This window comes from Furipterus horrens, unplaced genomic scaffold (assembly GCF_987537825.1).
Source record: "Furipterus horrens unplaced genomic scaffold, mFurHor1.1.pri manual_scaffold_12, whole genome shotgun sequence".
Lineage (NCBI taxonomy): Eukaryota > Metazoa > Chordata > Mammalia > Chiroptera > Furipteridae > Furipterus > Furipterus horrens.
The window spans coordinates 378,457-485,892 of NW_028327182.1; the positions used below are offsets into that span (position 1 = coordinate 378,457).

General features: G+C 54.6%; 1 protein-coding gene across 1 annotated transcript; it reads right to left on the minus strand.

Moving 5' to 3' along the window:
- Positions 1 to 7,603: 7,603 nt before the first annotated feature.
- CECR2 (CECR2 histone acetyl-lysine reader) lies at positions 7,604 to 85,767 on the minus strand. The gene is made up of 18 exons (XM_090258369.1): positions 85,608 to 85,767; positions 34,844 to 34,938; positions 25,823 to 26,006; positions 24,487 to 24,626; positions 23,847 to 23,951; positions 22,222 to 22,271; positions 21,108 to 21,277; positions 18,048 to 18,201; positions 15,710 to 15,839; positions 15,051 to 15,088; positions 14,886 to 14,977; positions 14,541 to 14,667; positions 13,696 to 14,084; positions 13,157 to 13,285; positions 12,224 to 13,025; positions 9,394 to 10,735; positions 8,428 to 8,539; positions 7,604 to 7,796 (listed from the first exon to the last, which is right to left on the minus strand). The coding sequence occupies exons 1-18, from the start codon at positions 85,731 to 85,733 to the stop codon at positions 7,791 to 7,793; spliced, it is 4,191 nt and encodes a 1,396-aa protein (XP_090114495.1). The 5' UTR covers positions 85,734 to 85,767; the 3' UTR covers positions 7,604 to 7,790.
- Between the last annotated feature and the right edge of the window lie 21,669 nt (positions 85,768 to 107,436).

The following is a 107,436-nucleotide window of genomic DNA, read 5'->3' on the forward strand; positions in this document are numbered from 1 at the left end:
GGCTGGGAGAGGGAGTCAAGGCGAGTCGCTGAGGATTTGGACCCTCCCCGCCCACAGTGTCCAGGAACCACGACACACGAGTGTCCTGAAGTTACTTTTTGGTCTTAAAATGTTTCTGAGCGTGGTGACCCCGTGGGAGGACTGGGCCGACGCAGACTCGCGGCCTCCGGAGGAGCGGGAGGGGCCGTGCGAGGTGGAGGAGCTGCAGCCACAGCAGTGACTTCCCGGAACTACTGATCCTAACGGACTGGGAGAGAGAGTCCTGTCCCTCGCGGCACCGGCCACGGCCGCGGCCAGGTCCCGCGGGGCCTCCTGACTGCTCTCGGCCTTCAGTAGCAAAGCCAAGTGCGCACGGCCCACGGGGCTTCCTGCCTTCGGTGCTCGGCAGTCCCTGCTCCCCCATATCAGGACGGTTTCTCCACTGCTCTCCCTGACCCGACCCCTCCACCCTCCCTGCAGCCATGCCCCACGTCCGTTCAGTTCACCTCGGGGCTTGGGGGGCACACACACGGGCTCCCCAGCCCGCGCCTGATGAATTACAAACTGTTCTGTGGGCTTCAGCTTCCTCCCATCGTCCTCCCCAAGTGCCCCCAGGTTGTCTAGGGGCCCCTCCCTGAGGCCCTAACACCCAGTCTCAGCATGTGCCATGTTATCAGGCACCTGAGAGGGCCTCGGGGTGGCACCCGGATGCCCACGGGGGTCACTCAGCACAGATCCTCAAACCGGGCACAGGCGGCTCTCTGCAGTCGATCCCATCACGGGTCACAGTCCACCCTCCTGCAGCCTCAGGGCTCCGCGTGGCCAGGGAGCTCAAGGCCAGGCACCCCCGTCTGTCCCTTAACGGCTGCTTTCTGACCCAGTTAGGCAGCCGTGCCCCCCATCTTGTGCTCCCCAGTTTACTTGCTTAGAAGGGGGTCTTTTCCTACCAACTCTGAGCTTGGCGCCGTCAGACACCCCGGCACCCACCTGCTCTCAGGAAGAGCCGTCCACTGCTCTGGATGCCGAGACGGGCCAGACCGCTGCCGAGCTGTGGTGGAGGCTGGTCTACAGCCCTTGTTTTGTCCGGGGCCCCTCTTCAAGCCCACAGAAACCCCGAGAGATGCAGCCAGGCCCTCAGTCCCCGGGTGGTTGTTGACTCATGGCTGGTGTGACTGGGACAAAAGTTCGGGCTGAGATTTGCTCAAGGCAGTGGGGGGGGGGGGGACAGGAGACTCACCGCCCACTCAGACCTGCAGGTCAGGGAGAACAAACAAGAAATCAATGCGACGCCAGCACTGGCCAAACACCGGTGCCGGTGGCTGATCTCCACTCCCCACATTCCAGCTGCAGGTGGCTGCCTGGCACAATGGTTCTGCTTCCTGCGGTCTCCAGGCGCCCCTCTTCAGGGACATGCGCTTGTCCAGCGGGGACTTCTCGGGTGCCAGTGCTCAGCAGTGGGACCACTGCCCGTAGGAGGTAAGTGGAAACCCAGCGTCTCCTCAGGGGCAGACTGAATGGGGACAGGGGACGGGCTGCAAAGGGGGATGAAGCCAGCAAGCCACCCTGGGTTTGGGCAGCACAGGAAGGACCCTGTCACCTGGCCAAGGATTTGGAGAGACGTTGGTGTCTGAGACCCAGGTTCTAACCCCAGCTCCCCAGTTAATGGCGCTCTCACGTGGAGAGGCTGCTCGATGGGCGCCTTTCTTCCCCAAAAGGGACCCAGAGGCGTAAGGCAGGAGCACTGAGCAGCGACAGGCTTGTGACCGTTAGTTCCGGGCGCTGCAAAAGCGAAGTTCGGCTCAAAATGTGTTGCCTACGGAGCAGCAGCCGCCGCTGCAACGCTGCGGGACGCCCAGGGCCCGACTGGGAGCGGAAGCTGGCCGCTGGAGCAGCAGTGCCGTCGGGTTTAGCAAAATGCACCCCAACAGCCTGGAAGATGGGACGAGGGCACAGAAACGGGGACACACGCAGGGGCAAGGCAGAGCCAGGGTGGGGGCGGTGGCCATGGGGGACCTCCCCCTGCTGTGTTTGTGGGGGTTTTCATGCTGCCGCCAGGCCTGAAACAGACCATCCATGGCTTGGATCCTCATCAACCTTCGGATGTGGGTGAACTTCCTGCAGCTCATTAGGGCAGCGCTGGCCTGGCCATGACCAGGTCTGAACGGATCAGGTGCCTAAGAACCAAACCGTGAACACTGGGGCCGGGCCGATGGCAGCGTTGCATTTGTGTCAGAGCTGGGGTGGGGGGGGTGTGTGTGACGACAGGTCGCGGGGCTGCACGCAGAAGGGCTGGGATGGGAAGCCAGGATCTGCATGTCTGCCTAGCCCCACACCAGGGGGTGCTGCTGGTCGCAAGAGATCACATGACCACGAGGTGCCAGCCAGAACTCGGGGTAACAGGCCTGGCTCCTCTCAGCATGAACTCCGGCTTCTGGGAAACATGCCGTCAGTCTGGCACCGCAGCTCCTTACTGGAGGCCAAACGTCCTGTGTGATGTCGTCGCCCCCCCGTCACGAGGGCAGACAGGGTGACAGCAGAGACCCGCAGCTGGAACAAGGGCTCAGAGCTCCGCTCCGCCTGCTGACAGGAGCCAGGAAGCTGCACCCGAACCGGGCCCTGGCGGCTGTCTGTCCACACCTGGCCGTGCCCCCCGCCCGCGGGTCTGCTGCAGGGCTGGAGGGAACCCTCTCCCGACTCCTGACTCGAGCTGAGCGCTGGACCCTTTCTAACACGTGTGTTTTTTTCCTTCTTTATCATGAAATCTGAGCAGAGGATGCTGGGGTTTTAAATTTATTTTCTTTGCCTAGTAATCAGGCAAAGCGCTCCACAGCAGGTGTTCAAATCCTGAGATCTCCACAGCAAGTTCGTCCACCTCAGTCTCAGTTCCTGGGGTGCACAGGCCAGGCAGAAACCTTGCACCCCGTCCGGGGCGTGTGACTCCGCTGCACCCAACAACGCTGTCCGGCTGGACCGGCTCCAGCAGGGCCACGGGCGGCGGGCCCACGGCTGTCCTCCAAACCCGACTTCACGTCGCAGGTGCCGAGCACGGGGCCTTCAGTGCAACAGCCAAGAGCTGGGGCTTCCAGACGCCTTCTTACGCATCGTATAGTCCACTTTGCAGTTAAGGTTTTTGCTAAAACTGGACCGATCTTTGGCAGTGGAGAGGGGCCACAATACACGTGTTCTCCAGAAACAAAGCGACCCACGACTGAGGGGAGGGGCCTGCCGGCCCCCGTGCACGGGACCCAGTCGGGGAGGGGCAGCGAAGGCCAGCGCGCTGAAGGCCACGGTGACTTGCCCAACAGCTGGACGGCAGGCCAGTCACCTCTGCACGAGGACTCCAGGGCGAAGGTCGGCTTCCACACGGCTGAGTTTTGAAAGAGTTGACCAGTGGAAGACACTCTGTTTTGCTCCCAAGCAGATAAACCTGGCAACACCTAGGTTCTCTGCTAAGAGCTAAATCCTATTAAAAATAGAGTTAAACTCTGCCATTAGCTGAAACTGCCAAAACTGGGCTTTCGGTAAGGAATTCACGTCAAAGAAGGGTCTTCCATTGGGAACCCAAAAGTCAGAGATTGATTTTATACGTTTATGGCTGTGATTTGTGATGGACAGCTGACAGCCAGGCCGGGTAGTGTCCCACCCACCTTGCCCTCCGGCCACCCTAGATTTTGGAAGGTCAAAACGAGTGTGTCACAGGTGTGTTTCAGATGGTGCCCCAGGGCAGGAGCGTGTGGGCAGCGTGGGCATGAACACGCGTGGAGGGGAAAGTGCTCCGCTCCGGACACTGCAGAGACTGGCCCGTCAGTTTTACTTCCGTCAGCAAGTTCTCCGGGGCACGTGCCATGGCCCCCGCAGGGTTCCCTGCTCCCACTGCCCACCCACCCCAGTCGGGCCGGAACCTGCTGGGCATTCGCCTGGGCAGTAAGTCACACAGACACAAAACTCACACGCATCTGAGACTTGCTGCTTTAAGAACGTACTTTATACAAAATAACCAGTTCATATGGAAATAAATCTACAGACCTCCAAGGATCAAAAAGCTTTTTAAAAAGTTCTCCCAAAAAATTATCCAGCACACAGTATCGAACTAGCCAATGAGGTAAGTGTCGCTCTCGGTGAAGCAGGGAATCAGCAGACCACACAAAATATACACAATACAAAAATAAATAGCATTCCCCTTTCCAGTACTGGCCAGCATGCTCCGCAGCCTCTGCAGCGGCGTGAGGGTCCCTGAGCCCGGGTAGGGAAAAGAGGGGGTCCCACGGAGTGTCTAATCGGGGCCCAGCCTTTCCGTAACTAACACCCACACCCTGTTCCCAACTCCGCCCCACGCGACAGTCGGCTGGTTCCCGGGCATGTCTGCAGGAAGGCCTGGGGCGTCTGCTGGGGGCAGATGGGACCGGCCCGGGTGTCAGCAAAGCCACACAGGCAGAGGGACCAGCGCCGGCCTGCACGCCGAGCTCCTGCCAGCCTCCCGCGGGAGGCGGGGTGCAGGCGTGTTCCGCCAGGCCCTGCTTCACCAAAAGGGAAGCAGGTCGAAGCTCCGTGGCGAGTCCAACCCCCCAGGAAGAGGAGGGGCCTGGGTCCCCCTCATGCAGAAAGGCTCCGGCCCAGCCTCGTCCCTGCACGGCGGCGCGAGCCTGGAGGAGGGGCTGTGCTCACACCAGGCCTAGGGTCCCAGGGACGCCCCGGAGCCCTTCCCTCCCGCTCTGGGGCCCACGAGGAGTCTGGCACAAGGCAGGGCAACGACGCTGGGAGACCCGGAGCCTTTCATCTCTCCGACAGCCCCCTGCTGTGGCCAGGACTCACACCGTGTGGCTGTCCTGCCTCGGGACTGCGGGTTAAGACTCCCTGAGAACCTTCAAATTAGGTCTTAAGAGCAGTACATTCCTTGTAGATTTGAATATCCATTAAAAAAGGCAAGAAAAAAGTCCAGCCAAGGGGCATGGGTGGAAATCTCACCTCAGACACCGGGAGCCCAGGGGACGGGCCGCTCCCAGCCCGCGGCATCTGTGGGGCACGTGGGGCCCGCGGCCGACTGTCTGCTCACGTGCGCGATCACTACAAACCCAACCGACCGAGCGGGGGGCAGGGGATCCCCTACGTTCAGAGAGGAGCAGGAAGACAGCGTGACCAAGGACCTGTGTGTCCTACCCTTCCGTGTTCTCTAAACGCATCTCCGTAATAAGCTTGAGCCGACAGCTCCCCTTTTTCATAAACAGACTCTGAGGGGAAAACGCAAACCAGGAACCTTATGAAAGGTCCTCCTTTTCTTTCTGGTCCCTTTGTTTCTCCTGGGCCTTGAGGAAGAGCTGCGAACTTGTCAGTGACTGTAATGAAGGTTAGCCATTCGTGTGACATCACAGGTGAGGGACTCCTGCTGCCCAGAGCCCAGCTGTGCCTCCCGGGGCGGCAGGGGCCTGTGGCCTGAGACCGCTCTCCCTAGGGGGTCCCTCCACGCTGCCTGTGACCGCCTGTCACGCAGCTGTCACTCACTCGCTGATGGAGAAGAGGCCAACACGTCTGCTGGAGACACTTGCAGAGGGAGGGCCAGAGGGCAAGGTCCTGCGCCTGCCGCCGCACAGTCCCCGCGCATCCGGGCAGCCTGCCCGCTGGAGGCGGCGAGCCCAGGACGCGCCGGGCAGGGACGGAGCCCAGTGCCGGTACCGCACGCCCCGACGCCCACCCGGGACGCACAAGGCGACCGCTTTCCTGTCCCCCAGCGCACAGTGTCAGGATGTGATACAGCAGTTCAGTTTCCTACCTTCGTCCTGCACTGCGTTCTCACCTCTCTACCCACTGGAAGGGAGGTTAGGGACAAAGGAAATCACTGCCTTCTCCCTGCATTGCTCACAGCTTCTAACAGGGCTCGGGGGCTGGGAGTGAGGAGGAAGGGTCACCTCAGGTAGTGTGCCCACAGCAGCCCCGCCCCAGGGGTCCGCACAGAGCAGCCCCAACGTGTCAGCCCCCAGGGAAGGGTCCCTGGGGTCAGAGTGCTCCTGGTTCGGGGGGGAGCAGAGACCCCTCGCTCACACCAGCTCTAACACGGAAGGAGAGAGGCAGAAGGCGCCGGGCCAGGCACCCTCTCGCTGCGAGGACCGGCTTGTCCTGTCCGCCCCCACTTCCGCACTGACGCAGCGACAGGAGCAGCAGCTGTCCCCACCCACTGGCGACCTTCCTGCCCTTCCTGCAGAGAAGGCGACCTCTGTACCCCCGGACCAGGTTACGCCCCAGTAGGTTCCTCAGCAGAATCAGCCCCCCATACTCTAGCCACATGGCTGCCGCCGCACCTGAGACAGAGGGTCCATGCTGGGTGCAGGGTCACGAGGCAGCCGGGAGCCACCCACGGGTCCGCAGGGACGGTCTGCCCACACGCAGATCCCGGGCACTGGGGCGGGGCCTCGGAGCCGCCTGTGCAGCCGACCTGCAGCAAACGGAGAGGCGGCAACCCCACCCCACACTTCCTCGGGGTGAAAGGCTCCAGGCCCGCCCCGAGGAACTCAGAGGGGACCGGCCCCTGGGCAGGCTGGGAAATCCGCACTTCCTTACAGAGACCTACGTGCTGGCGCTCTCCTGAGCGCTCTCCCTTCCCTCCTTTGTGGGGTACTCACAGAAGCCTCCCTGGTGGCATCCCAGCTAAAACCACTACAGGACGCCCAGCAGGGAGAATCCAGTGTAACTCACTTCTAAACCTGGCGTCAAGTAACTGAATACTGTGGAACTGCCGCTACCACACACGCACCAAATGACTCCCAGAACCTGCTCGCGACAGCTATTTTAACCCCCATGTTTTACTATGATTCACTTACAATGAATCAAGACTAAATACACTGAAATACTCCTAAACTCAAACTGTAAACCTAGAGAATACACTTCCTATTCAGAACTGTGCAATTTCCTCACTGAGTCTAACATATACAGACCTGAGTAGTCGCTTCCACACGTGATTTGTGCCAGAGGGCCGCGCGCGCCGCCGCCTGGGCCCCGTCCTGTCTGCGAGGCGGCATGAGCTCCGCCCCCCGCACGAGGGAACACCCCTGGGACCGGCTCCCCTCACGGCCCACAGCTCCCGCGGGCCTCCAGCCTCCCGGCCAAACCTGGGCCACCAGCCCGGAGCGCAGCCCGCCTCCCGGGCAGAAGCGTCCGGAAGGCCGTGAGAGCACGCGGCCTCTGAACCGAGAAGCGGGGCCGCCGAGGAGGAAGGCCTCTCTGCCCCCCAGGAGAACAGTGACGTGGTCAGAAAGCCTTCCCGCCCTCCTGCCCAGCCTGTCAGCTTCAGTGCGACGTGATTGTAAACAGGTGAGGCCCCCCGGTCAGGATGCCAGCGCTGCGGGCCTCATCCCCGTTCTGTACAATACATTCACCACCAACAACGAAAATTAGTTCAAAAGGCAACATGAAAATTCTGTAAACTGGACCCAACTCCAAACACAGTAACACGACAAGTAGTTCCTTCCCCGATGTACCTGAGTTTAGCTGCTCATGAATGTCTCGAAGCACCTCCGTCCTTACGGATGCGCCCCCCCCCACCCCCCTTTAGACGACTCTCCCTAAACAAGTGTCTCAGGACTTGGAAAAGCCACCAATTCCAGTTCATCTGTTCCTGACCATCAGGAGGACCCTGCCAGCGCAGGTCCGTGTCCAAGGCATGTGCTTTGAGGCCGTGGCGCGTCCCCGGCTCTGGGACACAGGTGGTGCGCTGGGGGGCTGGGCGGGGAACAAAGACAGGCAGGGCGCGTCCCCGGTGCTCTGGGTCCCAGTCTTCACGGGCAGCCTTCTGTCTCCCTGGGGGCTGTGTCCCCCTCGGACTAGCTCTGGGAAAGCAAAAGAGGGATGGTTTAAACAAAATGCACACTTGTGTTCACCGTTAAAAAAAATTAAAAATGCCTAAAAGCAGTCCCTCCCATCTGGAAAATGGCTGGACTCGTGAACACAGAAGCAGGACATGGCAGTGGCCAGACCCCAAGGGTGCGGAGGCGGGGGTGGGGGGCGGCCAGAGGAAATCAGCTGCACACGGAGGCGGATAACCTCAGCACGGCGGCGCCCAGAGGCAGCGACTATGACTCAAACCTCACATTCTAGTCCCTCAAAAACCCAACAGGCCGGAAGAATAACCAGGCAAGAGGCCACATCAGAATAAAGGATGGGGGCCAGTCTGGAAAACTGCAGTTCAAACCAGCCCCCCAGGGCCGGGCCCTGAGAATAAGGGGAGGCCCCGCCGAGGAGCCGCTGAGGCCAGCTGGGCCCTGCCCCCCGCGGCCTGCAGCACAGGAAGCCCTCCTCCCTGCACCCCCCGGCCACCACTCCGTTCAGTGAGAAGTGTGAAATTGGGGGGCGCCAGCCCGCCGTGCAGCTGAAAACCCATGGAGCGGGGGTTCCCAGCACCCCTGGGCCCACGTGCTCCTTCCCCACCCGCCGGACAAGGGAGGTCCCCGGCTGTCCTACCTGATCAAGGGGGAGTGTCGGGGGCGCGTGAGGTGGCAGCTCCTCCCGCAGCGCCGCTGGGGCCGGGGTCTTTGGGAAAGAGGACGGCGGCTGGACGGGGCGCATCTGCAGGCTGCGGTCACGAGAGAGGCCAGGTCAGGAGTAAGCCTGTGGCCTCGCTTTGGGTTTAACCTGACCCTGGACGTGAGGAGCCAGGAAGAGCCCGGCACAAAGGACATGTCGCGACAAAGACACCAGGACGGGGGACACATGCAAAGTACGAGACCAAACAGACAGAACCACCAAATGCAAGTGCGTAAACCTTGACTGGGTCTTGAATAGAAAAAGAAATCAAAACCGAACAAAACAAAGCTATGAAGGCATCTCAGAAACAACTGGAGAGGCCACGTGGCTGCGTCAGGGGCAGCGCTGTCCCCCCCACCCCCAGGTGCGCAGCAGCGCGAGGCTGGGCCGCAGGGCCATGCTCTCTGTCCCGAGGAGGACCGCACTGAAGGACCAGGGAATAAAGCATCATCAGGTCTACAAGGTAGTCCGACGGTTTAGGGATACAGGGAAAGAAACCGGAAGAGACAGATACTCAGAGCAGGAACAAACACAATGAAACGTCACGAGGGGCAGAGGGCTGAGGTCAGGGTTACGCTGGCAGCACCAGCGTCCCGACGCGGCCCCCGATGACTTCACAGGACGCCCTGCAGGGGGCCCGTCTCTCCACAGTCAGGGGCCATGAACTCAGAAACAGGGTGCACCCGCACCTCCCAAACTGGGGCCTGCCGCCTCCAGTATCCAAGCCTAACCAGCCACTGAAATGCCCAAGCCAGAACCCAGCCCGAGGCCCACACGCTTCCATCGAGGCCCCGCAGCAGCAAAGCTCCGGAGACCTCTGACGTCGACCTTCCCGGCCAAGGCCGTTCTCTGTTAAAAACTAACACTTTCTCTTTTGGGGGAAATGAAATCAGACGCGCTTACCCCGAGGGCCTGTACGCGTCCTGGAAGGGCCCCCTCACGCCCTCCGCGGGGCCCATCGGCTCCAGTGTCACGGCCTGGAAGTGGCCCAGGCCGTCCTCCAGGCGGCGGTAGACCGGGCTCTCTGGCGGGAGGCCGTTGGGCTGCGCAGCCGCGGCGCATGCCCAGGCCCGGGGCTGGAAGTGGCCGGCCGGCCGCGGGGCTGCGTAGGAAGGCCTCGCTGGCAGCACGCCCCCGTGCGGGGGGTAAGCGGAGGACGGGAACCCCAGCCCGGCGCTCAGCGCGGGCGGCGGCGGCCCATAGAGACACTCGCTGGCCGACAGCGAGCTCTGCCGCTTGGTGGCGGCCTTGTGGTTGTCCAGGTCCAGGAACTCTTTGGGACTCTCCGGTCGCTCCGCAGACGCGTCCAGCCTCTCCTCGGGGCCGGGGCCCTGCCCGGTGGCCGTGGGGACCTCGGTGACCAGCACGTCCATGCGGGCGGGGGACGTTAAGGCGGCATTCAGGGCCTCGCAGCCTTGCAGGGTGACCACGGCGCTGTCGTCCACGAGGGGCCTTGGAGCGGGCGGCTGGCCGGGAGGTGGCCCGCCCGGGCTCCCTGGGGGCGGGAGCTGCCTCTGCCAGTCGGGAAAGCCCTGAGGACACGCGTAGTACGGAGTCCGCTGGTAGTGATGGTAGGGGGGCTGGGGCGGCGGCGGGTAGGCGTGCCGCATTCCCTGGTGGGGGCGGTACCGGGGGAAGACCCCCGGGTGAAGGCTGTTGGGACGGAAGCTCCGAGGAGGGAAAGGCGAGGACTTGGCGCCCAGACCCTGCAAGCCGGCGCTGCTGTGGTACCGAGGTGCTGAGCCGGGGTACTCCAGGCCGGGCAGGTACAAGGTGGGAAACTGGCCGCCGGCGCCCCCCACCGTGCTGGGGTCTGCGCCGGGAGGGGCCGCCGGCATCAGCCCCGCACACGGCGCGCTGTCCTGCAGGGCTTTGCCCCCAGGGCAGAGGGGCTTTTCTGGACCATGGCCACCAAAGCCTTTCTCCTCTGAGTCGCACAGGGGCCCCTCAGCCAGCACCCCGTTCTCAGGCAGAACCCCCCTGCCCGCCAGCGTGGGCAGGTCCCGCACGCAGCCCTGGGCAGCTGGGCTGGGGTAGCCGCCCTCCGAGGCCCAGGTGCTTTTGCCCTTCACTGCCTGGCAGCTGTCCTCCGAGGCTGTGAGGTCACCCGTGAGTTCGGGGCCCTCGTCCTCCCGGTCCCGGGGCGAGCTCTGCAGAGGGTGCGCAGGATGAGGTAGCTGTTTGAGGTACATGCTGTCAGAGGCGACAGCGCTCGGGGGCTTCTCGAGCTGGGACAAAGGCTCTGCTGTAAGAGAAGGGAGACAGCTCAGTCTGAGTCGCATCCCCAGGCGGGGACATGAGAACGTGACAAGCACCGGGCCGGGAAGGCAGGGCCGAGGTGGGCGTGTGGCCAGAGTCATGCACATCCCGGAGGGGTCCCGATGCGGATGCCCTGCCCTCCCTTTCGTAGGCCAGGAGGCAGGCCCAGTGCCCCTGCAGCCACTCAGAGGGCACGCCCTCAGGCGGCAGACACCGAGGACGTGCACGTGGAGCACGGCAGGATTGGGGGCCAGGCTGGGAAGCTCTAAAGCTCGGCCCACGAGAGGAAGTGAGGCCATGCCCGGTGTGGGGCCCGTCAGAACGTGCTCCGCAGAGCAGGGACCAAACCTCAGTCCTCGCACCGAGCAGGAATCAACACTGACTAAAGGAACGGAAACACTCACCTCATTTGAATGTCTTTACAAGATGCTGCAGCACAAACCTCCAAAGGCCTCGCTACCATGTCAGAGAAACTAACACACCCGCGGGAGCTAATTTATTGGACTCGGACGCTTAATGAGAACCTGTGGACCCAACCTGCGACGTCCACCCACAAGTGCAGCCGTGTGGTTACGGTCTCCCTAGCAGGGCAGAGCTGAGCACCTCCGGTGCTACGTGTGAAGGACTAGACCTCCTAGGACCCCAGCTGTGAAGGGCGAAGGGACAGGTTGCACAGTAAAAATGAAACCTGGACTTTCACTGTGACAGCCAACATGAAACACCATCACAGCGGCCTCTGTCACGGCGCCTCACGTTCCGCCGGCCCGCGGTGGGTTAGTTCTGCGGGGGCTGCCAGCCCCGGAGAGGGCCTGTCCTCGCAGGAAGGAGTCTGGGTTCCATGCCCACCGCCCACTCCACACAGGACCGCCACCCCCGTTTTACACAGCCTGGTCTCCACCCCTCCCCGTGTGTGAGACACTGGGGATACCAGCCCAGAATAAACAGCAATTACACAGGGACGCGTCCTTCTTGCACCCGGACGCAGGTGGCCTCTGTGGAAGGGCCTTTCTGAGAACTCCCTTCGGGCTTTGCCGCCTCACAGCAAATGATAGAACTGATCAGGCTGTAAACCAAACACTGGACAGTGACTTCAGAAGGCGGCCTAGAGACACGGGGTCAGACACAGATGCCGCGTCCAGTCTGTCTGGGTTCCAGCCTCAGTTCCTCCCAACACTGGGTCGGGGCACAGCCCACCACCCCCTCTCTCTGTTCTTGGGGTTTCCATCTTAAAAACAGGCCAGACAGCAGCGGTCGGGATGGCCTGCTGCCAGCACAGCAAGCCCCGCATCTGTGTGGGGACCACCCCTGCTAGACACTCTCTTGGACCTTGGGATCAAAACCAGCACCAGGACTGGCTGAGCCCTGAGTTCAAGAGGAGGCTGGAAACCATTTCTGTCTGGCTTGGTGTTTGTGAAAAGACTCTTCTGGAATCAGCAGCTCGCAGGGCTGGGAGTCAGACAAGAGTGGCAGTTACCTGGGTCAGGTTCAGGCTCCCGCGTCTCGCTGTTATCCTGCGTCCTCCCAGGGTCCCCCGAGGCAGGCTTGGCGGCTGCCAGGCCCATGGGTGCGGCATGAACGCCCTGTGGGAAGGGGCCAGGTGCGCCCGGTGGGCAGGCACGGGAGGACAGCCGCTGCATGGCCAGCATCTCTGGGCTCTCCATCATGGAGCCCCCGCCTGGCACCCCTCGCAGCGCCTGGGAGGGCGCCCCACACAGGGGGCCGGGTGCCAGAGGTGGCTGCAGCCGGTGCCCAGGGGACCTACAGGGTGGTCGCAGGTACCCTGACGGAATGCCGTGAGGTAGGAAGCTGGGGCGCTCAGCCCAGGGGTGGGGAGGAAATGGCGGTCTCACCCCCCGGGAGTCCAGTGTGTGGCCCAGGGCGCGAGGCTGGTGTGAGGGGCCTGGCTCCAGGAGGGCCTTCTCATCCGGCCCCGAGGGTCCCAGGGGTGTAGCACCATGGCTCCCGTTCCAGACAGCGGGGTGTGCGCGACTCAGGTATTTGTAGGATCGGTACATGTGGCTGGGAGGGATTTCTGAGCTTTCAGGAAAGTCCAGGGGCCGGGCGGGAACCCCTCCATGCCGGGGAGCAATAAATCCGGGCTGGAACTGAGCTGGGGGATACATACTTCCATCCTGACTGGGGCCACTCATGTGCCCCAGAGGCAAAGCCCCAGGGTGCGACCCCATGTTAGAGAGGTGTGTCAGCCCCCCACACGCTTGCTTCTCTTCGGGCGCGCCCAGCCTGGGCCCAGGGTGCTTGTTCATCCCCACTGGAAGCTGGCAAGGAGGACAGAGGACAGTGGCGTCAGCAGGTGCATCATGTAAGCCACGCCCACGGTGACAGACTCCCAGCCCAGGAGACAACAATCGCGGGTCACCGGGGAGGGCGTGTCTGAGACTCACTATACCTGCAGGGCAAATGGCGGGCGCTGCCGCACAGGCTCCCCGGGGTGCGGCTCCGGGACCCTGGAGCAGCCGTACAGGCCGGCGGGATCTGATCCGCGGAGAGGGCCAAACGAGCCAGGCACGGCCGGCCTCTGCAGAGCATGGAGCGAAGGCGAGGAGGGGTGGGAAGGAGATGCAGTTCAGCAAGGACAGAAGGACCCTGCTGAAGGTCAACATGACAGGCCCCCACACCCGCACGGAGGCCCGGAGAGGGCAGTCAGCGCAGGGCGCCCCGAGGTCCTGTCCCCGGAGTGGAGACAGGCGGAGGTGACCTGACTGGTCATTACTGCCCCTCAGGAGGCTGCATGGGTCTGTGCCTCTGTGCTTTACAAGTAACTGGACGTGTTTTTATCCATCTCTGCCCACATTGCGGACCGACGAGGGGAGAGGCAGCCCTGCGCATGGCAGTCGCCTGGGGTGGCAGAACCCGCCTGCGCACTTCCCTCCCCTCCAGCCTCACCCACTGGGACAGAGCTCAGCAGGGTCTCAGCCTCCTTCCCACCTGGTTAAGAAGCGGCACGGGGCTGGGCATCCCGCCGTAGTGCAGGGCACGAGGGAGGCCCCGGCTGCTGGCAGCCCCTGTGTCCCGAGGGGGCTGTGTGGAGCCGCTGCTGGGACCTTCCCCAGAGCAGGGGGGCGCTCGGCGAGTGGGCGGCAGCGCCTTCCCTCCGTTCTCCGCGGGCGGCTGCTTCCTGCCGGGCCCCTCTGGGTCGCGGGAGCGGGTGCACACCTGGCTGCCGCCACTCCGCCCGGCCCGGCTTCGTCTCTTTTCCCGCTTCTCATCCTCTCTGACCCAGAATTCGTCGTCTGTGTCCCCATCCTCACCAGGAAAATGCTTCGTCATCGCCCGGTGGAAGCACCTCTCTAAGTTATCTGACATCTTGGTGTACTCTGCAGGGAGAAACACTGCGTGACCTCGGGGACAGCTTTTGCTGGGACACGGTTCTCCACTAATACCCACGAGGTGTCTGTCCTGAGGGGCTCCAGGCTGTGTGGCTGGGGCGTTACCCCAGGTCAGCAAGAATTTAGTTCAACTGCTGAAATATTTGCTGTGACCTCCAGGTCCGCTTAGGTTTAGCTGAGGCGCTGAGCCCAGGCACAAGGGACTCAGTTTCTGCCCCCGGAGTCATGCGCGCACTGGGGTCAGATGGCCCCTCGGGGCGGGTCTCGAGGTGACTGGCAACCCGGGCCCTCCGGCGTCTGCGCTGTCCACGGTCCCCGCCACACACCTCAGGCCCCGCTGCGCTCGCGGCCCCGGGCCTTGCTGCTCACACACGCCCCCCCCCAGGCCTGGGTCACGAGGCAGCACCCTCTCGGCGGCGACCGCACAGCCTGCGCGCCACTCACCACTGCTCTCCCCGTTGTATTTGCGACAATTCCTGAACATAGTCTTCATGTCAGTTACAAACTCCTCCTTAGTGCAGTACAGACCTCCATTGAGTTTCTTCTCCATGCTTGAAATATCCATGGGGACCTAGAACAGGACACGCTGAAGGGCAACTGGCTGGAGAAACACCTCATAACCTGTATGAGGCAAAGGAATCACGCCTCTCGAGTTTCCACAGAGGCTGGCACATCCAGCAACCCTGACTTTCCAGGATGGAAGAGGAACTCGCACCAAACCAGACAACACAGAAAGCAAGAGCGAAGCCCACGGCTTCTCACGGGGACCTGCAGAACGGATCTACCCACCTTGATGATCTGATAGTAGTTTGGGGCGTACGACTCGTCCACAGGTTCCAGGAAGGGCCAGGAGTCCTTGTGCGCCTTGACCACATCTAGGACTGAGAGCCAGAGGAGACCGCTCAGCACCCGCAGGCTGCCGCCAGGGACCCCACGGCGGGGACGGGAACTGACCTTTGTACATGGCGGTGAAGTCGTCATCCAGCTCGAAGCTGCGGGATCAAAAAACGAGAGATTAACGTGACTGTGACCACGCTGCCCCGCCGCTCTCCTCATCCAGCTGCAGACAAAGGCGTCCACACGTGTCAGAGAGACCCGGCGACCTTTATCAAGGAGAGGTTTGTAACGGTGATAACATGCCGAGAACCAGTTACGCAGGAAGATAAGGGTCAGCACACTCTAGCAACAAGGGGCATCGCTTTTCTCATCTGTAAAATGATGGGGCGGCATAGTCCTCCCCAGGTCCGACTGTCCTCTGACGAGCATCTGTGATGCGGAGAGCAATACAGTGATCCCCCACTTATCGCGGGGATTACGTTCTAGACCCCCCCCATGATAGGTGAAAATCCGCAAAGTAGGAACCTTACTGTTTTTTTAGTATTTACTGCACAGTGCCGCAAAGTCCCGCAATAAGTAATTAAATTTAATATTTTCAAAAATCCCGCAACACAGTGAGAGGGACGACTGTGTTCCACAAAAGCAGAGAACGGAACGGGAGGCTCACGAACATCGAATGGTCCCCACCACACAGGCTGCTTTAAGGGTCGAACGAGGGAAGAGCTTATTAGCACAGCGCCTGAGCGCTTAAACCCCCGTTCCAGGTGAGGACTCACAGGTCTTTAGTCTTCTTTTCTTCCCTCGTGGGGGAGCTGGGGTCCAGGTGGGACAGCTCTGGGGGGAGCTCCTTCCCTTGGGCCAGCAGCCACGCCCGCTCTTCCCGGAGCTTCCGCCGCTTGGCTCGGTCTGCAGACACAAGGGACCGACAGAGGCGCGAGTGAGCGAAGCGCTCTGCGTCACTGACGACATGTCCTCTCCTGCAAGAGGACGAGGCCGTAGCAAGCACAGAGCCCTTCGTGACATCATTTGCGGTGCTGAGGAGGATTCCATGGAGGGGAAACAAAAGCTGGGGACGAGGGTGCCCCCCACCCCGGCACTGGGGGCGGGCAAAGCTGAAGAACAATGGAATTAGAAGAAAACAGAAGACTGAGCAAGGCTCATCCTTGTCGCTGCCGGAGGCCTTTCCGCTTTCTCTCAGAAAACCGACGCCCAGTGTTAGGACGAGGCTCCCGGAACTGAACACACGCAGACTCTCACGAACACCTCCCAGCTCTCGGGGCTCCGCATTTACGTCCCCAGTCTCCCGCCCTCCCCGCGCTGGCAGCCGGCCCCACCAGGCCAGGGGCGGGGGCCACGGGAGCTGCTCCCCGGAGCTGCCAGGGGCTGGAGGGCCAGACCCAGTTTCCCCGGCTCAGAGCCACAGCCACGAGCAGGCACCGGGCCTCCCAGCACGAGCCCCAAGGAGCAGGGGCTCCGGGAGGCAGCGGGGCAAGAACCCTTTCAGACACAGCACCACAGGGAGGAGAAGCCGGGACAGAGCTCGTCCTCCTTCCCGCGTCCGGCGGACACGATTCTGCAAGAGTTTCCCCGTCACCGTGACACGTGCTTCTCTTGCTACGTTACTTCCATCTATAGGCTCAGAGTATCTGCTTCATTAATCAAAGGCACTTCGCTGTCAAAAACTTTCAAAAGCTGCGTTTTTTAAAAGAGAACTCCCTTCAAGCTTAAAGGGAAGCGGAGCCACGTGGGTGGACACCCGCACCTCCACCCAGCAGTTCCCCTCAATGCGAACACAGCAGCCCCTCCTCCGGCTGACTGTAATTCTGCCGTACTTTGCAGTAACAGTGCATGACACATGACTTCGTGTGTTGGTGTGAAGCTCTATCGAGGAAACAGTGACCTCAGTCGCCGCAGCCTCGCCTGCCAGGTAAAGTTGGCATCTGGCCACCTGACGGGGACGGAATGGCATCTGGGTGGCTTCATCCTCACTTTCCTGCCTGAAGTGACAGTGGACACCCTTTCAGCCGGCCACCCACTCAGCGTCCCCCTCCTGCGAATGCCCTGCTCATACACATGCCCCTTTGCCCTCTGTGGGGTCTGGATTTCTAACTGACTTGGGAGAGTGCTTTAAATAATCTTGGCTGACTGGGTGGGAAATTATCTTTTTCTGCTCCACGGTCTTTCACTTTGTTCATGGTGTTTCTTCCACATGAAAGTTTTAAACAATTAACAAAGTAAAATCTCTCACTCTCCCCCACCTTAGAGTTAAAACAACAACAAAAAAATCCCTTTTTAGCTGACCATCTTGAAGATATTCGCCTGTATTTTCACAGGGTTTGTCCTTTTGTCTGGAAATTATTCTTGTAGAAGCAAGAGATGGGTCCTGGCCCTGCCTGCTCCCCAAGAGCCAGCTCTGGGGGTTCGCCTCACTGCCCGCCCCAGGGTCTCACTCACTGTCTCCTGCTAGAGTGAGGGTTCCTGCCACATTGCTTTTAGAAATTATCTTAGCCCTCTTTATTTTCAAATATTGAGTCAGAGTCAAAATTTCCCACACGTTCAATAACTTCTTAAAAAGTTGGCTTGTTCAGGTCAAAGCCATCAAGGTCTGTGCACTACCTGCGGCTGATCAGTCTTAACTCTGGCTGAATGACTTCCAGCAGTGTCCCCTCTGACGTCTCTGCCAGAGAAGCTCGGCCACTCTGTCCCATGACATTTCAGCTTTCTGGATTCAGCCGAGCGCATCATCACGGTGTGCAGGCGTGTCCCTCCGCCCCTCGGATTTCCTGCAAACCTCGCAGTTCTATCAAGAGGCTTTCATTGAACAGGCTGCATTTCACTGGTGTTTAAAATAATTTGTGAACTTAGCTGTCGTCAACACTTCATTTCTTTTCTAGCCCACACAACGGACACCGCAAGGGTGAGAACAAGCAAGAGACGGAGAGGCAGCTGCGCGTGGCTGACACCACCGCACCCCAGGGGCCATGGCAGCAAGGGGCTGGATCCGAGGAGTAAACAGCACAGAACTCACAAGTCAGGGCCAGTCAGGACTGGCCAGAACCGGCCCAGACACTGGCTACAGAAGCGCCGCCCGCAACCACGCAGAGCCCCACGTACCTTCCACTGCCTTCACCTTCTCCTCCAGCTCCCGTTTCTTCTCTTCCCTCAGCATCTGCTCCTGCTCCTTCCTCTGCACAGCGAGGAGGACTTGGCGCTCCTCCTCCTCCTCTCGGCGCTTCTGCTTCTCCATGCGGGTGAGCACCGGCGTCTCCTGGGAAGGGCCGGAGGTTTCAGATTGGTTCAGACAAAGAAATGTGTGCCAAATTAAAGAACATAACAAGCCCCCAGAAAAAGAACTAAATGAAACAGAGATAGCTGGCCTATCAGATGCAGAGGTCGAAACACTGGTGATCAGGATGCTCAGAGAGCTCAATGAGTGTGGCAAAAAAATAAAGGGAGAAATGAAGGTCACACCAAGTAAAGTAAAGAAAAATCCACAGGAAACTAACACAGAAGGGAAGAAAGCCAGAATTCAAACCAATGGTTTGGAACATCAATAAGAAACAAACATTCAACCAGAACAGAAAGAAGAAACAAGAACTGAAAAAAGTATAATATAAGACGACTCTGGGACAACTTTAAACGTACCAACATCTGAACCATACGGGGTGCCAGAAGGAGAAGAGGAAGAGCAAGAAATCAAAAACTTACTTGAAAAAATAATGAAAGAAACTTCCCTAACTTGGCAAAGGAAATAGATATACAGGTCCAGGAAGTACAGCAAACAAGTTGGACCCAAAGAGGACCACACCAAGACACATCATAATTAAAATGCCAAAGGTGAAAGAGAATCTTAAAAGCAGCAAGAGAAAAGCAGAGGGTTCCCTACAAAGGGGTGCCTGTAAGACTCTCAGCAGATTTCTCAAAGGAAACTCTGCAGGCAAGAAGGGACTGGCAAGCAGTATTCAATGTGATGAAAAGCAAGGCCCTACAACTAGGACCCCTCTATCCAGCAAAGCTGTCATTTGGAATGGAAGGGCAGATGAAACACCTCTTCCTCACGTTTTTCAGGCCCCTCCTCTTTCACCGTGTGCCCTAACTCAGCAGCTCCCATGAGACGGATGCCCAACGCTATTAGTTTATAGACTGGGTCATATATGTCTGAAAAAACCAATGATGTTGTGTTCCAAGCGTCCATTTCAACATTTCTGTGCTCATTTTCACCAGCCCACCACCCCAAGGTAAAGCAAGTGTGGGGACAAGGACCCGGGTGCTGAAGACACTCCAGGGTGCTTTAAGTTTGAGATGCTGAATGGTTTCAAGTTTATACACTCAAAACTTACATAATTTTATTAACCAATACCACCCGAGTACATTTAATATAACGTTAAAAATTATTTTAAAGAACAAGTACAATCAATGAACAAAAACAAAAAACTGAACAGTTTTAAAAATGTCATGTATTACAGTTTTCTTGAAAAGAGGGCACTGGCAGATGGGGTGAGGGCTGGTGCTGAAATGTTCCTACTGAAGAGGCCTGCTGGGATCAAGGGGGCGTCAGGGAGACGCCGCTGGGGACGCCCCCTGGCCACTGTCCCAACAGGAGGGTGACACACAGCTCCTCAGGTGAAGCAGGCCCAGGACCCCCCGACGCCCCGGGCCTCGTCAACCTCAGCAGAGCACTCGAGACCAGCCCGCAGCACAGGTCCTGGTGGTCGGCGACTGTGCCCCTGCCCCGGGGTTTTCTCCAGAGTCCAAGTGACAAGACGTCCTAAGGCACAAGACCGACTCCTGGGTGGCCCCATCGGTCAGGCAGCCGAAACGTTCCCCACAGACGCTCAGAACCGCTGCCCCCGTCACGTGCACCTCCAACCACAGGGCAAGCGCAAACACAGAACAGAGAGAACGGCACACTGCAGGAGCGAGGTGTGCTCAGCTGCAGGGAGGACAGGTGCCCAGGGCGGGGCCAGGAAAACCCCAGGACAGAGCTTTCCTCCACCGGCGCGAGGGGACCGGCCCCCATCTGAGGGGCCAGGCTGGGCGCCAGCTCCAAGCTGGTGACTGCTGGGGATAATGAGGCCGAGAGACGGGGAGCAAGTCCATCACAGAGCTGCCGACTCAAAGCTAACTAGACATCTATCAGTTTAACTCCCAGCAAGAACACGCCCACGAGCCGGGGGGTGGGGGTGGGTGCTGGGGTAGGGAGAAGAGGTAAAGGGTAAACCCACGCATACAGAAATGAGTTTGTAAAGAAGTACTGTCCTTTCTGGGCTCAAGAGAGATTATACTTAATGAGAAGGTCTGTCATCACATTGTCACTCCAATGCAGGAGCCAGGAAAACGTGACTGCCAAGCGGTGAGAGAAGCTGTCAGACCGTCACGGGCGGCCGGGACAGGGGCTGGAGTGACTATCGCCTCCTGGGGCGCACGTTTCCATAATCACGAAATTGCTGCAACAGTTAACGAAACTGATGCCACCAGACCGGCAGCCTGGGAAGGAAACCAGCGAAGCACCGCTGAGCGCCCGTGCGGGGAAGGCATCACGCCTGCAGCCGTGCGGGGGAAACAGCGCCTCGGCCGTGGGTCCTGAGGGAGAAGCTTCATCGACTCGCGGAAGAACTGAGTCAGCACGTGAGGAAGCCACGGGACAGCACATGGAGACAGTGACTTTCAGGTGGGGTTTCTGGGAGACCAAGGTCCAGATGGGTAGGAAAGTAGAGGGGACAGATGTCTGAACAGGTGACGACTCAGGTGCGTGCCCATGAAGCCCCGGGTTGAATGGTTTCTGACAACCTGCCCCGAAGGAGGGGGAGACAGCAGAGCTCAGGGAGCTGGGACAAGAGCCAGCACGGGGCCACCAGGACACACACTCGTCAGCACTTGCTGCTCAGCAGGGAGGGGCAGTCCGTACGAGGTAGACGGGAAAAAGCATCTATACGGAGGTGCACACAGGGTGCAGGACACACACCTGGGGGCTCAGGGCACACCTGCGGAGGACCGTCACAGGAGGAGCAAAGCTGAGACTTCCCAGATAAGGAGAAGGAAATTCTGCGGCCCACACTGAAGGCCCACGAGCGGCTTGAGGAGGAAGGAAGAGCCACTTGCAAGGGACAGTGGGTGAGTCCAAAACTCGATCAAATAACCCACCACAGCAAGGCAGCCGCGCGCCCCGCCTACCTTCTGGGCGATCATGCTGCAGATCTCAGGCAGGAAGTCCTCGCTGAGCAGCTTGTAGAGCTGCCGCTCCCGCAGGGAGGTCCTCTCCCGGAAGCTCTCCGTGACCTGTCTCCACTCTTCCTCTGTCTGGCACAGCAGCCACCAGGTGCCCTGGCCGGGCCTTTGGGACCCTGGGGAGCAAGCGGGCGGTTCGCAAAACAGACCCCACAAGGACCCGTCCCCTAGTTAATTCTCGTCACGTTCCCTCTGCATCATGGCCAAAGCCAGGAATCAGAAAAGAAGACCAATCACTTTTCACTTTCCAGGGTGATGTGGATGCCTTTGATTTTCCTGTTACTGTCCCCGTTTATAGCTAAAAGGGAGCCCTTACCAAAGGCAACACGAAACCACCTTCGTGCCCTTTTTTCCTTTTTAAAATAATTTGTTTAGTTTAGTTTAGTTATTTATTTATTTTTAGAGAGAGGGGAAAGGAGAAAGAGAGGGAGAGAAACATCACTGTGCAGTTGCCTCTCACTCGCGCCCCCAACTGGGGGCCCTGACGTGCAACCTAGTCATGTGCCCTGCCTGGGAATCGAACCAGTGACACTTGGCTCGCAGGCCAACGCTCAACCCACTGAGCCCCAGCAGCCAGGGCTGCGTGCCCTTTCTAAGACAGATGTGAATGTGCTAGAGACGCTTCAGTGCGTTTCCTTTCCTGAGCAAACAGTTCTCATCTGCTCCTCTGCAGCCTCCCCCGCTTCCCAAACACGGAGACTCTAAGCTGACAGCCCCTCCCGCTGATGCAACGTGGGTCACAGACTCACAATCTGAATGGACCACTGGTCCGCTCCACTACGTAGCCATGCATTTTACATTAAAACAGCAGCTCGTTCAGAAGTCACAGCTGGGTGTCTGTGCTGCTGGGGCCAGGTACCAGGGCCAGAGGGAAGAAAGCGGCTCCTGACCTCCAGCCACCATCAGGAGGGGGACAGGGCCGGGACCGAACGCAAGGAGGCACTATAGATGCCTCCTGTGACATGGTCACTGCTCCGCAGGACTCCGCACCACGAGGGCCCATTCTCACATAAACCAACCCGTCACGGACACCTTTCTGGGCCCCGGAAGAGGCCATTACCATTTTTCGTCTGCAGCTCAGATGCCAAGGAGTTTTCTTCCGGCTTTTCACTGAAACGTGGGAAAGAGAGGAACAATTAAAGACGGGTAAGAGAGACCCCCGTGAACACGGGGCACGAGCGAGTGTTTCAGTGCTGAGGACGTGGCAGCAATGTGCACCCGAGGAAAACGTTAACTTTTATAACATTAAAAACAAATCAAACCGGAGTTCAGTGCTCAGAGTTAAGCGCCAGAAGAAAGGACGGTAAGAACCCCACCGCCCTCCCCCGACTCACAGTGACCCTGAAGGTAAAGCACGCAGGGGGCGAGGCAAGAATAAAGAAACACAAGAACGAGCTGTGGGGCACACGCGCGCAACGGCCAAGCTCCTTCTGCCCGCCCTGTATTTGGGTGTAACTCCAGGACGGCAGCAGTGAAGAACAAGCTTAGGGACAAGGCATGCCCTTTGCCACGACCCTGGGACAGCAATCGACGCTCCTGTGCAGTGGAGCTGTCAGGACACCGACCTCACGGGGAGGCTGGGCCATCGGTGACGAAACACAGAAGTGCTTGCCCAGCGTGGCAGAGTGAGGGTCACCGTCGCCCGTGCCTCCGAACCCACCCAGACAGGCCGCCCCACAGGACTTCCTATGGCGACGCAGAGGCTCTAGCCTGTTGCTGCCCAGCACGGCGGCCACGGGCCACACGCGCCCACTGGGCCCTTGACAGATGGCTGGCGTAACTGAGGAACTGAACTTTACACTTTACTTAAAGATATTAGAATATTCTACTGAATATAGAGCTCTAAAAATTAAAATCACCAGTAGAGGGTAGCACAAGACCACATTCGTGTGTTAAAACGATTCCACGTTCCCAGCACTAGGTGCATTAATTTCATTTACAGGAAGTGGAGACAGTATAAAACCGCTTTTTGATACATAAGGAGCTACAGGTCACTAACAAAACCCAGAAACAGATGCCGTGCGTATGGAACATTATAGGACGTTTCTCACAAGCGCTACAGAAGGAACCCTGAATCTAGTAAAATTTCTGGAAAGTTAAGTGGGATAGTGATTCTTAAGTGTAAAATACAATCAAATTCTGATAAATGTAACAATCTCATTTTCTTCGCTAAAATTACTCATGAAATATTTTAAAGCACGTTTAATGTCTCGCCTTTTCTTTTAGGAAAGTGTATTCTAAATAAAGCAAAGCACGTTTGCTACTGAACTCTCCCTAACGGGAAAGACCAGGAAACGCATACATGGTCCATAGCTCTATCACAGCGCCGATAATCACTCCCAGAATCACCTTGCCCCGCGCTCCAATGGAAACAGGGCATCGTTCTAACGGTGCTGGCACACCCCGCGGGAGCACTCGCAGCTCTCAGCCTGTCCCCGCCACGCCCGCTGTCTGGTTCAGGGCGTCCCCGCTGCTGTTAGTACCTCCCCTGCCCAATCCAGTGACAGGCAGAGACAGGTGCCGCGGCCGGGGCTCCCAGGGCACGCCGGTCACTTCGCGAGTCCCTGTAATCTAGGTGCCAGGCCCTCCCCCCAGGAGTGAAAACCAGGGATGGGGGAACAAGTGAAGTAAGGTCCCTTTCAGCAAGAGGGCCCGGGACTGTCACGGACCACCAGGCTGTCTCACCTCACTACAACCTCCTCCTGTGGTTTCTTCCGCTTGGGGGGTCTTCCTCTTCTTTTTCCTGTTTTCCCAGGAACACCACAGACATTTTTTTGTCCTTCACTTTCCCTAAGAAACAGCATATTAGACAGGAACGTCTGTCAGCACCGGCGCATGGCGAGCCCAGCCTTTCCGGCCACGAGCTGATTAAAACAGACGAAGGAGCCGCCCTGGGGACGGCGCGGTGCCCAGGACAACCAACACTTCCCGACACCTTCTGGGCAGCCCGGCCCCGGCCAGGGTGAGGGTGAGGGAGGAAGGGGCAGTGGCCGCCCGGGGCCCCGCAGCGGGCAGCGAGCAAGGCCTCTGGCCCCTCCCGATGGGCCAGTCACCAATTCCAGAGGGACAACGGGGTCTCAAGAACTGAGCCCTGGCAGGAAACCAGGGCAGGGGAGCAGCCTGATGGGGGACGGGCACCCCAGAAGCTCGGAGCCCACCCCGCCTTCGCTGCTGCCCTCAAGAGGCTCGGGGCCGCCTCCCGCCACTTCTGGGCGAGACCACTCGGGCCACCTCTTGGCAGGCGCCTGTGCGGGCGCCAATTCCTCAGCGAGGAGAGCCCCTGCGCTGCTGGTGCGCCCCCGCGGCCCCGGACGGGACGACGCACCTGCTCAGAGCGAGCTCCCGGCTGGGCTTCCCTTGCGCCGGGTCCTCCTTGTACATCCGCGTCCCATAGAAGTACCAGTACAGCGCCCCGGAGCTGTCCTCGCCCAGAGGCTCCACGCGGAGGCTGTCTGCGTCCAGGCCCTGGGGCCAAGAGCGGGGGCAGGAGGTTTGCGGAAAGGGGAGCAAAACGGGGGCCGCTGCAGAGGGCTCAACGCTTACCCTCCACGCGCCTCCCACGGGAAGTGCCCAGGTGCACAGAGTCGAGGCCCCCACCCTGCCCCTCCCTGCTCTCGTTTCACCGAGAGGAGACCCCTGATGGACGGGCTCCACGTTCGGTTTGACTCATTCCACATGGGCGTCCCCACGAGGAGACGGGGACAGCAGAGCAGAGTCTTCGTCATGAAGCGTCTCACACGACCCTGCTGCAGCCCCGCCAGCAGCCACCTCGCCACCCACCTGAGACCCGCAGCGCCTCCCGACCTCGGCCCTCAGTCACGACCGCGCTGAGCTGCAGTGACTGACACAGTGCCCACGGGCCGGGCTGAGTGGCCCCCTCACCAACCCAGCCCACCGCTGCTGCCTGACGGGACAGGGAGCTGACCTTCCCCCAGGAGAAAGGCCGCTGCCTGCACCGTCCCTGACAGGCGTCTCAGCGGATCCAGCCACAGAACACGGGGCAGGAGGGCTGCCCTCCCGCCGCCCCGCATTTTCGGTAATGTGTGCAGTAGGGATGAACTGCTCTTGCACAAATGAGATCAAGTCTTCGGAGTTTTCAATAAATACTTCAATTACGTTAAGTCAAATTTCGGGCCTTAACAAACACAGTGGCTAACGTGGTTGATAAGATGAAGACAGATCTCCCGTGTGGTCTGCTACTCAGCGCATGGGAGGGAGAGCAGCAGACTCGATACTCCCCCCAACAACACACAGACGTGCACATGGATGGCTTGGAATCCGCGGGACACAGAAGCCACGTTCCCATCACTGTCAACTAGGAGCCCCAGGGCTAGTGACACAAGCCAGGCTCTGGCTTCTCAGACTGTTCAGATCTCACGCCCGGAGTGCAGACTTTTGTTGTTGTTACTCCAGGGGTGGTCTTTAACAGGTGAGCTGCTGCGAGAACTCTAAGACCGTGCGGCACCCAACCACAAAGTCAGGGGCACTGACCTCTCCTCCCTTAGGCTGTCCAATAAAAAATGACAGTGGTCAGCACCACAGCAGCTGTCCTGTGACTGAACCAAGTGATCCTTGTTTTCCTGCCAGGCCAGCAGAACTACGTTCGGGGTGCTGCGGGACGCCGGGGGCGGGGGCGGAGGGGCTGCGGGGCAGGGCGGCACCTTGAGCAGGTCGAAGACGTCGTCCGCGTCCAGCCGGTAGTCGCAGAGGCGGTGCAGGATCTGCACCCGCGTGCGCAGAGGCAGCTCCTGGAAGCTGGCTTCCCTCAGCGGGTTGGGCTTCCCCTCCTCCAGCTCCCAGCGGTAGCTGATGATGTCCTCGAGGTAGCTGTGGAAGGTCTGGGGCCTGGGGGGCCCCGGCACAGAGACACGTTAGTGCAGGACACACGGGGGGGGGGGGCGAGGGCGGGGCGGGTGTCCCACGGGGGCCCAGAGGGTCTGCCAGCCCCTCCCCGGAGCCGGGTGGCGCACTGTCTACCGGGACCGCACACTGTCAAACCCCAAAGAAGGCGAGTGCGTTGAAGAGCCTCTCACAGAACCACTGAGCGGCCGCTGTGGTGAAACAGGGCAGTGTCCTGCTAACCCCGACGGCGACGCTGCGCTGATGCAGCCGAGAGACCGCACGTTTGGACGTCATCAGGCCTCGCCCCTCATTCTATTTCGGGTTAAGATGCAAAGGTGGAGAAAACGTCTCCAGAACACAAGCACCCATCCAAGGTGCGCCTGTGATTTTCTGGTCTGTTCAACGTGGGGCCACATGAGCAAACACTGCGGCCCGAATGCCAAAGGGTTTCTCCACAGGAAATAATTAAGACAGCTTGATGGCAACTTACATGTTTTGGGTTAGTTTGATGGGCACTTCTACAACTACACCTGGACGAGCACCTAAGAGGTGCCTTGTATACAATACAACAAAATGTGTAATTGTTAGGTGACTACACGTCAGTTAATGAATTTGGATGTAATGTCTCCAATGCTTGATTTTAAAACTTCCTTCTCACCAACGCAACATGCCTTACAAGAGTTCCATGTGAATGTAACTGACAAAGAGGAAGACTACAGCAGTCCCTCTCTATATTGCAGCTCACTGTATCACGGACCAGCGGGGCCTGGCCGGGAGGATGCACTTGTCAGCCAGGGGCAGGGGCAGGGCAGCAAGCACCCGGGCGCCGACCTCTGCCCCCGTCCACTGCAGAGCGCCCGCTGCACGTGCGAGGCTCCCCTCTGACGCCCGGCTGCAAGTAGCTTCCTGGCCTGTCCAGCCAGCCTCAGCATGAGACGCCGGGCAGCTCACAGTCCGAGACCACGCACTTTCCTTAATGATGCACCAGCATCACAAAATCAAGCCGTGAACAGTGCTCCGTGTCCTACTAACGCCAAGAGGCTGAGCACTTCCCCTCTGAGCTCAGGAATGACGTGTGACAAGTCTCAGCCAGCACAGCAAAGGCGAGGGGAGGAAGGACAGGGACAGAGAACTGGGTGGGAGGTGCAGACTGTCTTTAATCACGGACTACATAAAGGATCCTCAGGAATCAACAACAAACCAGGAGGACCTTGGAAACAGTACACAAAAGTCAACTGTTTTACACGTACCAGCAGCATGTCGCTGGAAAATAAAACCGCTCAATACTTCCATCCACAATAGCATCAAAAATGCAGAGCACCCAGAAATAAACGGACAGATGTCCAACACCTTCACAATGAAACCTATGACGTATCCCTGAAACTAAACACGGTGAGGAAACAGAGCATTCAATTCCTGCTCAAGACGCCCACTCTCTCGAGCAGGTTTTTTAGTTTTTAGAGGAAAAAAGCTGCGCGGGAGCCGCCCCGACGCTGACACCCAGCAGACCCAGACCGCCGTGAGGAGGGCAACCGTGCCCGAGCCGGCAGACAGAAGTGGCCACGCAGGCTCTCGGTGACAAAACCACGTGAAGGGACAGTTTGCCTGGAGACGTTTCTACTGGCCCCTCACCAACGAGGCCACCCGGCACGACAAAGCCCTACACAAAATAAATAAAACCGAGCCGAGCCTGTTACTCAGCACCGAACCCGCCAGCACTGCGCCAGCAACTCAGACGTCGGGGGGGCTGTCACAACAGAGCAGGACGGAGGACAGGGTGCCGGGGACAGCCGGGTCCCAACCCCAGTGCGCTGCTCAGCCTCGCTTCCTCGCAGGTAACACACACAGTGCACCAGGTGACACCCAGAGCTCCTCTCCTTCAAGACACACACTCTGTGGTGCAGATTAATTTGAGCTTCGACACCCCTTTTAAAGCAGAGGTCCCCATACTCAGTGCAGGCGCGCCGTGAACACGGTTGAGAAAACACTGGTTTCCGTTTTAACTAACCTGTGACTAAAACTCCAATGTTCTACTCAGGAATGTAGGCGACAAAACACAGTAACTTCAGCTAGTACATGTGTTTTGCTTCAAAAGGTATGAGACACGCCCTGGCTGGTGGGGCTCAGTGGGTTGGGCATCGTCCTGCAAAGTGAAAGGCCACGGGTTTGGTTCGGGTCAGGGCTCAGGCCTGGGCTGCGGGTTCGGGCGCCGGTGGGGTACGTGCCAGAAGCAACAACTGATGTTTCCCTCGCACGAGGATGATATTTCTCTCCCTCCCTCCTGTCCCCTCTCTCCAAAAATAAGTAAAATCTAAAAGACATCAGACACTTTCACATCACGTTGCAGGTACCACAGACCCCTCCGTACAACGTTCACAATCATCAACACTCGACTATGAAGAGACTCCTGTGACGTCGGGCGAACCGCTGGAGCAAGTTCTGTAACCACTTAATGAAGAAGCACGTCACTGCATCCACAGCTTTGTCTCCTTCATCTTTTACCGGCTGTGACTGGGTTCTGCTGTGATAGCCCTTCCTTTGTGACGTCCTCACAGCGCCAGTGTGAACGCACACACGCCAGGAGCTCTGGCTCCGGAGGAAAACCACTTTCTGCAATTCCTCCCTTACTTCCCGCACGGGGCAGGGGCTCAGAGCTGAAGGTCGGGCCTGCCGGGGGCCCCTGTCCTCTACTGGTGACCAGCTGTGGCTGGGTGGCCTCGGGTGAGTTATTTAACCCCCTGAGCCTGGAGCCTCCCCCGACAGGTGGGCGAGCAGGACGGAGGGGCCTGGGAAGCACTCAGAGCAGCCGGGACAGCAACGGCCACTGGCCAGGGTGCATCCCATCGCGGACGGGCTTCTGCTGGCCGGCCAGGGCTCCCGCCACAGTTCGGAGAAGACGATTAAGAAGCAATGTGGGCTCTGTGGGCCGGCTCAGAAGTTACACTGAGTGAATGGAACTGGAATAGCAACCTATTTAATTTTCTAAAAATGGGCTGGTAAACTAGGGACCGAACCTGGCTGAATCCAGCTGAACGTGTATCTCTTTTTACAGCCAAGTACATAAAAGTCATTCTTTCTGAAATGATTGAGGGGAGGAGGGGACCACTATTTCATGACATGTGAAGATGATTTAAAACTCAAACTACAATGCCCATCAAGTCCTCCGGACACGCAGCCACGGCCACTCACGGAAGCCCTGCCCAGGCTGCTCTGCCCCGTGAGGACAGAGCAGGCAGTGGGGAGAGATCGTCCTCCAACCCTGGAGAGGGGCAGACCGGCGCAGAGAAGGCACGAGGCTGCAGCAGTCAGCGCGTGCTTCCCACTCAGCACGAGCTGAAACTAACAGTGTCGCTCCACACACCGTCATCGCAACTGCTCGGGCGGCTGCAGGGCTTCCCATGACTATTTCACTGAACCTCACCACAGCGGTGGGTGCTGCCCCCATTCCCGCCTCACGGGTGGGGCAGGCCGTGTGCAAGGACGCTGGGTGACCTCTCAGCTCCCCGTGAAAGGTAACGCTCAGAGCCAGAGGAGGCAGGCACTCCTCCGCCCACACCCCTCTTTTGAGGGGGGATGATGGTAAAACCTTGAGAGCAGCGAGAGGGCCGGCCCTCAAGGCAAAGGCATGGGGACCCCGCTGGTGGGACAAGGGGACGACAACTCAGGCGATTCCTTTCAACAAGAAAGTGAAGTCCGCTACCTAGTGGCTGCTTGTCTGGGTGCTCCCTACACAGGTCGCTCGGGCTGGGCACGCGCGAACATTCCTGAGCTGCGGTTGAGCTGCGTGTTGTTGCTGATGCGGCATATCACGCATCAGCAACAACACGGGGCGGAAAGACTGACTCCAGCCTCACCCCAGACCAATCAACTCAACACCCCGGCGCTACCAGTTCCCAAACGCACTCGACCATTCACAAATATTTTATTTCATGGGTACGTACATTTTTTTTAAAGAAATAAAAACTACACGTTGTTTTCTCCCGGGGCCTAGCCTGCCCCAGGCATGTTTGACAGAATGTGGTGGAGAACTCCTGTGACAGATCAGGGACCCCCTGCCCCACCCCTAACAAAAGCAAGGCTCCCTGGGCTCCCTGGGCTTCTGTCCCACATTTTCCTCTAGAAGCAGGGGAATCAGAGTTGCTGGCAAGAGGAAGGGGAAGACTCCTTCTCTCCTCCCCATTACAAAAAACACTTAAACATTTTTAACATTTGAGAAGGGTCACTTTTTTTTAAAAAAAGAAATTAACCCCTCATTTCAAAGGGAAGCATTTAGGAGTGACCGGCACAGGACCGTGATAAGGAGGAAACCGATGTTTACAGACGCAAGAACCTCTGCGCCCTCCCAGAGACCATGGCCCAGAGACCAGGAGCCGAGGCAGGCGTGTGGAAATGACGCAGGAGGGACAGGTGACAGGATGACACCGGGTGTCTGCGAGGAGCTGACGTGGCTTTGATGAGAGACTCTGACATGGACAAGTGCCATCTTTGGCTCTAAGAAACCTCCTCCTGTGTCCTTGCTTCAAGTAGGGGACGGTCATTTCCCCTCACTACACTGGGTGGCTATTTAAAATTCCGTTTTCTATACTGCCAAAATGCACTAATTTCATGCAGAGGATAGAACATGAAAGGATCTGACCTGCAGACCTAAAATCCAGATCCTATGACCCCTGACCTTCCAATTCTTCATATTGTTTTGTCTTAAGGGCAAGATGCTGTGGGAATGACTCGTCTTCCAGCCGGCTATGCAACCTGATAAATAACCTACATTTTCAGATGGATTTCCCTCCCTGTAAGATGACACCTTATGAACCTGTGAGGTGACACTCTTACCATTTCTTTATCATAATTAGACTGAAAAAATGAAGTGAACCCAAGTGGGAGTGATGGGGAAAGTTGCAACTAGGCTAAAAATATTCTGTGAACATCCATTATTTTCAAAGTAGTCATTTTTATAGAGAAGATTATGAATGCAAACATACATTTTCTCTATAACTTATAGTGAAGACTCACGGTAAAATGCGGAAAATAAAATTATACCAGGAACTAGTTCTAGCCATTTGCCCAAAGAAACAACCCAAAACCTCTTGTTGGTAATTCTGTCCCCATGTGATTATCCAAAAATCAACTGGTTCTCGTCCAAAAGTCCATCACGTTACACACGGAACTTAGGACACGCTGTTAGGAACTAAGCAGTGTGACTGGATGTCAGCTACAAGCTCAGCCGCGTCACCAGCTCTGTGCGGAGGCAGGGTCGGGGCTCAGGCCTGCACCGCAGGCAGCTCTGCAGAGACCCCACTCGCGAGCACTGCCTCCTGGCGCCCAGCCTCTCACAGCCCTGGCGGCTCTCCTGCCGGCTGAGCCGGGCGCCCCGTGAAGAGGGACCGGGTCTGTGAGAGCTGAGAGCAGCCTGCAGGCCTCAGTCCCTCAAACGCACGGGGACGGCCCGGCCACCAGCCTGCATGGGCCTGTCCATACTCCTTCCTCATTGGGCCTCCAGACGGTGCCACAGCCGGAGGAGCCACATGCGACTTCTCCCCTGTCAGACTGTGTGCCGACCTGTCTGTAAGGCACTGAGTGGGCGGGAACCTGCTCTGCAGTCGCAGAAAACAAAGACAGCAGGCCACTGGGGCCGGGGCGCAGCCTCCGAACGGGCCCCCAGCTGGGCCCGCAGACCCGGGTCACGCCCAGCTGCCCACCCCCGGAAACCGCCACCACACGCTTCTGTGGCTTCGGCATTGCTGAGGGCCAGCGCGACTTGTCACTCAGCAGTGGGCACTTCCTGCAGCACGAGGGGGGCACAGGTGCAGATGCTGAGACTGGGGTGGTGACCCCAGAAAACCAGAGCGGCAGCTCAACACGTGCAGGTCACACACGGGCAGGTTCGAGACAGACACAGTGTCTTCTACCCTGGGACACACCTGAGGTAGGGATGGGAAGCTACTCTTTCTTTTAGTTTTTTTAAAAGATTTTATTTATTTTTTAGAAGCAGGGGAAGATAGAGGGAGAGAAATATCAGTGCGGTTGCCTCTCACGCGCCCCCAACCGGGGACCCGGCCCACAGCCCAGGCCTGTGCCCTGACTGGGAACCGGCCCATCAACCTTTGGTCCGCAGGCCGTGCTCAGTCCACTGAGCCTCACCCGCCAGGGCATGATTCTGCTCTTAAGAGCAACAAAAATTAAAATAGCCAGGGATGTATCTGCCCTAAATGAATGCAGCTAAGACATTTTACTGAGTAATTATAAAGGACTTTAATTTAAAAAGCAATCTCAATATTGTAAAGATGCCAACTTTATCCAAACTTATTCATAGATTTATTTGATTGTAATTAAACTAAGGGTAGTTTTTACAGAATATGACAAGATTATATCATCATTTTCTGGAAGACTTAATGAGCAGAATGAGCTGAGAGCAGTGGGATCGGAGCCAGAACAGCCTGACAGGGAGAGAACCCGAGCGGATCCGACAGGAGGTGACGGGCTGCCCGGCCTGGGACAGGGGCGAGGACACTGGGAAGCCCACAGCCACTTCCCCTCGAGTTAACAGGTGTCAGGCTGTCAGGTTTTCTAAAAGCTGCAAACGGGAGTTTATATAGGAAATCTCGTTTTGAACGTTGGCCCCAAATCGAGACTGTGCGACGCAACCCAGCTGCGCCCCGGGCCTCAGGGGCCCTGCCTCTGCACCCCTTCTAGGCTCCGCTCTCGGGCGTCGGACCCTCGACCGCCACCCTCACCACCTGCACGACTGCGCGGGGTTCGTCTGCTCTCACGTCCACCGTTTATCTGGCCTCACAGTATATGGACACTGGCCTGGGAAAGGGCAACCGTGTGGGTCACGTGATCACTCTCTCCGCGCGTGTGCTGTGGGACTGAGAGCATGGCCCTTGCGGCGTCGTGGCTGCTGGGAGCTCCTGGGCCAGGGCTGTCTGTTCTGTGAGGACCCAGCCAGGCTGGGGCTGTGGGCTCAGAGCGGGCTGGGCGGCCTGGCAGTGACCCTGGAAAGCCTTAACCCTTCGAGTGCCAACGCGGCTGGGAGCGACGCTGACAAGTTTTCCCAGAAGTGCCCGGGTCGCTCCCAGCGGCTCTTTCTGCGATGGCTATGGATGTAAATAACAATGGAATAATTCGCATTTTGTGCTTTGTTGTCTTTTTTTGTACCTCAGGTTATATATTGATACGGCTTTTTCTCGTGTTGATCCAAATTTTGAACTTTTATGCTTGTTCAAATACTGACACACGAATTCTGTTATAATTTTTACTTACATTGTAAACGGTCCTTTTAATTTCATTTATCTTTGCAATAATCGTTGAAACGCTGCAGTGTGCATGGTAAGGAAGCGTTTGCTAATGGACATTTCCATTGCTTCATGGTACAGGGTTAGCATTTTGTTTATAAATCGTTTTTCACTGTTGTATCTATTGACGTATGTCTCTATTGTGAATGCTGTTTGTGTTCGTTTTTTTGTACGTTACGAAGATTTTTTTAAAAAATTTATGCCATATTTGGCATACTCCTTGCTTGTTATCCATGTTGCTATGTTTTTTCAAATTATAATCATAGGTCTTATATTACATCTTATGTTATACTTCAAAAGTCATATTGAAGGGAAGAATTTATTTTTTCTAAATTGTTAGAATAAAATAATTTTAATGCAATAAATTTCTTGCTACACTGCGTCAAAGAACACTGCTTACAAAAGAAGAGTATTTACTATATGTTGTGAAATTCTCAGCAAATTATTATGAATAATAATGTTTTTATAGACATTTTTTCATAAACTCTGCATTTCTCAGCAGAACAGCCTGGCGTTTCTCACACTCATTTTAGCGGTTACGCGTGACCCGCACTTCCAGAAACATATGCGCAAACTGACGCCCAAGGCTATCAATGGTAACATGTTTTCAGCAGTTAAACATGGGGCAGAAGTGCTCTTCTACCAAACAGGACTTTCTGATCACCACATTTAAAGAAAAAGCGGTTGTAAGGAAACAAAGCACTGTAATGAAAACAACACAAGGCAGGGACACGGGGACCAACACGCACACGACGACAGCTGTGCTCAGAAACCACACCGGCTCCCCAGCTGCACCCCAGGAGGAACGGGGGGAAACACACTAAAGCCGCCTCACCGTGTCTGAGTGGCGACGCGTATCTGCCCCCTAGCTCTGCACAGCTCCCGGCGCCCGGGGCGCAGAGCCGTGTCCTGTCAGCAGCGTGTCCAGGAGCCACGACCCTCCCAAGGAACATGGACGTCCGCCCGAGAGGAGGCACCTCGTCCCTTCCTTACTCACCTCACGTCTACAGAGCCGATCGGGCCCAGTCCCCAGCGCTAACAGCCGCCCGAGACGGCACTCAGTGGCACAGAAGGATTTCAAATGCCATCGCTAACTGTCTGAAAGACAGAACCCACGGCAGGGGCAGGATCGCCAGATGGGAAGCCCGTCGCGTCTCAGCTTTGTGGCGGGGTCGGAACATAGCGGCCAAGCGAAGTGTCAAGTTATTGTCAAGACTGGGGCTGCGTCAGGCATGCCCTGCACGAGTCTGCAGAGGCGGCTTTGCTCGGCAGGTGGGCGTGAGGGAGCTGCGGGGGGGGGGGGGGGGCACCCCCATGTGTGAGAGCAGCAGAAGGCGCTCCTGTGGCAGCCCCACGGCACACCCTGGTTTCCACTGGTCGGGCAACGCTACTCTAAGTGGAGGTCAGGAAGGAAGGCCCGTCCCGAGAGGAAGAAATCCTGCACCCAGATGTCGGCCTGGGGACTTGTGAGGGGCAGGAGGGCGGCGGCTGGCTTGGAGGCAGGTGCGGGGCTCAGGGTCAGTAGGGACGGGCTGGGCGGGGACTCACGTGATGTCCCTGCGCTGGTAGCAGCCCTGCAGCAGGCAGGCAATGAGGTCGCTGATGAACTCCGCGTCGTCCTGGTGCAGCGCCGCCTCCAGCTCCTGTGGACGGGCGGAGAGGATGTGAGAGGTCAAACCCAGACCTGGGCGCCCCCAGACCCCACCCACCCGGCGGAGCACGAGCGGGCTGGAGGAGCATCTCCACGGGGCCTCTCGCTCGCGTGCACACGGGAGACACGCGCACACGCCTCGTGCTACAAGCCAGCGCTCGGCGGACCTAGACGTGCTGTCCCCAGAGACGCCCCTGGTCAGGAACTCGTGTCCCGTATGGGACGGTTTCAGCAGGTAACCCCAGCGACAGCTCTCAAGGGCCCCTCCACTCTGGACAGGCACTGGCAGTGGCGTCTGGCGTCTGGGACGTTAAGGAGCCCCCTCGCGTCACCCCCAGGGGAGAGGTGGTGGCGCCAGAGCCGGTTCAGAACCGAGACGGGTGGAGCAGAGCGGCAGGGCGCAGAGAGGCTGCGGGGACGTCGGGACACCCTGGCGCTCTGCCCAGCCTCCCGCGACCACTGCCATTTCCTGAGGCGATGGAACACGTTCTGAGTCACCAACGCCGGTGACACATTTTCAACCAGGACGCTACTGTCTCCTGCGTGCACACCACCCTCCGAGGGTCCCTGCGCGTGGTCTGAGCTGTCCGTCCTGAGATCCGTCCAGATCCGTATGCCCCCTCCCCCCCAGCGGCTCACTCGCGGGGCAGCATGTGCAAAGGGACACAGTGGACTTCTTTTGTCAACGGTTAAGTAATAACTGGAGCAATTACAATTTTTAAAAATTCCTACGCTTATAAACACTCACTCTAAAACGTCATGGAACAAAAAGCTGTCACGCACACCGACTGGTGCGAAGGGACACACCGCACGCCACCCGAGGCCACACCACTGAGAGGAGGCGCTCTGTGCGGCCGGGACCCCCAGTGAGTGGGGCTCAGCCCCGCTCCAACCGGCAAGCGCCGCGCCCGCCGCAGGCACTGAGCCGGCAGCTCTCCACACCTGCGGTCCCGGCTCTTCTCCCGCGTGAACGCGTCACCTCCCGTGGGCAGTGCTCTCGTCCGTCCCCACATTCACTCGGTGATCACCCGGGACGATGAGAGCCGCTGCCAGGCCGAGATAACGGAGACTCCTTCATGGAGCAGACACCTCGTGGGGCCGTCCTGAGTGTGAGATGACACAGCACTGCCTACGCCCTGGGGCGCCAGCTGTCAGGAGAGGCAGGACAGACAGACGGACAGTAGCAAAGGTGCTATGGGCGTCAAGGAGAAAAGGATGATCCTGGCTCTTCCCTGGAGATAGCGGGGGCACCCGAGGTGGACAGCTGCGGCCCAGCAATGGGGCACCGCGAGGACACGTGGCTCTGCGGGGCTGACCTGCAGGTGCTGGGGGCGGGTGGGTGAGGCCCCGGCGGAGAGCCGGCCTTTCCCTGGAGGACAGTGGGGACCTACCCCGGCGAGAGCAGAGTGGCTGTGAGGCTAGTTCGCGGCCACGCGTGAAGGATGAGCCCCAGCGCACAGCCCAGGAGGCGGCTCCCTGAACAAGGAAGAGCAGGAAAGGGAGACGCACGAACTCCAGGCCTGGCTGAAGCCAAGAAGAGGCAGAGGGAAGACCTGGACGGCTCCCACCTGAGCCCGGTCGCCAGACAGGCGGCTCGTGAATGAACCGCGGCTGAAACGGAGGCTGAGCCCACCCTGCAAGGGAGCCGCCACCCTCGTGCCCCAAGCCCCACTCAGGCCCTGTCCTGGGACACCTCTTCCAGGCCACAGCACGTCCTTCCGTGTCCTCTGCAAATCGCCCTGGGCGTCTGCTCGCACGGCGTCTGTCCTCCCCCAGCGCCGCGAGCCAGGAGCCAGTGCGACCCTTCACAGAAGGCGCCGCCGCCGGCGCTCCTGGGCGCTCAGAGAACCCAGGTGCCAGCGCACACACCACGGCACCCAGAGCCGCCTCTGGACACACCGACCGGCTGTACGAGGAGGGGCAGCGAGAAGCTGCCGCGGCTCAGGGTGCAGGCGCCAGGGCTCCCAGCAGCCAGAGCAGCGCCACCACAGAGCAGAACGCTAACGGGCGTTAACTTTCCAGGTCCCTCAGAAAAACAAAGTCCGTCTGGTAGGAACAAGTTCAAACCCGACCACCACTGCTGCTACCGAGCAGGAGACGCAAACACAAGGACCAGCAGGAGCGACGTGACACCGCACACCGAGCGCCGCTGCTCGTGGAGACCCCTCGTGCTGCCGCGTGAGCATCGTCAGGGGGCGCCCCTGGGGTCTGGCTGCCCCTGTGGCTGGGGCTGACGTCCCCGCCTCAGCCTGGCACCTGCTGAAACACCCAATACGCAGGGGGTCCCCAGCACCCTCCGCCCAGGCCAGCACAGGGGTGAGGAGAGTGGGCCACTTGCTCCACACAGAAAAAGCCCGTTTAAAAGCCAGGAGAAACGTGAGGCCACGCTGTGAAGTTTCCGGGCCAGGTTTCTCCAAAGAGCACAGGCCGCCAGCTTCCCCTCCACTGCGGGGGCCGGCGCAGGCTGGCAGCGGCGCAGCCAAGGACTAAAGCAACACCCGAAAACCGTGTCTGTCTTACACGTAAATTATTAATTTTCAAGTTTGAACATATTAATAATCTGTTGACCTGTGGCTGCTGGCACAAACCAAAATTATAAGTCAAATCGATACAGATGCTTTCAAAGTCTAAGAATGAGTTATCCTAAATGCACGTCTAATGGCTGAGTTATTAACTTGTAGCACATCTACATGAAATCTCAGATAACTTTTTACTCCATGCCTGGGTTTTCAACAACTCCCACGGGTGCTGGGAGGCAGAAGATTGGGGGAGAAGCCTCGATACTGACGATGTCCTATGATCGTTTGGTCTGGATGCTACTTTCAGAGACGATCCTACTCATAAATGAATGAATGAAGTGAAACAGCCGAGGCCAATGGCGGGCGCGTGCCATGAGCCAAGAACCAGGACCGGTCGAGTCTGTGCCTCTGAGGTGAAGAAGCAGGAAACAGCTGTGGCCCTGCCTGTGCCACCTCAGTTTCAAGGTTTAATTGGCCATTCAACCCTGGTGTCCCAACATTATCGGCAGAAACTGGGGCTAACAGCCCACCTTAATTTAAAAAACTATCATAAATGACCTGTCCGGCTGTGGTGGACAGGCCAACAGGACAGGCACGGTGCCGTCGGCAGCCAGGAGCCTGGTGTGCAGGAAGGACCGAGGCCGCTGGGTCGGCTCCTCACAGGGAACCGAGCAGGCGGGACTCTCAAATGACACAGCGGCAGAGGATCTGTCATCTGCAAATACTACAGTTCGATCCCTTGCCTCCCATTCCACCGATGGGACACTGAAACTCATCCCAGTAAGGAAACGAGTCTCAAAATATGAAATTGCTTCTAACAATGTATTTGTCCAATATCATGCTTCATAAATCAGAAGTTACCCTGCCATCCCACCAAAAAATAAGCAGGCCAGGGCAAGCCGTGAGGTGACTGCGTTATCAGTGAACTCGGAGCACAGGGTTCGTCAGCCCTGGGGTGCAGCCAGGGACTGAGCCCAGGGCGCCCCCCCTTCACCCCCGGCTGCTGCCCACAGTCTGTGCTGAACGGAGAGCCCTTGGGTGCTAACACGGGCACCAGCCGCACAGAAAGATGGCGAAGAAGACCAGAACCAGGAGGGCGACCCGCATCCCACCAAACAAAAGAGCCCGGCCTCGGCTCACCACCTTTCACTCTAACGGGCACTGGGCCAGATCTGCAAGAGGCGGATGTTCCAAGGAATCTGTTTCACAACAGCAAACTGTGTGCTTACGAGTGGCTAAGATGGTCAGTTTTCTGTTCTTCGCCCCAATTCAGAAGTCTCTGCCTCCCAGGTGGCCGCGGAGGTTCTGTGCCACCAACAGGCTGGCTTCCTCCTCACAGTGGTCATGGGGGGGGGGGGGGGGGGGACACGACACGACCAACCGCTCCAGAGATAGAAAGTGGTCTCAAAGTTGAGAGGTTTCTGCTCAACAGAAACTCACGTTCTTTGAAGGCATGGCCTGTGGTGTTCACGAGCCAATAAAAACCCCAAAGAAACACTTGGAAACGCAGGCAGTTCACAGCCCCCTGCTCAGGCCTCCGTGCAGAATGGGGTCTCCGAGGAGGGCAGCGGATGCCCTTCCCAACACCCCCACCCCCACCTCGCCCTCCTTTCTGCGTTTCCTTTTCACCGTGAGCATTGAGCTGTGAGCACCGAAGCCCGGACTTTGCCAAGAAAATCAGCCAATGGGCACCGGACAGGGGGACAGTCCCTCCTGCTGTCAGCCCTGCAAGTGGCTGGAGGGAGCCACAGGGTTTGTCCTCCCGCAGCTGCGTCACAGTTCATGAGGGACAGGCCAGTGACACGGCCCACGGCCCCCCTCCAGAGCAGGCAGAGGCTGCCGGGAAAAGCAGCCGGGTCTCAGCAAGGGACACCAACAAGCTGGGACAGGCGCGGGAGGGGGAGGGGGCCTTTGCTTCTCGTCCTGAAAAAAGACCTACAAGCCTTCACTCTGGGAGTCCCCGCCTGCCTAACAAACAAGGATAACTTCCAGACTTCAGAATATTACTCACTTCCTTCGTGCACCGCCCCCTTCACACCTCCTCTGAAATAACGTTACAGGTACTTCTTGTTACTCGATACATTTCAATTCCTGTACCTTTTGCTAAAGATGATGCTAGAGAGAGAGAGAAGCGGTCTTTTCAATTTCCAAATAAGGAGCACTGATTTCTACGACGGCCACCCAAGCACAATCATTCCTCCAAGTTTACTTGAGGAGGGAAATAAAGGCATAAAGTCAGTCAAGTGTGTTGTATTTGATTTTAGAAGGTTACAAATCTTCTTAGTTTACACAAGAACCCACCGCCACGCAGCGTAGCGTCCCTGGCAGAGACGGGGTTCCCGTCTGGCACGCAGGGTGTGGGGCCACCCTGCCGCTGCCAGGAGACTGCCTGCCACAGGGGCTGGAGGCAGGAGGAAGCAGGCGTGCCGGCCCCCAGAGGCCCCCTGACCGGGCAGCTGATGCTCCCCGACTCGGCATAAATTAACTTAATCCCGAAGGCCTGCCCTCGCCAGTTCAGACTGTGAAGTAGGAGGCGGCTCAAGTGTGTGTAATGGTGAGACTTCTCCGTAGGCTGCAGGCCGCTGCGGCTCCGCGGCAGCCTCGCCTCCCGGTCCAGCCGGGCCCGGGACACAGCTGCGCCCCCGTGTCGAGCTGGGGACCAGCCAAGAGGAACCCAAGCAGCGCCTCCCGTCAGAGACGACCACTACCATCCGGTTCCCTGGAAAACACTAACCACACCGAGGAACACGCACATCTACAAAAGTGCGAGCCTTCTCGGAAGGTGTAAGTTACCAAAAGTGGCTCCAGAAGTCACAAAAGGCTTGCGAAACCCCACAGAAGCACCCAAGACGTGGAGCGATTCCCAAGCACTGCGTCTTCCAGGAGGCGGGCACGGCCGCCCAGCACCCAGCACCCAGCAAGGCCACGTGGTCTGGCCTCCACCACTCAGACCCAGCGCTCCCGCCGACTCTGTCCTCTGCGCCGCGGTGCGGGGCCACACGGACTTCACTTTGATCTCTCTCTTTTTTTTAAGATTTTATTTACTTTTAGAGCGGGGAAGGGAGGAGAAAGGGAGAAAAGCATGGATGTGTGGTTGCCTCTCACCTGCCACCAACTGGGGGCCCGGCCCGCAACCCAGGCCTGTGCCCTGACTGGGAATCGAACTGGCGACCTTTTGGTTCGCAGGCCGGCGCTCAATCCACTGAGCCGTGCCAGTCAGGGCTACTTTGACTTCTTGTTGTCACTGTAGCTGCTCAGGAAACTGGTCCCCCCCACCCCCCGCTTTATTGAATTTACTGGGGTGGCGCTGGTTAAGGAAATCATACAGGTTTCAGGTACAGCTGAGGAAGACATCTGTAACGTGTATTTGCAGGAATTCAAAAAGCACACCAGGAGCCTTCGTCAGACAGCCTGTCCCCAAGGCCTCTCCCACCCGTCTTCCCCCTCTGCCCCCAGGACCCGGCTCTGGAGCTGCTGGGAGTCGGCTTGGGTGGCAGGAGTCACCGTGGAACAGGCAACGCTTCTGAACGGAGCGGACAGGACAGTCCAGCTGGGAAGGCTGACAGGACACGCGGCAGGGGCCAGGCCGAGGGTGACGAGGCCCCTGACCGGGCCCCGGGAGGAGCTGCAGGGCCGACACCAGCAGGCAACACAGGGACAGGAGGGAGGAGGAGGACGGGAGGGTTGCAGGAGCAGAGTGAACAAGGCTTTGCAACGAACAGCATGTGCTGAAAAGGAAAGAAGTCCTAGGGAAGCACGTTCACTGCTGACCAGAACTAAGGGTGAGGAAAGCTGACCTGGGGGTGGGGGTGCAGACACAAAGGGCTGAGCTTGAAATACGACCCCAGAGGTTTGGAGCGTCGTCTGTATCTGGTCGCGTACGGTCTCGCGGAGGAAGCAACAGACGCGCGCAATTTCATGCACCTTCCATGTGTGCAGGGCCAGGGGCCGCGGTCCCACCGACTGAGCTGCCCAGTCAGCTCCGCACACATGCGCACAGGGCCAGGGCGGGGGGCGTCCCGGGCACAGGAACACGCTCAGTGCCTGGCTCTCACGAAGCACTCAGGACGCAAAGAGGAGCTGAGATCCTACCCTCAAGTGACGTGAGGCGGAGGAGGGGGCAGGGGTTCAATTCCACGTGATGCTCACAGAGCCATGGTGAGCTCGGCGAGGCAGGGAGGACGCAGCCTGCGGGCGCGGCAGCAAGGCCCCTTGGAGGAGGAGACATGCCCAGGCCCGGGGCTGCCTAGCGCCCCGCAGCGGCCACGTGTGCGCATGGAATAGACGGGCAGGAGCCAGTCCCGGGGGTCGTCCCACCTAAACAGAGGATGTCAGATGTGCCAGGCAGTCAGTTCCGAGGAGAAAACTGGAAAGCGGACAAACCAGGGGGACCAGGGTGTGGTTACAACTACGAGAGCAGCACCATCCACCCTGGCGGGGCCTCAGGGGCCAGAGCATCGTCCGCCCACCAAAAGGCTGGGGCTCTGACCCCCAGGCGGGCGCGCGAGAGGCAGCCCGTCAACGCGCTTCTCTTTCACGTGATGTTTCTCCCTCTCTCCTTCCTTCCTCTCTAAAATCAATTAAAAAACGTACCCTCTGGTGAGGATTAAAAAAATAAAAGAGCGTGACTCATTTAAAAAAATGTTACAACCAAAAAGGGATAAGTGCAGGCTGGAGAGACAGAGCACACCCTGCTGTGAGGCAGGGGTTCCCTCAGGCGGGGGCAGGGAGTGGGGGGCCCATCCCCCCGAGACTCACTCCTCCCCCGCGTCTCGGCTCCTTGATTAGCAAGCAGGCTTCATGTTAGGAAGGTGGTCAGTGACCAACAGGAGTGACCATCGTGACCATCAAAGGTTCCAGACCCCGTTTTCAACAAGGAAAATGTCACTCTGAGACTCGGGGGCCTAATGACGTCCCTCAGTCGTGGAAGCCATGAAGCCGAGGACCAGAACTGCTCGCCTGAGAGCGCTACGCAGACGGAGACGAGACCAAACAGGGCGGGAGGCCCCCAAGCAGGCGGCTGCTGGGCAGAGCCCAGCGTCTCTCAGGCCCGTCTCTCACAAGACAGGGTTACCTGGGACACACACTTCTCCGGCAGGACACCCCCACATGTCTGTCTCATTGTAAGATAACGGCCACCAGGCAGAGGCAGCAGCCTGTGCAACCCCCAATCAATGCCAGGCTTAGACCCTTGCAGAGGCCACTTGATTCCATCCATCTGACAAGGAGACAAAAAGCACTTGACAGTGACTCAGTAATTGCTCTGGGGCGTGATATCAATTACAAGTGTCGGCTGTCATTGTAACAATCACTGTAAACAGAAATATGTAAGTGTGCATGCTGAGTATACACCTACAGAGCAACCGGGAAACCCAGCAAGCCTGTTACAGGAACAGATACTTATTTGGGATAAGTTTTCAGAAAACAGCACCTAAAGTAGATTCAAAAACTTCAGATGGTCCTGGTGGGTGTGGCTCCCTGGACTGAGCACCCCCCTGCAAACCAAAGGGCTGTGGAGTCAAGTCCCAGTGAGGGCACAGGCCTGGGGTGCAGGCCGAGTCCCTGGATGGGGGGTGGGGGTGCAGCAGGCAACCACACACGGATGTTTCTCTCCCCCTCCTTCTCCTTCCCTTCCCCTCTCTCTAAAAACAAAATCTTTAAAAAAAATAATAATAAGACAGAAATGAGAGTGACATGCTCTAAAAAACTGTAGCTGAGTTGTTCTAAAGTGGTTTTAGTGGTAATAAATTATTTTTTAGAAATAAGAACAGGAAAAAAAGCGATTATTTCTAAATTTAAAAATTCTAATGTTGATGTAAAAATCCCTACAATAAGTTTTCCAAATAGAAATTTGACTATTTCATCCCTGTCATTACAAGTTTATAGATGCTAACCCTAGCTGGGTAGCATCGGCCACACACACCAGGGTTGTGGGTTCGATCCCCAGTCAGGGCACATGCAGGAAGCAACCAATGATGCATCATCAGTACGTGGAACAACAAACCTCTCTCTCTCTGAGTCAATTTTAAAAAAGTTTATACGTCTGTGGTTAAATCGATACTCCCCAAAAGGGTTACTGGACCCTCTCGTTGGGAAGACGGGGCACTGCTCCAGTTTAGGCCCACGTGGAAAGGAGCTTGTTTAGTAGTCGTCACGTGGGAAAGTTTTCATTAACTCACGCCCTTGCCACTTCTCCAGAGGGAATCGCACCTCACAAAGCAGAGACCACAGGGTCGGGGAAAGGAAAGGGAGGGAGAGCAATGTTTCACAATGACCCCATTTCCTCTACGATGTAGCCACTGCGGTTCATTACCGTCCTTATTCAACTTCCGAACAGGTGAGCATCACCACTACACGCCCCCGCCCCCGCCCCACTTACAGCCCCAGCTATGAACACACACCCCCCAGGTCGCCCGCCCCGGTCCAGAGGCATCGTGATGATTCCCAGGGCGCTGCCCTCCGCTGTCGTCCCTTCCGTCCTCCCTCAGCTTCCACAAAACAACAAGAACTACATTCTTTCTTTAATCAGGTGGACTAGCAAAACAAATCATCTGATATTTTTCCAATAGGTTTTTATCAGCATCTGTAGGGGGAAATGTCATCTCATAGCAGGAAGGAGCTGAAAGATAACCAGGAAAACAAACAAACCACAAGCTGCTGAGGGTCCTTGAGAACTAGCTCTTAGGACCCGAGTCAAGAATCTGACAGCAGCTAGTGGGAAGATTCTAAGAAGCTGGAGCAGGTGGTGAGAAAGGGGTTCAGAACAGTCAAGCTCACTGAGGCAGGACCTGGCGCGTGGCTGCCAGGGGCTGTTGGGGGGTGGGGACAGAGCTTGTTTGGAACAATGAAACGCCCTGAGGGTGATGGCACAGAGAATGCACTTCTGCTGGGGACGGCACCCAGAGTCACAGTGGTGAGCACTGTGCTGTGTGTAACGCACAATAAAAACCCTACACGTCCATTACGTGCTCCAAACCTCACGTTAAGGGAGGACAAGCACAATTAGTCAAATGACGCTAATTAAAATATTTTAAATGTTTTACTCTTCGGTAAAGGTGAGGTATCAACTTCCCGCACGGGGCTTGCTGTACATAGACAGTCCGTAAGTGGTTAGTTTTTTGTTCTGTTTTGTTTTTAAATACCTACTCAGAAAGGAAGAGAGGGAGGAGGAGAGTGAGAGATCAGTTGCCTCTCATCCGCCCCCCCGCCCCCCCCCCCCCACAGACCAGACCCACAACCCAGGCATGTGGCCTGACTGGGGATCAAACCCACAACCCTTCAATTTGTGGGATGATGCCCAACCACCTGAGCCACACCAGTCAGGGCAGTGGTCGATGTTTCAGAGTTCTTATAAAGTACGGTGACAGGCGCCCTGTGAACAACTGTGGATGGAACAGAAGTCAGGTACGAGAAAGAAAGGGAGTGCTCCGCCCCTGCTCCTTTTGTCTGTATGTGACCAAATTCCCTGGCAAAGATACAAAGGCCATGGAGCTCCTAGAGCAGCCAGAGAACAGAACTGTTCCCTTGCTCGGTCCTTCTTTCCTTCCTTCGCCAGTCTAATTAGGTCCTTATCCTATGTCACGGCCTATGCTGGGTGACATGGGCATTGTAAACTGCGTGGGGTTTGATTCCTGACCTCCAGAAGCTTGCAGTCCTGGAGGAGAAAAGGGACAGACACACCTTCCAGTGCGGCTGGCGTGTCCAGAGGCGGACAGCCTGTGTCACGGGCTGGAACATGAAGGAGGAACATGCACCCCATGGGCGCACCGATACCGCCTGTGTGTCCGGACAGGAAACTGCGTGCGGGTGGCGGGTCTACAGCCTGAGCAGGCTTTCCAGACGGGCTCAGGGGTCTCGGTGGCCACTCTCCCGTCCTGACCCTGCGTCCCCTCTCCTCCCACTCCTGAGGCACGCGTGGCTGGAGCTCCGGTCTCGGATTCCACTGTCCCTGAGAAGCTGCGCAGGTGGCTGTGGCCACGGTGGCGGGACTGATCCCTGTGTTACACTCTGTGGCCGGTGACAAGTCCGGCTGCTACGTTGGGCGGCAGCTGGGGTTCGGCCGATCGCCGGGTCCAGGGTGGTGGTGCGCGTGGGCCACGTGCCCTGGGCCTCCATCCACGAGGACTTCTGATGCCATGGCAGCGTCACCTGCCCGGCCTGATGGAGAGTCTGGGCAGTTTCAGCATCCTGCTGCGGGACCCTGGTCCTTCGGTGTCTTCCTGGCCCTCCTCTTCCCCGTGGAGTCCTTCGGGCTCAGCTTCGGCGCGGCAGGTCTAGGTCAAGCCCCTGGAGTCAGGGGAAGTGGGGGAGGGCTCCATGATGGGGGTCCGGAGGCGCGTCCCCTCCCCACAGAGGGCCCCGCTAGACTTGCCCGAGGAGGAGGGTCCTGCTCCTGGACCTCCCGCACCTCCTCCTGCGGGTGGGCCCGCGGTTCCTGCTGCTCCCCATGCACCGGCACCTGCACGGGAGAGCCACGCCGTCACCCACTGCAGAACTGACAGCGCCCTGGTCCCCACTTCTGCCTGGTCAGGGGACCACGGAGACGCGGATGTCCATCTGCACCCACATCACCTGTCCTTCCTGGTCACCCGCTACTGCTCAGGTTTCTCCATGTGCGGCCTCCATCATCACCTGTTAAAGGGGCATCAAACGCTGAGTTCTGACTTGAATGACACCTGAAATTTCTTACTGAGACTCTTCCCTCTGCCTCTCTAGGAAGTCTGTGTCCCGCACGTATCCTGTCTGTGGCAGGGCTTCCTCCTGCTGACCTCTGCTGTCCTCCTTCATAGAAGGCTGTTCTCGTCTTCTCTCTCAACAGCCGGGCTCGGACTGCCTGCCTGTGGGGGGCACGGACGCCCCGACACTGTTCCATCCCCCTTTTGCTTTGCAGTCTGGCCTGGTCCTCCCAGGAGCCCGTGGCCCTGAACCTGCTGCTTCGTTCTCTTGGTCAGGACGAGTCCCCACTGGCCTGCCACAGTGAGCAGACACAGCCAAGGGGATCGGACTGACTTGTGCCCTGCGTCCCCGGTGCTAGTGGCAAGTAGAGAGCAGATCACTCTTCTTGGCAGGAAAACCCGCAGCGGGACTTACAGGGCAGGCTCCCCATGCTCCTAGGTGTGGGCCTCCTCCCTCGGGTCTCCAGGGAGGACGGAATACACCTGAGGGACATGTGTGACTGTGCCCAGGAAGGTGCCTCCCTCCCAGACCCACCCCGTCCACCTGGGGACACACTGCCGTCCCGCTGTCTGCCAGCACAAGGCTGCTGCACCAGGCAGGGCTCTAGCTCTTCCACTTCAGGAGGGCCCCAGAGGGGTGTCCGAGAGAGGACGTTATACAGAAGTGTGGCTGTGCGGGCCTGTCCCCCCAGAAGTGATCTGAGTGGCTGTCTTGTGCCCGAGGCTGACAGACCCCCAACAGTGCCGTGGGCTCCCCTCCCACGCCCACGCTGTGGTGCCCTCCCGCCCTCATGTGCGCAGGCAGGACCTGCGCCTGGTGCAACTAAGCGGCTGCGACTTCTGCAGCGACAGCCGTGGCGCAGGCTCCCCTGTGGCAGGCTGGAGCGAAGAGACGTGCTTGGTGGCTCTGACAGCAGCAGGTTCCCATGTCGTGATGGCAGCTGCAGGCAGCCTCTGAGAGTGGAGTGGCCGTGCTGACGGCCAGCAGGGACGTGGGACTTGGCCTCTGCCAGGAACGCGCGTGAAGCCTGCAGCGGTTTCCTCCCCAGCCGGCTCCCGCGCCGGAGGCCGGGCGGTCGTGTAAGCGCAGGAACCGCCTGGACGCGGCCTCGGCCCTTGAGGAGGCGGTGGGGCCACGAAGAGGGTGACCTTTGACCCATGATGAGGGCGGCAGAGGCCACGGGCTGCTTCCATTACCGCCCGAAACACTGTCCTTCTCACCCAATTACAGTGGGAACCCCTGTCTCTCGCTCGCCGTCCGAGCCCCTCTTCCTGCTGGAGACGCTTTGGATCACCTGTGTACCTGCCTGCTCGCAACAAGCAGCACTCTTCCCCGGAACTGAAGGTTGACAGACTTAAAGGCTTTTTGATCCCTCTGCTACTCAGAATGTGCATCCACAGAGCGGCTTCATGGACAGCAACGCGCTGACAAGTGAACACACCCACCAACGGGTCGTGTGAAAGCAGGACTCCCACGTTCTGCATGAGTTCACAACAACCCACCACGAGGACGAGGGGGTGGGGGAGGTGAAGGAGAGGAGAGTCAGGATCCATTTCCAGATCACCATCAACGACTAGGACAGGACCCCCTCCCAGGATCACACGCACCCAGAACAGGCATGTGGGCACGGACCAGCGTCGACAGTGAGACCGGAGCAGCAGCGAGATGAAAGGCGGCCCCTGCAGCACGGGCTCCCGGCCCCAACGACGCCCAGCAGTTGGCTGGAGACTGAGCGGGACGATCCCGCGGCGCCACAACAAAGGGACGAAACAAACTCGAGTCCCCGGGCCCCTCCCAACAACGCGTGAAACAACTTGATAAATGATCACTCTGTCAGGGGACGAGGAGACGGAGCCGTCTGGGAGCAGAGGAAGGAATGTATCTAATTTAGAAGGCCGAGGGGGGGAGTGGTGGGGACAGGATGGCAGGCCACCTATCACAGGACCAAGCAGAGAGCTAGAAGCAAACGCCATGAAACCAGCAGACTTGGCCTGGAAGGAGGGAAGTCACTGCACTCGCGTCTAGGAGAGACCCCTCGCGTCCACGCCGTCCCCGGTCACTAGCTTTCTGCTGGGAGGTTCCCACCTCCTATAACCCATTTTCTAGCCTCAAGTCCAACTCTCACGTTACTTCCTTCATTCAGGGATGACAGAAATGCGCGCGCCATGCCCCCACTCCGTCCATACAAGGAGGTTTGGCTCAATGCACAGAAACGCTCATTAGCCTAAGAGAACAACTGGAGCGCATACCTGGGGCCCAACACAGACCCCTGCCCCGCCCCCAGAGGGTGCCATGTCTGGGGACAACTCGCTGGGGACACATTCAGTCACACTGAGAAGCAGTAGCAGACCAAGCCTCTCAATAGGAGAACAGGATTGTTGGGATTCATACAGGTGAAAGTACAGGTTTTTCAAAATCAGTTACTCAAAGAGAAATTAATTCCAAGGGGACATTAATTATTTGAAAGGGACCAAGCCTAAGCGTCTGATGACAGAGCATTCGTGAGTTACTGCGCGCTCGTCGAAGGCAAGGAGCAGCGGGCACACGTGAGGGGCGCCTCGTGGACAGCCTTCCCCGGCCCTCCCCGCTTCCGCGTGATGAGCGGGGAGCAGGTGAGGGGCGAGCGCTGAGTGAAAAGACTCAAGTCCAAGCCCAGCTTTCGCTGCAACGAAGCCTAACTGAAGTTAACAGCAAGTCGTATTTCAAGAGGGGAGAAGTTAGGGAATTTGCCTTTTCTGATGCCCAGCACGGAATCCTTGGAGGAGCACAGAATACTCCCGGCCTACGGCCCCACCTCTAATTGATCACAACGCTGTCTCAGAACATCCGACACAGGAACTGACGGTCAGAGGAGCGTGGTACTGAGTTGGAGGGGACAGGACAACCTCGAGAAAAGAAACACTTTGGTGGGTTAAGTTGGAGGGTCCTGCCCTACCAAGGTTACTTTTTCCTGGGAGTAAAACCAGATCTGGTGAGTCTGTTCTAGGCTCAATGCAGTTGTGACCTGTCCAGAATTTCCACTGCTTAAAGAAAAAGAGATGTTCTGTGACTCAACTCCCTAATACCCCCCCAAACCTGCCTTATTAGATAGACTACATGGAATAAAGGGGTACTAGGGCTTCCTAAACTCAGCAGGAAGAGAAAAGGCAGCATACCCCACATCTTACTTGAGACAATCCACAAACACATGGCCTTGCAACCTCACAGCTCTCCCTCCAACTTCCCCCTGGCCGACTCACCTCGCGGCCGGTCTGGTTCTTACCCGTGAGTCAATTCCTGTCCGTGGTCTGTCTACGTCAGCCACGTGATCTGATGTGTCTCAGCGTGGAAGCAGTCCACGCTGAAGCTGTCCACCTGACACGCTGGCTCCAGAGCCTCCTGGGAGACACAAGTGAGCCCCACCTGTGCCCTGGCACGAGCTACAGCACGACCTGCATGTGGGCTGCTACTTGTGTGGGGCTTGGAGGTGCTGAGCTGCGAACCACGGCCGCGGCTGCTGGTGCCGGGCCTGGGGCCACTTGGCGAGAGGCAGGGGGCACACGGAGGCCAGATGCTGCTGCCTGAAAGGTTTTAGGAAACCCGGAAGCAGGAGGCAAGAGAGGCCAGCTGTATGGAAAGGCCACTGGAAGCAACTCGGGGGGGCCCGCAGGGGGGTGGGGCTGGGTCTCAGGGTAACACCAGGGTGGGGTGAGCAGTGTGAGCAGGTTGCCAGGGACTCAGATAAGGGGCCCACCTGCCCCCAGCCGTCACACTGATGTCTGGTGCTTCAGCCCCTGCCCGTGGGCCGCCGGTGCCTCCCGTCTGCTGCCCTGTGCGCAGGCCCCTGACGAGAACTGCCTGGACTCCAGCCTCCGTCTCCCCCAGCCTCAACCTGCACCGGGTTCTGCCGCCAGAAGTTACGGGGACTCTTCGCAGCCCTGGGACCCCTCGCTCCTCAGGAGCGCCTGTGCAGCTGAGCGCTCCCGCCCGGGGTTCACCTGCCGCACGTGGGCGTGGGGCCAGCGGGCTCCACATCCGCACCCCTCCTGCCGGGCTCGACATGGCTTCTCGCTCGGGGCCGCAGTTGCAGGGCCCCGTTCAGGGGGATCCCAGGCGGTTCTGAGTGATGGGTTTATAGTTAGCCATATTTTTTAAAAGATTTTATTTTTCGAGAGAGGGGAGTGAGGGAGAAAGAGAGGGAAAAAAATATCGAATCAATCGGTTGCTTCTCGCGCGCCCTCAACCTGGGACCCAGCCTGCACCCCAGGCCTGTGCCCTGACTGGGAATCAAGCCCATAGCCCTTCTAGTTTGCAGGTCAGCGCTTAGTCCACTGAGCTGCACCAGCCAGGGCTGCTTTACGTACATACTATCTCTAATTCACCCAACAACCTTGCAAGGTAGGCATTACTGCTGTCCACTGAAATAACTGAACACCAAATTTCCTCAGAATCAGAAGAAAATCAATTAATCTAAGCTTCAGTTTTTTGATCTGTGAAAGAGATAATGCAAGCTACATCAGAGCTGACATAGGAGGCAAGTAAAACGCAGTATATTAAAAGCCTAATGTTAAAGTCACTTAAATTTGTGTCTTACTGCAGCTTCAGCGAAAACAGATGCAGCATTCAGAGAGCCAGCCAACTGTGTCCACATGACCAGAGCTCCGACTGACACTCCAAGACCATCGATACTGCATGTTCACCAGGGTTCCCTGTAAGCTGCTGTAGCCACTCAATCACGCAGCATGAGCAACACAGGACGGAAACAGCATTTACAACCAGAGGTTGCTGGACTGGTCACGCAGACTAACGGAGTGAGTCTGGTGTGTATCCCGTGCTGTGCGCCCACAGTTTTGCTGAGTGATCCAACATGAACAGTGGGGCAGGGGCCCCGACCGCGCCTGTGACTGACAGTGTCCCCAGGGCCGTCTGAAAGCCTGGCACTGAGCTCTTTAAGAGCAGCAGCAACTCTGCAGCCACAACCCACAGGAAGGATGCGACCTCGTACTTCTCCCCACTGGATGTTTTCAAGGAAGCCTTGGCTGGAAGCTGAGAAACAAGCCAGACTGCGCAGGGTGGAACAGTTCTTTCCGCAGCAGCAGCAGCAATCAGCTGGGCAGCCTGGCAGGAGAGGGAGGGAATCAATCACAGCCTGGGAGACAGGAGCCGCGGGGAGTGTGCGCGGGGGGCGGGGGGGGGGGGTACGGGGGATAATTGAGTGTGATGAGCTACAAGGGCTGATGGGGGATAAATTGGCTGATATACCATCTTGGAGAATTAGCGGACTTTTTTTGTCCCCTAAGAGTGACAGATGGAACGACGGCCGAAGGCCGTGTGGGAAGACAGGCAGGGCCGCTCCGGCAGACGCACACTTGCGGTGTTTCTCAGGGACCTGTGTTCACTGTTTGGCCAAATACACGTGAGCACAGATTATGTGCATTGATCAAACAGCGCCACACTGGGGTAGGCTGGCCAGCTAAGTAGGACAGAATGCAGACAAAATGGCAAGAAACACAGTTGTGTGACATGAAGCGACCAGCTAGAAACCCCCTTGTAAAAACAGCTAGCACAAGCATGCACCCCAAACCCAGCGCAGAGCAAACAAATGACAGGGCAAAGACACACAGACCCGTGGAAACGGACCGGACACAAGTGTATCCCGTTCACCCACTCACTACCCTAGTCTGGGAGAGCATAAAACGATACCTACTGTCTGACTGCTTATTTTATTTTGAAAACACCAGTGAGGAAGGCCAGACAAGTAACTGCTCGGGGGCGCAGGTGGGGAGCAGCTCCTAGGGAATGAAAACGAGGCATCTTTTGTTCGGGATGGGGTTCCGAAGGCGTGCACAGCGGTTAAAACCCAACAGCTCGCATACACTTAAGATCTGCACACTGTTTTGTATGCACATTATAGTTCATTAAAGACTTTTTTTTTTTTTTTAAGATGGAAAAGTTTAATGCATTCCATCGAGATTTCTTCTCAAAGGGGAAAGCTAAAAGTTTAGGCCGTCAGGTGGTAACAGTGGTCAACTGCAATACACAGAAATCTCGGCTCCCAGGAGTCCGTCTCCAAGGAAATTCCGAAGAGCCACAGTTTCACCTCTCCCCCGAGCACAGGTCACGGCAAGTAACGGTGCATCCTGACGTTTCTTCCCTTTCTTTTTGTAAAACTTGAGCAGTGACTTCATCAATAATATTTTCACTAACTACAACTTAAGTTGCTATATTTTCCTTTCCATGGCGGTAAGAATAATCACTGCCTCTCCAGGATGCAAGTACAGCACAGTACCGTACGGCCCCCATTTCATAAAGCAAAATTGAGTGATCAAGGGGTGGCTCAAGGAAAAGATAATGCCAGTCTTGGCTGCTGCTAGTGTGCACCCCGAGAAAGCAAACGCCCTCTAGAAAGGGCTCCCGGGGGCTCGTCTTTAGCACCCAGAGCCTGGCGGTGCCTGCTGCCCAGGGGCCCCTCAGCAAACCGCAGCCAGGGAGCGGCCGCACTGCTCCTGCCGGCGGAGCAGCCCCCATAGGGCTTCCTGGGATCCCGTTTCCACCCACGGGACCGAGGCTTTCCCCGTCCAAGCGGAGTGGCAGCTCCAGCCAATCAGGACGTCTTGAAGGCTGGGAGTCCTCAATGTCAACGTGACATATACATCAACAACTTTAAAGAGATGAATAACTTTAGCACTTTTAGGGATCAGATGGAAATAATTTTAAATGTGCCCACTTTATATTTATTTGTACTATTTTAAAAAAACAACAAAACACTAAAAAAATTGAAAGGTCCAAACTGGAGGCAGCTTAGACTTGAAGCCTGAACTCTTCACACGTTACACGGGCTTTACCCACTTTATCACTCAGAGCGTGAACATGGAGGAAGGAATGTATCGGTATTTGACAGCAAGGAAACAAAAAGTATCAGGGACAATAACGGTCTAGGAAGAGAAAACAATGAAAAGGACTGTATATTCCATCTTCTCGACCCATAAATTTAAAAGTTCTAGCCCTGGCTGGTGCGGCTCAGTGGACTGAGCGCCAGCCAGTGAACCAAAGGGTTGCCGGTTCGAGTCCCAGTCAGGGCACAGCCTGGGCTGCGGGCCAGGTCCACCATTGCGGGCATGCGAGACGCAACCACACACTGAAGTTTCTCTCCCTCTTTTTCTCCTGCTCTTCCCTTCTCTCTAAAAGTAAGTAAGATCTTTTTTAAAAAGTAAATAACTTTAACTTCATTTATCAAAACTAACACTAGGCCATGTAGATGACCTGCACTGAAACTCTGAAAGGTCACACATCTGTTTCCATCCTGCTGAAGCCATTTATTACAGCTATTTCCTGGTGGAATCACTAAGGTTGACCCACACCACCTTAACATACTGATACTCAAATTACACACGAAACACATCAAAATACTCCGAGACACTCCGAAGGAACACAGTGTCTGACCACCAAGCTGCAGTTAAAATGGCAAATATGTCGAGAGCAGTGAGATGAGCAGCCCCACCAGCCAGTTCTGGTAAACGCCCTGCCCCCAGCAGACAGACGCCAGGGAAGGCCCTCTGTGCACCTAGCGGATCGTATACACAGTCACCGTGTTTCCAAGAGTCCTGGTGCTTCTGGCCCTAATCGTCTCGTTTCTACTGCAGCCCCGACAGGATTTCACCCACGGTCCTAAACGACAGTCCCGCCTGCACAAGGGCACACCTGGGAGAGACGGTGGGAAAACCTGCCTCTCTGAGATACAAACATGTCCCTTTCTCTTCTCTCTACTCCATAAAGAAAGGAATGACTTCAGGTACAGGACAGTACTTCTGTTATGTGCTTTCCGTCCTTTTATATGGAATTTAAAAAAATTTTACTTATTGATTTTTGAGGGGCGGTGGGTGGAGAGAGAGGCACAGATTGAGATTTGTTGTCCCATTTATTGACACATTCACTGGCTGATTCCTTCATGTGCCCTGACTGGGGATCAAACTTGCAACCTTGGCATATCGGGACGACACTCTAACCAACTAAACTACGAGGCCAGGGCCTGGAATTATTTCTTAAAGTGAATTAAAATTTTATCTTGAGGGCCTTGAGTTTCACGACCCCATGACATAACTGGAGAAACTTAGAATTCTGTAAAACTGGGGATTGTGAATTGCTACCCTGGAATGATTCTGAAAATGTTGTCTGTCTTCGGGTCTTTCCTGGAGGGCTGTGTAAATTATAACTACGGGCCAGTGCTCTATATACAAAATGCCAGTCCTGTACCAGTTTACGGCTGGATAACTCAGTTTTAAAATTGTGTATTTGAAATACACAGCAGAAGGCAGCTCACCTAATGCTCCTCCATCAGCAGCAGGTGAATGAAAAGAGTGGTTCAGAAAGGCACAACACTGAATCGGGAAGCGAAGAAAATGATAGTAAAGTCAGTAACTTGAACTAAAAGCCAAACGTCTCGTAACAGTTAAGGCTCAATAGTGAAAATAAAGTAATTCTCACTGACGAGTGCTCTTGTCCAAACACACAGGAACACGCTGCTGGGCAAGGCAGGCACCGAAACAAGCGGCTTCTCGGTGAATTAAATCACCGCCTCAGACACATCTTTATTCTCCATGTAGGAGACAGTTTCATAAAAAATATTTTCACAATCTGCGTAGGCAGTTCTCGCTTCATACCCCACACCTCGGAGTTAATCACGGGTGGCAAACAGATGCTCCGCCGTGCAAGCGCCCCGGCGGGCACGTCCCTGAGGGAGTGAGGTACACGCAGACCCTGAGCCAGCCCTAACCCACTCCCGCTCCTCCCCTCCACAACCCCCCCCCCAACAAGCATGTGAAATGAGAGGCACAGCAGCCCAAGAACAACCTTGCATTTGCTCCAATTAAACTTTTAGGAATCTCACCTGCGTGTGAATACACACTCAGTAGCCCAGTGCCTGCAACACACTTTACTGTCATCGCCAAGACCATCTCCCAGAGGTGCAGTGACTCTGGGATCCATCGTCCTAACGCAAGTGACATTTGGACGAGCTTCAGACAACACATCTAACTGCAGAATCATCGTCCAAATGCCAGACTGGCTGACAAATGAAAAACTGGACGGATTCAAGGTCCGGCCACAGAGAGGAAGCTCTTTGTTTCCTGCAGCTCCCACCCAGAGCACAGCCGCTGCAGGTGAGCTGAGCCGGCCCAGCCAGGATGGTCCGTGCGCCCAGGAGATGCTGGGGAGCGAGTCGGACAACAGGGGCCGCCCAGGGTGCTGGCCCGGAAGCAGTCCTGCGGAGGAAGAAGCCACAGCCCCCGACGATGCGGAGAACACAACCCCCCTCCCATCCCACTCCCAACCCCCAACCCCACCCCCCTGCTTCCTCCACACTCGGCTTCCAAGGCCGGGGCTTTAAACCTGCTCCCACCATCGGTTCCCGATGCCCATCTCTCCCCAAGAGGCGCACAGCTCTCCTTCCCTCAGCACCAGCCCCACGACCAACAGGCCCTGCCTGCAAAAGCTGTATTTCCAGCAAGGGCAAAGCAAGGTCTGTGAGCCCCGAGAGGAGGTGGGGGCCGAGGTCAGACGCTCCATCCGCTCAGACAGAGCGTTGAGCGTCTCCCAAGAAAACTCTAACCACAGCGAACAAAGGCCAGCCTGTAGCCTGTCTGCAGACCAGAACTCGCTCCTCACGAGGCAGACGCCGCTGCCCCCGCACTGGCCCGAGAAGGGGGCAGCTCCAGGCGCCAGGTGCCACGGGAGCCACCCGGGCTCTGCACACAGGCAGGGCGCACGCGCCACCTCCCAGATCCTCCCCAGCCACGCTGAGGGATGCCGGACACCTGCGCCCACCCCCCGCAGTCCTCCTTCAGCAGAGCCTCTGGGAAAACGCTGACCTCAACACAACATCCTCTACCAGTTACCTTTGTTGAAGGCAGGAGGGAGCCGAGATACCCCTCATGACCCTCCAGCAGGTGAAACTGGGCAAGTGGGACAGAGTTTTGTGCTGAGGCCAAAGGCCAGCTCCGATGAGACCACCCAGGCCTGCGTCAGGCACACTCACGAAGCTAAGTCGCTGGCGTGCGTGGGGGAGGACAGAGAATTAAAATGGAAAAGAAAGCAAGGAACAGAAAAGGAAGTGTGGCGGTAAGGAAAGAACAGAACGACTAAGTGGACTCAAACACACATTAACACTACAAGGTGGGGAAGCAGACGGAATAAGCAGAAATCACCTTCCCCAACACCTCTGGTTACACTCAATGGGTAAGAAGCCAGAACTGTAGCCACTGCTATGGAACGACTATCTGACATGTAAAATAAGTGAGGCGAGTTATGAGAATATTAGCTACAACAACAACAAATCACTTTAAAAAACAAAACAGAACTGGTACAGCCCTGGCCAGTGTGGCTCAGTTAGCTGGAGCGTGTCCCATAAACCTAAAGGCTGTGGGTTCGACTCCAGTCAGGGCACATAGCTAGGCTGTGGGTCTGATCTTCAGTCTGGGCAAGTACTGGGTTGGCCAAAGAGTCCGTTACATTTTTTCCGTAAAATGAGACACATTTTTCACTTCCACCAATAACGTTACTGATTTGGATATTATGCGTATGCGGCTCTCTCCCGCTACGGCTTCTAGTGGGGACAGGCCAGAGGCTGCTAAACATCTTCCAGTGAGTAAGGCAGCCCCACAGCAGAGAAGGATTTGGCCAAAATGCCAGCAGCACCAAGAATCTTCAAAAACCACTTTTGACACATTTGCTCAACCTCAGCACCTTCTCCACACACTGCACAAATCCTTTTTAGCATTTTGGTTGCATTTTTTACCTTTCTTGGAAAATAAAGCATAATAATGCTGAAAATGTTGGGTGTTTTCTTTCATCTTCAGTATTAAAATGGCTACACAAAAATTCGCCAATTTTGATACTTTTTTTTTAAAATGCATGCTGGTATGACAGCTTTCACAATACAATTTAACAAAATTGTTTCAAATAAAGTTAAAGACAAGTAAGCACTATAGAGCCATCTTACAGAAAAAAAGGAATGGGCTTTTTCGCCAACCCAAGACAAGAAGCAACCAATCAGTACTTCTCTCTCACACGGGTGTTTCTCCCCCTCTCCCTAAAACCAGTAAGCATGACCTCGGGTGAAAACTGAATGAACGAACGCACGAATGAATGAAGTACTGGGACGTCACTGGGAGCACAGAAATTCACTGTGAGCTTCACCCGAAGGAGACAGTCCGTACACAATGGAGGCCGCCTTCCCACCAGTGGTTTGTGTCCCCTGAGGAAAACCCAGAAGTCCAGCCACCGGGGAGCGGCCCACCAAGGGCCCAGCCCAGCCGGGTGACACCGGCACAGGCCTGCACAGTGACACGGAAAGCGTTCGCTATATGCTGCTTTAGAAGAGACAACATGTTACACCACAGATTCTGAAGTTGTCTGTGTATAAATGGACCCATATAGGCTCAAGATAACTGGAAACAGCCATTTTATTGTCTTCTTTTTCTTATGTTAATTTTCTAATGTTTTATCAATCAGCTTTTTTTAAACAGCTCAGGTATTTAATTAGGATCTCTGCAGGAAACGCCCAACACCAGTCTGAGGGTACCGCCCACGTGTGTGAACACCCGCAGAGGGGGTTCTGGAGCCGAGGAGCCGCCATGACTTCCAGCAGAACGTGCGTGTCTGCGGCGTTCCGATCAGCCCTGCGCGGCCGCGAGACTGGTCCTTCCCTTCCCCCGGGTGCGAGGTCTCCCTCCGGGTGTCTACTGGGAGCTGGTGGGGTTTTCACAGCACTGACCCCCAACGTTGGGGAGGTGGCAACAGCAGCTGCTGGCCGTTCTGCACAGAGGCGCCCGCTGCGGGGGCCCCAGGCTGCAGGGGGCCGCGGCTGCCCACGTGCCAGCCGAGGGCTCAGCTTCCTGCGAGGCTGACCCCTCGGACACACCATTCTGGTCGCCACCGCCGACTAATTTTGTGACAGAAGCAGTAACTTTCTCCTTTTCAACCCCAGAGCTAGCTGCTGAACACTTCCTCTTGTTTAAGGGGGGGGACCCCCAAAAAATTTATAAAAAACAATGTATTTATTCTTGTATATTTAAACTTCAATCACCTTCAAAGTCCTCTCCATTTGCAGCAGTACACCTGTCAAGACGTTTTCCCACTGCTCAAAACAGTTTTTGAACTGGTCGATTTTGATGTCTTCTAATGCTTCTGCTGTTTTTTGTTTTACCTCTTCCACATCAGCAGAACGTTTCCCTCTGATGACATTTTTCACCTGGGGGAAGAGCAGGTGAATAGGGAAGTGGGGCATGGGGTCAAGCCGTTTTTGGTCCCAAACTGATGAACACGCAGCACTGCACGGGCAGGTGCCCTCGTGAATCACCCGTCAAGAAATGGACAAACACACTGAAAGAGTCTTCAAAAAAAAAACTCACTGAAGCCGAACGCAGCCTCTCACACCAATACCAGCTGGTGCCCGGATACGGAAGGGCTCCTCGTACGTGGCCTTTCGGGGACACAGAGCCAACTGGGAACCCCCGCCAATACCTCAGACCAGGCCAGGGTCTCAGCTGCAATGGGGCGTCCCCTTCTCAGGCATCTTGGACTTGAAGTGACCCCTAACCTGCCACCAGCATTGGCCTTCCCGCTTCAGGCCACTTCTCCATAGTTCAGGTGCCTCGGCTTTCCCACCCACCATTTTGCAAGATAGGGAAGAGCTACGATCAACTTTATTTTTGAGAGAAAAAGCACTGTTTTAAATTTCAACATTTACTTAAGTCTTCTTTCTGATAAAAAATATTGAAATGGGAGCCAAGGCACCGTGGTCTGGATTTTACTAGATAAGCGAGAAGTCCTAGAGCAGAACCCACCTACACCACGTCTTCAGCTCCCTGTACCTCAGCTACAGCCCTTCCAGGCCCAGCCAGTCGGCCAGTTACTTTCAGAAGAACCCAGCGTGTACATCCTGCATCATGACACCACACTCTCAGCGCAGGGGAGGCCCAGATGGAGCTGTCACACGGCGCCGGACGGCGGGAGCCCATGGCCTCATGCCAAAGCGCGGAGCCACCATCTGCAGCCGCCTGTGAATCCTCCGCACTCACTCATCTGCCCTGTTCCAGTTCCGCTCACACACCCACTGCTCACGCGACCGAGCTGCCCTTCCACAAGACAGAAACAGAATATTAAATTAACTTTCAAATAAAGCAATGCTTTCTGACTATTCTCTTCATCCAAAAATATCACTCTGTGGCTAGTGCTGAAAGCTATGGAATGCACTAGGAAAGTATAAAACATGGTCGCAGGTCACAAAGAATTTAGTTGACAGACAGAACTCATAAACCAGAACGATGAGGAAAAAGCGCTAGGTCTGCCTGCTCTTCCCCGCTAGGCCTGGCTCTCGGTTCCAGTCCCAGCTCAACCCACTGCCTCGCTGTACGACGTGGGCACGACGTGGGCAATCTCTTCGCCTGTGAAACTACGACTTAAACCCAAATTATCTCAAACACCCTTTCCATATCTTACCTCCTGGAGTTCTGAAACGACAGATCAGGGAAAGGGAAGGGAAAGGTGGGCGTCTGGAATGTGTCAGGAATTACCACAAGCAGCCAACAAGATGAAAACCAAGTGGGAAAAGGGGGGAAACCACCGACCAGTAAGAAGCCTGTTCTTAGACAGGCGGAGTGATCAGTAAATGAAAGAGAAGTATACCTCCTCCTTTCCCTAGAGGAGTCCTGAGGCGGGCGATTACGTACACAAATCTGTTGTTGGCAGAGAGGAGCGGCGAGCTGGGAAAATAAAAAATATCAGACTGAACACTCACTGAGTGTCTGCTGAGTACTAGGCACAGTTACGAAAACAAATGTGCACAAGCACAGCCCCTGCTTCTAGGAAGCTTATCTCACTCACTCACTCACTCACTCACTCATCCGGTAAACACGTACTGAGCACCTGCTACGCACACGGGCACGTCCAGGGACTGGGGATTCAAGAGGGAACACACCCTGGCGGAGGCTCAGCAGGCTGGGGCGTCATGCTGACAGCAAAGGGCTGTGGGTTCGATCCCCGTCAGGGTGCGCACCACGAAGCGACCAACTGATGTTTCTTCTCTCTCTCCCGCTCCTTCCCTCTCTCTCTCAAAATCAGTAAGCATATCCTCAGGTAAGGACTTTTTTTTTAAAGGATGAAAAGGAGAGACAAAAACCCTGCCTGATGAACTGGCAGCACACTCAGTGGGTGTGATTACAAGCAATAACCAGAAAACAAGAGGAGCTGGGCGACTGCGGGTGACTGTGAACAGCAGGACCGTAACGACGGCTGAAACCCGGCGGTGGGAGCTCACCGTACTACACCCGCCACTCCCTTATAAATTTCCAGAACAAGCCGCAGACAACAGGGCAAGCCGGAAGGCCTCAGTGCAGTGACATCTGAGCCGAGACGTGGCAGCAGGAATAGGGCCTGGTCCCAGGCCTTTCAGACAGAGGAAGCAGCTGGTCCTGGGCCCTAAGGAGCTCAGAGCCTTTATGAGGAGGAGAAAAGCTGGCAGGGCCAGAGCGTGAGCTCGGAAGCCAATGGCACATGGCCAGGCCGTGGGAGCAGGAAGGCGTTGTGGGGACCCCCACTAAGCATGGTAATAAATTCACAATTTATTCTAAATGCAAGAAGCCATTGGGGGGTTTTAAACCAGGATGAGAACACAGGAATATACTTGTTTCTGTTTTTTTTTTATTACAACGCAATACACACTGCATGCTAAATTAGGTAACCCTAAATATACCCGCGTAGTAATGGAGTGAATTTAAACTTGGGAGACATCTTCACCCCGAGCCACTTTATTTGAGCTGAAACAAAGTTAGTTTCCAATCCCAAGCACACCAACCCAAGGACACTTAATCCAGTATCTGGGAAGATGGTTCAGAAGCATTCTGGATGAAAAACAAATTAGTTCAGAATTTTAAATTATGTCACAGACGTCCAGCAAAAATTCTGAGCAAACAAAACGTGGCCTAGAATGTCCGGCTTTAAAGAACGCTGGCATCTGGCTGCTCTGACAGCTGTCCCCAAATAAAGAGGAAACTGAGTGACGTGAGTCACAAGGTGGGAGGAAGAACAGGGTACCCGAGAAGGGAAGGGAACTCTCTCAAGTGTTCTTTCTGAAGCATCAAAAAAAAAAAAAAAAAAAAAAAAAAGACCACCATGACGAGAGTTCAGAACCCATGGAGACAGGAAGCAGGCCAGGGGCTGTCAGGGGCTAGAAGCAGAGAGTGGAGAGCACCCTTCAGGGGTCCAGGCTTCCTTTTGGGGTGATACAAATGTCTTGGAACTACCTAAATAATAGTTGCATAACACAGTGAATTCAGTAAATGCCATTAAATTGTACCTTTAAAATAGTTTCCCCAGTTTATTTTTTTAATTTAGATTGTATTTATTTATTTTAAAATGGTTAATCATTGTTAGGTAAATTTTACCTCCATTTTTAAATGAACTTGAAAAAATAAATAATAATCATTTACAGGTGATTACCAACAGCTGATGACAAGATTATATAACTCACTGAAGTAGTTTTGGAGATCAGTGTTCTAATCAAAACTCAAGACAGCGCCGGCCGGGGTGGCTCAGTTGGTTGGAGCCGAGCCCCGTAACTGAAAGGTTCTGGGTTTGATCCCTCGGTTGGGCGCATCTGGGAGGGAACCAATTAATGCTCTTTTCTCTCCCCCTTCCTCTCTCCCTAAAACAATGAGAGAAAAGAATGTCCCCAGGCGAAGAGAAAGGGGAGGGAAGGGAGAGGGAGGGGAGGGGGAGAAGGGGAAGGGAAGGACTCAAGGGAAGTCCGTTTAGACCAAAGCTTCTTAATCTCGAGAGTACTGACATTTTGGGCAAGATGGTTTTCTGGTTCTGGGGGCTGCCCTATGCCTTGTAGGATATTGGGCAACATCCCTGGTCTCCACCCTGTGGATACTAGTAGCCCCCCTGCCCCTGCCCCTGCCCTGCCCCAGCTGTGGCGTCCAAAAGCGTCTGCAGACACTGCCAGGCCGTCCGAGGCGCAAACCACGGTGCAGCAGCACCCACTTTCCTGTCTGTCCTCGTCCTCAGCCAGCCCGTCTGCGGCGTGAAGCTGTCCTGTGGTCGGTCGCCTATGCAGGGTCTTGTCCAATTCTGAAGCCCCACCCACACTCTCGGGGCATCACCCTGGACCCCCCGGCAGCCCCGTGTGCCCCCCTCGGCCCCACAGGCTGCCGTGCACGGACCTGCTTCCACACGGCATCTCCTCCAGGCCAGGAAAACCAGCTACAAAGAGGGGTCGTCGCAAATTCCCATCAGAAGAGCAGCTGGTATGAAGCTGTCCCTTCAGGACCCCAAGAACCCCGTTAACAAAGGAGCACGCAGTGGTTTAAGGACTGGCTTCTGAACCCGCGTCTCTGCTGGTTTTATTCGGGCCTGACACGCTTCCTACATCGGGCCCTGCCCTTGAACCCGACACCTCTGCTGCTTCATCTCAGCAGTTTGCGTGGACTTCAGACGTCTCCGTTTCCACAGGAGAATGCCCAGGCATACTGGGCAGGAAAGGGTTATTTTAATTAGTTCTGTGAAGGCTCAATGCATTACAAGCAACTTCATTTAATTGTGAAGCAGCCAATCGGGTGATCTCCGTGGCTGCCCGGGCACTAATGAAACCTTCTTCCAGCGCAGAGCTCCCCTCCCATCAGGACACGGCTGGAAGCGAAAGGGAGAGCTGCCGGGATCTCCAAGGACGCACGCCGGGAATCCACGCAGGGAATCCGGGGAAAGGGAGACAACTCCACTTCCTGTTTCACCCCATCCTGTACAGAAGACTTTTTTAAAGTTCCAGAATTGAGACATTTGTAAAACCCTCCACAGCCAACAACAGCAGAATACACATTCTTTTCACGTGCACAAAAACCATTTAGCAAGAGACCACACTCTGGGCCATAAAACAGGTCTCAATAAATTTAAAAGGACCCAAGTCATAGAAAGCACCTTATCTGAACAAAATGAAATTATAAAAATGAACAGTGAGCTCTCCGAAAACTTTCCAAATACGCAGAACTAAGCAGCACACACCTGAGGAGCCCGTGAGTTCAGGAAGGGGTCTGAATGCGCTCCTGGGAGTGACAGCGAGGGCGTCCGTGTGGACACTGTCCTCGGCGTTTTCCGGGAAGTTCTACACAGGGCAGTAAGCGAGGACAGATTTCTAGACAAATATTCCTTTAAATTCAAACGGTGAAAATTCAGGAGTAAAACTATATACAATGCACTTACTGCAGTAAAATCACACTAACTTCGACCCTCACGGAACACACACTCGTACGCGCTGTGCCCATCACCCCTGACCCTGAGCGCCCCTCGGAAGCCTCTTCCCAGCAGAAGACGTGGGATGGAGAACCACAGACAGCCGCTGGGGAAGCTGGCGCCGGGGCCGGGCCTCTGTGTGGCCGCCCCGCGCAGCTGGCCAGCGCAGTGTCTGAGCCTGCCGCCGGGGCTGGGCGGGGGTCTGAGCACGGGGTCCAGGCCCCTGCGCTCCTCAGACCTCCCCGCTCGGCCCTGCCTCTCCCTAAGCCTCGCTCCCTCCTGAGAGCGGTGTTTGTAAACCAAACAAGAGAACGCACACATTAATGCGCTCACTGAATGTTTGGTGACAATCAATGGCTAATTTAAGCGCAACTTTCCAGTTGTCACCATTCGGGCCTCTGGCATGTTTTAGGGAATTTAATTCTGGGTATCAAAGCCGCGAGGCAGCCCGTGAAACGCAACGCGCGCTCGGCACGCTTTCGCTGTGGGAGCAGCGGGCCCAGCCTGGCTCTTAAACAGCACAGGCGTCCCTCTCTGTATCGCAGTTGACTTATCAGGGCCTCAGTGTATTGCAGAATTTTAAAATATTATATTTAATTATTCATCGCGATTTCTCACTATACCGCGGGATTTTGCGGTACCGTATACGTATGTTGTTAAAGTTATGTAGGTTTAAGAGTGCAGAATATGTTTAAGAACATAGGTAGTGTTAATAACAACGTGGAAAAGGTTAATAAAGGAGTGGGAAAAGGTTAATGAGGGACTGGGAACAGTTTATAAGAGTGTGGGAAGGGTTTATAAAGCCTTAAAATATATATAAACACTAAAATAAATGTAAGGTTCCTACTTCGTGGATGTTCACCTATCGCGGGGGGGTGGGGGGGTTCTAGAACGTAATATCCGCAATAAATGAGGGAATTCCCTCACATCACACGTATACAGCACCGCAAAACCCCGTGGTACAGCGAAAAATCCATGACAAATAATTAACTATAACATTTTAAAACATCCCACGATACTGTGAGGCCACAACAAGTGAACCACGACAGAGGGACCCTCTGTACTGTATTGTCTTCCCTTGGGGCACACGAGGCCGTGTGACTACATTTTCAGGGTAGGTTAAAATACTACAAAAACTAGTTCCTATTCCTACATAACACTGAGAGGGGATTCCAACCACAGAAAAGTCCCAGGACGAGGTGAACTCTCACGGCCGCAGCAGCCACCTGCCACCTGTCCCGTCTTCCAGCCTCTAAAACCAGGGACTCCTCCGCAGCCCCAGGACTCTGGTGGAGACACGCGGCCCTGAGGGACCCCACGTGTGACCCGTGGGCCCCTCCGCCTCGCGGCTCACACCCACCTCCCACTGGCCTCGCGCCCTTTCTCCGGGTCAGGCCGTCACCGCTCAGCGAGGCTGAGGAGTGCTGCGCTGCCCTCCAGGTCCCACTCCACTCCCTCTGCGGGGACGGGGCCTTCCTGCTCGGCCAGGATGTCATCCATTGGCTCCACAAACACCCACTGCACACAGATGACCTCCCAGATGTCTAACGACCACGTCGAGCCCTGGCTGCCGGGGCTCAGCGGGCCGGGTGACGTCCCGCAAACCGGAAGGTCGCAGGTCCCATTCCCGGCCGGGTCCCAGGCTGTGGGCGTTTGAGGCCGCGTGAGAGAGAACCCATCAATGTCTCTCTCCCTCCTTTTTACCCCCCCTTCCCCGCTCTCTACAAGTAAATAAAGACTAAATAATTTTTAAAAATTAACCATGCAATCACATCCCTCTCCGCTACTCAAACTCTAACAGCTTCTACGGCAATTTTCAAACAGCGCTTCACTTTTATGTGTTTTATACGTAAAATCTCCGTCACAGAAAGCGGTTCAGTTTGACAGTCAGTCTGGAAACCCCAGCCTTCAGGATAAAATCCAAGTTAACTGTCGCCTGAGCTAACCGTCCCCTCCCCGCTGACATCGCCTCCCCTCCTGCCCCCCACCCCACGTCTCCGCACAGGCCACCAGGTGACCTCGTCTCTCTCCCGGCCCCCTGCTGCTTGGGACCCAGCCTTCCAGCTCGGCTCGGTCAAGCTGCAAGACCGTCCCCAAGGAACCCCATAGGCTGAGCGATCTCCTCCGCGGTGGTCTGTCTCACACGCCCATCAACACCTCTCCCGCACAACTTCTCCTCCCTCTCCCAAACTCTGGGCCGCGGCCACATCTTCTCGCCTCCCATTCCAGTCCCCCCTCATCTGCGGGGGACACGTGTCCAGACGCCCCCCCCCCGCCCGCAGACAGCACAAACCCGATACCGCGCGGCCCTCCAACAGTGTGTCATTTGGTGGAATCAGAGCCGCAGACCCCGCCACACTGTTACGTGAGGGCTCGCGCGAGCTCTTTTCTCCTGTATTCACTCACCTGTGAGAAAGCCTCATTTATACCTTAGGCGCAGTAGATGAGCGACGACCAATAATAAAAATAAAACATTCCCACAACAAGCTGTAACAGACGTTACGTCACCGTGGCCGCACAGGCTCGGTGCTGCCAGGCACAACCGGGTCGACCAGGACGGTGTCCTGTTGAGGTTTTCCACCCACACAGGCAGCGCCTGTGCCACGCACCCACGCACCGCGGCCCTGGCTTCGGCAGTCTGAGGCGCCGCAGCAAACCTAGTGCCCACTGCTTTTTCCTTCTTCCCAAGTTCACACCTAGAGGATGCATCGGTGCTACAGATTCAGCAGCCCCGGCCATCGAGTTTTGTCCTCTCCCCACCGTTCCACTGAAAGGGGCTCCTGAGGGCCCCTCCCTGGCCTGTCCCAGCCACCAGCATCGTGTGGCCAGTCCTGCCCTCGAGGCCATTGATAACATCGAGGTCACCCGAGCTCGGCGCAGTGACACCAAGGCCCCGTGGTGACCTAGCCGGCTGCAGAACGGACCCACCACTGGACAAAGGCCAGACAGAGCAGGCGCTGCGAGATCTCACCACACGGTTCACGAGTGCAGGTGACTCACCAGTCACGAATGGTTTGCTTCTGGAAATTTCCACACAGTATTGTGGGACAGAGGGCCACTGGAGCCGTGGAAAGCAAAACCACAGACAGAAGACAGACGGCTACAGAGCCACCCTCTCGGGGGGACGTGATGAAGAAAAGAAACCTACCAGCATCGCTCAATTAAAAAAATAAATTTCCTAAACCAAATAAGCCTCACTTGCAGCAAAAGTGCAGTTATGAGGCTTCAATGAGAAAGAGGAAGCACTCAATGGAAGTCTTACTGGAAACGTTTAACTTGAATCTAATCTTAAGGAAACAGAAAAAAAAATCCAAAACCCAAAACATGGAATATTCTCTAAGACAAAGGGCCCAGACTCTTCAAAGGGTTCTAAGTAGCAAAGAGTCAAGGGGATAAAAAGAAATTAAATAACATCAAAGTGCAAAGTATGAAACCTTATCAGATCCTTGACCAACGACAATGACGAAGATATTTTTGTGATGAGGGGGGACTTGAATATTAGGTTTTGTTTTTTTTTAATACTTATTTCTTGATTTTTAGAGAGACAGAGGAAGGGAGTGGGGAAAGACAGAAACGCCAGTTTGTCGTTCCGCTGACTGATACATCACTGGCTGAGCCTTGCATGTGCCCTGGCTGGGGATCGAACCTGCAAACTGGGCATATGGGGACGATGCTCTAACCCTCTGAGCTGCCCGGCCTGGCCTCAAACAGTATTATAAAATATTATTGGGTACTATGAAATTCGTATTGGATATTATGAAACTCTCTTATTAAATAATATTATGAAACTGAACATTTTTCCTTGGAAGTACCAATGGTGTTGTGGTTGTATAGGAGAACATGCTCCTATTTTTATTTTGTCCTTAGGCAATGTGTGCTGAAGTATTTAGAAGTGAAATATGATGTGCGCAGGACAAAAAAGTGAATATTTGTATTTACATACAAGTGCATATTACACATAAACACATGTATACGAGGGGGAGAACCCAAAAACCCAGAATAACCTTCTGGAGGGCAGGGCTTCCCCCACTAAGTGAGTGTTCTAGGAACCCATCTGGATCAGGGCACCAGCTGGCGTTGTTGTGAGAGGCTGCGTTCGGCTTCAGTGGAAAAAAAAATTTTTTTGAAAACTATCCACCTACCCACTTCACGACGGGTGATTTCAGAGCGCACCTGCTCACACTGCACTGAGTGTTCAGCAGTTTTTGACCATAAATGGCATGACCCCCGGGCCAACCCTCCTTATTTACCTGATCTCACCCCTAGCAAAGTTTTTTCATTTCCCCAGATGAAAAAGTCCTCGAAGGGAGATGTGTTGCTGATGTGGAAGAGGTGAAACAAAAAACAGCAGAAGCACTAAAAGGCATCAAAATAAGCGAGTTCAAAAGCTGTTCTGAGCCGTGGAAGAAGTCTCAACAGGTGTCGTGCATTGAATGGAGAGCACTTTGAAGGTGGCTGAAGTTTAAACATGTAAAAACAAATACACAATTTTTTACAAATGAATTCTGGGTGTTTGGGGCCCCCCTCATACACAGCCAGAGAGAGAGAAATGTGGTAAGGTAATACTGTTGACTCTACGTGAAGACTATGTGGCTGTTCACTGCACCACTCTTCCCATGTTCTGTGGGTATGAATTCCCTCAAAACAAAAAGTAAAAAACAAGTTCGTATGATCGAGTGACTCGTCTGTGCAACACCCAAGCCACGGCCTTACAGGTCCCCCCTCTCCGCCGTACAGACGTTCTGACCCCGAGCAGGCAGATCCCAAACAGCTTTGGGTGAGGTGTCCCCACAGAGACGCAGAGGCGGCCCCCCCTGGCTCCTCTCTCTCTGAGGGCACCGGGGCCGGAGGGTGGCAGGGCCTCTGCTTCCTGCCGCCTGTCCTGCCTCGAGCTGCGGCTTCTCTTTCAGAACGTGCTTGAGCAGCAGTGCTCCAAGGCTGCAAGAAGTCAGCGCAGAAACCACGGGGCAGACACAAGAACTCCTCCTTTCACCGGGTTCTGCCCCTGACTGGCCAGGGAGCCTCGGGCCGGTCCCTCCGCACAGCTTTTCGGCCTGCGTCGCGGGTCGGAGGCTGACCCCCGAGCACCACCCCGCGCTGAGGCCTCAAGCTGAGGAATCATCGCATCTTCCTCGCCGAGCGCTCTCCTCGCTGCAGTCCGCACCAACTGCAGGTTCAGAGCAGGTCCGGGAAGGAATCCGTGGCACTCACACACGTCACGTTCCCCCAATGGCGACACATTCGGCAAGACTGTAACCGACATAAACAACTACTTAAATAATCTACTCTATTTTCACCAGGGAATTCCAGTTGGAATCCCGGAGTCAACGGATGTAAAACACACACATTAACGTCGGTGCTTTTGCAGCAGCGACTGACTTCAGAGGAAAATCCCTTCATCAACCTAAAAGGAAAATTTGTCTTTTTCCAACATGGAATGCTTCTCTGCTCCAGAATCGAGCTGGAAAACACGGAAGCCACCACTTTGCCTCTAAGAGTTAGTACAGACCACCCCACATAAAACAGTTCCGTGCAAATCTTCCCAAAGATTAAATGAAGAATAAAAATTTCTCACACACTACCAGTAACATTTCAAAAGCAAATATAAAACTTCTAAAAGAAAACACAGAAAATCATTTCAATCTTACATTAGGTAAATATTTTTCTTCGTTTTAAGATTGTATTTATATTTTAGAGAGAGGGAAAGGGAAGGAGAAGGAGAGAAATTTCAGTGTGTGGCTGCCTCTCACACGCCCCCAACCGGGCACCTGGCCCACAACCCAGGCCTGTGCCCTGACTGGAATCGAACTGGTGACCTTTCAGTTCGCAGGCCAGTGCTCACTCCACTGAGTCTCACCAGCCAGGGCAAAGATTTCTTAATCAAATACCAAAAACATGACCCAAAAACGAAAAACTAGATAAACTGGACTTTGCATATTTAAAGTTTCTGTTTTTCAAGAGACACTGTTAAGAAAATGAAAAACAACCCTCAAACTGGTAGAAAACATTTGCTAAGTACGATATGTATCTGATAAAGAACTTACTGCAAATACATGAAGAACTCTCAAAACTCAAGAAAACCCAGCTTCAGTATTAGTCATTAAGCAAATATAAATTTAAATCACAATGAGATACCAATACATATCTATTAGGACAGCTTTGGAAAACAAACACAAGCCCTGACCTGTACGCTTCAGTGGATTGAGCACCGGCCTGCAAACCAAAGGGTCGCAGGTTCGATTCCCAGTCAGGGCAGCTGCCTGGGTTGCAGGCCAGGTCCCCCGTTGGGGGCGTGCGAGAGGCAACCACACCCTGATGTTTCTCCTCCTCTCTTCCTCCCTCCCTTCCCCTCTCTCTAAAAATAAATAAAAGCTTTTTTGAAAAAACACAGAAACAAAACACAGGGCAGTCCAAAGTCTGGACACAGAGCTGAACTCACACACGGCTGTGGGAAGACCAGAAACGAGGACTGTTCACACCCACCCACCACAGGGCTCGGTCCCCTCAGCACCCACACAGACACCGGGAAGGGAGTGCTGCGGTGACCTGACTCCTGGCTGGAAAAAGACGCAAACGGTCTCCCCCTGGGAAGAGTCTGTCCTGACCACAGAACATCACTGAGCAACAGGAAGGAATAACGGGCTGACACGTGCAACAACGTGTATGAATCGCGAACGTCTCCTGCCAAGGGAAAGGGGCAGATCTGAAAGCCGAGGCCACGGGGCCACCCGTCAGGGCACACACGAGACACAGCCAGTGATGCAGCAGTGAGCAGAACAAACCCCCGCTTCCCCCGCTCTTGCATCCATCGATGAGTAAGAAGTCACTGTGGGGACCAGTCGGATGTTATTAAAGTTAGTATTAATTTCACTTTACTAACTGTGAGCATGCTATTGTGGTCATCTGGGAGAAGGTCCCTGTTCATAGGAAACGCACGCCAAACGTATGTTGGGGAAAAGATACCCCCACATTGCCAACTTGGTTTTGAACAATTCAGAGAAAAAGAAAACAAAGCTAATGTGGTGAAATGTTAACAAGTAATAAATCTAATGGTAGTTTTGAAATTTTTTAAAGTAAAATGACAAAATATCTAAAGCTTTAAAAGATGATTTTACTTTGTAAATACTGTCATAATGCACTTAAGCAAATTTCCGAGAAAACAAAACACTTTTATAGTTATATTCTTATCAGATACTAAAAAGTTTTGAATCATACACTTAAAATCTACAAATAAAAACTATGTATGCCAACTTATAAATGCAAAAGGAATAATGAAATTTGAAAATAACAAGCAACTATGATGTAATAACTAACTAAGGCAAAGAATCACTTATTAAGACGAGGAATGGGTCAACCCTGGATGAGAACCAGGCCCGCCCACTGCAGCCATGCAGACACCACCTGACGCCACGCGAGGTCGCACCGGTGAGCCCGCCTGAAAGGGCGCACGCAGGACCCTCGCCGCTGCTTCAGCATCATGCCAAAAGGAGACCCTGAATCCAACCAGAAGTAGAGGGGGAGACCACTCTGGGGGCCCCAAAGCTAAATGCAAATGGTGCGTGATCCCAGACGGAAAGCCTGAACCACAGAAATAATTTCTAAAATACCACCATAGAAATCCTATCGAAATTAGAGACAACCCTACCAGGGGGTCAGCTGGCAACACTCGAATACCATTATTCGATTGCAGATCTTACCCAGCATTAACTCTCCGATTTCGGTGACTGTAAAGACTGTGTAAAGACTGCCTGTTTTTAAGGCGTAAACACATGGCAACGTTTAGGAGTGAAGGGGTATCGTGTCTGAGCCTTGCGGAAAGTGTAGGGACAAGAAAGACGGGCCCACGGAGGGACACGGTGGGCGAGGAGGCGAGACAGACAATAAAGCACATGGAGAACCCGGGCGAAGGGGCCCAGAACCCTCTGTACTGAAAGCTTCACATTATCTTTTAATTACTAATTACCTCTGTCACTGTCCCACTCTGCTGCAACACTGGCTGGACACTTTAAAATATTTTTTATTTTTAAAGATTTTGACACATTTTGCACATCATTTAAACAGTTAGGAGGAAAAGTTCAACTTCTCTCCCTTCTGAAACACCGTTTTCCGACTCAGGACCACAGCCGCACCACCAAGGCCCCTCAGCACCTGCCCTGGTCCACCTCCGGACCCTTCAGCTCCTTCCCACCAACTCCGGGGGGCGGCTTCCTCAGGCGGAGCCCCCAGGCCCTGCTGCCCGCTGGCCAGGCAACATGGGCCCATCGCTGGGCCTCCTGGATGGAGGGGACGGAGGGGACCCGCGTTTCCTGGAAGAAGGGAAAGGATAAGTACCACCCAAACCATCTGATTCAACAATGGGCTGAGTATCTGAACAGGTATTTTTTCAAACAAGACACACACATGGCCAACAGGTGCATGAAAAGGTGCTCAACGTCACTCATCAGGGAAAAGATTAAACCCCCATGAGGTGCCACCTCACACCAGTCAGAATAGCACCATCAAACCCACAAACAACAAGCGCTGGCGAGGATGTGGAGGAAGGGGGCCCCCGTGACCTGCTGGTGGTGGGAATGCAGACCGGGGCAGCTGCTGTGGGAAGCAGTGGTGGGGGGTCCTCAAAAAATTAAAAATGGATCTGCCTGGGTATTTATCTGAAGAAAATGAAAGCAGTGTCTTGACAAAAATATCTGCATCCTCATGTTCACTGCAGCAATTACAACAGCCAAGACACAGAAGCAACCAGGTGCCACCGACGGATAAATGGATAAAAGAAAACGTGACGTGTCTACAGTGGAATGTTGCTCAGTCATAGAAAAGGAAATCGGTCCATCCGCATCAGCACGGATGGACCCTGAGAGCCTTATGCTAAGTGGCACACTGATGAGGGGGGTCTAAAGCCACATCCCAGTTATAAAATAAGTCCTAGGGATGTAATGGATAGCGTGGCGTTGTATAAAAGTCACTAACAAAATAGATCTTAAAAGTTCTCATCACAAGAAAAAAACTGTAATTAAGTGTAGAGGTGGATGCTAAGGAGAATGCCTGGGATGTCAATTACAGCTCAGCTGAGAAGCACCAAATGCACAGCAGCTTTTATCACTTAATAGAAGATAAAAAATGACTACGAAAAAAACTTAAGGCTTCAAAAATAACAGAAATCTACCGATTAAAAACACTAATCCCATCTGGGGGAAAAACATCTTCTGTCCACGGCTGTTATGACAGTAAACAACTAAAAATAACCGTAAGAACCCACAGAAGAATGGTTAACTCAATCACAATTGTCTGCAGCTATTCAAGGTCATAATGTATGTGCTGAGAAGGCATTCCGTGTCACATAATATTAACAGAATAAAACAGGATGCAGAAGAGTAGCTGAAATACAATCCTCCTTATGTTTGTGAAGCATTTAATACGTGCACAAAAAATCGGCAAGGGTTGGGCTCTGGAGGAAGCTGCCTCAGACATGGGGAGCCTGCAGGACGTGCCCTGGGACTGCGAAGCCTCCCGCGTCCCCAAGACTGGCCCCGGCCTGCTCCCTCGCAGGCAGGCTCCTGGCTGGTCTCACGGGGACTACCTCCTGGCTTCTCCTCCAGGATAACTGACAATCCCGTCTGTCCTCGGTCACACTCCCCAGAACAGGACTTTGATCAACCCAGCTCGTCTTTTTCTGCAAGGTGTGGCAGATGACCAGCCAGGGCACAAGTTCACCTGACCGGGGAGGAGGGAAGGAGTGAGGGGCCAGGAGCGCTGCCGGACAACCTCCCAACACCTCTGCAGAGCCAAGGGAGCCGAAGGAACAAAGAGAAACGGCCCTTCTGCTGAACCGTAATATCCCCAGGCACTGGGAACCTGTAATTAGGCAGAACACGTACCATCAACACCTGACTATATTTTTGTCCATAAATCCTCAGTACAAAAGGATCAGAGTCCCATTAAGTCTTACAGGTCATTAAATGCGTAACAGTGACAAACTAAAAACTGAACTACTCCAAATAATCAAGTTAAGCAAGAGTGAGTCTAAAATTCTAATGAAAAAAGGGTGCATTGCTGTGTCTGGGTTTTCCTTTTCATTTTACTAAACAGGATGCTAAAACGCTGGACATCGGACCCTGTCAGGGTGGGGTAACCCCACCCCAACAGTCAGAGGGGGAAGGAAGAGCTTGCCAAGATCAAGTATTCAGCAGGCTGGTTTTTCAATTTCAAAAAAACGGAGGGGGGGTGTCCTCCAATTGACCTTTCCATAGCAACCCTGAAGTGTTAAACCACGTAGGAACTGGGATTTCTTTTCATTAAAATAGTTCCGTATTATTCGTGAAAAAGTGTGTTTTTTCTTCTCCACCGTCCTCCCAAGCTTTCGCTCCCGCCCCTTTCCTCGCCCGGGATGGTCTCCACCGCACGTCTCCTGGGCTTCTCTGCCTCAGTCAGATCTGTTCGCAACTGTGAGCCACGCGTGGCCGAGTGCTGACCAGCACCAGTCACGAGCTGCCAGCCCTGCCAGGAGCCACCTGCCTCCAGACCCCGCGTCTTTCAGCCACTGTTAGCCAGCACTCCGTCCATTACTTGCAGCCAAAGACATCCTTAACCGATGCGGCCTGCTTCATACGCTCACTGCTGGGGCCACCTGTGTCAACCTATTCTGAAGTAACACCAGGGACGAACGTCCTTCCCTGTCACCACTGACGTGAGCGCTGCACACCCGCTCCGCTCCGACAGTTACAGCAGACCCTTCGAGCACAGCTGCCAACACCAGATTCAGCCTGAAGCATCCGGTGCCCAGGTCCCTCCTGGTCTAAAACATTGTCATTCTGTCTTCAATGTCTGAATAACAATAATGACACTGAGCCAGGCATCCGTGGGCCCCAACGCTCCGCCTACCACCTCTCGATGTCACTGTGCGTCAGCCTTCTAACTGCTGAGGACGCTTGAATCTCGCTGACTATTCTGACACCTTTAGCTTGAGCCTCCCAGGCTGCCTGGTCCAGGATGCACTTCACACACGTCCGCGCCGGCCTCTGACCTCCCACGGCAATCACATCCTCCACCACTCGCTTGGCCAGAACATGGGTTTCACACTATCATCGCCACCCACTCCCCCTTTAAAAACCAACCGAAAACAAAAGCCTCTACTTCCCAGGGCTGTGGGAGAACAGCAATCCTTCACGTACCTCTGCAACCTTGACAGTAATAGTAACAGAAGACAGACTGACTGGGATTTGAGATTTTCTTCTTCTTCCTAATTTCACGAGTTTGTTTATTTATTTTTAGAGAGAGGGCAGGGAGAGGAAGAGAAACATTGATGTGAGAGCCAAACATGGATCCGTTGCCTCTTGCACCCGCCCCGAACCAGGGACTGAACCCGCAACCCAGGCCTGTGCCCGGACTGAGAAGCAAACCAGCGACCTTTCCCTTTGCGGGACGATGCTCCAACCAACGGAGCCACACTGGTCGGGGCTCCAGTATCACTTTAAGGAGTGCATATCACAAAAACCCAGGTACAGCCTTGGCCGCGTGGCTGCACACCCAACAGCTGTAGTTCAATCCCAGGTCGGGAAGCATCAGCAGGCAACCTATCGATGTTTCTCTCACATTGATCTCTCTCTCAAATCAATAAATATATCCTCAGGTGAGGATTGAAACAGACAAATCCAAGCACCCTCAGTGGTGATGAAGATGGGCTCCGCCTCCGGATGTGAGGGGTGTAGGCACCCTGACATCAGGCACCACGCTCCCGTCCACGTCCAACACCCTTTCGGGGGACGGGGGAACGGCTTCACACAACTAAAAATGAGAAAAGGGTTTCAGGAAAAACATGAAAAAGTTACTAAGTTTGTGTACAATCACTCCCGGGCCCACACACCCTGAACAGGCCCAGCCTCGCCCAGCGCCCCGCCAGCATGGCCGCCTCTGACCAGGAAGCCCCTGGAGCCCGTGCCCGGCGGCCAGCCTCAGACCAGCCAGCTCCACAAACGACATGCCCGAGGGTGGACACAGCAGCCCCCAGGACGGCCCCAGAGACCCACTCTGCGGGGTCAGCCCCCAGCAACAGCTTCTCCTCCGTAGTCCCCACGCGTCCCTCCAGCCAGTCAGCTGAGGGTGCAGCCCACCCACGAGCGTGCAGGAGGGTGCACACGGCTTCACAGAAGACACCCCTGAAGCACCCAGCCCAGGTGACCAGAGAGAGAGAAAATACACCCCTCGGCCCCACAGGACGCTGCGAATGTAGCAGGTCACCCTTATACACAGAAGCAAACACTGGGAGGCAGCAAAACAGGGAGAGAGTGGCGCGTCCCAAACAGAAGAACAGAACAAAACCCCAGAAGAACTAAGCAGAACGGAGGCAAACACGCCAGCAGCTACTGGTTACCAGGGTGCTCGGTGACCTCAGTGAGAGCCTTAACAGACAGGCAGGCAACATAAGAACGGAGACAGAAACATAAAAAAGAACCAATCAGAAATGGAGAATACAGTAATTGAAATAAAGAATACATTACAGCCCAGGCTGGTGTGTGGCCCAGTGGACTGAGCGCCGCCCTGCGAACCAAAGGGGCGCCGGTTTGATTCCCGGTCAGGGCACAGGCCTGGGTTGTGGGCCAGGTCCCCAGCTGGGGACATGTGAGAGGCAATGAATAAAATCATTTTTTTAAAAGACAGTAACAGGGGACAAAGGACATTTCATGTGTTAACAGCCAAGACATGGAGGCAACCTAAGTGTGTGTCGACAGACGATCTGGAAGTAAGAACTGGTGCACATGCACAAAAGAATACTACTTGGTCATGAAAAAGAATGACATCTTAGTGACAGCACGGATGGACCTAGAGGGAATTAAAGTAAAACAAGAGAGAAAGACGAAAGCCATGTGATTTCACTGGTATGTGGAGTCTAATGCACAGAATAAGCAAACAAAGAACAGAAACAAACTCACAGATACAGAGAACTCGTGGTCGCCAGATGGGAGGGGTGGGGGCTGGGTGGAAAGGGCGAGGGGACTGACCCGTGCAGGCTGGCCGTCACAGAACAGTCGCAGAGCAGGGACAACAGCACAGGGAACAGTCAACCATCTCCTGTGCGCACCGTGCACAGTGTTGGGGGCCACTTTGCAAGTAACAGAAAAGTCCAACCCCTGTGCTGCACACCCGAAACGAGCACCATATTGAATGTCAGCTGCGATTCAATCTTTTTCACTTTTAAATAAAGTAATCTAAAAGTTTCAAAATTAAATAAACCACCCTACTCCCCCCTCCCCACGTACCAGTGTCCCGTGAACAAAGAACTCCAGGACACTGATCCCAAAGACTGTCTCCCGCATCTGAAAGATTCTGCAAACACAAGCTTTCAGGGAGACAGAAGAGACACAATGGAAGGGGGGGGGGGGGGTCTGCTAAAGAAGCCGACCTGTTAATTTAGCACATTTTCTGTCAAGCAAATCAACTGTCCGCAGGTCCATTGTCCCTGAAACAATGGCCAGCAGGGAAAGGGGTTCATTAAAGGACCGGTCAGGAGAAAACCCGCTCTCGCAGCGGCTGCTTCGCCTCGTTTCCGTCTGAAGAACTTTCTGTTCTCCGGAATTATTAATCGGAGGTGATTTTAAAGTTCAACGTCAAAAACATGAAGTGGTTAGTGTAATCACGACCCTATTACTTCCTCTATTTTCACTTGTTTTTGGCGGTGGGGGAGGGGCAGAGGAGGTGGCACACAGTCTGCTGTGACAGCCACTGACGCGGTTGATTCCGGTGGCCACATGCCTCAGTGACATATTGCTAAGTCGGGCAATTACTCCAGCAAACCCACCCCAGGGAAAAATTAGGCCCAACAAAGCTCCTCCGGAGCCGGGGCTGCAGAACCGAAGCCGAGAGCTGCCCATCGCGGCGGGATGCACACAGGAGCCGGCGCCACCTCACCAGCCAGACATCCATCCGGCAGCCCCTCGAGGTCAGGCCTGTCCCCAGGACGATGACACACTGTCTCCCGGAGAGGCTCACCTGAGCCGTGTTGCACTGGAAATGGGTGTGTGGAACACAATGCACAACAGCGCAGTCACGTCCGCCCTCCCAGGGAACAAAGTGTCCTGTGGCCTCAAAAGAGACCAGCCTCCCTCTATACGAACTCGGGGATCTGTGTCCTGAAGCAGGCCAGAGCCTCGGCCCCTCCTCCACCAAGCCCCCACCGGCCCCGAGACGCGGGAGGGCGGCACAGGAATGCGTGGGAGAGGAACATGGGGCCCAGCGGGGAGCAGGCACCCCAAGATGGCAGAGATGTCCTTTGAAATGGACACCTTCTGTAAAAGACACCTTTCGAAGCTGCACATAAAGGACGCTGAAGCTGTCCGGTATTCCCTCCCCGGCACGGCGCACTGCTGCTCCCCACGGCATCACCACTATACGCTTTTTCTCCAACCCAAAGTGAAACTGTATTGAATCCATAAACATCTGCCACGGTAAGGAGAAGATCCAATGGGTGAAATCATTAAACATACCAAGCGCGACACCAAGGAAGGTTCCATGCGTGGTGTGTTCTAACTGAAAATCTGATGGAATAAGGACTCTCTGTAACTGGGTACGGGCCCACGTCCCCAAGGTGCACACAAGGACAGGCGCACTCGGCCAGCGGAGGTCTCCCTGAACTTCTGACCCGCTCAGGACTGACCCCGCCACAGTCACCCGGCACAATGCTCAGAGCTCTGCCAGAGCAGCCGCGCCCTGGGCTCCGGCCCCCAGGCCCCACGGAGGAAGCCAGCTCACACGCTCCTCCCCACGGTCCCCAGCCACTCTCCTTCTGCAAGAAAGAAATAAGTGACATGTTTCCCAAGTTTCTGATATGTACAATTGCTAATGACACACACGTCTGGGAGCAACTTTAATTGCTTTCAATTTCTATTAAGGAAAATGTTACAAGTTTGCATCTGGGGAGAAGAATTGCTATGAGAAGGAGAAAGTCCTCTACTTCGCACACCTACAGTGGTCCGGTCCACACAATAACAACGCCTGAGTCTCCCCTACTCCCCCTCAAGGAGATTCCCGAGCAGGACAGTGTCGCCCCCACCCCCACCCCACCCCCGATATTCGGCAATGTCTGGAGGCGTTGTTTGTGGTGCCTGAGGCTGCTGCTAGCTAGGGGGTGGCGGCCAGGGACGCTGCTGAGTATCTTAAGATGCGTCGGGCAGCCCCACAGCAGATTCATCTGGCCCAGAACGCCAGCCGCGCCGAGGCTGAGAAAGCCGGAGCACTAAAGAGACCCACAGACCCCTGCGCTCCAACGTCCAGCAAGTCCTACCTCAACCGTAAGAACTACTGGGGAAAAAGACCTTCCAAGCTTTCCAGGATAAATACATGGGTCTGTCAGAGGCTAACGCAAAGGAGGGAGAACGAAAGCATCCGAGGGCAGCAGCCCCTGAACAGCGCACCGCGGGGCGACACACACCTCTGAAGGTGTCACAGGACAGGCGGAGCACCGCCAGGCGCTCTCCTGGGTTTCACTCCAGGTTCTAAGTGTGCGTCACGCCCCCCCTAAAACACGAAAGTGAAGGGGACATAATTCAAGGCCTCCACCCCCCAGGTTCTGCACACCCCGAAGTCTTAGCTCAGAGTGAAGCTCTTGGAGAGGGGAGACTCCACCTTCGAGCCGCAGGCTCCTTTCGAAGCGCATCTGCAGGCAAGAGCTGCGCAGAAGGAAACTCACAAACCCTGGGCGCGGCCCTGCAGTCTGTGCTCTGCGGCCCCAGCCGGTACAGCCTCCACGCATGAGGCCCAGACCCTGACCAGCAGCAGGCGGACACCTTCCGAGCCGGCTAAGGGAGCTGTGTGAGCTGGCAACCCCCAGAACCACCGCACTCGGTCTCAGGGATGACCCAGGATCATGCAGTTTAAAACCCCCGTCTCATAAATGAGGCATCAGAAAGCAGACAGGACGCGCCAAACATCACGACTCCACCGATGGCGGAGGGGACCCGCACTCACTAAGGCCCTGTGGCTGGAAGCCGCGCAGGCCTGTCCGCATGGAGTTTTCCCCTAAACCGGCTTTGGCACCAGGGGCTCCCAGCATCTGCGGGTGCTCCTCATTCTCGCTGCTCCACACCACGAGCGCCAGCACTGCGTCTCTCCTGGCCAAAGGGCAGCCAGCTGGTCACGCTGAGTGCAGCCAAGGTGTATTTTAGGCTCTCCTGGCCACACTCCAGGACGTTACATGAGACCGAGCTGGGCTTCTGTCCCGAAGCCAGCCCGCCGTCCTTCGGAGATGAGAGAAAACCGCCCTTCTACGGTGGCAGAGGCTCCCACTGCCCCTGGGAAGCTCCCCACGGCAGCAGAACCTGTGAGAAAGCAGCAACAGAAGGCGGCAACTTCCCTTTCAAGACGGTGGTGTGACCGGGAAGGGCTCCGTACTCACTCTAGGGAGCTGCACCCTACAGAACTCTCTCCCCTGCAGGGTTTCAGCCAGCACGGAGAGCGACCTGCCCTCTCCGAGGCGCTGCCTGTTCCTGGGCTCCCCTCCTCAGAGGCTGAGCATGTCCCTATCGTGCTACACAATTCAATTACTGCCTGTCTCCTTCCGCTAGAGCGGCAAGTACTCCTGTTACATGCACACCTGTACCTTCAGCACCTACTATACTGCACCTAGAACATAATAGATGCTCAATAAATATTAGCTGAAAGAAACAAATGAAATCACAAACTTGCCCTTCTATACTTAATTAAGCGGAAGTTTTAAAACCATCTTCTGTACCCCAATTACTAAGATCTGAAGACCTGTAGATCTGGACTGTGGAACCCTGTCTAGCCCCTCACTCTACAAATCAGAGAAACTGAAGCAGCAACAGCGGGAGGACACTGGCTGGTGGCTCTGTCGGCTGCAGTGCCCTGTAACCAGCCACTGCGGTTTGATTCCTGTTCAGGGCACAGGCCTAGGGAGCGGTCCGGGCGCTACGGGAGGCAACCCATCGATGTCTCCCTCTCCCCATTCCTTTCTTAAAAGCAATGGGAAAAAAAATGTCCTTGAATGAGGATAAGAAAGAAAGAAGGGAGGGAGGGAGGGAGGGAGGGAGGAAAGAAGAAAGAAAGAAAGAAACAGTGTTTGCCAGTAGCAACAGCAGAGGTCCATGTGAAAGTTGACATCCACGCAGCTCAGCCTCTGAACTCTCCATCTGCTCATCTGTGAACTGAGGGTAACTCCTGGATCACAGTGATTGTTAAGAAGGACTAAGGGTAAACTGAGGCAGCATTTGGAAAATGTACAAAGTGCTACTAACGAGTGTCATTCATCACTGCGCTGTGCTGACCCACCCCAGGTCGTCGTGGGAGATGGTTAGCGGTACAATCAGAGTTAAGAGTTCAAGATTCCTCCTTCGGCCAAGATGGAGGCCTCCACAACTAAGAAGGAATACAACTACCTCAACACTAGAGACAGGAATTCCACAAAATCAAGCTGCATGAATAGTCCAACAAAGATATAAAGAGGAAATACTCATCCAGACAGGTGCGACAGCTCTACCTAAGACACAGAGGCAAACACAGGAGCCTGTCAAGATGAGGAGACAGAGAAGTATGGCCCAAAAGAGGGAACGGGTCAAGGTTCCAGTGGAATAACTAAGTGACAAGGAGACAGCCAACCTAACAGATGCAGAGCTCAAAACACTGGTAATAAAGATGCTATAGATATGCTTGCGTATGGCAAACGCATAAAGGAAGTAGTGAAGGTCATACTAAGTGAAACAAAGGAAAATCCACATGAAACCAATGGTAAAAGAAAGAAAACCAGGGTTCAAATCAACGACTTGGAACATAAAGAAGAAATAAACAGCCAGTACAGAATGAAAAAACGAGAATTGAAAAAAAGGAAATAGACATACAAGGCCAGGAAGCACAGAGTCCCAAACAAGCTAGACCCAAGGAGGACCACACCAAGACACATCATAATTCAAATGACAACAGTTAAAGATAAAGAGAATCTTAAAATCAGCAAGAGGAAAGAAGAAAGTTTACCTACAAAGGGGTTCCCATAAGAATATCAGCTGATTTCTCCAAAGAACCTTTGTGGCAAAAAGGGACTGGCAAGAAGTATTCAATAGGATGAAAGGCAAGGACCTACAACCAAGATTCCTCTACCCAGCAAAGCTATCACTCAGAATGGAAGGGCAGATGAAGTGCCTCCTAGACAAGGTAAAGCCTAAGGAGTTCATCATCACCAAATCATTTATTATATGAAATGTCAAAGGGACTTATTTCATAAAAAGATCAAAACTATGAACATTAAAATGACAACAAACTCACAACTATCAACAACAAAACCTACAAAAATAAAAACAAGACAAACTAAGCAAACAACCAGAACAGGAACAGAATCACAGCTATGGGGATCATTTGCAGGATTATCAGCTGGGAAGGAGAGGGGGAGAAATGGGGAAAAGGTGCAGGGACTAAGAAGCATGATTGGTTGGTACAAAATAGACAAGGGGAAGTTAAGAATAATATAGGAAAGGGTGAAGCCCAGGGACTTACACGCACGACCCATGGACATGAACTAAGGGGGGTGGGGTAGCTGGAGGAAAGGGGGGTGTTAGACAGAGGGGAGAAAAGGAAAAAGAAATTGGGACAACTGTAACAACATAATCAATAAAATATACTTAAAAAAAAAAAGTTCCAAGATTCCTAGCTCCTAGTGCAGCGCACCTTACGTGAAAGGAGGCTTCCGATGGCCCTATTCAAGGCCTCCCCGTGGTGCTCTCAGACTCTGAGCCAGTGGTCGTCCCGCTCCGCCAGCAAAGTGCACACGTGAACACGACAGACTCCCACAGCCCCTACACAGGCCCCAGGCGCAGGAACCACTGATATGCCAGCTGTCTAACGAGCCCCCTCAGCCATTTTTATTCCTTATTTTAATGCATAATAATTCATGCTGTGGTGCTCCTAACGAAGAGGTTGGATCCAAGGCAACACCAAGAGGAGGACTCAGGAACCTGGTCACCATACCAATCAGGTGAGGGCTACAACCACAGACAACCGCAACCAGGAAGGACACACAACAGCAAAGGTGCCAGCACCCAGAGGCTGGATACTCACAGGACCGTCAGATCGTCCCCACTGTGCTGCCGTCCTGAACTCCCCATGCGTCCTGAACTCCCCATGCGGACACCTTTACGTGACCTTTCAAACAGTCACTGAGAGGCGCCACAGTCTCTTCTCTAAAGGCAATGTGCCCGAAAAGTCTGCGATGGAATTTCTGCTCCCCACCATACCCCGATCATGATTTCAGTCCAGACCAGGTTACATAAAATGATTCTACCTCCCCTACTTTGGTCCAGTAACACACTATGCTCATGGTAAAAATAACTCGGCTAGGAGAAGAAAAATCAGTAGTAAATCTTTGGAGAGATCAGTAACAACTCCTGAACACAGCGTCATTAATCCGCTGTTGTCTGGCGATGATACCTCGACAGCCTCATCTGGAAAACAAAAGGAGCAGCCCATCCAGGACACACACTCGCTGCCAGAGCACTTGGTAATCTCTAAATTTGTTAACAATTAATAGCTTTTATCCCTGAGAGGTGGGATCCAATGTTAACAGTTAACAGCTTTTATCTCAGAGTGGTGGGATTATGAGTGACTTTAATTCTCTTACCTGTGTTTTGCTTTAATTTTCAAGTTTTATATAATGCTTATGTATTATTTTTAAAATTGGAAATTTTGAACTTAAAGCACTAGCTACACATTCACATATTTTTGGTCCGACGATCACAGAAGCCCGGTTTGGGGGCTGGGCAGCAACACCCGAGGCCCCGAACACGCCCCCAAACAAGAACGAAGTCTTTTGACTCTCCCGAGGAAATCCTGTACTTTCAAGGGTTATGACCAGAGTTTTTTCTTCCGTACGAAAACAATAGCCACGCTCCGGGTCCGACTCCCGCAGGACTGCGGCATGAACCCTCCCCGCCTTCCCTCTGGAACGCGCTTCAGCTCAGACGGAAGCCGGTCCCTGCGGATCCCGCCTCCTGACTCTCCTGTGAGTCCGTGGGCCCAGCTCGGCGGCCCCGAGTGGAAGGAGCTTTCCCACTGGTGAGAACTGGCTTCCTCGGGAAGCCGACACCCATCTTCCGCGGGGTGGCTGCTCCCCTTTTCTACCTGAGGCTAAGGCTGCCCTGCCTTCCGGGGCCTGCGGCTGGTCTACAAGGAGGGTCTCCCGCTGCATCACAGACGCCGACCAGGCCGTGGCTTCTCGGACCGCAGGATATAAACTGTTAGGTGAAAAAATCACCTGAACAAAACGAGAGTAACTTATTCACTTAAGAGACGCGAAACTGATAGTTGGCGTGCGTTCTGCAGTGTCAACAGTCAAATCTGTTAAAGCCTAAAAATGAAATTTTGAATTTTATTTTGTGATAGCTGAAAACTTTTAAGTCGAATTTTACATCACGCATTTCAAAACGCCCCTTACCTGAGAAGTGGGACAGGTGTGAACAGGAATCAAGACGGGACGGAGCCCACTCATCCATCCCTGCGGCTGCATTTCAGGCCGCAGACACGCCGCCCGCCAGGGACAGGGACGCACTTCCCACTCGGGCCCACACACACCGGACCGCCCCCCGCAGCTCCCGCTCCCTGCGGGGTCCCCACTGGCCGAGACTCTCCCTGCTTCACGCAGCCAGAGGGCGGCCCCGAGCTCGTACCCAGGCCGGGCCAGCTACCGCGACCTTTCCACCCACAAGATGGGACGGTGCGCGTCCTGGGAGACGCGCTCTCCCACGCCGCGCAGCGTGGGCCCGTCCCCGCTTCAGGGTCCCCTCGGCGCTATCATCCCCCTGGAGGACGATGCGCGAGTCCCCGGGCCCCCAGACCCCCAACGCGAGTGCGGCGGAAACTTTCCGAACACACGGCCACCATCTTGGGCGCGGGACGGCCACTGGCCAGGACTCCAACCGCCTGAAGGAAACCCCGGCGCCCAGCGCGATGGCGGGGCCTCCGCCGCCCTGTCCCCGACCCGCCGCCGCCGCGGCCCCGCTGCTCCGCCTCAGGCGGCGGAAACGGCCGTCCCAGCCAAACCTTCGGCGAAAAGCGTGCTTTTCCCCGTCACGTTCACGCTGGAAACAAACACTAGGGCGCCCCCCAAACACCCGAGCGAGTCCCCACCCAGAGGCGGCCGGCGACCTCACCCCACCGCGGCGGCCGGGGGGCACTCGGGCCCCGGAGGCGGCGCCCGGACCCGCCTGCACCCCTCCTCCCGCCGCAGCCCCGGGACCTTTTATTCCCCCGTTCCGTTCCCGCGGCGGCGGGAGCCAGGTCCGCGCTCCGTCCCCGGGAGAAGCGGCTGCTCTCTCCGCACCAGCACAGAAGCGGAAAATAAAGGGGCGGCACCGCACCTCCGAGGGATAAACGGATTAAAATCAGCCCGAAAATGGCAGAGGCTGCGGCGGGTGGGGGCGGGGAGGCCGCGGCCACGAGTCGCGGCTGCGGGCGGGCGGTTCCCGCTCGGAGGGCTCCGCGGGCGGACTCGGCGCGGGACACCGGGCAGCCCCGGCCCCGGCGGGCGTCCACCTTTGTGCGGGGACCCGAGCTGCCGAGTGACCCCGCAAACCGCGCCGCGCGGCCGCGCGAGGCAACGAGCCGGCCAATCAACTACTTCGCTCCGCTCCCAAAGTACCAAGAAAAGGCGACGCGGATGCCGACTGGCTGGCCGCTGACCCGGGCGACCGGGTCCCTTCCGCCCCCCTCTCTCCCGCCACCAGAGGAGCCCCGGGCGGAGCGCCGCGCTCACAAAGCCAGCGGCCAGGCCGGAGCCGCCGCGCGCCCGCCCGCCGCGGTCGTCGCGGCGAAGCCGACCCCCAGGCCCCGCCGGTCCCCGAGGGGGGCCGTCCGTTCCGCGCGGAGAGGCGCCGCTCACAAATAACGGAGCCCTAAACTTTCCCTCCGCGGCGCCGCGGCCGCGACTCAGCCCGGCGCGCCCGCAGACGTGGGGACGCGCGTCGCCCGGCCCCGCGGCCCCGCCCGCTGCCCCGTCCCGCCGGCAGCTGGCGCCCCGTTCCCGCCGCCCCGAGAGGGAGCCCCCGGAGCCCGGGGAGCGCGGCCGTCCCAGCCCCACAAAAACGCGCTCGGCCGCCCGCCCCCGCCTGGAGCCCGACTCCAGCCCCGGCCGCTGCGCCCCGCCCGCCCGCGCCGAGCCCTCCGCCGGGCGCCGCTCCCTCCCGCGCGGAAACGGGCGCCGCGCGCGGCCGCTCACCTCGATCTCGAAGTCGGGCAGGCGGAACGCCGTGCGAAAGAGGGAGCAGAAGTGCGCGATGGCCGGGACCTCCCACCAGGAGCGGAGCTCGCCCAGCCCGGCCGCGCCGCTCTCCTCCGGGCACATCTCCCGGCCGCGGCGCGGGCGGCCGGAGCGCCGGCCCCGAGCTCGACGCGCGCCTCGCGGCCCCACGCTGCCCGCCGGACTCCCGCCTCAGCTCCGCGGGCGGGGGCGGGGGCGCGGGCGGCGGCTCCTCCCGCTGCCGCCGCCGCGCGGCGTGAGCATGAGCTGAGGGCGGGCGCAGGGGGCGGCGGCTCGCCCGAGTCCCTAAAGCGGCCGCGGCTCCGGCTGCCCGCGGGCTCCGCGCCCGCGCCCCATCCCGCGGCGGCCGCCCCCAGCCGCTCCGATGCAATCACCGCGCGGCCGGCGCACACAGATGGAGCTGGGGGCGGGGCGGGGCCCGCGCGAGGCCCGGGGGCGGGGCCGCCACGAGGAGGGGGCGGGGCCGCCCCGCCACAACAACAACCCCGCCCCCACCCCCGGCCGGGACAGCTGCACGGGAAGAGAGGGGGAGGGGAGAGCGAACTGAGCGCCCCGAGAAAGCCGTGTGAGTGGGCGGGAGTGAGGGGCACCCCAGGACCTGCTGGGAGAGGCACTCCGCTCCCCAGGTGTTCCGGACCGAGGAGTTGGAGGACTTTCAGGAGTGCGGACAATGAAGGTCTCTCGCCCACCCCCCACGTGGCCTTAATGGTCGCATCCTTTTAAAGGGCCCGCGGCATGGTGCTTCCCGTTGGGGCCAGATGCAAGAAGACGCACGTGTGGGAGTTGGGTTATTATTGGTGCGGAGAGTAGCCCGCGAGAGCCAGCGGGCTGGGCACCGGGCACATCGAAGGCTGCGAGAAATTAAGTGGTTTCCACTTGTTCCTGAACACTTTTGTCCCATCCGAGGAGCTCTGAGGAGCCCTGAAGTGGCTCTTGTCTCGGAGGAAGAAGGCGGCGGGGCTGGTTGAGCTGGAACCCAGCGGGATGGAGGCTGGAGCGCAGCGGGAAGGGTGGGGTAGAGGAGGCACCAATCAGCCGAGGTGCGGGAAGAGCGATCCCTCCCATCCCCCCCGCCTCCCGGGAATGGACTCTTGTGACCGCCCTAGAGAAGCTGAGCTGGGAGCCCGGAGACACCCTGGCTGCAGACGGGCTGCCTGGAAGGGTGCGCGCTGTGTAGTGCGAAAGCTGGGGGATGGGAGAAGGGAGCGAGTCTGAGAGCGGATTCTGGTGGGGGTGGGGACCCGCGTGCCTCAGCTAAGAGGAGACCCGAGCAGAGAAGGGTGTCGAGGCGCCTGCTTTAGAAATGTTGCGTTCTACAGTGGGTCAAAACTCTGCTAAGCCTGAAGGGGGAGAAAAAAGAAAGACCTCCAAAGCAGACCAGAAATTTGGAAAAACTACATTTAATGCCCAGTTATTTGTAGTGGTCATTGCCATTACCTATTGCGTTTGCCAGAAAGTTTGTTTTCTGTAAGATGGCTCTGGCAGCGTTTACTTGTCTTTAACTTCATTGGAAACAATTTTGTTAGATTGTCTTGTGACAGCTGTCATAGCAGTGTGCTTTTTTAAAAAACCTTATCAAAATTAGTGAATTTTTGTGTATCATTTTAATACACATTTTCGGCATATTATGCTTTATTATTTCAAGAAAGGTAACAACAACTGAAACGCAAAAAAAGATTTCTGCAGCATATGGAAAAGGCGCTGTGACTGGTCAAACGTGTCAGAAGTGATTTGTGAAGTTTCCTGGACGTTGCCCACCATGGGCTAGGCCAGTTGAAGCTGATAGCGATCCAATCAAGACATTAATTGAAAATAATCATTGTTCCACCAGGCAGGAGATAGCCAACAGACTCAAAATATCCAAATCAATAAAGTTATTGGTGAAAATGAAAAATATGTCTTTTATTTTACAGAAAAAAAATAACCCTATATTTAGTAATTGCGTTCTGAAGTCTCAAAGGGCTTCAGCTGGATTCTGGATTCCACCTCTCAGACAGGCAGCTCTGGCCCTGAGGCTTCCCCCAAATTAATCAAGTACTTAATGAGTGACAGCTACAGTCACACGCCAAGCATGTGGCAGTGAAATCAAAGGTCCTTTTCTACGTTTGAGTAGTCAGTGTAGCATCTGGAGAGAATGACAAACATAATGGACATTATATGACAGATTTTGGAGCAGGCAGTATGGGTACTTCCCTCTCCCTCTCTTTATTTCAATATTTGTTTTCATCAGGCAGCAATTCTTAAAAATCCAGCTTCTTTAAAAAAATGTCTATTTAAGTGTATCTTGTAAGAATCAACTCATCTCGAAATACTTTATTTTATATGCTCTGTGCCCCCCCATAAAAACAGCCCAAAAGTTCTGCAATTTTGTTCATTACCTGGAACTATTTAATGATTTAAAATTCATCCCCACGTTCTACATTATATTTTCGTCTTTGACAAAAGTCAGCATACATGGAAAGAGCAAAGGCTACATTTTGATGTATTTATAAAGCACAGCTACTATATAGATATCCTATTAATAGGTCAGATGTAAAAAGGGTGACAAGCCACTGTGGAATTAATCCCATAACCTAAATTAGAGGTTCTCTGGCCTTTTTTCCTTGTCTTTCTTCATTTCCTCACAGCTCAGTTTGACTTTCCACACTTTCTTATCAAAGGGTTACAGCTTTCCTTCTAATCCTCTACATATATCCTGACTGTTCTTTCCCCACCTTCATTTCCCTGGTTCCCCATCTGTCTTCTCATTCCTGCTTTTATCTTTTATCATTGATTAACCTTTTTCACCTGGCTCCTTAAGTGTCGTTACTGGCCAGCTTCCTAATGGCACCTAGAAGGTCAACGATACTGGAAATCAGAGAACCAAGAAGTCTTGGTTACTGTACATTTGAACACTGGTTCCATTCCCCCCGCCTCCACTTGAAGCTCCTCCATCCTATTCCCTCGTCTACACCCCTGCCCAGGCCTGTCAATCAGCGATTTTCCACCTCTTTCATCTCACCGGCCTCATGAACTACTAACGTTCTGCAGCGCACACACAAAAAAATTACCCTTTTTGCTGATCTGACAAAAAATAGGTATAATTTTCATTGATTTACAAAAAAAAAATTAATAGTAGTAGTTACCTATCCTTTTTGCTCCAGAGTGACTTTTTAAAAATCAGGTGCTTATACGTGCACATAAGGATTTCTGGTACTAAGACTTAACCAGACGCAACCTTATTACGAGACATGACCGACAAAATGCAGCTCTATTACACAACCTCTATGTTTATGGTTCAAGACAGGACATTCCCACCAGATGGCTGGTGTCATTTCTCTATTTGACGATTTAAGGAAAAAGAGGTCAGCGCCCCTAACTAAATAGTCAGGGGCTGTGTGCTTTAAAAGTGGTGGCAGCACACCCGTGGAAAATCACGGTGGTTAATCAACAAAGCTGCGATGGAACTGGAAGTGCCCCCTGCTGGTGCTCAGGGACTTCTCCCGGACTCTTCCTGGATGCGTTCCCCCTGTGAGTGATTTGCCTTCTGGACCTTGGTCTTCAGAGGGTCACTTCTGAGTGTCCAGCACATCCTCTTGAGACCTATTTCCTCTGTCCGCCTCTACCTCTGGTTCCGGCCCTCACCGCGCTCTCACTCACCCCAGCTTTCACCCTCAGCCTGGACCCCATCCTGGTCCGAGGAGCCCTGAGCCCTGCGTGTTCTGGGGCTGGTGGAAGGGCAGCCACCTGCGCCCCGGCGTCAGACCCCTGCCTCTGCCTGCGCTGGAGCTGACACCTGGATCTCTGACCCTGTTTTGAACCTTTCCCCTACCTTTCCCCCCGGACTTTCTACCCAGATCTATTCTCTGGATGCACTTCCAGCCTAATCTCCCGGAATCCAGATTACTGACCCCTGTATGTCCTGTCGGACACTCCCCCCTATCCCTCCCTTCCTCCTGTGGCTTCCAAGTGGCGTCCCACTCCTGGCTTCTCCCAGCTTAGCCAGTTCTTTCCCCTCTTCCCTAGAGACACACGCAGCTCCCTCTGTCTTCCCTTCCTCTCTCCGCTGTCGTTAACCTCAGCCAGCCTCGAAAGGAGCAAGGAGCTCTTTCTGGACCTGGTGGAGCAGGAGGTGCCGTCCGGGGAGTGGACACCTGCCACCACAGGACTGAAAGGCGGGACACACGGAGCCCCAGAGCCAGGACACCTGCCTAAGCCTGTTGGCCAAGCTATCGAGGTTTCTGACCATAGGAGCCAATTCCCCCTTCAACCAAGTGGTGCTGAAGAGGTTGGTTGTTCATAAGTAGCACCCAATGGACACCTATGTCCCTTCTCTTGATGACCCAAAAAACGAAGCTTCCTGGCTGGGAGGGCAAAGCCACTGTGGCTGTAGGGATGACGACCCATGATGTGCATGTCCAGGAGGCGCCCAGACTGAAGGTGTGTGTGGTGCGTGGGAGGGGCCCTGGACTCCCTCAGGGGCTGGGGCTCGGTCCTGCTCTGAGGTCCTCGAGGGCTGAGGTGTACTTGCATTTGGCCAAGTCCTGGGGAACCCAAACCCGGTGTGCGCTCTGGGAGCCGGGCGTCACAGCACGCCAGGGCCAACCGTGGCAACAAAGACTAAGCCCAGATCCTGCCTTCTTATTAAAAAGATTCTTAATGCTGGAAAAACAAAAAACAACGCCACAAAGCAAGTCTCTTTCATATTTACATCCTTTAGCTCCATATCCTCTTCTAATTAAATGTTTTCCATTGGGGAGAAAACACAGAATAAGCTCTGATCACACAGATCCCCTTTTGAGATGGCGCCCAGCGTGAAGAAGCTAACAGGGCAGCTTAGATGCTTGGTTTGGACCTTCCTCATCCAGTGGAAGATGGAATTTTTGATTCTGGAAATTTTACTTTATTTTTTTAAGAAGTAAATCTTTTAATGTTTATTTATTTATTTATTTTTAGAGAGAGGGGAAGGGAGGGAGAAAGGGAGAGAAACACCAATGTGTGGTTGCCTCTCATGCACCCCCAACTGGGGACCTGGCCCACAACCCAGGCCTGTGCCCTGACTGGGAATTGAACCAGCGACCCTTTGGTTCGCAGGCCGGCGCTCAATCCACTGAGCCGCACCAGCCAGGGCCGTCTCTTATTTCAGTGTGTGCTGTTTGCATGATGCTGGCTACCCCTGGATAGTTGCTGTAAGCAGTGTTTAAACAGCTTACAGCTAGTGGAGCTTTTCCCATGATTTCTGGAATTCATTGCTTTTACAGATGGCCTCAGGTTAAAGTATGTAATGTGTTGTATAGGAAATAATTAATAAAGCACACTTTGGGGTATAACTTTATATAGTAAGATTTTTTCTAATTAAAAGACAAGGTCCTGGCCAGGTAGCTTGGTTGGTTAGAGTATTGTCCTTGATATGCCAAAGTTGTGGGTTCAATCCCCAATCCGGGCGCATACAAGAAACAACCGACAAATGCATGAATAAGTGGAACAACAAATCAGCGTTTCTCTCTCCCTCCCTCCCTTTCTCTCTCTCTCTAAAAAAAAAAAAAAAAAAGAATAGAATTTAAAAATAAAAATAAAGAAAAATTAAAATTTAAAAACCCACAGTAATTAGTTTGGCTAATCAGTTTTGCTTATTAATCAATGTTGCAAAAATATTTATACAGTTGACCTTGGAACAACACGGGTTTGAACACTACGGGTCTACTTAGACATTGGTTTTTTTTTCAATGAATATATACAGTACTGTAAATGTGTTTCCTTTTCCTTATGACTTTCTTACTAACATTTTCCTGTCTCTAGCTTACTTTATTATAAGAATAGAGCATATAATACATACAACATACAAAACATGTTAGTCGACTGTTTTGGTTATCGGCGACGCTTCCAGTCAACAGTACATGATCAGGATGTTTTGAGGAATCAAAAGTGATACTCAGATCTTCGACGGCGCTGGGGGTCAGCGCCCCTAACCCCCTAGGGTTGTTCAGGGGTCAACTGGATTTCTTTGCCAGATATGCAGTGGTGTCAGCTATGGTGGGGTTTATATAGGTTACTGGAAGAGAATATGAGAAACTAGGCACTTTTTTTTCCTTGTCACTGTTTAAGTGTTTATTGAATTAAACAGTTCTAGCCAGACGGCTACTGTATTCAGGCCCGTGAAATCCACACAAGCGGGTAGGCGGCCACGCACGCTGACTCTGCCTTCCCTCTGCAGACCCTCATTGTAATGGGAACATAAAAAGTCAGGGGTATGAGACACACGGCAGGATGCCCCTCCCCAGGTGACTAGGCTCGAAGGCAGAGGCAGCCTTCAATGTGGAGCTCTTACAAAATCCAAAGTAGAGGCCCCAGCTCATTCTTGGAAGGAAGTAAGACTGTCATAAATCCTTGGGTCCCTCTGTCCATAGGCTTCTTTGGGCCCCCACATATGTGGGTAAGACTTTTAAGTGCTTCAAACACAAACCACAGGACTGTTTTGATGTCCCAAGGTTTATGGGGTGTCCTGGAGGAAATGAGGCAGCTGGAAAGTGGAACCTGTGCTATTCGGAGGCCATGGGACCATCTTCTGCCTGTGACTTGCTGGGGAACTGGAGGTGATGTGGGGAGTGTAAGCTGAATCCAGCACCACCCTCCTGGCTGATTCCTTGGCAACGCTGTGGCTTAGCCGCCTGGGCAGTTCTCAGGCATCCTGTGGAATGTTGTTGACGAAGACAACTCTCTGCGGGGCATTAAGTCACTAAGTGGCCTGTCACGTAGGGGTAGAGACCTGGGGCCGCTGTGTGATCAGAGTGGACCTGGCACCATTGGGTAGCCAGGTTGTCAGTTCATTCCTGCAGCTCTGCCTGGCTTTCTCTGACCAGGGAGACGTGACCGTGAGAGTCAGGCCGGTCACAGGAATGCAAGGAGCCCCTTGACAGAGAGGTGGCGGCCTGCACACTGGACCACTGGGGTCTCTGTCTCGGACACAGTGGCGGAACCACCAGCCGCCATCCCAAGCTGCCCCTACACCCAGTAACGCCTTTTTATGACGCTGTCTCTTTGAACAGCGTGAGTGGACAGCAAGCTCCACACAATCAGCCGCAAACAGTCACGACCTGATTTGTGGGCGCCTCGGAAGGGACAGGACACAGACAAGTGCCACTTCTCCCTCACCGCTGCTGACGAGGACTGCAGCACCAACCACATTGTTCATCCAGTTTTCTCTCTTGGATCCAGCGGCTTTTCCCTTCTAGTTCCGTTGCCCCTTCTCTCCCTCTGCCTCTCAGCCTGACCTGGCTGGTCCTCGTTTCTGTCCCAGAAACCAGGGGCTGTTTCGCCCCTGTTTCCGCACTTCCCCTGCCCATATATAACAAGTGTGAGCATCTCACACCTTCTTGACACTGTCACATATCCCTCCCTTCTCAGCCACGTCCCATAATGTGCCTGTCCCCAAAGAGGGCTGTGAGCTGGGCTCACTGCAACATTTAAAAGGGGTAGAAAGTGAATCCGATTGGTTGCCAGGAGATCTGGGTTCTCACCTAGAAAAGGCTCTCATGCCCTACCTCCTCTGCGAGAGGAAGGGCTGGAGCTAACCCGTCCCTGAGTTCTATGGCTTCTGCCTTTAAAACAGAGCCAGGTTAATGGTCCTAAACTGTGACTTGTCACGTCACTCACCCGCTCACCACTCAGTGACACTCCCTGAGCACAAGGCCAAGTCCCAGTTCAAGACCTGCCACAATTCAGCTTCAACCTGACCTTTGAAGCTGATGGGCCATCCTCACCCCCGCCCCCCACCCCCACCAGTGACTGCTTGGCTCCTGCCCACAGGGCTCCCTCAGCCCAGTCTCCCTGCCCCCTGCCCTCCGGCTCCCTCAGCCCAGTCTCCCTGCCTCCTGCCCTCCGGCAGTGCCCTTGGAATTGCCTGGAAGGACTTGCAACTCAACCTCTCAGACCACCACCTACTCAGAACTCACTTCCTTCCTAAAACCTTCCTGAAACACCCTACCTCAAGCACTTCCTGGGGTCCTCTTTCTATTATTTATTTTGAAGTGCTACTTAAATCTTTTACTGTAATTGGGGTTGTCTTTTTTTCCTCAGCCAGATTAGACTTTTGGGGGGAGGGAGGGATCGTCCCTAATATGCAGCAATTAAATGATTAATTTGATTATATCGTTATACAAAGATGATGTAATTGAGTGATGGCATAAAACTATAAGATATTCAGAATTCTATTACTTTTTAAAAATCAGTAATAGCTCAAGTTTTAATGATTAGAAAAGATAATTTAGATTCCCTCAATCAGAAAAAATATGTAGAAAACGACTTTTGGTTGGTTTAATCATTAAGAAAAAATAAGCATTGTCCTCGGTGCTAAACACAGATTGATGAACGAAGCTGTTATTTTTATGAAAAGGACCAGATTCAAACCCTTTACAAACTCTGCCCGTCTACTTCACTGTGCATTACTTACTGTTAATTACTGAGACCATTCTAAGTCTGCTAGCCAGCTTATTAAAAAAAAAAATACAGATGATTCTGAAGAACTGCTTTCTTCCACTTCTGTTTTCTCTGCTGGGCACATTCATATTTTAGACTTCTTCCTAAACACAAAAATAAGATGGACACCATCTACGGCATCTTGAGTAAACAAGGAGAAATAATTTTTTTAAATAGTATTTTACTTTGTCAAGAGTGCTTTTATCTTTTTCTCCAAGTTTTTCCTATTTTATTTTAGTTTTATTTTATCTTTGACCCCCTTTACTATCTTTTTAATTATTATTATTATTATTTTTATTTTTTAATTTTTAATCCTCACCCGAGGATACGTTCACTGATTTGAGAGAGAGAAACGTCAGTCGGTTGCCACCCTGACGTGCAACCTTTTGGTGTACAGGTTGATGCTCCAAAACCAAAACAAACTGAGTCACCCGCCAGAGTGAAATACTCCTTTCTTGTGCCTCCGATGCCCCTGTTGCTTATCTGTATGTGTCCTTCCTTGCGCAGCAGCCTTTCAGCTTCTGTCCCCACTCTACTTCTTCCCCAGCTGCCCGGAACCTGTGTTTCACATTCTGTTACCTTCACGTGTCCCGGGAAGCTTGCGCATCTTGCATATTCTGCAAGGCACGTCTCAGAAGTGGCTCATGGGAGAGCCCCCAACGGGAACCTGGCCTGCAACCCAGGCCTGTGCCCTGACTGGGAATCAAACGGGCGACCCTTTGGTTCACAGGCCGGCACTCAGTCCTCTGAGCTACACCAGCCAGGGCTAAGTTTTGAATTTTTAAAATGAATTAAGGATTACCTACGTATGTCCCTGTAGATTCCCTGGTTTTCTCTTTATGTCCTTAATATGCAACGTCTACACTGTCGGTAAGCGACGCGCGGATGTCTGAGCGGCCTGTGAAGCTTGGCCATCCCGTGAGGATCGGAACAGGCCTTGCCGGCCATCCTGGTTTTCGGATCCGGCCATAGGGAAGCCTGAACGGGCGAGAACAGTGCTCACAGCTGAGCTTCTGCGACGCTCGCGTGGCCTGCTGTGCTGTTCCCTCCGCAGCAAGTGCTCACGTTCGCTGCTCGCTGCCCAGCTCGGGACTCGCGCCGCAGACCAGCGGGCTCCTGGGCGGGGAACCAGGTGTTCTCTTGCACCTCCTTGCTGGGGACCCTGTCTTGTTTGTTAGGCAAGCAGGGCTCAAGACGGAAGGGATGGCTCTGAAACAGTTAGCTGGGGGGTCCGGGGGAGGCCATGGTCATGCAAACATAAGGAAACCCTATCTTGGCACTCTAGGGTTTCGACATGGTTTGAAATGGTGTCAGCTGCCCCCAAGGGCAACAGCCTGCACCCCTCGGGGTGTTTTCTGCGCCAGTTTTCAGCACCCAGTCGGGCCACGTGCGAGAGGTGACTGGTCGATGCTTCTCTCTGGTAGTGCTGCATCTCTCCCTCTCGTTCTCCCTTCCTTCCCCTCTCTCTGCTCCGTATAAAGGGCTCCATGGAGGCCCGTCAGCAGCTGTCCCCGAGGACAGTGGCTTGCTGGACCCCTGAGATGGGTGTGCTAGCCCTGGGCTTTCTGCCGAACCGCAGGTCTGATGATTCACCTGCCACGGACTGAAATGCAATGCACCTATCAGCCTTCCCAGCCCCTCACCTCCGAGGTCTCTGCCTTAGAGAAGGCCTCCCCGGCCACCCTCCTGCTCACATACCCAACACCCAGGCATCGCCTTGCAGGCCTCCTCCTGAGCTCCTCCCTCTCCGTCTCCGGCCACAGCCCCTCCCTCCCATTCCCCCATGGGTGGTGGTTCTTGTCGCTTCCAACCCGGACCACTACCACAGCGTCCCCACGCTTCTGTTTCTCACAGTCGGGCCCCCACCGACTTACCCTGCATCCTGTGAGTCCCTAAAACACACATCTAAGCCCCTCACACCTCTGTGTAAAGCCCTAGTCACCCCACAATGCCTCTAGATCCCATTTCTCAGCTTGGCCACTAAGGCTCTCGCCCATCAGGTCCACGTCCACGGAGGGCCTGACTCCCCATGGCTCCCCCACCCAACAACTTTTACTGGTTTAAACCTTCCAATGCCACACATCCTTCCTGGTGGGATTCGCGCAGCTTCACCCCCCAACATCGCTGTACCTGCTGCTCTCCCCCCACCCCCCTTCTTTGGTTGGCCCCTCTGAAAAAGTTTCACAACACAACTTTCCCACAGTGCATGTGAATCTTTGTCTCTCCTGCTAGACTGGGCTTTTCAGCTTGGGCGCTGGTGACACTCTGGACCAGACACTTCTCTGCTGTGTCTCCAGACGTTGCCAAACGTCCCCTGGGGAGTAGCATTGCCCCAGTTGAGAACCACTGCCCCAGATTGCGAGCTCCTTTGGGGCGGAAACCATGTCTTATTTTATTTTTATCACTAGTATTGGCTTGGCTAAAAAGTCCGTTTGTTTTTTTCTGCCCGATGGCTCTAGTAGCCCTTAGCTGTCTTTAACTTCCTACAAAACAGTTCTGTTAGACTGTATTGTGACAGCTGTCACATCAGTGTGCATTTAAAAATAACATCAAAATTGGTGAATTTTTGTGTGGCCATTATAATATTGAAGATGGAAAAAAATACCCGACATTTTCAGTGTGTTAGGCTTTATTATTTCAAGAAAGGTAAAAACAGAACAGAAACACAGAAGAAGCTTTGTGCAGCGTAGGGAGAAGGGGCCATAACTGGTCAAATGTGGCAGAAGTGGTTTGTGAAGTTTCATGCTGGAGATTTCTCTCTGGACGATGCCATCTATGTGCTGATATGGAAAGACCTCTAAGATACATTATGAAATTTTAAACAGCAAAGCACAGAATGGACCATTTGTGTAAAAAGAGGAGTTTATAATAAATATCTGTACTCATTTGTAAACACACGGAGAAAGTATGGAAGGGTACAAGATACTAGTAATAGCACTGTGTGTGTGTGTGTGTGAGTGTGTGTGAATCGGGCAGCGGGAGGAAGATTTTGCACTGTGTACTGTGTACCTATTTATATTATCTGATTTTTAAATCTTATAAATACATTGCCTATTTGAAATAATCATTTTTATAAGAGGCAGAAAATTTTAATGGAGTTTATATGTATTAAAATGTACAGAATTCTAACTAATAACTGGTGAATTCAACAGATCAAATTGTATTATAATAATTATTGCTGCAGAGGACAATTCTATATTAAATATAATTAAACCTTTTCAAATCCAGACTCATTCATGTCCCACCCATATAAAAATAATGAGTATATCTAACTATAAGAAAGTTTTGTGCAACAAGTATCGTCTCTAGTCCAATGTAGCAGTCAGTAGATTGCTTTTTTTTTTTTCCCCAGATGACCGTTTCCCTGGCACTTCCTGAGAAACTTCTTGGTGCTGGACAGAGCGGCAGGTGTTTTGAGGGCCAGGAAATGAACAAGACACGCTGTTCCTGAGCTGCTTATGGCCTAATCAAAGCGCACCCACCCACGTCCCTATCCTCCACTGGGCTTGTGCCTTTGCTCAAAAATTACCTCATACTCTGACCCTCTCTTTCTTTCTGTTTAAACTTTTTTTTATCCTCACGCGAGGACATTTGTTCATTGCTTTCAGAGAGAGAGGAAGGGGGAGAGAGGAAGAGAAAGAGACATGGATTGGTTGCCTCCCATATGCGCCCCGGCCGGGGATCAAACCCACAGTCTTTCATGTCTACAAGGCAACACTCCAACCAATCAGGCCACTGGCCTGGGCCGACCCCTCGTACTAGAACAGTGCCACCATCTTCTCACTCTCCATTTCCTTAGAGTCACTTATTTTTCTTTGTCGAGCTCATAACCGTCTGACAAACTACACAACTACCCGATTACTGTTCCTCTTCTCCAGCCAGAGCAGCACGTGCCCATAGTAGCTTCTCAAGTCAGTATTGATTGAACAACTGGGTCGATGGGCGGAGAGGCCGCGGCCCGCCGCGCTGTAGGGGCGCTGTAAGCAAGCCGGTGGGGCCCGACAAGACAAAGACGCGTGGACTCGAAGGCCTGGGGATCCTGCGCGGGAGCTGGAGTCGGGGAAGGTGAAGGGCAGGTCGGAGGTCGCAGGTGTGCCTTACGCTGGGTGGGGCGCGCTGGACAAACAGGAGGTGCCCTTGAATTCTGCACAAAGATAGCTGAGTAGAACGAGAAATCTAAGCCAGTGCCCTGATAAAAGCTCACCAAAAAACTCAGCAGTCTTCAGCGGTCCTTGTAGGGTAATAAACGGCCCATACCTCTCAGTGCTGCTCAAGCTCCCTGGACGGCAACACCCCTCCCCCGACTTTTCTTTGGCTCCAGCTGAAGGGAAGGAGCGAGGCTTTCCTGAGATGCTCTGACCCTTCGCTCAAGGCCTGGCTCAGGGAACAGGCAGGGTTTGGCTTCCGTTCCTTTCCAGACACCTGACTGGCAGGTGGAATGAGCGGAACAGATCTGCGATGACGGCTGAGAAGGCCAGCCGCCGAGGCATCAGCCACCTTGTTTCCGGAGCAGTCACAAGAGTGGAGGCCTTGTCATGTGCGGCTGACCTGGTTCCAGAGGCCTGGGCAGGAGTCACGGCGCAGCGCAGACTGTGGGCCTGTGCGCACAGAACGCGGAGCCTCGCCCGTCACCGGCGCTGGCACTTGGGCTGCCCTCCCAGAAACTCCTGCATCCACGACTTCAGTGACCCAGCCCTGTACCCCACTCTTAAGGTGAAATAGATCGGGGCTGAGGAACGTGGTGCTTGGAGTCCGGGTGCCCGTGTGCGGCTCTGGGCGCCGAGCCCTGCCCGGGAGCGTGGGCTGAGCGCAGAAGCTCTGGACTCTCAGCTGCTCCATGGAGCGGCTGCCGTGAGACTTAGAGGAATTAGCGCGTGTAAAGCGTCCGCTCTGGGTGTAATTGTTTCATCTTTTAATCCCTGTCAGTTTTCTCCTCTGGCTCCTTTCCAGTCCCATGATGACGACTCCCGCCGGCCTTTTCATCGCCTTTCTTCTGTGCATTTTCTTCCTCCCTGTCTCCCTCCTTCCTTCCTTTCTCTCTCTCTTTCTTCCTTCCTTTCTTTCTTTTCTTCTTTTTACCTACGTAGTCCTTCCTGCAGCTCATCCAGAGCTTGTACGGGAAGGAGGACTGAACTCAGCTGGTTCTGCGTTTCCTCCTGAGCACCATCCGGCCTTATTCCTACCACCCCCCCACACACACGATCCCCGGCGGCACCGAAATCCACACCCCTACATCCCCACCCGTCATCCACAAAAACACACGCTTTCAACTCTCCCCAAACGTCCACATTCAAGTAGTTAACAAATTCTTTATAACCCTTTGCTCACCTCTCTCCGCCTCATTTCCTATGCTACCCCCTAATTCCAGCCTTTCTCTCCTCACGCCTGGGCTAATCCAATTGCTTCTAGTTTTTCCTGCCTGCACATCACCGCCAATTAATCATAAACTGTACAACAAACGTCCCACGAGCCTTCCTCTAGAAAACTCGTAAGACCCCCCTCTTGTCTAATATACAAAATCCAAACTCATAAGTTAGCACGTGAGGCTCTCCTGGGTCTGGCTCCCCACTACATCCCCCCTTCTCCCCCTGCGCCTCTCCACCTTGACTTCTTTAATCTCCATGTCTTTGCTAACATCACTCAGCTTAAAAGGGCCCTTTACCCAACCCCAGCTATTAAATTCCTAGGTCCTATTTATCCTTCAAAACCCAGGGTACACAGCACCTCTTCCAGGAGGCCCGCCCTGATTTCTCAGTCCTTTTCAGCTCTTTTAGACTTTCTACCATTTTTAGTACATGTATACGTATCACAGAGTGCCTAGTGCTGTAATTATTAATTTCCACGACTTGGCTGTCCTGATAGGTTGCAAACTGTTTGTGGGCAGGGATCTTATTCTGTACATATCTTCGCATCAGAATTGCTTGGCTCAATCCCCTTCGTATGGAAGATTCCTAATAAATATGAATAAATGAGTAAAATCACGGTGTTTGGAGCCCAGCTCCATTTGTAGCAGTGGTAACAACTACTGTTGAGTTATAATCTAAACCAGAAAGTACACTTTGGAGAATAATTAAATTTCCTTGGCTCGTTAAATCTCATAAGTTGGGAAGTGGCTTCAGTAATGTGGTCATTTTTCTGTTAAACCCCAAACGCAGACCATCAGTTGGTCATGACTCAACATGTGGAAATGTTTATCAGTCACTAAATGCCAGAAGAGAGCCTTTTCCCTGCTGCCAACAACCAATCCATCAGGGTACTTAGTTCTGCATCCTCTGGGCCCAGAAGCTCAGATAGGAATTACAACAGATACAAACACAGTTTAAGTTGTCATCATTTCATGGAGGCTTTTGATTTGATCATGAGAGAAAATCAGTATACTAGAAAGAATTTAAAAATAGCAGGCTGACAGTTCTGGACAGGGGCTGGGGGTGGAGTGACTGAGAAAAAATAGAGATAAAAACTCAAACGTGGACAAAAGTGTGGTGATTGCTAGAGGTATGGGGGTGCAGGGAGGTGCAAGAGGGTATAGGGGAACAACTGGTAATGGAAAAAATATTTTTATTAAAAAATAAAAATAAAAAATAATTTAAAAATAAGTAAGGCTAACGTGTGTGGTATTGGTAATAAGTACCACAGATATTTCAAGAAACATTAAAATATAACAGTTCCCATTTTAGTGCTTTGTATCTGTCATTATCATTATTTCATATAATGTCCCCCAAATCCTACAAGTTAAGCATTAATCTTCTTATTTTAGAAATGTAGATACTGGGTTAAGAGGTTAGGTCATTGGCCCAAGTTCTAGAAACATCGCTGGAAAATATTGTCATTTTTATGCCAGAATCATCCGCTCAGCCCCGCTTGGATTCCTGACCCTCAGAAACTGGAGGACATAAATAAACACAGCGTGTTATGCAGCTAGTTTTGGGGCCATTGGTTATACCGCAACAGAGCACTGATGCGTCCAGTGAGCTGACAAGGTTGATAAGGACACGGAGGAGGGCTGTGGAAGTCTCCTTGTGGTCTCAGTGTAGCGTGAATGCCAGGGCACGTGCGAGAGGAGATACACCTAAAGAGCGATGTGCCTGCCCTGGCTGGTGTGGCTCAGTTGGTTGGAGTGGTGTCCTGTGAACCAAAAGGTTGGGGGTTCAGTACCTGGTCAGGGCACTTACGGGAGGCAACCAATTGATTTTTTCCCCCCGTTCTCTCTCTCTTCCTTCCTCTTTCTCTAAATCAATAAACATTTTCAAAAACGTTTTAAAAGATCTTATTTATTTATCTTTAGAGAGAGAGGAAAGGAGGGCGAGAGGGAGAGAAACATCCATCGGTTGCCTCTCTCCTGCCCTCAGCTGGGGACCTGGCCCACAACCCAGGCATGTGCCCTGACTGGGAATCGAACCAGCAACCCTTTGGTCTGCAGGCTGGCGCTCAATCCACCGAGCCACACCAACCAGGACCATTTTTTTAATTAAATAAATAAATAAATAAAACAACTTAAAATACACACGAACAACAAAATATTTCTCAGCCCTTTTTATTTTTTTTCTTTCCTTACACATTAGAGTATTTGCAGAGAAAATTAAGAGTAGCTACTAATCTCCGCTTAAGACACAAGTCTCCCTGCCCTTTCTAATCAAGACTGAGCTTCCTATTAACAGGCCGTGTAGGTTCAAGTGTCCAATATTATTCATCAGAGGCAGAGGCCCGTAAATTGTCCAATGTCATTTTGTTTCTCTTCCAAACATTTGGCCTTTGAAGATGATACCAGACTATTATCTGAACAAATAAAAAAAAGAAACAAAGAAAGAAAGAAAGAAAAGCAATTAACTTGGTTCCGAAGCGATGATCAAATGCAAGAGATCCATGTGACCGGCTGGAGGAGGGAAGCGTCACCCTCTCTGCCTCGTTCTCCCCCGGCCGCTGTTCTCTGGAAGTGGCTCACCTGCACGGAGGCCTGGGAGACCAGGTGAGCTATGCATTTGAAAGCTGGGGATCAAGCCAGTCTCGGAAAAAGCCTCCAGGAGGCCAAGCTGCACCATTGCCTCTCGAGTGGTTAATTAGGAGCTTCCCTTTGAATTGAACTTAACAAACCTAAAACATAATTTCATTGTTAACAATTATTAAGTTTGTCAGAGGACAACTCAAGAGTTTCACACGGGGACCGACCATGGCATGGGGACTGTAGTCTAAAACCCTGCGCCACATATTTGAAATTTGCTACGAGGGTCGATATTCAGTGTTCTCACCGTGCACACTCAGAAGGTCACTATGGGAAGGGACAACCGTGTTCACCAGCTGGGGCGACACACATTTCACCTGTGTGCCCAGTTGTCATGTCACGTACCTTAAATATTTCCCATATTTCTCAATCAAGCTGGAGAAGAAAAGCGTGTCACCGATTGGGTTAACTAGAGAACCCCAAGTTTTTAGATCTGAAACTGATTTTTAAGGCATCTAGTTCAAGCCCGTCACTTTATAGAAAAAGAAAACTAGGAGAGACTTGCTGGGGGTTGCCCAGTAGGTCAGGAAAAGGATGCCGGTCCTGCAGCACAGGCAGGTTTTCTCAGCTGAGCGCCTCAGCTCCTGTGACCTTCTTCTTCTTCTGACCCTCAGTTACGGAGATGCGGAGGTCATCCGCCCAGAACTGGAAGCCGGGTGAGACCTCTGCCATCCAGACAGGTGATCTTGAACTTGCCGGAATGGAAGAAGGGAAAAGGGAAAGAGCTGAAAGTGGAGACAAGATCCGGTTCAGGTTCAAGTTAACGCCACAGGTACCAACCAGTTCCTGGGGGCCTGCGGGATGTTTGACACTTCGCTCTTCAGAGCTTGGCACAGCAGTTGGCAGAATCAGGCCTGCCTTGGTCTGGCCAGGCCGCTATAACAGAATGCCATAGCAGGGCTGCCTTACAAACAACAGAAGCGTGTTTGTCACAGGTCTGGTGGCTGCAGAGTCCAAGATCCAGGCGTCTGGTGAGGGCTCCTGGCTTTGCCCACGGCTGTCTGTCGCTGCGTCCTCACGTGGCAGGAAGGAGAGACAGCTGTCGGGCCTCTTTTATAAGGACACTAACTGCCCCACTCTTCAAGGCCCGCCGGCCAATACCATTCCACAGGGTTAGGGTTTCAATGCGGGAACCGTGGTGGCCACAAACATTCGGGCCGTAACAGACCCAGGGCCTTGAACTCATCCACACTTCTCCCATTTTACTGCAACAGCCCCTGCGCACCTACTAGAGCGAGGCCCTGCTCTGGGCGCTGCGGAGGCTCCGAAGGGGAGCAGGACACGGCCCCTCATCTCAGCGTTTCCAGCCGTGGCCGCAGGTCATTCTAGCAAACAGAGAACCACGGGCGGTGTCAGGCACCGAGAAGGTCCTTGTGCTGACACGCCCAGAGGAAGCGAGCGTTCGCAGGAACCCCTGGGGACCTCAGAGGACACGTTGGATCCGGACAGAAGCATGACCGGCCCAAGGAGCCTGGGAGGCCACAGCAGTCACCACGCGCCTCTTCAACACCCCAGCCTGTTTGTCACCCAGGATAACTAGGACAGCTGAATGTCACGGCCATTCCCAAGTAACTAAGTGTCCCCTTGTCATGCTGACTTGAGAGGAGGAGAGCTGGGAAGGGGCTCTGCTGGGAAAACCAAGCTTCCGTGTGAGCCCAGGGGTTCCGGCTGACCCTGATGTTCACGGTCACGCAGCTTCTATAGAGATTCGTCAGTTAAAGCTTCTCCAGGAGAAGGAAGCAATAACCTCCCCCATGGATGACGAAATACCCCTCACCTTTTCCCTGGGCTTCAGAACAAGGAAAAAACGCAAAAAAACAGTGTTTCCTGGATATTTCCACCACGGTCACCCTATGGCTCTCCAATCGGGTCCCCTCTGCCCTGCCTGTGCCCAACGGCTCGCGCGCCCTCTAGGCAGTGGGCAGCCCCGCAGAAGAAGGAAGCGGCTTGTTTCTCCTCCTGGGAAGGCCCTGCGACCTGAGCAGGCAGCGCCTTCCACGCGATGTCATCTCTGACTGGACTCCACAGACCCCCAGGCCCCAGAGTCCCGCCCCCCAAACACCAGCCATCAGCCTGGTTACACCCTCTGTCCCGGCGTCCCTCTAACCTAGGCGTGGCCCTGCCGGGTTCCTGCCATCGCTCGTCCCTCAGTTCACTCACCTCCCAGGTTTGACTCCTTGGCGCTTCCAACCTGGTGGGACCAATGTTCCTGCCCCGGGGCGTCTGTTTCCCCTGACGCCGGCTACAGGGGGGCAATGCCCCGGAGTATCCTCCTCTGCTTAAACACTCGAGTGCATTTTGCACTGTACCCCAGAAGAGAGCTGTGTTTGTTGTAATATAAAAGTCACACTTCCCACAAATCTGTGTGAATTTGCAGATGCAGAAACTGCCTCCTTTTGGTTCCGCGGCACCGTTTTTCCTCCTCCGCGCGTGGTCGTTGACCCTCTGAGTCACTCCGTGCGGGCCACCGCCCCAGAGCACCCCACGCCGGGGGCATGAGCAGGCTGCTGGAAGCTGAAAGTCCAAGGCAGGGCCTGTTTCTGCTGCGGCCTCTCTTCCTGACTTGCAGGCGGACACCTTCTCGGTGTCCCCACGTGGCCTCTCTGCACACGCTCTTCAGTGACTCTTTCTCTTATAGGGACACCAGTTCTTTGGGGTTTGGGCCGTTCTTACGACTTCATTCAATCCTAATTACCTCTATAAAGGCCCGTCTCCAAATAATCACTTTGGGGGTTGGGGCTTCAACATATGAAGTTTAGACAGTTGAGTCTCTAACACTGTCCTTATCATATTGAAGCAGAACTGCAGAGAATTCATACCCATTCTGATGGTTATTCCAACATTTCCAGGCAGAGGGGAGGCAGGAGATAGAATAGGAAACCCTGAGACACGGCAGCTGTCCTTGGTCAGCATCCTGATTTCCAAGAACCACCTTGGGACACCTGATAATGATTAGCATGTAGTTTCCTCTCCTAGCAGACAATCCAGGAGGATTGTGGGAAATCGCATGTGCAGAAGCTTAAGTAAAAACCCTAAAAGGCCTTGACTGGAATGGCTCAGTGGACTGAGCACCAGCCTGCAAACCAAAGGGTCGCTGGTTCAATTCCCAGTCAGGGCACATGCCTGGGTTGCAGGTTTGCTCCCAGTCGAGGTGCGTAGGAAAGAAAATCAATCAATGTCTCTCTCACATTGGTGTTTCTCTCCCTCTGTCTCTCTTCCTCCCTTCCCCTCTCTCCAAAATAAGCATGTTTCAGATAAGTAAACATACCTGAAATCCAACCCACTTAGTAAAGAAGTCACCCAATAGTAAAAAGGGGGCAGGGTTTACCTAAATATCCATTAATCAAGAAATAAATAAACCATGGCACCCAGACTATCACAGTGTGCAGCCGCTGAACACACCACAGGATGGAGTGCGATTCCCGCAGGCGCAGGTGCACGCCCAAGTGAGGCCACTGTGGGAGGCGGTAACTGCGTTGTGATGGCCCCTGGGGCAAAGGGAGTGAAAAGCAGGGGGCAGGGGAGGCGTCTTGCTTTGTTCTGAATGTTGGTATTGTTTACGCATAAAGAAAAAGACAAAGCCATGGTAAGGATGACACGGGAGGAGAGCCCGCAGAAACAGGAGTCTCTGACTCTGTAAGCAGACCCCCGAGCAGGGCCGGTGGGAATCCGGAGCCTCCGTGGGGAGAAGTGCCCGCTGAGCCTGCGGGGGACCCGCCTCCGCTCTGATTGGGCTCTTCTTTCCACGGAGCGGGTCCACACTGGCAATGACGTGTTGCCACTCATAATAGCAATACACTGGGACTTGTCCTCTTGCCCTGGGAGTCAGGCCAGAAGGGCTGACTCCCAGGACAGGCGGGGCTGCTGGCCAGGCCCCTTGTGAATCCTGAGGAAGTCCAGTCCCCAGGCTCCGAGCTGCAGCCTCCTTGGGCTCAGAGCAGGTGGCCTCACGTCATCTTAGTCCCCCCACCGCTCCTCGTGACAGCTGCACTGGGTTCCAACTTTACTTCTAGTGCTGACGCTACTGCTGATGCCTCCATTTCTCCCCTTGCCTGCCTCCACCCCGCACCCCCTCCCCCGGCCTCACCACACTGTTGTCTGCGTCCAGGGGTCACGCATGTAGGTTCTCTGGCTGATCCCTTCATCTTCTTCATTCCAGTCCCCCCTCCCCTTCCCTCCGACAGCCGTCAGTCTGTTCCACGTACCCAGGCCTCTGTTCCTATTTTGTTCATCAGTTTACTTTGATCATTAGAGTCCACATATGAGTGAGATCATATGGAATTTGTCTTTCTCTGGCTGGCTTATTTCACTCAGCATAGTGCTCTCCAGGTCCATCCACGCTGTCACAAAATGTAAAACGTTCTTTTTTATGGCTGAGTAGTATTCCATTGTTCAAAAGTACCACAGCTCTTTTATCCACTCCTCTACGGATGGGCACTTGGGCTGCTTCCAGATCTTGGCGATTGTAAATAATGCTGCTATGAACGTAGAGGTGCTATGTTCTCTCAAATAGGTGTCTCAGGATTCCCAGAACTAGGATCGCTGGGTCAAAAGGCAGTTTCATTTTTTATTTTTGGAGGACCATTTTAAGCCTCCAAGCCCTCCCTGGACCGGGGCCTACCCTGTCCTATCTGCTCACCGCCACATCCCCAACACTAGGATTTCCGGAACAGGTAAGTGAGGGGTCCCGCAGAGTCTTCCCTGGGATTCCTCCCATCCTGGACCTGACACAGGAAACGTGAGCTCAGCGGGTGGCGTTGCCAGAAACATGCTGACTGCCTTTCTTAAGCAGGTCAGCAGGCCCATGGTTGACCGCACCGACCAGATGGCCCCAGTGGTACATGCGAGTCTGTCCCCTTGGCCTGGCGTTTAGCTGTCTGGGGAGACAGATGCCAGCCTCCAGCAATACTCCGGGTGCTTTGCTGCAAGCTGAGGTAGTAGAAGAGGCACTGGGGCCTTGCCAATCTCAGGGGAGCCAGAGGAAAATGAGGGGTGTTGCCAGGAGGGTGACTGTCGCCCTCCTCTCTCCCCCAGCCCTCCCCATGGAATGACACCCTGAAAACCCCTCTTAGAAGCCAAGGGGCACTCCCAGTTCTTCCAGGCAGCTTGGAGGAGGCCCTGCTGAGCTCCACACGTCCCTCCCGCCCTGAAACAAGGAGCAACAATGACAGGAGCAGATGTTTGCCCCCAGCTGCACAGGAGAGGGTGGATCTCTCACGCCACTTCTGCAGGACTCAGCCAGCAGAGGAGCCTCCCACGGGTGGAAGAAAGGGAGGGATGGGGAGCGGACTGAAGGAGGGGGTGAGGGCTTTGGAGGCACCCCAGAGGGTGCTG

Excerpts from the sequence above, each read along its gene's own strand:
- CECR2 (XM_090258369.1), bottom strand. The coding sequence starts at position 85,733 with ATGTGCCCGGAGGAGAGCGGCGCGGCCGGGCTGGGCGAGCTCCGCTCC. Across the intron at positions 26,007-34,843 it reads TACCAGCGCAGGGACATCAC|GCCCCAGACCTTCCACAGCT; the intron begins GTGAGTCCCCGC and ends GGGGCCCCCCAG. Across the intron at positions 22,272-23,846 it reads CAGGAGGAGGTTGTAGTGAG|TGAAAAGCCGGAAGAAAACT; the intron begins GTGAGACAGCCT and ends CCCACGTTTCAG.